The sequence below is a fragment of the Palaemon carinicauda genome, chromosome 36 (genome assembly GCF_036898095.1).
Source record: "Palaemon carinicauda isolate YSFRI2023 chromosome 36, ASM3689809v2, whole genome shotgun sequence".
In the NCBI taxonomy this organism is placed as follows: domain Eukaryota; kingdom Metazoa; phylum Arthropoda; class Malacostraca; order Decapoda; family Palaemonidae; genus Palaemon; species Palaemon carinicauda.
Genome location: NC_090760.1, coordinates 68,578,090 through 68,722,268, shown reverse-complemented (window position 1 = coordinate 68,722,268; position 144,179 = coordinate 68,578,090). Strand labels below are relative to the sequence as shown.

Below are 144,179 nucleotides of genomic sequence, written 5' to 3'. Positions count from 1 at the left end.
GCGGACCAAACCAAGTCTGCTGCTCCAAGGACACAGAGTCCGAAATCCTCGCTAAGGAGAAAGGGATCGGGCGATCCTTTGGAGTGGACACGACAGTACCTGCCTGAAAAGAAGGTGGGGAAGAAAGCTGTACTGACCTGTCTTCGTCCTGCACTACCAACCTGTGCTTGGATGGAGGTGATCCCGAGTGCCGTCTAGGAGCACGCGTCCCTGCTGCTACCACCGGCTGTGGAATTCGCCGCAAACTATGGTCGCGCGAGGGCGAACGGTCGCGCAAAGGCGAATGGTCCCGCGGGTGATCGCGCGGGCGCACAGGCGAGCGGTCGCGCGGGCGCGCAGGCGAGCGGTCGCGCGGGCGCGCAGGCGAGCGGTCACGCGGGCGCGCAGGCGAGCGATCGCGCGGGCGCGCAGGCGAGTGGGCGTGAGGGTGGGCAGGTAAATGAACACGTGTCCGAGGCGACGAACGCAAGCGATGGCGCGACGGCGAGGGATCGTGCTGCCGCGTAGGTGAAGAAGATCGCTGGCGATAATGACCGCGTGATGGTAAGCGATGGCGAGCAGCATGTGTAGGTGAATGATCGCGTGATAGGGTGCGATGGTGATCAGCATCTGCAAGAGGGCGAGCGTTCAGGGTTGTGCGATGAGGAGCAGCATGCGTAAGCGGGCGATCGTGCAGGGTTGTGCGATGGCGAGCAGCATGCGCAGGTGAATGATCGCGTGAAAGGGTGCGATGGTGATCAGCATCCGCAGGAGGGCGATCGTTCAGGGTTGTGCGATGAGGAGCAGCATGCGTAAGCGGGCGATCGTGCAGGGTTGTGCGATGGCGAGCAGCATGCGCAGGTGAATGATCGCGTGAAAAGGTGCGATGGTGATCAGCATCCGCAGGAGGGCGATCGTTCAGGGTTGTGCGATGAGGAGCAGCATGCGTAAGCGGGCGATCGTGCAGGGTTGTGCGATGGCGAGCAGCATGCGCAGGTGAATGATCGCGTGAAAGGGTGCGATGGTGATCAGCATCCGCAGGAGGGCGATCGTTCAGGGTTGTGCTATGAGGAGCAGCATGCGTAAGCGGGCGATCATGCAGGGTCGTGCGATGGCGAGCAGCATGTGTAGGTGATCGCTGGCGAGCAGAAGGTCGACGCGTGTCCTGTGAGAGGACAGGTGGTGCGGCGCGTTCACGAGCAGGAACGGGAAGATCGCTGGCGCGTTGGCGAACATGTGTTTCTGACACACGCGCAGCACGATGTTGCGTAGCCACAGGACCAGGTGGATGGTGAGCAGGGAGTTCAGCAGGAACTAAAGGGTGGTCAGAGACCGCAGGGCGATGGTCCTCAAATGAGCGCTGACGCTCGGAAGAGAGCTGACGAGCAGGAGAGCGCTGGCGAGGGGGGCGAACATCAGGAGAGAGCCGACGAGCAGGTGAGCGTCGGCGAGCAGGAGAGTCTTGGCGAGCAGGAGATCGTCGACGAGCAGGAGATCGCTGGCGAGCAGGAGAGCGCTTGTGCGCTAGCCCTGCTCGCGTAAGGGAAGAATCCCTTAGCCCCGAAGGGACCGTTGCCCGTCGGGTGACGAGTTCTCCAGAAGGCGAAGATCCGGCAGGAGATGGTGAGCGGTCTGCAGAGAGGTTCAAGGAGGGCGGAGCAGTCGGTTGAGGCTGACGAGGAGAGTCCCCCCCGGAGGACGAAGACCCAAAAAGGTGCCTCTTAGTCCCCCTGTAACGGGAAGGGAGGCCCTTGTGGCGTAGAGGGCGGTGAGCCTTACGGCGGAGGCGGCCTCGGGGGAGATCGTCGGGACCATTGGTCCTCCGAAGGGGAGTCTCCGTCAAAACACTTCCCTCAGAAGGAAGCTGGGCAGCAGTCGAGACCGAAGGACTCACTTCCCCCTTCGAAGGATGCACGGAAGGAGGAGGAGAGCCTTGAGCACCATCACCAGCAACAGCACCTGCGTCGGAAGGCCCAGCCACGTCGGAGGCCTCTGTCACCACGACGTCGACAATAGACAGAGGGTCTACCTCCGCTACCACCGGCGACTGTTTAACAGCGGCCCCCAACGAGACAAGGTCAATAAGAGCGACCCTGAAGGGCAAGCCCTTAAGCCCCAGGGACGACCAAATCTGTAAAAGATCATCACTGGATAAGGCATTATTATCAATAACCTCCCCCGGAGGAGGAGGGGGAACCGCCTCGCTATGGGAGGCGACGCCCTCTCCCCCCACCGAAGGTAGGGAAACAGAACAAGGGCCTGCGCTCCCACTCGGACGACTCTCCTTAGGAGGCGGACGAGGGGGAGCTTCGGAGGAGGTTTGGGCGGCGGAAGAAGAGTCCCGAGAACCTTCCTCCTTCAAGGCTAACCCCGGAGGAGAACGGTCTCTCTTGGACTTCTTCTTACGCCGACGGCCAAACCTCTCCCACTGGGAGGCAGACCACTCCCTGCACTCACGGCATATGTTATCCTGGTCGCACCGTCGGCCCCGACATTGAGGGCAGAGGGTGTGAGGATCCGTAATAACGTCCGACATGAAAGTCCCACAAGGACGGCCGGCAACTCCAGGGCATGTACGCATAGTAAATAAAAGAAAATAACTGAAGGTCAACTTCCAACCAATCACACAAGCTGAAAAGAAAAAGCAGAAAATTAAAGGCTGTCACGAAGGCGATGAACAGACATGTCTGATCACCGCCGAGCCAAAAGTGAAGTGAAGCAAGTCACCGGTGTGTGGAGGGGGGAGGGGTAGCAAGCTACCCTTCCCTACCCCCCGCTAACTAGCGCGGGGGTAATTAACCCTCGTTAAAAACTATTGGCTCGTCATTTCAGCTGCGCTAAAAGTAATACCCTTTGTAAATAGCGTGGTTTGTATTTCGGTTACGGAACAAATGTAAATAAACAACCTCAACAGTCTTTCCCACTACAAACAATCATTACACTAACTACCACTCGTTTGGCGCTGCGCACCACGGACACGCACACAAACACACACATACACATACCCGCACCCGCTCGGTCTCTCTCTCTCTCTCTCTCTCTCTCTCTCTCTCTCTCTCTCTCTCTCTCTCTCTCTCTCTCTCTCTCTCTCTCGATTTGGCAAAACTAAAGCAAATAAAATTCTCTCTCTCTCTCTTTCTCACGCGTGCGATTTGGCAAAACTAGAGCAAATAAAATAAAATAAAATTAATCCTCCACACCATCTGTATTAATATTCAGTTTCCCTAATAGGGAGAATAATTATTGTAACCTATCCATAGATTCGAGAGAATATAACATCTCATCAGAATCGAGAAGAAACGATAAGGGTGAGGCTAAACAGGGGGGATTACTTTACAAACGTATATGTGAGCAAGAATAACTCTGCTCCGGTAGGAGCCCCGGCAGAATACCGGAGGACTGACCCAGGCGGAGGATTGAGCCACAATCTCTGGTAAAACTGACCCAAAGTGGTTTGGAGGACTGACCCACAATGTTTATTTTCTTTTCTAAAGCTAATTCTTTGGTATTATTACATGATTCTATTAAGGAAAAGTTTAATACAGTAATTCATTGATATTTTATTTACTGTTTTTTATCAAATATTTTGTGTTTATGAGGTATGAATATGTAATTAAAAAGGGTACAGAACCTAACAAACCCACCTAACCCTAACCTAGAAGTTCCCAGGTCACAACCCCTAGCCGGGGGCAAGCCCCCGGACCCCCTTCCCAGGTCACAAGCCCTAGCGGGGGGCAAGACCTCGGACCCCCTTCCCAGGTCACAAGCCCTAGCGGGGGGCAAGACCTCAGACCCCCTTCCCAGGTCACAACCCCTATCCAAGGTTCTACCTGCAAATATATAAAATTTACCAATGACTTATAAAAGTTTTTTTGGGGCTTGACCATGTCATCCTGATGGAAGGTTCCTTTAGGTAGCCTTTCTAAGGGAGATTTGCTACAGTGATATTCCCAAAGAAATAAACCAAAGGTTTCCAGAATTCTAACTCCTAGCGCGATTCATCCATAATATAACTTTAAGGATGTCGCATAAAATCAGGGGACGTATCTTTAGATACGACACATAGCAATCTTACCCCGAATAGATTTAACTCTTTGAGGGGGAAGAGTGGCTAAAGACGGAGGTGACGATCTAGATACCCGGTGGACCTCCTATCCGCACTACTAACGGCCGCCATTCCTTTACTTGTAGCCGATATGACTAATTGTTTTCCCAAGTTATCCCGGTGTTATCGCAAGTTATCAGAATATTAATCATGCAATCTCCACATCTTCATTCCTTGGAAAGTTGAGTATTAATTCTTTCCTATGTATAAATTTTGGCTCTCGTCTCACAATTAAATTCCAATAATTTACGTGTGTTAGGTTGAGCATTGCCACGACCGGAGGCGGCCATTTTTACGGCAGCTGTCGCATTATTATTGCATTATATTTAGCTAGTAGGGCGACTTTCCCGGTATTTAGCTATAACATTAGCAAGTTAGGCAAATTATAGAATTGAAGATTATGCATACAAATAGATTATTATTCCTCTTCCTAATATGTAACTTTAGTTTTCATATACGATGGGTAACAACCAAGGCCGTGGTTCCTACCGAAGTTAGGCTAGCCTAACTCGTATATGTATTGTTAGTTAAGTAATTCCCCATGTTTAACCTCGCCGTATCATTCCTCATTAATTCGGATTTATGGATAAGGTTCGATTTATATTCTCTCTTAGAAAAAAAGAAGCTAAACCCTTCCTCCCTCCCTGTGTCGCCGCCATTACAGGCGGCAACCGCCGGCTCTCCCCATCGCCGCCGAGTACTCGGGCTTTGAGGTTAGACGGCAATTCAGGGTGCCCTGTCTTGCAGCCGATGATGTCGCTGGCAGGGGAATCTTTGTTCCTCTGCTACCCACGATGTCATCGGCTAAGGAAGCCATGCTTCCTTAGTTCACGGTCGAAGGTAGGCAACATACCTGCCGCCACCTTTCTTCCCTGTGAACTATAAGACCCTTCCCCCTCCCCCCTCTGTCCTTTAGTGTCGGCCTAGCCGTCACAACATTCTTTCACCGGTACTCAGACAGTCATACCGGCTTGCCGAGTTGACTGCGTTGCCAGCCGGGACCCCTACCGGCGGCGGTTAGGCAGCAGCCTCAGTCACCTTCCCCTTTATGTCCTTCTTTCACCGGAAGTGAATGCCCCGGGGGGAAAGATTGAGCCGGCCCTGAAGGCTGCCGGTGGGAACCCCAACATACTTTTGAGAAGTCTTCAGACCTCCCTTGGTCTGCCATCCACAAATTTTGCCGCAAGCAGACAGTAGGCGGCCTGACAGTCCTCCTACACTTCCAGCTGTTGTGCTAAACCATAACAATAGGAAACTCTCCTGCCTTAATACTTTCTCTCTCTCTCAGTTAGTGCTGCCAGGTACTAACCTAACCCCGGTAGTGTGCCGGCTGGACTACACTATATCGAATATACAGTAGTACATTTCATTTCTAATATATTCTACGTTTCCTATCACAGTCTATTGTTGGGACCACGATATCATGTTGAGGTTGAGTAATCCCTCAACACCCAGATGAATCCTTTGATCATCGGGATTGGTCGTACCAGTTCAAAACCTTTCATATCAACGTTTAGGAAGCTCTGACAGTTTACCTGACATTGAAGAGACTATCCCCTCGCAGAACAATCCACATCAGATTGGCCCTGAACAACGAAGGGATAGTAAAATGTCTAAATAGACAAGGCTCGAGATCATCTCACATAGGACATGTGATATTAGCCACCTTCCACCTGATAAGGAAGAAGGTATGGCACTTATCAGAAGTTCACCTACAAAGGTTCCGCAACGGGATGGCGGATGCTCTACACAGGCGAAAGCCCATAGAGACAGAATGGTCCCTGGACGCAGAACCATTCTCCTTCACCCCGGAAAAAGTCCCGGAACTACAGACCGACCTCTTCACAATCAGCGATATCAAGAAACTACCCTGTTGTGTAGCCCCTTAGATGGACCCTCAAGCAGAGGCGATGGACATCACGTCCCTCGAACGGAACAAGCGGAACCACATTTACCCGTTTCCACCAACCATCCTCATGCTAAGAGTTCTCGACAAGCTAAGATCCTTCAGAAGGACAGCAGCAGTAGCGGCCTCCAAGCGGCCAAAGCAACTGGTTTCCTCTAGTTCTAGAACTGAAACTGAAGCTGTTCCCTCTGCCCGACCCAGCATTATCCAATCTGGTCCAGAAGTCAACTGCTTGCGCTTCATCCTTGAGAACCAACAACCTACATCTCACGATTTTCTTGCCCTAGCGGCGAACAAAGGTTTTCTGGGCTCAACCTGTGCCACCCAGTGAAATGCTCCTAAAGCACCATTTCTAAGGAAAATAACTGCTATAATATTACCAGAGAAAAAATGCATAGGAATGCTAGGTTGAACTAGCTCGCTCACCTATTGGTGTCGATATAAACTGGGGCGTAATATGATCAGAGGTCTTGCACCATTTAAACATTTCCTCTTCAGAATCCATCAATAGTGAGGTGCCGTTCAACATCTCCTGCCGCACAGACTAGTACTACTAACTCTACCCACGCTTGCCCAACACTCCTTCATAGCACCCGCATACGCGTACATCTTTGTTGTGTTTACCTCGGTGTTTTTTGGATTTTTCTCCCTTTCTACGCATCGATGGCGGAATCCCAAGTTACTCCATCGAAGTTAAGTACTATATCCATGAGTTTTAAGCGTGAATGGGCAGTGTAGCCTTTGTTTTATTAATTCAGAGTGCTTTATTCTTAACCGTTCGTGGTGCCACGGCTCCTGCCCCTTCCCGCTAGTTCATTCGTTATTTTCTTTCATCATTGTTATTCGTTCGAACTTTTTGGGAGATTTTTACCTTTACACCGATTATATGCTTACAACTTTAGCGTATCATTATTATTATAAGCTATGGTATCAGTGTTACGTATCAGTTAAGGCTTTCAGTTATGTTGGCATGCCTGCCTTCGTGCATGTTAGTGGATAGCGTTCCCTCGGGGAACTGTTTTGCTGTTTTATTCTAGGAGCATTTCACTGACTTATTTACGTTCCACATAGTTTTACGTTTTGGTTCGAGTGGGACTCTCGCGTAGCCCTTATTTTGTGTTACTGTTCGGTATCTACCCGCTTCAGTAGTAAGGTTGGTATCCCTGTTTTCCATCTTCCGAGATGACGTCATGCTTCCTCCCTTGCCACTCGCTCGCGTCCCTCTCTTGCCATATTAATTTTGCATGCCTAGCCTTTTACGTGATTACGCTTTTATTCATTATTTATTATTAAGTATTTATAGCAGTTACATATTGTTTTTTATTGTCACACTCCGTTATGATCATATTTTTGGGATTTTCCATGTTTGTGTTGAGGGGATCTCCAGTTGGTAGCCCTGTCTACCACCACCTGTTCACGTGATTCCCCTGTCCCCCGCCCCCCACCCCACCCCACACCTCCCAGAGCGCATCTCTCCTCTTGTTCGATGGTTGTTGGTTATGACAATACGGGCCAAGTATGATTGTTCCTCAGTCTTCCCTCAACATTCCGACATATTGAGGACCGAGATTATCTCACGGGGTGCTACATAGTCTCATTCATCCCGGGCGGTTCTCGTCTCCCCCTCCCGTCGTCTCGATTGGCCATCAGTCGGGGGAGGGGGAGGGCCGGGACCGCCGGGGACTATATCACGTGCCCTATCCATGTGATTGGGCAGTATACCTAATGCCTTCTCGGTATGGCTTTTGATTTTAGCTTAAATGGAATTAGGAATGAGACCTTATCTATATTTTAGGAGTGTCCCCATCATACGGTACCTCCTGCCATTATCGTTCGTAGTAGGACATATTATTAACCTACAATTATAGCGTTCTACACGAATCATTACCTTCGTCCCGGTAGTCTCGTTGGTGGATCCCTTGGCTCCTCCAGCATTCTCTCACCGTTACCCTCCCGTCATCAGACATTGGGGCCTCCGGGCTTACAATGCTGCCGGATCTGATGACACTGACACAGATTATGATTCCTACTCTCCCTACGAGAGCCCTATACTCTCACGGACATTAATGTATAAGATCATAATAATTGGAGTTCTTTATTACTGTATATGTATTTTAAGGTGTAACTTTAAGTTTACTCTAAGTTTACTTTAAGTTTACTTTGGGTATTTCTTATCCCGGTCCCCGGGACTGTTATTTAATTCTATTCATCCCTTATTTATTCATCCTTTTCTGGAATAGTCTAAGGTTCTCTGCATGTTTAATATAAGACTATGCATTTTGCCTTAATTTCAAGGTCCGGATCCTCCGGGGTCCCTTCTAGAGATCTTAATTAGGTGTTCATAGACTATTCCTTTTACAGGTGGTTCGCTGTCGGATGACAGCCTGCGCGGCCGTCCTTCAACAGCCCTGCGGACATGAGGTCTGTAGATCTCACGCCGACTGCGGGATCCAAATGGATCACCTTATAGTTTGGCACCCCGAGAACTGCCTTGTCTGTTACGACCTTGTCACCACCCTCTCTTCGGAATCAGTGAGTCCTCTATAGGTCGTTTTTTCTACCTGCATTCCTCTTGCTTTATATAATGAACCTTTGGTTATCATTTCTCGAGCTCCGTCTCCCGGGTTTGCTAACCATATCCCTGTTCTTTCAGAGTTCTCAAGCAGCTAAGACCACAGCAAGAGCCACCTTGAAAGTTTGGGTAGGCGGTTTCGCCCGTAACGTCAAGGCCAAGAAGCCTTACGTTCTTTCTGAAGAATACTGCAACCTGATCTATCCCAACGCGAAATCTTCTGCAGCAGTGCCTAAAGAAGTGGCAGCCCCTATTATTGCCGACATTACAGCAATCCTTGGCCTTGCTCTTGATCAGGATACTGACCTCGGTGACGACCCCGACCCCATTGAGGACAATGTTGCAGCTCTGAATTTGGACTTAGAACCCATGGTTTTGGACGAACCGGAGACAGGTAAGGAGATAGGTGAGGCAGGTGGGTCCGGCGCTAAGATCCGCTTCTTAGCCCTTCTTTTTCTTCGGCATCTAATACTTCTTCCTTTCTAGGTTTTGATGCGAACCGTGAATCTACCCCAAGATCACACCCGGTTCCTCCCAAGGTTAAGTCTCAGAAGAGACCCTTAGTTAGGACTCGCAAGAATCCTACACTACCCAACCCAAAACAACCACGTCAAAGAAGGCTTCCCTCCCCGGAGCCCCAAGTGGCTCAGCTAGCACCTCCTCTACTTCTCAGGACCCGGGAGGGCAGCCAACTTCCTCAGTTGCCCCGGCCAACATCGACCCGGTGGCTCTCACTAATATGATGTCTAGGATTGTCTCAGAGCAGATTAGCTCGATGCTATCTGCCGTTACCAACAGACTGGACACCTTAGAAGGAGGACTGCCTCAACAACAGCAGTTCCTCATCCCGGACGCCTCAAAACTCCCGCCTTTCACTAAAAATAACCCGTGGAAAATGGCGCTCCACTCCCCTTTCACTGACGGGATGTTGACTATTGAAGGCTTCGGAACCCGGCCCATTGAAGACTTTGAATTCTTTCCTCCCGGCCTTCGATTCCCCTTCCCCGGCTTCGCTCGGCTGACAGAAGAAGCTCTTGTCCGGCTAGATAAGGTCCCTAAGGAGACCGTTATCTTCCCGAAAGAACAGGCTCAGTCTGTTTGGGTTAGAACCCTGAACGAGTAGGGTTGCACGAACACCATGCTAACTCCCCACAAGAGCACATACACTATGTTTCTTGTGGACGAGCAAACCCCTACTCCTTGCGTCACCAAAATGGTGGACTTAGCTCTTCAGGCGGTGGCCGAAGACAAACCTTTGCCCCAGCTTCGGGAGACAGACCCTACATCTCTTCTGCTCCCATCAGATAACGAATGTTGGCTTAACATCCAGTCAACATTTACCTCTGGCAAATTATCCGCTGATTGTGCGTCGACGTAATTTAGCGAACGTCTTCCAAGACTTCCCGAAACCTTAATTCGACTCGAGTCCGAGTCCCGGTCTAGTTTAGCAGGAGCCTAAACGTCTCGACGATGTCAGAGATGCTTTCCCTCAACTTTGATGAGGAACACGCCTTTAAGGTCTTGACAAAGGCCACCTTACAATCCTTGTTATCGGATTGCTATGACTTCTTGGTAGCCAAAAGACGTTGCCGTAGGCATGTTTTGTCAGAGGCTACTATCCGCCATGAGCCGAATAAGCTCATTAAAGCCTTCGCTTGGGGTCCGGACCTATTCCCGGAGGACATGGTCAACTCGGTGTTGAGCGAAGCTGCCAGGGTTAACCAGAGCCTCAAGGTCCGTTGGGGTCTTACTCCCAAACGGAAATTCGAACAGTCGAACGTTCAATCCCGGGGCAGGAAAAGGCTACATCCTTATAGTTCTGCCCAGTTCTGCCAACCTCTCCAGGTAGTCCAGCCGATCCCGGTTGCTCAGACTATCCAACCCTCCACCTCCAAGCCTCAGCCCCAAGAGGAATATGTTCTCGTCCCTAAAAGCCAGATGGCTTCAAGTTCGTTCACCTCACCGGCTTACAACCCTACCTATGAGTCCCGGGGTTACTCTCAAGGATACCAGCGAGGCAGGGGCCTTGGATCAAGGGGTTCCTTTCAGAACAGAGGCAAGGGGAGATATTTCTCCCGTGGAAAGAGATCACGCGGAGGCCGTGGTGGAAAATCCTCCAACTACTGAGAATCTTCAGGTAGGAGGGAGACTTTATGCGTTCAGGAGTCGCTGGAGGTTCAGTCCTTGGGCCTTCAGCATAATTTCCAAGGGCCTGGGGTGGAGTTGGATAGAAGGGCCTCCTCCACCGACCAAATTCCATCAACTCCCGACACCGGATCTGACTCTGTTTACCCAGGATCTATTGCAGAAGAACGCGATCAAAGAAACAAAGCATCTGAAGTTTCAAGGTCGCTTATTCAGCGTCCCGAAGAAAGACTCGGACAGCCGGAGAGTCATCCTCGATCTTTCCCGGCTAAACTTGTTCATTCAATGCGACAAGTTTCACATGCTTACCATCTCGCAGGTACGGACCTTACTTCCTCGTGGGGCCGTCACCACCTCCATCGATCTTACCGATGCTTACTATCACGTTCCAATAGCGAGACATTTCCGCCCATTCCTAGGATTCAGACTAGGCAACAAGGCTTACACGTTCAAAGTGATGCCTTTCGGGCTCAACATCGCGCCCAGAATTTTCACGAAACTGGCGGAATCAGTCATTCAAGAACTTCGAACCCAAGGGGTCCAAGTCGTCGCATATCTGGACGACTGGCTAATCTGGTCAGACAACGTCAAGGATTGTCTCAAAGCGACAAACAAAGTGATTCAGTATCTTCAGTCTCTGGGATTCCAAATAAATTTCAAAAAGTCCCGCCTAACACCAGAGACCAAGTTTCAGTGGCTGGGATTACAGTGGGACCTATGCTCTCACACCCTATGTCTTCCCAGATCCAAGAGAATAGAGATTGCGAAGAATACCAAACACTTTCTCAGGGAAAAGATAACATCCAGAAGGAATCAAGAAAAGATCCTAGGATCCCTACAATTCGCTTCAGTGACAGACCTTCTACTGAAAGCGAAACTGAAGGACATAAACCGGGTTTGGCGCTCCAGAGCGAACAACAAATTTCGAGACAAGAAGACCCGTCTTCCTCCCATTCTTCGGAAGAGGCTTCTCCCATGGACAACCACCAAGAGCTTATCGAAATCAGTTCCGTTACAGTACCCTCCTCCAAAGATAGTCATCCACACGGATGCCTCCCTATCAGGTTGGGGAGGTTATTCCCAACACAGGAAGGTTCAGGGCCTTTGGTCCACAATGTTCCAACAGTTCCATATAAATGTCCTAGAAGCCATGGCGGTCTTACTAACTTTAAAACGTCTTTCCCCGGCCAAGAGGCAACACCTGAGACAAGTTCTCGACAACGAAGTCATAGTCCGTTGCCTAAACAGAGGAGGCTCCAAGTCAAGCACCATCAACCATGTGATGGTAGCGATCTTTTCCCTAGCAGCCTCAAACCAATGGCACCTATCAGCTGTCCATCTGGCTGGAGTTCGGAACGTTGTGGCAGATGCACTCTCAAGGACGACCCCGTTGGAGTCAGAATGGTCACTAGACCGAAAATCGTTTCAGTGGATCCTCTCCCAGGTCTTCGCGACGGAGTCCAACCACAAACTAAAATGTTATGTGGCCCCCAACCTGGACCCTCGGGCTTACGCCACTGATGCCATGTCTCAGAACTGGAACACCTGGGAAAGGATTTATCTTTTTCCACCGGTGAACCTATTGATGAAGGTGCTGGACAAACTTCGAACCTTCAAAGGTCAAGTAGCCCTGGTGGCCCCCAATTGGCCCAAGAGCAATTGGTTTCCTCTTTTACTGGAGCTGAGTCTCCGCCCTCGCCAGATTCCCAACCCGACTTTGACTCAAATAGTACAAACGCGCACTGTGTTCGCTTCCTCAAACATTCAGAACGCCCTAACTTTATGGACTTCATGAAGTTTGCGGCCCAAAAAGGGGCTAACATAGATCCCCAGAATACTTTATTCTTAGAATCAGATAAGAGGGACTCCACTCTTCGTCAATATGACTCAGCGGTAAAAAAACTAGCAAAGTTTTTGAAGGATTCTAATGTTGTCTTTATGACATTAAACCTAACGGTTACCTTTATCAGAACCTTGTTTGAGTCAGGTTTGGCAGCTAACACTATTACTACCATCAAGTCTGCCTTGAAGAAAATTTTCCTGGTCGGGTTTAATATAGATCTAACAGACTCATTGCTAGCTTCAATTCCAAGAGCCTGTGCCAGACTGAAACCATCCATTCGTCCTAGCTCGGTTTCCTGGTTTCTCAATGATGTTCTTAAACTGGCGTCAGAAACCATCAACAACTCATGTGAGTATATACCTCTACTCAGAAAAACTCTATTTCTTATGAGTTTAGCATCCGGCGCTAGAATTTCGGAATTAGCTGCCTTGTCAAGAGATCCAGGCCACATTGAGTTCCTTCCATCAGGAGAAGTTCTCCTCTCCCCAGACAAAGTCTTCTTGGCCAAAAATGAAGACCCTCAGAACAGATGGTCCTCCTGGAAAATTATCCCGCTCCCTCAGGATCCTCCTTCCCTGTGTCCTGTTACCACTCTAAAGTCCTTTCTATCGAGGACTTCCTATAAGACCTCAGGGCCCTTGTTTGTCAGACCAGGGAGGGACTATAACTTTAAAAGGGATCAGGCAACAGATTTTGTATTTTATCAAACAGGCTAATCCTGAGTCTTTCCCTCACGTCCATGACATACGGGCGGTAGCAACCTCAATAAATTTTTTCCATCACATGAACTTTGCAGATCTTACTAAATATACCGGATGGAAATCCCCGTCAGTGTTCAGGCGGCACTATCTTAAACATCTAGAGGCCCTTAAACTCGCTACCGTAGCCGCAGGGAGCGTGGTATCCCCCGAACAAATTAATTCCTAATTAATTCCTAAATTTACTATGTCTTGCCATCTTCTTCCTCTTACCTGCCTCACTTACAGTTCCTACCTGAGTTCAGTTTGTTATGTCACACCCAAGGGTGTCCCCATGTCTTAGGATATTGTTTATCTCTATTACTAATTATCATATTTACATTTTGTCCTGCGAACTGTATTCCTTTTATATCCAGTTTTATATTGTATTATCTAAGATATTCTGACCTCAGATCATAATTTTGATTATCAAGTTTATTTTTACATTTTGCCATCCCTTCCTGGGATATTATACCTTGTCAGTTTTTGATGTTATAAAAGACTATTGTCTACTACTACAACTCTTGATTAAACTACTGTTATGTTATTTTGATTTTAATTCGTTCCCTCATATATACTGAAGTTTGGGTTCGTTTCTCTGGTACTATTTCACTGGCCGGCACAGGTTGAGCCCAGAAAAGGGATTTTGACGGAGGAAAAATCCATTTCTGGGCGAGAGACCTGTGCCGCCCAGTGAACCCACCCTAGTTGTCCCTCCCTGATCAGACCCCAAACTTGGAGGTGCTATGGGGAGTGTTGGGCAAGCGTGGGTAGAGTTAGTAGTACTAGTCTGTGCGGCAGGAGATGTTGAACGGCACCTCACTATTGAGGGATTCTGAAGAGGAAATGTCTAAATGGTGCGAGACCTCTGATCATATTACGCCCCAGTTTATATCGACACCAATAGGTGAGCGAGCTAGTTCAACCTAGCATTCCTATGCATTTTTTCTCTGGTAATATTAAAGCAGGTATTTTCCTTAGAAATGGTGCTTTAGGAGCATTTCACTGGGCGGCACAGCTCTCTCGCCCAGAAATAGATTTTTCCTCCGTCAAAATCCCTTTAGAATCTCTAAGGATAAAGTTGACTTCATCGAAGCGTATAAGTTAAGTTCGACTAGGAGACAATAGGAATCATCATGGAAGAATTGGGTGTCCTTTGTGAAATAAAAGGAACCGACAGAAATATCGATAGATTTCGGTCTAGTTTACTTCAGATTCCTACTCGAACAAGGCCTGGCTTCCATTACGATTACCTCGTGTAAGTCAGCCCTGGCTAAACCACTTCTGTACACCTTTGGAGTGGACCTCTCTAATGAAATCTTTAATAAGATCCTAAAAGCATGCGCTAGACTCAAGCCAGCAACCCCTCCAAAGCCCATCACGTGGTCTTAGGACAAGTCTCGCACCATCAGCTGCGAATCTAAACAATGAGAATTGTACTCTAAAGGATCTAACACAAAGTTATTTTCTGTTTGTCATAGCTTCAGGGGGTAGAGTTAGTGAAATAAAGGCCATACAGTGAGCCCTCGTTTATCGCGGTAGATAGGTTCCAGAACCGACCGCGATAGGTGAAAATCCGCGAAGTAGTGACACCATATTTACCTATTTATTTAACATGTATATTCAGACTTTTAAAACCTTCTCTTGTACGTAGTACTGTTAACAAACTACCCTTTAATGTACAGAACACTTAATGCATGTACTACAGTACCCTAAACTAAAACAGGCACAAATATTAAAGGCGATTTTATATCATGCGTTTCCTAAACACGCCAAAAAGCACGATAAAAAATGGCAACCAATGTTTTGTTTACGTTTATCTCTGATCATAATGAAGAAACAAACGCATTTACACATCTGTGTATAGGTTAGTTTTTGCATTGATTATATTGATTATTCAGTACAGTATGTTGATTTTGTTATTACCAATGTTTTACTTAATTTTTCTTAGGACTTCCAAATGAAATGTTTTTCTTTATGACGCCGCATAAAGTATGCTCAGTAAACAACCACGCTCAGTAAACAAACGAAGGCATTTAATGCTCATGATGAAAGTGATAAATAATGATATTACAGTAAAAGCTTTTAGAAAATATGTTATTACAAATATTATTTACCATATCTATATAAAATCATACAGTACATAAGTAGCAAAGCAGAAAAACAATTTACGAGAGAGAGAGAGAGAGAGAGAGAGAGAGAGAGAGAGAGAGAGAGAGAGAGAGAGAGAGAGAGCGAGAGTGAGAGAGAGAGAGAGTTGTTTTACGTACGTAAATGTAAATTTTAAACAAAAAATATGATAGGTTATAACATGTATATTCAGACTTTTAAAACCTTCCCTTTAACTTAATGCATACTAAACTAAAACAGGCACAAAATGTTATTTTCATTAGTAAAATAAATTTTTGAATATACTTACCCGATAATCATGTAGCTGTCAACTCCGTTGCCCGACAGAATTCTACGGGAGGGATACGCCAGCTATCACTATACTAGAAGGGGGTGTACTCACAAGCGCCACCTGTGGCCAGGTACTACAGTACTTGTTGTTGACGCCACCTCACTTTTTCCTCGGTCCACTGGTTCTCTATGGGGAGGAAGGGTGGGTCAATTAAATCATGATTATCGGGTAAGTATATTCAAAAATTTATTTTACTAATGAAAATAACATTTTTCAATATTAAACTTACCCGATAATCATGTAGCTGATTCACACCCAGGGGGGTGGGTGAAAAACCAGTGTACAAGACTAAAGGATAGCTAAGTATCCCGTATTTCATATAATCAGTTATCCACAATAACAATGAAATAATAAGTACCTGGTAAGGAAGTCGACTTGAACCGTTACTCTGCCTTTAATAAGATCGTCTTCCTTACTGAGCGCAGCGTTCCTCTTGGAAGGCTGAATCAACTCAAAGGTGCTAAAGTATACAGGGCTGCAACCCATACTAAAGGACCTCATCACAACCTTTAACCTCGGCGCTTCTCAAGAAAGAATTGACCACCCGCCAAATCAACAAGGATGTGGAAGGCTTCTTAGCCGACCGTACAACCCATAAAAAGTATTCAAGAGAAAGGTTAAAAGGTTATGGGATTATGGGAATGTAGTGGCTGAGCCCTCGCCTACTACTGCATTCGTTGCTACGAATGGTCCCAGGGTGTAGCAGTACTCGTAAAGAGACTGGACATCTTTGAGATAGAATGATGCGAACACTGACTTGCTTCTCCAATAGGTTGCATCCATAACACTCTGCAGAGAATGGCTCTGTTTGAAGGCCACTGAAGTAGCCACAGCTCCCACTTCATGTGTCCTTACCTTCAGCAAAGCAAGGTCTTCTTCCTTCAGATGAGAATGTGTTTCTCTAATCAGAAGCCTGAATAGTAAGAAACTGAGTTCTTAGAACTTGGAAAAGAAGGTTTCTTGATAGCACACTATAAGGCTTCTGATTGTCCTTGTAAAGGTTAAGACCTTTTTAGATAGTACCTAAGAGCTCTAACTGGGCAAAGTACTCTCTCCAGTTCATTCCCCACCAAGTTGGACAGGCTTGGGATCTCGAACGACTTAGGCCAAGGACGTGAAGGAAGCTTGTTTAGCAAAAACCGAGCTGCAAGGAACATGTAGCCGTTTCAGATGTGAAAACAATGATCCTGCTGAAGGCGTGGATCTCACTTACTCTTTTAGCTGTTGTCAAGCACACGAGGAAAAGAGTTTTTAATGTGAGGTCCTAAAAAGAGGCTGATTGGAGAGGTTCAAATCTTGATGACATAAGGAACCTTAGGACAACGTCTAGATTCCAGCCTGGAGTGGACAACCGACGTACCTTTGAGGTCTCAAAAGACCTAGGGAGGTCCTGTAGATCTTTGTTGGTGGAAAGATCCAAGCCTCTGTGGCGGAAAACCGCTGCCAACATACTTCTGTAACCCTTGATCGTAGGAGCTGAAAGGGATCTTACTTTCCTTAGATATAACAGGAAGTCAGCAATCTGGGTTACAGTGGTACTGGTTGAGGAAACTGCATTGGTCTTGTACCAGCTACGGAAGACTTCCCCTTGAGACTGATAGATTCTGAGAGTGGATGTTCTCCTTGCTTTGGCAATCGCTCTGGCTGCCTCCTTCGAAAAGCCCCTAGCTCTTGAGAGTCTTTCGAAAGTCTGAAGGCAGTCAGACGAAGAGCGTGGAGGTTCGGGTGTACCTTCTTTACGTGAGGTAGACGTAGAAGGTTCACTCCTAGAGGAAGAGTCTTGGGAATGTCGACCAGCCATTGCAGTACCTCTAAGAACCATTCTCTCGCGGGCCAGAGCGGAGCCAACCAACGTCAGCCGTGTCCCTTTGCGAGAGGAGAACTTCTGAAGTACCCTGTTGACAATCTTGAACGGCGGGAATGCATACAGGTCGAGATGGAACCAATCCAGCAGAAAAGCATCCACGTGAACTGCTGCTGAGTCTGGAATCGGAGAACAATACAATAGGAGTCTCTAGGTTATCGAGGTAGCGAACAGATCTATGGTTGGCTGACCCCACAGGGCCCAAAGTCTGCTGCAAACATTCTTGTGAAGGGTCCACTCTGTGGGGATGACCTGACCCTTCCGGCTGAGGTGATCTGCCATGACATTCATACCGCCCTGAATGAACCTCGTTACCAGCGTGAGCTTTCGATCTTTAGACCAGATGAGGAGGTCCCTTGCGATCTAGAACAACTTCACGAAAGAGTCCCTCCCTGCTTGAAGGTGTAAGCCAGGGCTGTGGTGTTGTCAGAGTCCACCTCCACCACTTTGTTAAGCTGGAGGGACTTGAAGTTTATCAAGGCCAGAAGAACCGCCAACAACTCCTGCAATTGATGTGAAGTGTCCTTTGCTCCTGATTCCATGTTCTCGATCATTCCTGTCCGTCCAAAGTCGCACCCCAGCCCGTGTCTGTGTCCGAGAGGAGACGGCGGTCGGGTTTCTGAACAGCCAAAGGTAGACTTCCTTGAGAAGAAAGCTGTTCTTACACCACGCGAGAGAAGACCTCCTCTCTTCGGAAACAGGAACTGAGACCGTCTCTAGCGTCATGTCCTTTATCCAGTGAGCAGCTAGATGATACTGAAGGGGGGAGGTGGATTCTCCCTAACACGATGAACAGGGCCAGCGATGAAAGTGTCCCTGTTAGACTCATCCACTACCTGACTGAGCATCGGTTCCTTCTCAGCATGCTCTGGATGCATTCTAGGGCTTGGAAGATCCTTGGGGCCGACGGAAAAGCCCGAAAAGCTCGACTCTGAAGATCCATACCCAGGGAGACAATGGTCTGGGATGGGATGAGCTGAGACTCCTCAAAATTGACCAGGAGGCCCAGTTCCTTGGTCAGATCCATAGTCCATCTGAGAATCTCCAGACAGCGACGACTTGTGGGAGCTCTTAAAAGCCAGTCGTCTGACGGAGCCGGACACAAGATCATGGTACTGCTGCACAGTCTGTGAACTGTCAACCATGGGGAAGCGAGGAAGTACAGTGACAACCCGAAGCTGTCTAGACTGTCTGGGTCGTACAGACAACTCCTATCGGGTTGCTGAGGTTGCCGCACTGCGTCACAACAAGTCACTTCTGCTGGTTGTTGAACGTCTTCCCAGTGACACACTGACTCCGTAAACAAAAAATCCTTTAACAAGGACTAAGCTTGGACTGCATGTCTTGCAACACAGCTCAAGGTCTATGGGAGCAGGTGTGGTAACAGACGGGGTTAGTGACTGAAGTGGAACCATTACCTTCCCTGGAAGCATGTTATGCTTAAATAAAAGTCCAAAGGAGGCTACGCAGCTAAAGGCTCCTCTCCAAATGACAGAGTCCTCAAGGGAATATCAGAAGGAGGGAGAAAAGCACTTTCTCATCTACAGGGACCATATCCGAGAAAAGTTAAGTTCTCTCAGTGAGGGTTTCAATGGTGCAAAAGCAGCAGACTAGAAGGCAACATTATGAAACTGCTTGACAGTCTAGTGAGTTGGCAACAACCAAAGATGTATGACTGAGAAGCATGCGGTAAGGTATGCAGAGCATGTTGTATGCAGAGCATGCTGTATGCAGAGCATGCTGTATGCAGAGCATGCTGTATGTAGAGCATGTTGTATGCAGAGCATGCTGTATGCAGAGCATGTTGTATGCAGAGCATGCTGAATGCAGAGCATGCTGTATGCAGAGCATGTTGTATGCAGAGCATGCTGTATGTAGAGCATGTTGTATGCAGAGCATGCTGAATGCAGAGCATGCTGTATGCAGAGCATGTTGTATGCAGAGCATGCTGTATGCAGAGCATGCTGTATGCAGAGCATGCTGTATGAAGAGCATGCTGTAAGGTAAGCAGAGCGTGTTGCATGGCGTTAAACATTTCTCAGAAATTCCATGACCAGTGCTAGAGTGCTTCATGCATGCTTGCATGGGGTTTTAATATCAACATAATATTTACCTTACATTCATAACTCATGATTCATTTTTGTTTTGAAGATATTTTTGCCATATTCTGCGATATTGTTAAAAATATATTGCAAGGAATACATATATATTTTTATATAAGTAAGACAAATAACCTCCATTATCATAATGTTTGTGTAGGCATACTGCAAGTTATGAAAGTAATGAGGTGTTATTATTGTCATTTGTTATTTCTCAAGTTGAGGAGAAAGTAGCAGATGCATGCGTTGAGGTGGCTGACTCATAGCATGAGGTTGCTGCCTCAACAGTTGCGCTTGCTGTAAGGTTGATGGATGCGCAGTAGCAGGTTCCTGAGGAACGAGTTGAGGTTCCTGAGGTGTGAGCTGCGAGCGTTCAGGAAGTGGTTGCGCAGAACGCAGTAATTGTCTCGCGAGTTGAGGTTCCTGAGGCGCAAGGCTAAGGTGTTGAGGTTCTCGCCTTGAGGAGGGTTGAGGTCGCTGCAGCGAGAGCTGAGGAGCCTGCCTCATGGATGGGAGAGGTTGTTGTACCTCAAGAGAGTGTTGCCTCACTGTTGGAACCGCAAGTGGAAGCGGAGGAAGTAAGGTAAAAGCTTCCTGTTCCCATTGCTGAGGTTGCCTTAAGGAAGGCGGAGGTAGCTGCACACCGCTGGAAACTGGCAACTCAGTACGTGGTAAGGTATCCTGAGGAGCCTCAACATCGTACGCCTGGCAGACAGGACTGCGGTCAGGCGGAGCGATCGCAGGAGAAGGTGTAACCTTCTCCGCCTGACACTCACGCATCAGGACCGCAAGTTGTGACTGCATGGACTGCAGTAGAGTCAACTTGGGGTCGGCAGACACTAAGGTCTGCTGAGGCGAAGCCTTAACAGAAGAGATCTGTTGCGGCAGCACCTTACTCCTTTTAGGAGGTGTGCAGTCACCTGATGACTGAGGAGAGTCAGAGCTAACCCAATGACTGCATCCGGGTTGTTGAACTCTAACTTCGTACGTCTGGCATAGGTCTGGACTTTACGTTTAAGAGGTCTTGAGACCTGAGACCAGCGTTTTCTCCCCGAAATTTCTTCTGCAGACGAGCAAATTAAGGGCTCAATCGTCTGCGGGTGGGAGTGACGGTCTCTGAAAGACACGCCCGCAACCACCGAGGATACTTCTGTGCGCCGATCAAGGCCTGCCGAACCCTTTTGCCCTTCGACATTGCTTCTCCCCTGGGCTTGGGAGCTTGCAAGAGGTCCCGGACTGGGAGGACGACTGGCACGCACAGAAGTACCCTCACGCACAACACTGACACACTTTGCGCAATCACTTATCACTTTTGATTTTCTGTTTGCACTTATTTCACTGAACTCGAAACTTTAAGTGGTTTGTACCTGAAACACGCAATTCTATCCTTTCTCAAAAGTTAGTAATTGCGAAAACAGAATTACAATGTAACAGAAAAATCTAATGAAAGATAAATAATTCAGTGGCTGGAAAGAGACTAAACACTAGATCAAATAAACTACGTTTAAAATCTCTCACCGCATAAAGCTTGAGAACAAGAAAAAACTCTAGAAACGTTTACCTTCTTCCCCTAAAGAGACTAGGGAGAAGAGTAAAAACGATAACAACGTTACTCGCTTGAACGAAACGTTTATCCTCCTCTTTCTCCCTCCGTCTCTATCTCTCTCTCTCTCTCTCTCTCTCTCTCTCTCTCTCTCTCTCTCTCTCTCTTGACTTAGAACCTGAGAGAAGAGCCCAATCATATATATCGTTAAAACATATTATTGTTAAAGGAAAAAACTGAAATATTCCCAATTTATTAGAATTAAAACCATTAAGTTAAGAAAGAATGAACAAAACGCTAGACACGGTTACTCTTACTGCAACGTGACACCGTGAAAATTCTCTCTCTCTATCGTGACGATAGAGCGCAAGTTGAACGTTCTGAACGTCAACAACTGCAGAGACAAAACAAAACGTTAGTTCAACTTTGAAAACAGTACGAGACTATCAAAGAAATTCTTTCAAAAACATTAAAATAGCAAAATATGTTAACAGATAAAACCGAAATGACGGGCTCAATGTTAATTAACTTCGGTACCAAGAAAAGACCGCCTACTATTAGGAAAGGTCGAATATAAACAAATATAAAAATTAATTTTAATAAGTTTATAATAAAAGGAAGTTAATCGAAGAGGCCTATAAAAGGCGGAGAGATATAAAATAAATCTATAACTTTTGATAAGCAAAATTAAGAAAGACAGTCTATACTCTCTTAGACACCAACACTTCCGTCTAAGGGAAGGGTCGGCCATTAAAGGGTGAAAGAGAGTTCATACTCTCTTCGTCACCCAAATTAAATTAATTCCAAAAGCTAACTAAGCTAATATAGAAGTTTCTAGTATAGCGAATAGCTGCAAATTTTAGAGAAATACTTCACCAAACCGTGAACAATACTCCAAAATCATAAGCGTATCCAAGAACGTCTTGCCGGAAGCACGACAGAGGAAAAAGTGAGGTGGCGTCAACAACAAGTACTGTAGTACCTGGCCACAGGTGGCGCTTGTGAGTACACCCCCTTCTAGTATAGTGATAGCTGGCGTATCCCTCCCGTAGAATTCTGTCGGGCAACGGAGTTGACAGCTACATGATTATCGGGTAAGTTTAATATTGAAAATATTAAAATGTTAGAATATTAAAGTAAAAAATAAAGATTGTTACTGTACTCACCACGAAAGAAGTTGAAGAAAAACTTGAATGATGATGGCGATGAATTTGCTGCACAGTAGAAATGATGATGATGAAGCTGATGATGTCTTCTACTGTGCAGCCAATGATAGTATTTTACGTCTCTTCAGACGGAGGTGTCTTTTCCTGGGACACCTCTTCAACTTCTTCCTGGGAAACTTCTTCAATTTCTTCCGAAGGCGTACTAGCAGGAGGAACTGGCTCTTTTTTGCGAGGCTGGAAGAACATTGTGATCGGAAGTTGCTGCCGCTGCTTCTTTTTTCGCTCGAAGAGCATCCTGTAGGGAGTCATGTCGTCATCGATCTTGTTGCAGAATTGCATAGACCGAACCATATCCTCGTCCCACTCTTGCGACATTTCTTTCAACTCCTTCGCATGGTTGCAGAACTTGGCAAGCTGTTCTAATGTTAAGCCCGTTTCTTCGACATTTTCTTGGGTCTCTTCCTGCGTTTCACTGTCTTCTTCACTGGCCGATTTCGTCAGGTCTTCTAGGTCTGCGTCAGTTAGCGGCTGGGAATGGCAGTCCAACAACTCATCGACGTCTTCAGTCGTCATGTCGCCAAACCCGTCACCTCCAATTATCGCAGCCAACTGCACAGATTTGCGTATTGCAGAGTGTTGAATTTCAGACGGTGTAAATCCCTCGTCGTCGTAAACAATCTGGGGCCACAACTTCTTCCAGCTCGCATTAACGGTTGCAGGTTTCATTTCTTGCAGTGCCTTCTGAATGTTCTGCAGGCACGTGGCTATTGTGTACTTCCGCCAGTACGCCTTCAAATTGAAATTTTCATCTTCATCTTCTTAGGCAGCATCCACACACGCAACGAGGTCCGCCAAGGTATTCTTGAATGCCCTGATAACCCCCTGGTCCATAGGTTGAATTAATGACGTGGTGGTGGGTGGCAGGAACTCAACCTGAATGCCCTCATGCGACAGGTCAGTTGCGTGTCCACCAGCGTTATCCATAAGGAGAAGGATCTTAAATGGCAAGCCCTTCTCTAAGAGATATTTACTGACTTGCGGGATAAAACACTGATAGAACCAGTTGGAGGTCAGCATCTTTGTAATCCATGCTTTTTGATTATGCATCCAGTACACGGGAAGGAGATTCTTATTTTTATTTTTCAAAGCGCGAGGATTTTTCGACTTGTAAATAAGCCCCGGCTTTAGCAAAAATCCAGCAGCATTGCCACACATCACAAGGGTTACGCGATCTTTGAACGCTTTAAAGCCAGAGGCTTTGGCTTCTTCTTTAAACAGGAAAGTTCGCAACGGCATTCTCTTCCATAATGTTCTTGAACGTCTCGTTCGAGTAAGTTTCAGCAGCGGCAGTGTCAGCGGAAGCAGCCTCGCCATGCAGGGAAACGCTTTTCAGGCCGAAGCATTTCTGAAGCTTCGCGAACCATCCTTTGCTGGCGGAAAAACGTTGTTTCTGAGGCTGGGAATCAGTGGATGTCCCTGGTTGAGGTTCATCTACATCATCTTCTTCTTCAGCATGGTCGCCATCGTCGTCTTGAGGTTCCTTTGCCGCAAAATTCTCATACAAGCTCAAAGCCTTGGTTCGGATGGTGTTGGTATCCAAGGCTATGTTCTTCTTCCGGCAGTCGGCAATCCACACTGCTAAAGCACCTTCCATGCGTACGATCGTTTTATTACAACGACTCGCTTCGCTGATCTGCTGAAGGTGATGGTAGCCGTCTTTCTAATGTTCGCCTCGTCCTTCTTGATGTAGCGAACGGTGGATTCGTTCACTCCAAAATGGCGGGCTGCGGCCGCGTAACTTCTGCCTTCTTTTAACATATCGAGAAGCGTCACCTTCTCAGCAATCGTCATCATCTTTCGGTGGCGTTTAGGCTCACTACCAGCCTTAGCAGAAGCAGAACGCTTGGGAGCCATTGTACAGTAGGGGTTAAACAGAAAGTTCAACAAAAAGTTCAACTTAAAACAGTCACGCACAGCACAGATTTAAGTTCACAATAACGTAGCAGCATCTGCACGGCAAGAGAGCGGCAAATAAAGTGGCCGCGAAAAGATGCTGGAGGTTGGAGAAGCGGTCAAAACATCAATCACAGGCTAGATTACAAAACTTGGGTTCTGATTCGTCATCTATCAGCGCTTGAACCAATCACAATCCGTCTTACATGCTACGTAGTAGTTACCAATTCAAATACAAGGTACCCTACGTATACAGCTTTACGTACACTATTTTATGCTTGTTTTGTTGTAGGATATGTACGCTTATTCGAGATGTGATTTTTGCAACAAAGAATATTATTGGATGCAGTGCTATGTATGTATACATACAAAAGATTCATGGAAAAGATGCACATCAATTACATTTGTAGTACAGTAGTAGCCATCAGCAGCCTTACACCATTCTAATACGGTATGACTGCATCTGATTTGCGTTTCATGTTCGATTTAATTTTACTACGTACTGTATACTGAATTATCGTATGATCACATTCTCTTTTCGTGTTTTATTTCTTTCTGTACTGAATTATATGTCATATGTAATGCAATGAACCATCAGTAAGAGCAGATATTACTAATTACAGTATTAATGGAATTACAGGTAACGAAATATCGTATTTGGGGTCTTCATATATCGCGGTATTTTCGAAATTTCCGGAAAATCCGCGATATGTTTATGTATATGGGTTATGAAAAAAATCCGCGAAGTGGTGAATCCGCGATGGTCGAACCGCGAAGTAGCGAGGACTCACTGTATTCAGTTCCTAGACAGGAGAACTGAACCTCTTTCCTGATCCTGCTTTTCTTGCCAAGAATGAGAATCTGCCCACTGAAGGAAGATACCTCTCTGAGCCCTGTAGAGTGTCTTAAGGTCTATCTTCGAAGAACCTCAGACTTCAAGGGAGGACAGCTCGTCAGAGGCGAAAACCTCAGGATCAAAACTTACCCCTAAGACAAATGAGAGCAAAGCTCACCTACCTTATTCACAGAGTGGATCCTGACAGTACACACGCAGGTCACGATCCAAGGAAAGTTGCTTCTCCGTCGAACTTCTTCCAACACAGGGGCTTTGGAAGACTCCGCTCATACACTGGGTGGAGATCATCCAGAGTCTTTTACAGACACTATACACAGCAAGTACATGAAATAAAACATGTTGTGTTGGTGGAGGGTAGTGTTATAAAACCCGTCGTCTAGCGCTGCGATGAACAGTGAACTGCTTTGGGACTTTCCAGTGCATCGGGTGCAGGGGTACATTTACCCTCGAGTGAAAATCACAACAATGATTAACATACTGTTCCATATAGGTGCATATCTGAACAATAACACCAGTGCCGAGTGAACGCTGCGTCATGGTGTTCATGCATTCCCAAAATCTGTACAAGTCGGTCAGATTTGGTTTCACATCTCCAATGAGTGGCATCATTTCGATGAAATTACACATTTTTTCGATGAGAAAATATGGACCCTGATATGTTTTAAATGGTGGATCAGATTCATACCCTATTGTAACTACACTTGATAATCTAGTTGCAAGGTAGAAATACTAGAAAGGCTCAACTTTAAATCAGAGTGCAGATTTCCATGATATGTGAAAGGTAATCTCTAAGTATTACCTTCCGTCCCTACAGAAAATCAAGCCTTGAATCCTTATTGTCGATGTCGACACTTTCCCTGCAGGGGGCAGGAAGCCCTAAGCCAGTTCCAAGCTTATTGGAAATGACAGATAACAGTAATGTCATACACAGGTCTAAGAGACCAGATAAGGACCACATTCAAGGTAGAAGGCACTTATACAACCCCACAGATATAGTAGTGTACTTTCAAATTAATTCTCTGGTATGCTTCCATCAGGACGACATGGCCGAGCCCAAAAAATAACAAATTTGGAAATAATTTGTATTTTTCCCAACATACAAACCTGGAGCTATTTATAGGGTAATACTTTCGGCAACGCTGAAAACCAGCCAAGACAATTTTAGTGAGGGATAATTACCCCATCCGCTAGCTACCCCGCTCACTCACACCTGTCGGTTGAGTAACCACTTTTGCTTTCTGGCAGGACTTCTAGGGGGACAGGGTGGCGGGCCAATTTGTATAAATAGCTCCAGGTTTATATGTTAGGAAAAATACAAATTATTTCCAAATTTGTTATTTGTTCCGACACAGATACAAACCTTCGCTATTTATAGGGTGACTTACTCTTAGGAGGGAGGAGGTTCTACCAACTGGCCTTGGCCATGACCCGAGGTTCCTTCAAATTGATTTTTGATCTAATTAGTAGGAACCCTACCCTCGCTAAAATCAAAGTATTACAAGGTAACTCAATGATAGCGGCCTGCAGAAGCTTGTGTGAGAGACACTAGTGGTTTGTCTTTACGTAGGAACTCGAGGATTCTAAGAAATTTTAAATGGCTCCAGACTATTTTGTATCTAACCTTTCTTTCTTTCTTGTTTAGGATCAACCAATTCATTTCTAGTAGGATGGCACAGTGATCATAATACACCATTTCTTTTGATATCCTGTAGGGTGTTATCACTTTATCTTCATCAATTACCATGCTACTTATACCTTCTTCGTCTTCTTCTCTAACTAGAGCATAATCTATCACTGATTTCTTCTCTTTTTCAATTCTCGTCCAAGTCTCTCTGCATTTCTGGATGCCATTTGCAAATATCATGTTGGACTCCTCTGCCAAATCTCTTAACATTTTACCCGATTTTGAAATCTCATTACTATAGTTTTTTATAATGCTTCCTACTTTACAGTTGAAGTCTCCCATTACAACTACTTTTTCTTCTCTGCTATTTGCTATCATTATTTCTTCTTTAATAGACTTGTACATATTTTCTAAATGGCTTGACTTTGTTTTATTTTCTTGTGGGGCATAAATTACTCCTAATCTAACTTTAGTCTTCCCATTATCAATTTTTACCCACTGTGACTCGTGAGCCTGGTTTTCGCTTTTCATTTCCACCGTTACATTTTCCAATTCATTTTTTACTGTAATCAACACTCCTCCCCCGTTTGATTTTCTGTTATTATCAAAGACCCTATAACCAGCTATCTTCAAATTTTCTTCCTCCTTCAGATGAGTTTCTGTGCTGCAAATAACAGTTGGTTTAACTTTCTCTATTATTTCCTCTAGCGAGTCCACTTTTGATTTCATCCCCCTTATATCAATGTAATATATCTTGAAAGCTTTATAAAATTTGCTTTCTTTTTTCCTCTCTTTTCATTTCTTTTTTTTTCTCTTCCATTTTTACAAGCAACGGCCTGTTCTTCCTTGACCACCCTTTTGTATCATGTAGTCCAATCCTAGGGCTGTGTTGGGGTTTCCGACCGCCTTTTCTGCCCACGTCAAGTTGTGTTGACTCGGGTTGTACGATTTTTCGTACCTTATCTCGTAAATCAATCTCCCCATTTCCTCCATTCTTGAACTTAAAAAATCTATTTGGTTTTCCATACTTTTTTTACTAGGACCGTTGCTTACATCATTCTTTACTTTTTCCTCCTCAATATGTTTATACTGCTCCTTGTTTCCTCTAACTTCTGATCTGGTTTCTTTATTTCTAATGTTGTAGTGTCTGAATGAGCATATTTGGCCTCTTTTGCAGGCACTGTTCACATAATCTCTACATATTTTCAATCCATCATTCAGTTATTTTTTTTTTTTTTTTGCCCATTTTCTTATTTTTCCAGTGACCATATTTGCACTCCTTATCTAACCTACACTTGCCTTCTTTGTAATACTTTCACTAAATGTGCTTCCTCAATCCACTTCTCTGAGATCGACCTTTTTTACAGACTTCATTTCTAAAGAAAAAGCATATTTAGGGGGTCTTTTCTTTCCCATTTTCTGAGGGAATCTCCTTCTGTTCTTTCTCTTTTTCATCTTTAATTGTTTCACCTTTGCTTTCTTCATTATTTACACCTGAATTTTCCCCCTCTGTTATCTCTGTTCTTTCTAAACTAGTTGCCCTTTCATTTGCCAACTCCTCTACTTTGCCCTCTGTTACCAATTCTCTGTTGAGGATCCTCATGTCCTCAATTTGGGACCATTGGTTCCCTGTCGTTTGTTTATGGTCTGCAAGTTCGCCTAGGCACAATTCTAGGCTTTCTATATAGTTCTGGCAATCTTTTTCAAGCCTTTCTATTTCCGCATCGCGTGAACTGATTTTGAAGCAGTCTTCTTCCAGCATTTTAGACACCAAATTTATGTGGCATACCATTTCCGATACTGACATTCCATTTTCTCCCTTCTCGTTTCTGTCCTTTTCGCCACAACATTTTCCCATCAGGAAATGTTTTGTTTCCACTGGTTCCTGGTTCCTTATTGCTCACTCCGCAAAATAAGTTTGCAGGCACTATCACTTTATAGATAGATGCAACGCTTCTAAGCTTATTCGTATTATTGTTATTAAGCTTATATTACCTGCACCTTAAATAAATTAATACCGGTTTGGCAGCCTAGGGATCGGGTACCACCGGGGTTCCAGCACGAATACGTCAAGTAAAGTCACATAATAATAAAAGGATAAAATTTCATGTATGCAATATCACATCCTATATATCTTGCCTAACTAGCTAATATAATAGCGTAAAGCCGGGAAGTGTCGCCCTACTATCTAAATAATATGCAAAAATGTAACGAGCGACAGCAGCCGTAAAATTCATGCCTCCGATCTCAGAAATGGGTATTATTACAGTTTCAGCCATTATGGGAAATCTATTTTATTAATATTTTTCCCGAGTAAAGCACGTGATAACAAAACACTTCTTCTCAATACATTATTGTCGCTAATGCTTACTTACAGAAAAAAAAAAAATATTCCAGGTATTGAAGGTCTTGACTTTTTCTAAGTTTAGTGTATATCTTTCCATGGGTACGCAAGATAGCTCTTGTTAGTTTGTATATCTGTTTTCATCTTACTTGGCTCCTCCCCATTGCATAATGTGACAATATTTGCTTGAATGCGCATTTCCTCCTCCCACTAATGTCGCTCCTCCAATCAAAATACTACTGGGATCTTTTCAAGAGTTATTATTGGCTTTCTGCTAGTAATGTCGCTCTTCCAATGAAATTAGTTTTTTTTTTTCAAGAGTTATCGTTGGCTATTTTTTTCAGGTATTTTGTTTTTTTCCCATTTCATTATGGGAGAAACGCCTGATTGTCGTTTGTTTTCGATTTTGAAACCTGCCTGTCTCTAAACGTTCAGCACTCTCGTTACTTAACTGTCATGGATTCTCCGGTGTAGGTGTGCAATATATGTCGCTATTCGTATTTTGAGGTGATCGCTCGATTTCATGTTAGTTATAATGGTACTCCAGAGGTTGTGAATAGGTTTCTTAGAGAGCATTCAGTATTACCCATAAGTGTTAAGTGTGCTAAATGTGATTCACCTTTACTTTTCCGTGAGGATAGGCATTAGGTAGGTCTAGGGTCTGAGACTGGGGTCGTTCTCAGTTAGGTTAGGGGGGTTTGTTAGGTTAGCTGGTTTAGTTTAGGGATAGGTTTAGGGTTTGTGATGAAAGATTAAGGTCTGTGGTATACTTAACAGCTTTCAGGATTTGTTTTCTAACATAAACCATTTTTTATATTGCAAATATCATGAATATCATTTGACGCCCCCCCCCCCCCCACCCAAAACACCGGTTACCACCTGGTGTCCCCCATAATTGTTGGGATGAAGTAGGGTCTTTCTGCATTACAACATATGAAACAAAAACAATAAAAACACGGTTACAAACACTGATTTTCCTGGAAAAACTCGTTGTTTTAACTCCAATTACATAGTAAATCTCTAAATAGTATGGTTTGCGGTCAAAATAAACGTTAAATCCGTTAGAACTACACTATTTCTGATGCAACAAATATATTTTTATTCCAAAAGGTAAGGAGGTGTATGTTGCGTTTATGGATCTGGAGAAAGCATATGATAGAGTTGATAGGGAAGCAATGTGGAATGTGATGAGGTTATATGGAGTTGGTGGAAGGTTGTTGCAAGCAGTGAAAAGTTTCTACACAGGTAGTAAAGCATGTGTTAGAATAGGAAATGAGGTGAGCGATTGGTTTCCGGTGAGAGTGGGGCTGAGACAGGGATGTGTGATGTCGCCGTGGTTGTTTAACTTGTATGTTGATGGAGTGGTGAGAGAGGTGAATGCTAGAGTGCTTGGACGAGGATTAAAACTGGTAGGCGAGAATGATCATGAATGGGAGGTAAATCAGTTGTTGTTTGCGGATGATACTGTACTGGTAGCAGACACAGAAGAGAAGCTTGACCGACTAGTGACAGAATTTGGAAGGGTGTGTGAGAGAAGGAAGTTGAGAGTTAATGTGGGTAAGAGTAAGGTTATGAGATGTACGAGAAGGGAAGGTGGTGCAAGGTTGAATGTCATGTTGAATGGAGAGTTACTTGAGGAGGTGGATCAGTTTAAGTACTTGGGGTCTGTTGTTGCAGCAAATGGTGGAGTGGAAGCAGATGTACGTCAGAGAGTGAATGAAGGTTGCAAAGTGTTGGGGGCAGTTAAGGGAGTAGTAAAAAATAGAGGATTGGGCATGAATGTAAAGAGAGTTCTATATGAGAAAGTGATTGTACCAACTGTGATGTATGGATCGGAGTTGTGGGGAATGAAAGTGATGGAGAGACAGAAATTGAATGTGTTTGAGATGAAGTGTCTGAGGAGTATGGCTGGTGTATCTCGAGTAGATAGGGTTAGGAACGAAGTGGTGAGGGTGAGAACGGGTGTAAGAAATGAGTTAGCGGCTAGAGTGGATATGAATGTGTTGAGGTGGTTTGGCCATGTTGAGAGAATGGAAAATGGCTGTCTGCTAAAGAAGGTGATGAATGCAAGAGTTGATGGGAGAAGTACAAGAGGAAGGCCAAGGTTTGGGTGGATGGATGGTGTGAAGAAAGCTCTGGGTGATAGGAGGATAGATGTGAGAGAGGCAAGAGAGCGTGCTAGAAATAGGAATGAATGGCGAGCGATTGTGACGCAGTTCCGGTAGGCCCTGCTGCTTCCTCCGGTGCCTTAGATGACCGCGGAGGTAGCAGCAGTAGGGGACTCAGCAGTATGAAGCTTCATCTGTGGTGGAAATGTGGGAGGTTGGGCTGTGGCACCCTAGCAGTACCAGCTGAACTCGGCTGAGTCCCTGGTTAGGCTGGAGGAACGTAGAGAGTAGAGGTCCCCTTTTTGTTTTGTTTCTTGTTGTTGTCGGCTACCCCCCAAAATTGGGGGAAGTGCCTTTGGTATATGTATGTGTATGTAACAAATATATTTTTATTCCAGTTTCCCCATAATAGTTGAAACTGTAATTTTACCAAAATTAATACTCAACTTTCCAGATGACGATGATGCTGATGAGTACATGTTGAAAAAAGGGTCCAAAAACTTGAAAAAAGACCGTGCTAAGGTAGCAGGCCACAGCTCACGACACAAGTGTCAAGTTCCAGATTGTCAGATCAAATTCAGGTTGAAGCTTTGCCTTTGCAACGGCGCCTCTGTGTCTTTAGTTTTGTGTGCTCCTTATTTTCACTAGTTTTTCTCTTTTCATCCACATTTGTTGTAGTACATTTTCTTATTTTCAATATTTTCTTCACAAAAAAGGAATTTTCCAACTGTTTGTGCACTATCTTCTTCGTATGGTTGTTGGAGCTCAATTGCTTTTATTCTTGTATCACTATACTGTGGACAATATAACATAAAGTGGTTGGCATTTTCTCCAACATCACAGAATACACAGTTTATATTTCCATCTTGGTGTCTTTTTTTTTATATTCAAGCCCAATGTGTTTGTCCTTGCTCTGAATAATAAAATTGACGAAAATGTGTTGTCATATATTTCCTCCTCCTTGATTTCACTTTTCCAGTTTTTATACAGAATTAAACTCTCCTTGCACTCCATTTCACTCTTCCATTTGCTTGTGTCCCATTTTCTTGTTTTCTTCTTTACATCCTCTTTCGCACATCTCTCAACTTCTCTCATCGCCATCCCACATTCTTCAGCATACTTCTTCACATGCATCACCACTTCCTCCCTTTTTCTTCCATATCATTGACTATTGCTGTTAGTAAGCCCTTCTCTCCCTTATAAATGCTATTAAGGTACTTCAGCTTTCCATCTATTACCCTTGTATTCATAGCAGGTGCCCCTACATCCCCTCTCAAGGCTACAATTGCTGTATTCTTTACACCCCTAATATCCTTCTATACACTCCATTCTCAATTCTCTACAACTTTTCTATTTCAGTTTCCGTTGAGTTAATTACATTTTTTCCATATAATACAGATGGCAGTGCTACACTTTTCCAGTATGTTTTCCCTATCAGTATTTTATTGCAACTTTTTTCTACGATTGAATACGTAAGATTAGCTAGCTTTTGCGCATTAACTATCATTTCACTTTTCTGTGTTTTGAACATATTCCTACTGTCATCTACCTTGATACCTAGGTATATAATATTGCTTACTACTCTTATTCCTTCTATGTTATTTGGTTTCTCCTTCATATTATGTATAAGTACACTACTTTTAATAGGTAGTATGTTGGCCAGGGCACCAGCCGCCCGTTGAGATACTACCGCTAGAAAGTTAGGGGGTCCTTTGACTGGCCAGACAGTACCATATTGGATCCTTCTCTCTGGTTACGGTTCTTTCCCTTTGCCTACACAGACATCGAATAGTCTGGCCTATTCTTTACAGATTCTCCTCTGTCCTCATACACCTGACAACACTGAGATTACTAAACAATTCTTCTTCACCCCAGGGGTTAACTACGGCAATGTAATTGTTCAGTGGCTACTTTCCTCTTGGTAAGGGTAGAAGAGACTCTTTAGCTATGGCAAGCAGCTCTTCTAGGAGAAGGACACTCCAAAATCAAACCATTGTTCTCTAGTCTTGGGTAGTGCTATAGCCTCTGTACCATGGCCTTCCACTGTCTTGGGTTAGAGTTCTCTTGCTTGAGGGTACACTCAGGCACACTGTTGTATCTAGTTTCTCTTTCTCTTGTTTTGTTGAAGTTTTTATTGTTTATATAGGAAATATTTATTTAAATGTTGTTACTATTCTTAAAATATTTTATTTTTCCATGTTTCCTTTCCTCACTGAGCTATTTTCCCTGTTGGGGCCCCTGGGCTTATAGCATCCTGCTTTTCCAACTAGGGTTGTAGCTTAGCATTTAATAATAATAATAATAATAATAATAATAATAATAATAATAATAATATTTATGTCCAAACCACATTGCTTACCTATATCTATCACTCTCCTTATGTTCAATTCAGCATCCTCTATACTCTCAGCAAGCACTAATACATCATCAGCAAAAAATAATACTACTAGCTTTATAATATCATTTCTAAAACAATCACCTTCCTTTTCTACGTGTTTTATAATATGATAAATAATTAATTTGAACAATGTTGCAGAGCCAGTACAGCCTTGCTTTATTCCACTACTTACGCCCAATTTTTGTTCTACTCTTTCCCCTATGTCTAACGTAGTAGAGTCTCCCATACACACACACACACACACACACACATATATATATATAGAGAGAGAGAGAGAGAGAGAGAGAGAGAGAGAGAGAGAGAGAGAGAAATTTCAAATGTGAAAAGAATCGTATGTACATTTAAACAATATATCTTATGCAAATGCTAGTTAATTCTGGAATGAAAGGGACAAGGATTTTTCGTGAACTTTATCATATTTGAAGCAATTATAATACCTGGTAAGAGAGAGATTGGGGTTCGACTTTTTTTTTTCTTTTTTCTTTTTAGCCTGAATCCAGGAAGGATGTTGCCATCAAAGAATCAAAAGACTTGTGAAATATGCAGATATTCATTAAATCTGTCGCCGTACAAACGAGACTGGCAACATTAATTTCAAAATTAACTTATTTTCCCTTCTATGTTTATTAAAATTGTGAATCCAGACTCTTGTGTAATTTATAGTTCAGATTAAAATAACGATTTTCAATCGCAAGTAATTTCCTACTCAAACACCATCGTCAGGTTTACCAGGAAGGCTATCTTCGAAAGCTGAGACTGGGAGTTAAGGAAGGCATAAGAGTTCCTCTGACTTATGCGCTGCTGTTGGTAAATGAATCAAATTCACATGAGATATTTCGTTTAAACACCCCAGTTAGTTATTTATTATACGAATGAATTTAAGTCATCATTTTATCTGAAAGATGACCGTACTGCTGATATATTTTACCTGTACCCTTTATGACGACATATTGCCTAATAAACACATGATTAATGTTACAATATACGAATTAAAATTACGTTGTCGTCACTATTTATAATATATTATTATAACACCTCACTCAAACTCAACAGAGAGAGGCCAAAACAAGCTGTAAAATTCATCCCACTCTTGATGACGTCACAAAGACGTATTTTCTTAATAAAAAATAATGATTTAGAACTCATAATTTATCACTCTTAAAAGACATGTTATTAGAATAACATATTTTGAAACATATATTTTTAATTCCCTTTAAAAAACAAAAAAAAAAAAAAAGAAAATCTTCAGCTTTTCCTCCCTAAGCTAGAGCGTTTTAAAAAGATTTTGTGGAAATCCGGGCAGTTTCTCAAACAGCAACTCATAAGACCCTAGAACTCTCTCATAGCGGTAAATTCCTGTCCTCTGATTGGCCAAATCTTCCTGAACTGTGATTGGCTGTTCCCTTCAGTTCCTATAGCTTCACGTACATACGCACACACATCTGAGATCGTAGCCAATTTTATAGGTCAGTATTCCTTGAAATATGGTGTATTTATTTAATTTTTACCGCTTAACAAGATCCATTATCTATTTATTATTCAATAAATAACTATTATGAGTTGACTTTTATGAAAATTGTAATTTTAAATGATAATTCATATGCAATAAGTGTAGATTTTCGCCCTTAAAAATACGATTTCATGACGTCACATAGAACCACCAATCAGAGCTGAGAAAGAATTGACCGATGAGACGCCAGATATTTCCCGCTACCAAGGCATAAGGTTCCTTTGACATATGGGCTGCTGTCGGCAAACGAGTCAAATTCACATGAGATATTTCGTTTAAACGCTCCAGTTAAAAGGGACTTTTTATTCATTCATTATCTGTTATTTTTTTTTATTTAACGTATGTATAACAATTATTTAAGATCCAATTTATTTTTATAAATGAATTTAAGTCATCATTTATCTGAAAGATGTATACTGCTTTTTTTACCACTACCCTTTATGACGACATATTTCCTAATAAACACATGATTAATGTAACAAAATACGAATTAAAGTTACGTTTTTACTTCACTATTTAAGCTTGATATAATCAATAATGGTTCAACTTAAACCACAAACAGAATCAAAGACATGCTGTAAAATTCATCTTACTTTTGATGACGTCACATAGACGTATTTTCTGAATAAAAATAATGATTTTAGTACTCATAATTTCTATCTAATATTAAAATTATTTTTAGAAAAACATTAAAAAAATCTTATAAGGGTTTGTCTATCTATATAGTATGAAATATATATCTCTAATTCCTTTAAAACAATCGCAGAAAATATAACTTAATTCAACTTTAAACAGCAGTGCATGGGACACCGAAACTCTCTCTCAGCGGGTAAATTCCTCTCCTCTGATTGGCCAAATCTTCCTGAGCTGTGATTGGCGGTTTCATTCAGTTCGTGTAGCTTCACGTACACACGCACACACATCTCAGATCGTAGCCAAGATCAAAAGGTAAGTATTCCTTAAAATGTAGTGCATTTATTTGATTTATACCCTTTAACGAGATTCATTATCTATTTATTACTTTATAAAAAACTATTATAAAGTTATTTTTTTTATAAAAAATTTAATTTTAAATGATAATTTTATTTGCAAGTTTTCGCCCCCCAAAATACGATTTCATGACGTCACATACAACCACCAATCAGAGCTAAGGAAGGACTGATCACTGAGACGCCACATATTTCCAGGTGAAAGGGTTCCTCTGAGTCGTGGGAAGTCAAATTCACATGAGATATTTCGTTTTAACCAAAATGGACTTATCATCATCATCCTGTTGTTTTTTTTAATTTTACGTATGTTTAACAAAGATATTTAAGATCCAATTCATTAATGAATGAATTTAAGTCATTTATCTGAAAGATGTATACTGCTGATATTTTTTTACCTGTACCCTTTATGACGACATATTTCCTAATAAACACATGATTAATGTAACGAAATAAGAATTAAAGATGATGACGTCACGAAGACGTATTTTCTGAACAAAAATAACGATTTGGTACTAATAATTTCTTTTAATATTAAAATTATTTTTCAAAACATTAAAAAATCTTAGAGGGGTTTGTCTATCTATATATTATGAAACATATATCTCTAATTCCCTTAAAACAATCGCAAAAAATCTTCATTCAGCTTTAAACAGCAGTGCATAGGACCCCAAAACTCTCCCAGCGGGTAAATTCCTGTCCTCTGATTGGCCAAATATTCCTGAGCTGTGATTGGTGGTTCCATTAATTTCCTGTAGCTTCACGCACATACGCACACACATTTGAGATCGTAGCCAATTTCATAGGTCAGTATTCCTTAAAATATGGTGTATTTATTTAATTTTTACCCCTTAACAAGATCCATTATCTTTTTTTTACCTAATAAATAATTATTGTAAGTTTATCTTTATAAAAATTTTAATTTTAAATAATAATTAATTTGCAATAAGTGTAGGTGTTCGCCCTTAAAAATACGATTTCATGACGTCACATAGAACCACCAATCAGAGCTGAGATTGAATTGACCAATGAGACGCTAGATATTTCCCACTAAAAATGCATAAGGTGAGAGGGTTCTTCTGACTTATGGGCTGCTGTTGGCAAATAAGTTAAATTTACGCGTCAGTTTATTCAAGCGCTCTAGCTAAAAGGCCAGCCAGACCAAAACGGCTAGCGGCGAGGTTAGCGGCAAGAGGTTCCCGCGGCAAATTGAAACCTTTTTAAGGAAGACTATGGCCTTGTAATGGTAACAAAAGGGAAAATAAAACCAACGAAAAATCCAAAAATCACAATAGAAAAAGTAAAGAATTGCCTGGGAAAATTAAAGGCCAAAAAAAAAAAGTGGCAGGACCAGATGGCCTAAAATCCGAGCTATAAGGCACTAGGAAATAACAAAATATGTCTTGAAACCTTACAGAAATGTTATCAAAATAAGTTGGACGAAAAAGAAAAACCAAATATGTGGAAGAAGTCAAGAACAAAGATGGTTGAAAAGAAAAGAAGGCCAAAGGCGAAAGACCCAAGACCCATTGCTCTACTAAATATTTCATATAAAATATTCATGATGATGGTGAAAGAGGAAATAGAAGACCACATAAGAATGAATGAAGAAGACAATGAATGTCAAGCAGGATTTACAGGTGGAGGCAAGATAGAGGACAATATCTTTATATTACAGTATTGTGTGGAACAAGGCAGAAATAAAAAGGAAACTAGAAAGTGGGATACTGAAAAGTAGAAAGTAAAGTGAGCTTAGAAATGTATAGAACGTTGAAGAAAGAAATTTGAAGAGTTAACTTATGACAATACATTGGCTTCGGTGATAGTTTTAGAGCAAGAACTAATACGTTAAAACTAAATATTGTAAATAGACACAATGTAAACTGTAATTTTTGTGAAAATTAAGAGGAAGATTTGATACATTTTTTGTTGTTTTGCTAGGAATATAGAAAAGAAAGGAATGAAGTAATTGAGCTACAACAACCATACGAGGAAGACTTAAAGAAGATAGTGGGATTATTCTTATTTAGTGAAACAAATATAGAAAAGAAAAGAGAAGTATTAAACCTGATGTGGAAGAAAAGACAAAACAGTACAAGAAGATAAACATTGGAGGCGCCGTTGTAAAGGATACGCCTCACCCCAGAACCTGAACCCTGGTCTGCACTCTGCTGGCTTACACCCTACAGAATATCAAAAGAAATGGTGTATTCTGATCACTGTGCCATCCTACTCGAAATGAATTGGTTGACCCTAAACAAGAAAGAAAGAAAAGTAAGATATAAAATAGTCTGGAACCATCTAAAAGTCCACAAAGATAAAAAGGAACTCATAAAGATTGCCAAAGAAAAAGCTAATATAAGAATAAAATATTCAAAATGGCTAAAAAAAGTGCAAGAAATATTAAGAAAATGTAGTGTAAAAGAGACAAACAGAAAAAACAAGAGGTCCAAGGAATTAAGGAAATTAATGAAACTTAAAAGAACCTTAAAAAAGAATTGTATTAATGTTGGAAAGGAAAACAATGAGGTCAAGAGAAGAATGAAAGTACAGGAGAGCCTTGTTGACCTATACATACAAGAAGAAAAACAAAAAGAGGAAGGTTTAAGAATAATCAAGCAAGTAGAAGAAATCAAAGCAAAAGGAGGTATGAACAGCACAGCCTTCTGGGAATTCAAGAAGAAAGTGGATGGAAAAATGCCAGTAAATGTACAGCAATCAGAGGAAAAGATGGAGAAATAATAGAGGATATTGAAGAAATAAAGAAAGAATATGAGAAATTCTACAGTGATTTATTTAAGCTAGAAAATCCCCTAAGTGAAGAAGAGACCCTGGCAGAAGAAATCAACAACATGTTTGATAAATGGCTGTCAGGAAGTGACAGAGTGAGATCCAGCAAGGAAGAAAAAATAACATATCAAGAAGTAGAAGCCATCATAAAAAGCCTGAAAGACAAATACACAATGGACAGGCAAGGATTGAACAATGTTATGATTAAAATGATGGGGAATGAGATAATAGAAAGCCTGAAGCTGATACTCACAGAAATTGACGAAAGCATATGTATCCCTAAAGAGTGGGAAGAGATGTGGATACTTTCAATCCACAAAAAGGGAAATAAAATGGAACTAGAAAATAAAAGAGGCTTATTTATTACAAGCATAATTAGTAAAATATACGAGAAAATAAGGATGAAAAAATATAAGGACAGATTCAAAGAAGAGATGAGTCGATTCCAGTGTGGAGGCATTGAAGGAAGATCTACGGCCGATCATCTGCTTACACTAAATGCAGTAATAGACTATAACGCCTATTTGGGAGGGTCGACATACGTATGGTTCTGTGATGCGTATAAGTGTTTTGATAAGCTAGATCTAAAGGACTGCATAAAAGAAATGGGAAAAATGATAGGATGGAAAGAAGCATTGATAGTTAAAAAAATGAATGAAAAAGGTAGAGCAGCCATCAACTGCCCAGCAGGTACAACAGAAGATATAACGATTGAAGGAAATGTTAGACAAGGAACTATATATGGACCCAAGCTATGCAGTATAGCAACTGACAAAGTTAATAGCATTAGCAGAAAAAATATCACATTAATAAGAAATATTGAAATTGAATCACTTGTATATGTAGATGATATAATGTTTCCCTCAGGAAGGAAAGATGGTATCGAATGTGCCATAAGTAACTGCCATAGCCTAGAGACCCTAAAGAAGTTCACTATAAACACCAACCCCAAAAAATCGGGTGTATTAAGAATTAACAAAAGAAAGAAAGAGAAAGAGGTGGAGATTGAAACAAAAGTGAAGAACGGAAAAGTAAGTTTAGTTAAGGAATATAAGTATCTGGGTGAATGGTATACAGAGAAGGGAAACAAAGAATTGAGTATCAGTAAAAAAACCCAGAGGGTTGCATATATGACCCAAGAAATAAGAAAATATGGGGATACGAGAAAAGTTGGAAAGATGGCATTGGAAGTCAGAAAGAAAATATATGAAACAGTAGTTGTACCAACAATATTTGCCAACGTGGAGACCTGGAGTGTAATTAGGGACAAAGATATGAAAGATCTAGAAAACCTCCAATACAAGATAATAAGAAATATGTATGAACTACCTGCGAGTACTCCATATTGGGGCATACTTGCAGAAACAGGAATATGGCCGGTGTCCTGCAGAATAGAATATAAGAAGTTAATGCTCTTCCATAACATCATAAACTCCGAGGAAAAAAGATTAGTAAGAGAGATAATTGAGGATCAGTTGAAGAACCCGTATGGGAAGTGCTGGAGCAAGAGCGTAGAAGAAATCTGCAGTAAATATGGGATGGAAGTGGAAGAAATAAGAAGTTGGGGGAAAAGGACCCTGAAAAAAGAAATCAAGAAAAGAATTATAGAAAAAATAGAAGAAACTATTGAAGAAAAAAAGAAAATAATGAAAAAATTAAGATTTATTAAAGGAAATGGCCCTATGCCTTATATCAGAGAAATGTATCTGGATAAGGCATCCCTTGTCATGAAAGCAAGATTAAATATGCTCAACTTAAAAGCAAATTTCAGGGGAAAATATGATGACAATTTGTGTGATTTATGCAAAGAGGAAGAAGACACCACCGAACATTTATTTTTATGCCCAAAGTTAGATCAGCTGAAGAATGTAGAAATAAGTTTAGGTATGCTAAAAAATCCTAGCAGGGATCTGGCTGCATTTATAGATAGGGCAATGAATATAAAAGAAGAGTTTAGGAAGCCCAAACTGATTACCACAATAGGTTGCCAAAACTGATGATAGCAAGGTGTTATCCTATCCAATTTCAAAGTATAAGGGAATAAAAGTAAAGATTGTGAACCTCATTATGATATTAATTTATTTAAGGCACAGATGATATAAACTTAATAATAAGAATAAGCTTAGAAGCTTTGCACCTATCTATAAAGAGATAGAGTGCCCGCAAACTTATTTTGCGGAGTGAGTAATAAGGAATAAGGAACTTACTGTTCGCTCGTGTTGTCATGCTGCACAGCTGCAGCCGTCAACAATAACAGTTCTTGCTCTTCAACTTCTTCTCAGTTAATAGCACTTACAATTGGTTGCAATGCTTCCTAGTGTTCGCTTTTCTATTTCAAGATGGGGTTTGACGTTAAGAGTGAGTTTTCTGATTTAAACTATGGTATATTAATCTGTTTTGGTTAACCTATTCACCTTGGGAAGGATAAGGTAGCCTAAGCGTATCGTCGGCTTATTGTAATACACTATTTAATAAAATAATTTACCTTGGAAATGTTGGTATCGTGAAATTATTCTGAAGAGTATATACCTGTAGAACCTACGGTAAAAAATTAAAGTTCCTGGGACAAGTTCCATTGGGCTTCAGTTGTAAGACAAGCAATTGGTTATAGTCTAACCTGACTAAGTTTTCGATTCCCCTTTACTCATTCCAAGAAACTGAGGAATTTGGGCTCACTACTTTAGGGGTAACTATATGATACTTTAATTTATAGCCAATTACATGAACCATGTATTTCCCCTACTCACTATCTTGTGTTTTATGCATTTCTGACCATGATTGTCAGGGCAAACCATCCGTTCATGAGTTTTTGGACCCCCTTATGTAAAGACAATTATGGGGACCCCGGTGGGAAATCTGTGTTTGTGGGTGGGGAAATGCCAAGAAACGAGTGATTTGCAGCAATAATAATTGTCAGAAATGCAAAATAAACTCGATACCCAGTTGGAAAAATATAAGGTTCATGTAAGTTGCTGAAAATTGAAATTTTTGTACTGGCTGCGCTCATAATTCCTGTGGCTCGGTATTTAAAGTTATTTTTTTACTTTCACATGAACTATAGCTGTACCGTACACTGAACGGAGAGCATTTCCATCATAATTAATTGCCAACAGATGAAACAACACTAAATTTCGAAATAGGTTGTACTTCCCTTAAGTTCCCTCTTGGAGACTTCTTTGTGTGATTGTGGTTTAACTCAAACTGGAATGAAGGGTGGGAAAAAATTGGCCGTTGTAGAACAACATCAGGGAACTTGTGCCTAAACATTTGGAAATTCCTAACTGGTTAAAAAAGCCAAGTAATGATTACTTAATACAAAAAACAGAAAAGCTGGCCAAAGCAAATGCAAGCAAGCATACACAGTTACCGCAGTAACTCGACATCAGTCTCCCAGATGTAAACAATAGACCACATTTTAATAAACCGATGCATAAGTTATTATGCCCCAGCCCCTATTAAACATATAGAGAAAAATACCAAACTAGCCAGCTCTCGTCCATTTCTTATACCGAATTTCGGTTTTGCTAGTAATCAAAGTCTCATATTAACCCTACTGGATGTGCAGGTGTGAGACAGCAATCTACAGAAAGTTTGGAGCCTTTGTATATCAGCAGCCAGTTCCTCTAGCGTGCGTAATAAATGGACATCAGCTAACCTAAACTTCCACCCTACACTGCTGTAGTTTTAGTCAGCCGTCTCCATACATACAGGTTGGAAAAGTAGCCAAGTGAGGAAAGGAAACAAGGGAATAAATTAACTACAAGAGAAGTAATGAACAATAGAAGTAGGATATTTTGAGGACAATAACAACGTTAAAACAGACATTTCCAATAGAAACTATAAGAAGAGACCCATGTGAGCCTGTTCAATATAAAATAACATTCACTGCAACTTTGAACTTTTGAAATATCAACTAATCATTTTTACTGCCATATTTATCTGAGATATTACTCTGGTTAGATTATAAAATGTCTGCTTAAACTAACAGAATTCTGTGTAGATGGTACAATAAACAAATCTGATTTTTTATTCTTTCAGAGTCTAACCACGAGTACATTACAGAGGAGTGAGTTAGCTCCTGCAGTGTCTGGCACAACAGCACCTTTGATTATCGAAAGAGAATTTGAACGTCCAAGGTGAGTACATACGTTTTTATATATTTTTTTTATGTATGGAACTCATGAAGTTGAAAGAAGCTTGTATGTAGTGAAAAGAGGAAATCTATTTTCAGTTTAATGGTTTGAATCATTATGTACAATCTGCAGAAGCAATTGAGGTACAAAATGTATAGTGTATCATGGAGTAGATTTATTTGTACACAGCATTTTGAAAATTCACTAAATGATATACAGTACAATACAATACCAAAGAATGTATAATTCTCTAGCAATGCTGCTGTTGTTTATTTTTCAATATTAAACTTACCCGATAATCATGTAGCTGTCAACTCCGTTGCCCGACAGAATTCTACGGGAGGGATACGCCAGCTATCACTATACTAGAAGGGGGTGTACTCACAAGCGCCACCTGTGGCCAGGTACTACAGTACTTGTTGTTGACGCCACCTCACTTTTTCCTCTGTCGTGCTTCCGGCAAGACGTTCTTGGATACGCTTATGATTTTGGAGTATTGTTCACGGTTTGGTGAAGTATTTCTCTAAAATTTGCAGCTATTCGCTATACTGGAAACTTCTATATTAGCTTAGTTAGCTTTTGGAATTAATTTGATTAATTATGGTGACGAAGAGAGTATGAACTCTCTTTCACCTTTAAATGGCCGACCCTTCCCTTAGACGGAAGTGTTGGTGTCTAAGAGAGTATAGACTCTCTTTCTTAATTTTGCTTAACAAAAGTTATAGATTTATTTTATATCTCTCCGCCTCTTATAGGCCTCTTCGATTAACTTCCTTTTATTATAAACTTATTAAAATTAATTTTTATATTTGTTTATATTCGACCTTCCTAATATAGGCGGTCTTTTCTTGGTACCGAAGTTAATTTACTTTGAGCCCGTCATTTCGGTTTTACCTGTTAACATATTATGCTATTTTAATGTCTTTGAAAGAATTTCTTTGATAGTCTCGTACTGTTTTCAAAGTTGAACTAACGTTTTGTTTTGTCTCTGCAGTTGTTGACGTTCAGAACGTTCAACTTGCGCTCTATCGTTACGATAGAGAAAGAATTTTCACGGTTTCATGTTGCAGTAAGAGTAACCGTGTCTAGCGTTTTGTTCATTCTTTCTTAACTTAATGGTTTTTATCCTAATAAAGGAACTTTTCATTTTGGGAAATATTTCAGTTTTTTCCTTTAACAATAATATGTTTTAACGATATATATGATTGGGCTCTTCTCTCAGGTTCTAAGTCAAGAGAGAGAGAGAGAGAGAGAGATAGAGACGGAGGGAGAAAGAGGAGGATAAACGTTTCATTCAAGCGAGTAACGTTGTTATCGTTTTTGCTCTTCTCCCTAGTCTCTTTAGGGGAAGAAGGTAAACGTTTCTAGAGTGATCTAGTGTTTAGTCTCTTTCCAGCCACTGAATTATTTATCTTTCATTAGATTTTTCTGTTACATTGTAATTCTGTTTTCGCAATTACTAACTTTTGAGAAAGGATAGAATTGCGTGTTTCAGGTACAAACCACTTAAAGTTTCGAGTTCAGTGAAATAAGTGCAAACAGAAAATCAAAGTGATAAGTGATTAGCGCAAAGTGTGTCAGTGTTGTGCGTGAGGGTACTTCTGTGCGCGCCAGTCGTCCTCCCAGTCCGGGACCTCTTGCAAGCTCCCAAGCCCAGGGGAGAAGCAATGTCGAAGGGCAAAAGGGTTCAGCAGGCCTTGATCGGCGCACAGAAGTATCCTCGGTGGTTGCGGGCGTGTCTTACCGAGACCGTCACTCCCACCCGCAGACGATTGAGCCCTTATTTTGCTCGTCTGCAGAAGAAATTTAGGGGAGAAAACGCTGGTCTCAGGTCTCAAGACCTCTTAAACGTAAAGTCCAGACCTATGCCAGACGTACGAAGTTAGAGTTCAACAACCCGGATGCAGTCATTGGGTTAGCTCTGACTCGCCGCAGTCATCAGTTGAATGCACTCCGCCTAAGAGGAGTAAGGTTCTGCCGCAACAGATCTCTGCTGTTAAGGCTTTACCTCAGCAGACCTTAGTGTCTGCCGACCCCAAGTTGACTCTACTGCAGTCCATGCAGTCACAACTTTCGGTCTTGATGCGTGAGTGTCGGGCTGAGAAGGTTGCGCCTCCGCCTGCGCTCGCTCCGCCTGCGCTCGCTCCTCCTGCGCTCCCTCCGCCTGCGCTCCCTCCGCCTGCGCTCGCTCCGCCTGACCGCAGTACCGCCTGCCAGGCGTACGATGTTGAGCCACGTTATGAGTTTACTGATCCCAGTGGTGTGCAGCTCCCTCCGCCTTCCTTAAGGCAACCTCAGCAATGGGAACAGGAGGCTTATACCTCTCTTCCTCCGCTTCCACTTGCTGTTCCACCAGTGAGGCAACACTCGCTTGAGGTACAACAACCTCTCCCATCCATGAGTCAGTCTCCTCAGCTCTCGCTGCAGCGAGCTCAACCCTCCTCAAGGCAAGCACCTCAACACCTTAGCCTTGCGCCTCAGGAGCCTCAACTTGCGAGACTTTTACTGTGTTCTGCGCAGCCACTACCTTTTCGCTCTCAGCTCACACCGCAGGAACCTCAACTCGTTCCTCAGGAACTTGCTACTGCGCATCCGCCAACCACTCAGCAAGCGCAACCCTTGAGTTCAGCCACTCATGCCAGGAGTCAGCCTCCTCCACCCACTACTTCTTTTGATCAGCCTTTGCAGACTGAGCCTCAGGTGTTCCCTCAACAGAGTCTTGAAGAGGAAACCACAACTATTGTTGTTCCAGCTCGTTCTGACTCTGCTGTTCAGCATACCTTACCTCCATTTTCAACATTATGATAATGGAGGTTATTTGTATTACTTATAAAAATATATTTGTATTCCTTGCAATATATTTTTAACAATATCGCAAAATATGGCAAAAATATGAATCATGAGTTATGAATGTAAGGTTAATATTATGTTGATTTTTCAATATTAAACTTACCCGATAATCATGTAGCTGTCAACTCCGTTGCCCGACAGAATTCTATGGAGGGATACGCCAGCTATCACAATACTAGAAGGGGGTGTATTTACCAGCGCCACCTGTGGCCAGGTACTCAAGTACTTCTTGTTGACACCTCCTCAATTATTCCTCTGTCGTGCTTCCGGCAAGACGTTCTGGGATACGCTTATGTTCTTGGAGTATTTTCACGACTTTGGTGAAGTATTTCTCTTTGATTTCGGCTGTCGCTTTACTGGAAACTTCTATATTAGCTTAGTTAGCTTTTGGAATTAATTTGATTAATTATGGTGACGAGAGAGTATGAACTCTCGTTCACCTTTCAATGGCCGACCCTTCCCTTAGACGGAAGTGTTGGTGTCTAAGAGAGTATAGACTCTCTTTCTTAATTTTGCTTAACAAAAGTTATAGATTTATTTTATATCTCTCCGCCTCTTATAGGCCTCTTCGATTAACTTCCTTTTATTATAAACTCATTAAAATTAATTTTTATATTTGTTTATATTCGACCTTCCTAATAGTAGGCGGTCTTTCACCGAAGTTAATAAACTTTGAGCCCGTCATTTCGGTTTTACCTGTTAACATATTATGCTATTTCCGCCACAGAGTTTGAAAGAATTTCTTTGATAGTCTCGTACTATTTTCAAAGTTGAACTAACGTTTTGTTTTGTCTCTGCAGTTGTTGACGTTCAGAACGTTCAACTTGCACTCTATCGTTACGATAGAGAAAGAATGTTCACGGTTTCACGTTGCAGTAAGAGTAACCGTGTCTAGCGTTTTGTTCATTCTTTCTTAACTTAATGGTTTTGATCCTAATAAAGGAACTTTTCAGTTTTTTCCTTTAACAATAATATGTTTTAATGATATATATGATTGGGCTCTTCTCTCAGGTTCTAAGTCAAGAGAGAGAGAGAGAGAGAGAGAGATAGAGACGGAGGGAGAAAGAGGATAAACGTTTCATTCAAGCCTGCCAGGCGTACGAGTAACGTCGTTATCGTTTTTGCTCTTCTCCCTAGTCTCTTTAGGGGAAGAAACTAAACGTTTCTAGAGTGATCTAGTGTTTAGTCTCTTTCCAGCCACTGAATTATCTTTCATTAGATTTTTCTGTTACATTGTAATTCTGTTTTCGCAATTACTAACTTTGAGAAAGGATAGAATTGCGTATTTCAGGTACAAACCACTTAAAGTTTCGAGTTCAGTGAAATAAGTGCAAACAGAAATCAAAGTGATAAGTGATTAGTGCGTGAGGGTACTTTTGTGCGCGCCAGTCGTCCTCCCAGTCCGGGACCTCTTGCAAGCTCCCAAGCCCAGGGGAGAAGCAATGTCGAAGGGCATAAGGGTTCAGCAGGCCTTGATCGGCGCACAGAAGTATCCTCGGTGGTTGTGGGCGTGTCTTACCGAGACCGTCACTCCCACCCGCAGACGATTGAGCCCTTATTTTGCTCGTCTGCAGAAGAGATTAGGGGAGAAAATAAAGGCAGAGTAACGCTGGTCTCAGGTCTCAAGACCTCTTAAACGTTAAGTCCAGACCTATGCCAGACGTACGAAGTTAAAGTTCACAACCCGAATGCAGTCATTGGGTTAGCTCTGACTCTCCTCAGTCATCAGTTGATTACACTCCGCCTAAGAGGAGTAAGGTTCTGCCGCAACAGATCTCTGCTGTTAAGGCTTTACCTCAGCAGACCTTAGTGTCTGCCGACCCCAAGTTGACTCTACTGCAGTCCATACAGTCACAACTTTCGGTCTTGATGCGTGAGTGTCGGGCTGAGAGTGTTGCGCCTCCGCCTCCGCCTACACTCCCCCCCGCCTATGATCGCTCCGCCTGATCGCAGTACCACCTGCCAGGCGTACGATGTTGTGAACTCTACTACAGTCCATGCAAGCACAGCTTTCGGACTTGATGCGTGAGTGTCGGGCTGAGAGTGTTGCTCCTCCGCCTCCGCCTACACTCCCTCCACCTACACTCGCTCCGCCTGATCGCAGTACCATCTGCCAGGCGTACGATGTTGTGGACTCTTCTACAGTCCATGCAAGCACAGCTTTCGGACTTGATGCGTGAGTGTCGGGCTGAGAGTGTTGCTCCTCCGCCTCCGCCTACACTCCCTCCACCTACACTCGCTCCGCCTGATCGCAGTACCACCTGCCAGGCGTACGATGTTGTGGACTCTACTACAGTCCATGCAAGCACAGCTTTCGGACTTAATGCGTGAGTGTCGGGCTGAGAGTGTTACTCCTCCGCCTCCGCCTACACTCCCTCCGCCTACGCTCGCTCCGCCTGATCGCAGTACCACCTGCCAGGCGTACGATGTTGAGCCACGTGCTGAGTTTGCTGTTCCCTGTGGTGTTCTGCCTCCGCCTTCCTTAAGGCAACCTTTATGGGATCAGGAGGATTATACCTCTCTTCCTCCGCCTCCACTTGCTGCTCCACCAGTGATGCAACACTCGGTTGAGGTACAACAACCTCTCCCGTCCATGAGTCAGTCTCCTCAGCTCTCGCTGCAGCGAGCTCAACCCTCCACAAGGCAAGCACCACAACACCTTAGCCTTGCGCCTCAGGAGCCTCAGCTTGCGAGACATTTACCTTGTTCTGCGCAGCCTCTTCCTCATCGCGCTCCGCTCACACCACAGGAACTGGAACTTGCTACTCCGCTTCCGCCATCCGCTCAGCTAGCGCAACCCTTGGGTTCAACCACTCATGCTAGGAGTCAGCCTCCTCCACCCATGCGCCTTCCTTCTGCTTGTCTTTTATTCAGCCTTTGCAGACTGAGCCTCAGGTGTTCCCTCAACGGAGTCTTGAAGAGGAAACCACAACTATTGTTGTTCCAGCTCGTTCTGACTCTGCTGTTCAGCATACCTTACCTCCATTTTCATTCCATGGTTTAAACCCCATGCAAGCATGCATAAAGCACTCTAGCACTGGTCATGGAATTTCTGAGAAATGTTAAACGCCATGCACACGCTCTGCTTTCCTTACAGCAGGCTCTGCTTACAGCAGGCTCTGCTTACTACATGCTCAGCATACAGCATGCTCTGCATTCAGCATGCTCTGCATACAACATGCTCTGCATACAGCATGCTCTGCATTCAGCATGCTCTGCATACAACATGCTCTACATACAGCATGCTCTGCATACAGCATACTCTGCATACATCATGCTCTGCATACCTTACTGCATGCTTCTCAACACATCTTGGGTTGTTGCCAACTCACTAGACTGTCAAGCAGTTTCATAACGTTGCCTTCTAGTCTGCTGCTTTTGCACCAGTGAACCCTCACTCAGAGAACTTAGCTTTTCTAGGATAAGGTCCCTGTAGATGAGAAAGTTCTTTTCTCCCTCCTTCTGATATTCCCTTGAGGACTCTGTCATTTGGAGGGAGCCTTTAGCTGCGTAGCCTCCTATGGACTTTTATTTAAGCATAACATGCTTCCAGGGAAGGTAATGGTTCCACTTCAGTCGCTAATCCCGTCTGTTACCACACCTGCTCCCATAGACCTTGAGCTGTGTTGCAAGACATGCAGTCCAAGCTTAGTCCTTGTTAGAGGATTTTTTGTTTACGGAGTCAATGTGTCACGGGGAAGACGTTCAACAACCAGCAGAAGTGACTTGTTGTGACGCAGTGCGGCAACCTCAGCAACCCGATAAGGAGTTGTCTGTACGACCCAGACAGTCTAGACAGATTCGGGTTGTCACTGTACTTCCTCGCTTGCCCATGGTTGACAGTTCACAGACTGTGCAGCAGTACCATGATCTTGTGTCCGGCTCCGTCAGACGACTGGCTTTTAAGAGCTCCCACAAGTCGTCGCTGTCTGGAGATTTTCAAATGGACTATGGATCTGACCAAGGAACTGGGCCTCCTGGTCAATTTTGAGGAGTCTCAGCTCGTCCCATCCCAGACCATTGTCTCCTTGGGTATGGATCTTCAGAGTCGAGCTTTTCGGACTTGTCCGTCGGCCCCAAGGATCTTCCAAGCCCTAGAATGCATCCAGAGCATGCTGAGAAGGAACCGATGCTCAGTCAGGTAGTGGATGAGTCTAACAGGGACACTTTCATCGCTGGCCCTGTTCATCGTGTTAGGGAGACTCCACCTCCCCCCCCTTCAGTATCATCTAGCTGCTCACTGGATAAAGGACATGACGCTAGAGACGGTCTCAGTTCCTGTTTCCGAAGAGAGGAGGTCTTCTCTCGCGTGGTGTAAGAACAGCTTTCTTCTCAAGGAAGGTCTACCATTGGCTGTTCAGACCCCCGACCACCGTCTCTTCTCGGACGCATCGGACACGGGCTGGGGTGCGACACTGGACGGACAGGAATGCTCGGGAACATGGAATCAGGAGCAAAGGACACTTCACATCTATTGCAAGGAGTTGTTGGCAGTTCATCTGGCCTTGATAAACTTCAAGTCCCTCCAGCTAAACTAGGTGGTGGAGGTGAACTCCGACAACACCACAGCCTTGGCTTACATCTCCAAGCAGGGAGGGACTCTTTCGTGGAAGTTGTTCTAGATCGCAAGGGACCTACTCATCTGGTCTAAAGATCGAAAACTAACTGGTAACGAGGTTCATTCAGGGCGATATGAATGTCATGGCAGATCGCCTCAGCCGGAAGGGTCAGGTCATCCCCACAGAGTGGACCCTTCTCAAGAATGTTTGCAGCAGACTTTGGGCCATGTGGGGTCAGCCAACCATAGATCTGTTCGCTACCTCGATAACCTAGAGACTCCTGTTGTATTGTTCTCCGATTCCAGACCCAGCAGCAGTTCACGTGGATGCTTTTCTGCTGGATTGGTTCCATCTTGACCTGTATGCATTCCCGCCGTTCAAGATTGTCAACAGGGTACTTCAGAAGTTCTCCTCTCACAAAGGGACACGGCTGACGTTGGTTGGCTCCGCTCTGGCCCGCGAGAGAATGGTTCATAGAGGTACTGCAATGGCTGGTCGACATTCCCAGGACTCTTCCTCTAGGAGTGAACCTTCTAAGTCTACCTCACGTAAAGAAGGTACACCCAATCCTCCACGCTCTTCGTCTGACTGCCTTCAGACTTTCGAAAGACTCTCAAGAGCTAGGGGCTTTTCGAAGGAGGCAGCCAGAGCGATTGCCAAAGCAAGGAGTACATCCACTCTCAGAATCTATCAGTCTCAAGGGGAAGTCTTCCGTAGCTGGTACAAGACCAATGCAGTTTCCTCAACCAGTACCACTGTAACCCAGATTGCTGGCTTCCTGTTATATCTAAGGAAAGTAAGATCCCTTTCAGCTCCTACGATCAAGGGTTACAGAAGTATGTTGGCAGCGGTTTTCCGCCACAGAGGCTTGGATCTTTCCACCAACAAAGATCTACAGGACCTCCCTAGGTCTTTTGAGACCTCAAAGGAACGTCGGTTGTCCACTCCAGGCTGGAATCTAGACGTGGTCCTAAGGTTCCTTATGTCATCAAGATTTGAACCTCTCCAATCAGCCTCTTTTTAGGACCTCACATTAAAAACTCTTTTCCTCGTGTGCTTGACAACAGCTAAAAGAGTAAGTGAGATCCACGCCTTCAGCAGGATCATTGTTTTCACATCTGAAACGGCTACATGTTCCTTGCAGCTCGGTTTTTGCTAAACGAGCTTCCTTCACGTCCTTGGCCTAAGTCGTTCGAGATCCCAAGCCTGTCCAACTTGGTGGGGAATGAACTGAAGAGAGTACTTTGCCCAGTTAGAGCTCTTAGGTACTATCTAAAAAGGTCTTAACCTTTACAAGGACAATCAGAAGCCTTATAGTGTGCTATCAAGAAACCTTCTTTTCCAAGTTCTAAGAACTCAGTTTCTTACTATTCAGGCTTCTGATTAGAGAAACACATTCTCATCTGAAGGAAGAAGACCTTGCTTTGCTGAAGGTAAGGACACATGAAGTGGGAGCTGTGGCTACTTCAGTGGCCTTCAAACAGAGCCATTCTCTGCAGAGTGTTATGGATGCAACCTATTGGAGAAGCAAGTCAGTGTTCGCATCATTCTATCTCAAAGATGTCCAGTCTCTTTACGAGTACTGCTACACCCTGGGACCATCCGTAGCAACGAATGCAGTAGTAGGCGAGGGCTCAGCCACTACATTCCCATAATCCCATAACATTTTAACCTTTCTCTTGAATACTTTTTATGGGTTGTACGGTCGGCTAAGAAGCCTTCCACATCCTTGTTGATTTGGCGGGTGGTCAATTCTTTCTTGAGAAGCGCCGAGGTTAAAGGTTGTGATGAGGTCCTTTAGTATGGGTTGCAGCCCTGTATACTTTAGCACCTTTGAGTTGATTCAGCCTTCCAAGAGGAACGCTGCGCTCAGTAAGGAAGACGATCTTATTAAAGGCAGAGTAACGGTTCAAGTCGACTTCCTTACCAGGTACTTATTATTTCATTGTTATTGTGGATAACTGATTATATGAAATACGGGATACTTAGCTATCCTTTAGTCTTGTACACTGGTTTTTCACCCACCCCCCTGGGTGTGAATCAGCTACATGATTATCGGGTAAGTTTAATATTGAAAAATGTTATTTTCATTAGTAAAATAAATTTTTGAATATACTTACCCGATAATCATGATTTAATTGACCCACCCTTCCTCCCCATAGAGAACCAGTGGACCGAGGAAAAAGTGAGGTGGCGTCAACAACAAGTACTGTAGTACCTGGCCACAGGTGGCGCTTGTGAGTACACCCCCTTCTAGTATAGTGATAGCTGGCGTATCCCTCCCGTAGAATTCTGTCGGGCAACGGAGTTGACAGCTACATGATTATCGGGTAAGTATATTCAAAAATTTATTTTACTAATGAAAATAACATTTTACAGTATTAAGATAGTATTCAGTATCCTGTATATAGTGTTTGCAATGGAGAATTAGGGTCAATTTGTAAATAACAATAAAAACAATCCCTTGATTTATGCTGATCAAACAACAGAAATACCACCCAACCCCGTGAAGCTTGGATCGAGACCCTTGATAGGGATGCCATTTCATCTCAAGTAGGACTGATGAACTTACATCCGGACGTCTTCTCTGCCTTCCCGAGACTCGATATCATACACGAAAACGTCATATGGCAGCAGAAGTATCGCATGGTGGTGAGTAACTTTTTATCCATTTCAAGTTGATTTGCTTTGCGTCAGCAGGACCTTCTTGAATTGGTTTGTTATGGGCTCTGCATTGCGCTCGTAATTGGAGGCAATTATTAGTGAATCCTGAATCTTCTTTTTTTTTTTCATTTGTTCCGTAACTGGAATTCAAACCACGCTATTTATTAGGGGTTATACTTTCGGCGGAGCTGAAATGACGAGCCATTAAAATTTAGCGAAGGTTAACTACCCACACCGCTAGTTAGCGGGGGGGTTAGCTTGCTACCACTCCTGTTCACACACCTGTGATTTACCTCACTTTACTATTGGCTCGGATGGAGAGTGGTTGTTTCCACTCTCCCTCCTCGCCTTTTCTGGACTGCCATTAATTTTTGTCTTTTAACTTACTCTTTCTTATATATGTATATATATGAAAACATTCTTAATGTTTATGTATACTGTATATATGTGTATAGAAATGTGATAAGTTTCCTTTTCAGTATTTGTGTTGTGCGTGTGATACATATATGACAACGACACTTGCGTACATTAGCACCGGAACAGCACAGTTCCACGTCGTGGAGAACGACCTCTCCCTCTCTGGTCCATCGGTTTTCTCGTCGGCATATAACCATTAACTCGGCTGCCGCAGGGGATTCATCATCACCTGGACCCTTTTCATTCAACTATTGTCTTCGCCTTTTCCCTTTTCCTACGGGAAACATGGATCGCTGAGCGAAGGGAATGTTGCCTCGCAGAGATTGACTACGGTCTTTCTCTTCTTAAGGTCGTTCACCTTTCAACAACAGTGTACTATTGGGAAGAGCTACTTTCCTGTTCGCGGGTTAGGTTGCGCTTCCGATTGTTTGACTCAATTATTTTTAGTGAAATTATAATTGTAATTTTAACTTTTCAGCTTTTATCCATGGGGAATATTTCCCTTCAGAGGATCAGTGTCTCTCACTAGTAGTGAATATTCTTAGCTGATTTAAATAATAGTAAATATGTTTTTATTACAGTTACTCCGCTCCTCCCTTCTCCCGTGGATGTCGACTGGGGAAGGTAGGGCGCAATACTTATTTTCATTTTGTTCCCTCAGGGTTCCTCTTCGGAGTTCCTCCCTAGGGAATTTTTCTGTTAAGTATTTAATTTTATTTTTTCCCAGTTAACTATGCAGTTTTCTTCGTTTGACTAAGAGTACCGACGAAGCAGAGCTGTTCTGTTCATGCCTGGGGAATCTGCTGTCACTGCCGTCCCTCAGAGGACGTTGTCATGGGCGTCATCCCTTCTCTTAGAAGTATTTTCGTGACAACATGACCAGCACTTCAGATCATCTTAGAACGCTAACCAGGAGGTTCGCCTCGAGGGGTTGGACAACTTCCCTTCCGAGGGAAAGTTTCCTCCCCAGGTGTGAGGTTGTTTCTCCCTTCCAAGAGAGAACTTCCCACATCTTAATAAATTCGTTGTCTCCGACTGCTGTTGCTGCCTTCGCCCAGACTTCTCTCCCCCCTTGCTAAGTCTCTCTTCCTTCAGGGGCGGAGCACAGTCTTTGCAAGTCTCTTCTACGAAGTGTTTACCTCTCTCGTTCGCGAGGGAGGCCAATCATAGGGACTCCTCTTTGGAGGATCGTTACTGTTGAAGGTCAGCTTGCTGATCCACCGGCCCTCACAGGCGTCATCAAGTCTCTTCTACGAAGTGTTCACCTCTCTCGTTCGCGAGAGAGGCCACTCATAGAGACACCTCTTCGGAGGATCACTCTGCTCATCAGTTCCTGATCATCCTACCAGCAGACCTACCAGCGCAACCTTGCGCTGCAACTTAGTCCGTGGACTTTGGTCCTGGACTCTTGTATGGACCTTTCATGGTTACCATCAGTGGATGTTTCGCCCGTCCAAAGGGCACATCCCAGTTCCTGATATTCCTACTAGCTGACCTGCCGATCTACCAACGCAACCTTACGCCACTGGTAGTTCTTTGGACTTCGGTCCTGGACTCTTCCGCGGTACTTTTATGGTCCCCATTGGTGGATGCTCGCTCTTCCAAAGGGCACGTCCCAGTTCCGGATTGTCCTGCCAGCTGACCTACCGATCTACCAACGCAACCTTACGTTGCTGTTAATCCTTGGACTTCAGTCCTGGACTCTTCCGTGGACCTTTTACGGTTTCCATCATGGATGCTTGCCCTTCCAAAGGGCTCATCCCAGTCATCCTGCCAGCTGACTTGCCAACCTACCAGTGCTACCTTACGCTACAGTTAGTCCTTGGACTTCGGTCCTGGACTCTACTGAGGATCACCAGCTCCGTCCTGCAAGCATGATCATGCTCACCATTGCTTCCGCGCACGCCAACGGTCTTCCACGCGAACGATCCAATGGTCTTCCGCGCACACGATCCAACGGTCTTCCACGCGCACGCTCCAAGTGTCTTCCGCGCGCCCCAATAGTTTTCTTCTCGCGCGCGCTAATAGTTTTCCGCGCGTGCGTGCCAATGATTTTCCATGTGCACGCTCGCACCCCAATGGTCTTCCGTGCCAAGCAGTCTTGCACGCGCACCAGCAGTCTTCCGCGCGTCAATGCACCCACCCTTGTGCAACCAGTCACACGCTTCGGCGCATTCTAGGGAGTCTACCCAAAACTACGCAGTGCCTTACTGTGCGCCAGCGCTCTCCTGCGCTCTCATATCCAGCACCCTCTTGCTCACTTGCGCTCGCCAATGCGCCAACTCTTCAGAAAGAACCAGTGCTTGCCTGTTAACGCTCTTCTGCGCATTCACCGGAAACTGCGCTTCAGCAGAACCTGAGCACCAGCATCATCTTGTGTGCCATCGCACCAGTACTCTCCTGCACACTGGCGCAATAGGCAGAAAAAAGGAATAAACATTTTTGGACAGGTCACCATTGCCCCATTCCTCTCCCCACAAATGCATAACATGGCCTCCGGGAAAAGAGGAAAGAGGCTTCACAAAAGGATTTAAGATCCCGAAGATTCAATCTTCTAAGGGGAATCAAAACGGGGAATCCTTGGTCCCTGTCTCTTCTGAGGTTTCTTTTTCCTTGACAGACCACAGTCAGCAAGCAAGAAAGCATCAACAGACTGATCTCTAGATCACTGTTTGCTAATGGCTAGTTCACGGTTTGCTGAATGCTAGCTCGCCGATCACCAGGTCGCCAATTGCTAGCTCAGCTTGATCATTGACCTCTAGTCCCTCCAATGACTAACGATCTCCGATTGCTAGCGTTCCAATCACTGATTGTTAGTCAATAACCAGCCATCAGCTTGGTGATCAGGTAGCTCATCTTTCTTCGATCATTGAACTCAGCACGCTGATCTCTGACCAGCCCATCTTCAGCTTGCTCATCTTTGACCAGCCAGGGGGGACCATAATCAGCTTGCTGATCTCTAACTCACCATCGGCTCACAGACCACCGATTCATCGGTCATCGGCAATTTGCCAGCAGTTCGTGACTCGAGCTTACTAGTCAACCTCTTCCTGTAGTTTCCTAGATCAGAAGGTATACAACATAATTCTCGCTACTGGCCGTTCGCCATCACACTAAAGTGATCGGCAAACGTTTGACAACCCTCATCAACGGCTTGTCGACGGGGAACTACTTGCGAACACTCTCCCAACTGCACAGTAACCACGATACCCTACGGTTAACCATTGATTAACATTCGCCAGATTGATTCTATTTTAAGGAATAGCATCAATTCCATCAGAGCACAGGGTAAGGCTAAGCATTGCCTTCCTTCTGTTAGTTAAAGGAATTCTCTCTCAGAGAAGAATTCTTACACTGGGTATCGTGCCTGATCCTTTACGACACGAGTCAAGACCCCAGCGTCAACAATCTCCCATGCAAAAGGATCCGCAAGGAGCTGTCCCTTTGGGTCGATGTTCACACCATTTTGGGGTTCAAACAAGGGCTAAGACCCCAGGTCTTCATTTGCACACTGGACCTAAAGGACACTTACTTCCAGGCCCAAACCATCCATCTAGGAAGGTTGGAAGATTCAGTCTAGACAAACAAGAAACACCAGTTCAGGGCAATGTGCTTTGGTCCTTCCACTACACCCATCCTGGTCTCACAGGATCGTCTTCTGTCTCCTCCGTTTTGGGACGACTGACTGACCTTAGCAGACTCAGTGGCAACCTTGCATTAGCACCGGAACTTCTGAAGTCTTTTTACCAAGATCCAGTGATCAAGGTAAACCTGCGGAAGTCTTTTCTACTTCCCTCCCAGAAGACTGGTGTATTTGGGAATGATTCTAGGCACCAGTCTCCGCAAACTTTCTCAAAACGAGAAGAACTCCCATCCCAGCGTGACTTGACTCCCATGGGACCAGAAGTTTGGATGAACCTCAAGGGATGGGTGTCAGTTTAGAATCTACAGAGCGGTATAACCTTCTCATCCTTCCACACCCTTCAGACTAGATGCTGTGCATAGAACACATCAAAAGAAGAAAGGAGGAACCATAATGCTGCACCACACGACCTCAACCCTCTGGACAGAGTCCGAAAGTACCCTCACTTAAATCTCTTAAGAGATGAAGGCCAACTTTCCGGTCCTTCAGTAGCCTCATTGGTTCCTAAAAGACCACTCAGTGATGTGATGGGCGACACACTACACACCACATAGAGACTCACATCAACAAGTAAGAAGGAACTTGCTCGTAGCCTCTTCCCATCTAACAGTATAAACACTAATATGGGCCAAAGTCCATTCGGTGCCACTATCAGCCCGCTTCATTCCGGACTAGAGGAATGTGCTCGCCGACAATCTGTGCACAGCATCTAAGATAAGGTATACCGAATGGTCTTTGTATTGCCTTGTAGCCAACAAAGTCCCGACTTTAAGGGGTCCTCCAACTAGGGATCTGTTCGCAACGCTCCTGAACCTCAGGCTGCCGTTGCTCCCCAGCCCTAGACCCCAAGGCGCTCTGGCAAAAAAAAAAAAAAAAACAGGCCAACAACAGTGGGTACAACAATGACGTTTACGTCTCGTCCCTGTTTTGTCTGGAGAAGGGCACTCAAGAAGGCTAGAACATCGGTCAGCCTCTCAAGGACTCTCCTAGCTCCGCTATGGCATTATGCAGAACGGTTTCCAAACCTTTTGCAGCTTGTGATAGTCTCTCTAAGAGAACCCTCTCCACATCACAGACAACCCACTTCGACACCTACCACAAGCTATAGCTTTGCTATGATTGTACGCCTAGAGACTACCCAGTACCTATTTTGCGAAAAGGTGGTCTAGATATCTGAGGAATTCCTCAGCATCAGTCTACCAGGCAGTATAACATCTTGTGTGGTTGGTGTCATGTGAAAGTCTCTCTCACCACTCAATTCCAGCAATAGCGGAATCCTCAAGTATATACAAGAGGAAAAGACCCCCTATTCAGTTTCGACAGGTAAAGATGATCACTCAACCTTGATCCTTCACCTTCAAACTGAAAAGAAGGGACATTCTCTCATTGATAGACCTTTCCTAACTCATACAGACTTACAACTTGCCTTTCTCCAGTCGGAATTGAGACCTTCCTCTCGGAACATGGTTCAAATTCTCAGATCTCTAAAGAGACCTCCTTATGTTCCACTTCACCCGGCAACAAATTTTCACCTGATTTAAGACGACAATGTTTTTACACTGACAGCAACCATACGAGTCAAGGAACTTCATGGTCTCTCTTTCCACATCGCCCATTAATGAGAAGGGCAAAAGGCAATGTTCAGTTTCGTCCCTGAGTATGTTGCCAGACACAGTCTCCAGAGGTGAGGGATCCTACACAAGTCTCCACTCGGTAACGGACGATCCAGATCATCCGTTACTATACCGAGGGTAAGGTATGAGACTCTACCTCAAGAAAACGGCAACAGCCCACCCTGGTCCCTTCTCTTGTCATCAGCACTGGGAGAGTCCAGAAGAGGATCACTAAAGCATCATCTCAACATGACGACTCACAATGTCAGGGACATAGCTATGCCCCTGGTCCTGCTTAGCAGATTACTCTGTGCAGGTTATACAAGAAAGGGTGTGAATGCTCCCGGTGACTTTCACAACCTTTCTCCTGCAAGACGTGACCCACAGGAACTCGATATGATCTCTATCGGTCCGGTGGTGGCTGCACAACAGCTGGTTGTATACCTCAAGCTCCTTATTGGACAAGTAGCAGAAGGTTGAGGGCACTGTTACCCGGTTTTAGTTTTGACTGGCTCTTATTCTTTTCTTCATCCTACCCTCTCGTGGGGAAAACAGCATCCTGGGTTCTCTGCATAAGCTTAGCTCAAACCACTGCAGGTAAACCATGCTCCCTTGTGTACCTAATATTAAGCTAATTCTGTTGCGTCCCCATACCCTGGCAAGGTGGTATTGGGAACGTCTTGGTTACGTCAGGTTTTACCTACAATAGACTCAGAGTAACTTTACCTAGACAGTCACACTTCTGCATGTCTCAACACACGGCTTGCGTAGGCCACGGACCTTGCGTAGCAAGGTTTTAGCGAGGACAGGGACTCCTTATTAATGAGTACTAACATACTCAGATAAGGAGCCCCTGGGTAAAGCCAAAAGCCAGATGGGCAGGGACGTCCTCCCTTCCTAATGGGTGAGTGACCCCTAATAAATAGCCTGGTTTGTATTCCAGTTACGGAACAAATGACAAATTTGTAGATAATTTGTATTTTTCCTAACTATACAAACCTTAGCTATTTATACAAACTTGCCTGCCAGCTCTATCCCCCTTGAAGTCCTACCTCCAAGCAAAGTGAAGTAAATCACAGGTGTATGAACGGGAGTGGTAGCAAGCTAACCCCCGCTAACTAGCGGTGTGGGTAGTTAACCCTCGCTAAATTTTAATGGCTCGTCATTTCAGCTCCGCCGAAAGTATAAAACCCCTAATAAATAGCTAAGGTTTGTACAGTTAGGAAAAATACAAATTATCTACGAATTTGTCATTTTACTTCAACATACATGTTTGATTACTTCTTATTACTGGACTGTCCTGTACTATATTAAAATCTAATCATTTTCAATACACTTCAGGATTACACTTACTGTACATTTATTTTTTTGTTAGTTTTTAATTCAGGTTTGTTCCGGCGCAAATACAAACCCTCCGCTATTTATAGGGTTATTACTTTTGGCGTAGCTGAAAGACAAGTCATGATAATTTTAGTGAGGGATAACTACTCCATCTGCTAGTTAGCGGGTATGGGTGGGGTAGTCCGGATGCGATAGTTATCCCTCACTAAAATTATCATCGCTCATCTTTCAGCTACGCCGAAAATAATACCCCTATAAATAGTGGAGGGTTTGTATGCTAGGAAAAATACAATTTTCAATATTAATCTTACCCGTTGATCATGTAGCTGCAGCTCTGCTGCCCGACAGAAAAAACCTACGGGCGGAATACGCCAGCGATCGCTATACAGGTGGGGGTGTACATCAACAGCGCCATCTGTCTAGTAGGTACTCAAGTACTTCTTGTCAACAAAGAACCAATTTTCTCTCTGTCGTGCCACCGGCAAGACCTACTTGATACGCTGTTGTTTTCTGGAGTTGATTTTCACGTTATTTGGTGAAGTATTCTCTCTAGTTATTAGCTTTCGCTGTGCAGAAGTTATCCTCAATACTTTCTCACTTTCATTGATTAGATTTTGGATTTTTTGTTGACGACTTGGATAGATTTTGGATTTCCCCCCTTTGACTAATTCAAGATGTCTGACCTTACTCAAGTCCCCAAGTACAGGCAGTGTAGCGCTAGGGACTGTTCTAGGCGTCTTCCGAAGGCCTCTATCGATCCTCACACCGTTTGTTCCAATTGTAGGGGTAAAGCCTGTCAATTGGAAGATCGATGTGAGGAATGCGCTGGGCTTTCGGAATTCGATTTTCAAGAATTCCTTAAGTATGCACGTAGGCTAGAGAAGGATAGGATCAGGAGGAGTTCGTCTCGCTCTATTGATTTTTCCTCTCCCCATGCCCCACAACCTATTCCTTCCCCTGTAGTGGTTACACCCGACCCTCCTACTAGCTCTCATCAACCTTCGATGGCGGATATGATGCGTGCCATTCAGGCTCTTGGTGACAGAGTTGAGTCATTAGCGAATGACCGCAATCAACTCTTGGCTGACGTCAAAGAGTTGAAGGAGAAAAGTGCAGTGGGAAGTGTAGTGAGTGTCAGTGCAGTGAAAAGTGTCAGTGTTACGCATGAGGGTGCGTCTGTTCGTGCCTGTCGTCCTCCCAGTCCGGGACCTCTTGCAAGCTCCCAAGCCCAGGGGAGAAGCAATGTCGTACGACCAAAGGGTTCGACAGGCCTTGATCAGCGTATAGACGTACCCTCCGTGGTTGAGGACGTATCTTGCCGAGATCGTCCCACCCACAATTCATTCCTCGTCTGCGGAAGAGGTTTCTCGACAGAAACGCTGGACCAAGGTCTCACGACCTCTCAAGCGCAAGGTCCCTTCCGAGCGAGTCCAACGGCCCAGGTGTAGCCACTGGGTCAGTTCGGACTCGCCGCAGTCCTCCGAAGACTGCACACCTCCCAAGAGAGGTAGAGTGGTTCCGCAGCAGGCAATCACTCCGTCTGCTGCCGCACCAGCCGCTGTAGACCCTAAGTGGTCTTTGCTGCAGTCTTTGCAGACTCAGCTAGCTTCCTTCATGCAGGAGTATCGTGCTGAGAAGACTGACGTTGCACCCGTTAGCCTACAACCTGCCACGGTTGTGCGCCCAGCTGACACTGCGGCTGCCTGCTCCCACACTCCGGCTGTGAGAGCTCCACCACCTATGCGCAGTCGACCCTGCCAGACGCATGTTGACGTTAGCCGACGTGCCGCACCCTCCGTTGACGTGTGTGAGCTACCGCATCAGCAGGAAGGTGGAGTCAAGCTGCCGTGTTTTGACGCGGTGCGTCAGTCTCCGCAACCCACGGTGGTTCCCACCACGCACCACCACTCCGCTTTGGTTGTTGCCAGCTCTCAGACTGACCAACAGCGGCATGATGTTGGATCCAGTGCAGCTACGCATGCACCCGTGCTGCCGGATTCAGCCGTTCAGCTTTTATCTCCTCCTTTGCCGCTTCCTCCTCAGCATTCGGATGAAGGAATCTCTGATGACGACGAAGCTGCGCATTTGGACGACCAACACTCCGACATAGATGAACCCAAGACTACGCCTCCCTCCTTAGACTTTAGGAAAGTCCTTGCCCTGTTTAAGGAGTTGTATCCGGACCAGTTTGTGTCTGCAGCTCCACGCTCACCTCCCTCTGAGTTCGCTTTAGGCATGCAGTCAGCAGCTCCTGCCTTTACGAAGCTCGTACTCGCTCGCTCATCCAAGAGAGCTTTAAGGGTACTGGTAGAGTGGTTGCAGGCCAAGAAGCAACTTGGGAAGACATCCTTCATGTTTCCCCCGACCAAGCTTGCTTCCAAATCTAGCGTCTGGTATGCCACGGGAGAAGTTCTCGGCTTGGGAGTTCCTGCCTCTGCCCAGGGCGACTTCTCGAGTCTGGTAGACTCTCCCCGCAGACTGGCTATGAGACGCTCCAAGATTTGCTGGACCTCTTCGGACATGGACCATCTTTTGAAGGGAGTTTTCCGTGCGTTCGAGATCTTTAACTTCCTGGACTGGTGTTTGGGAGCCTTGAGCAGGAAGACCTCCCCTTCGGATAAGGACTCTGCCATGCTCATCATGTCCTGCATGGACAAAGCCATACGGGATGGGTCTGGCGAGCTTGCGGCTTCTTTCGTGTCTGGCGTTATCAAGAAGCGGGATCACCTTTGCTCCTTCTTGTCGGCGGGAGTCACCCCATGTCAGAAGTCAGAACTGATGTTTGCTCCGCTATCGAAGTGTCTCTTTCCTGAAGAGCTGATCAAGGGGATTGCTGCCTCGTTGATCCAGAAAGACACTCATGACCTGGTGGCGTCATCCGCACGTAAAGTCACAGCTTTACCTTCCGTGCCTAGACCTAGGATGGACACACCAGCGTCTAGGTTCATTCCGCCCTTTCGTGGCAGAACCTCCAGCAGAGGAGGTACTCGTGCCGTTAGTCAACGTGGCAACAAGAAGAAGGGTTCCAAGTCCTCAAAAGGCAGAGTCTGACTGCCACCTTCTTCAGCCCCCTCTAGCAACAACTCCCATCGACCTCTCTCCCAGGTACAGAGAGGAGGACAAGAGGCTAGCTTTACAGCAAGAGGTGTCTCTCTTGCTACAAAAGGGAGCGGTAGTCATAGTCCGGGACCATCAATCCCCGGGCTTCTACAACCGTCTCTTCTTAGTGGCGAAGAAGACAGGAGGGTGGAGACCGGTGCTAGACGTCAGTGCTCTGAATGTCTTTGTCACCAAGCAGACGTTCACCATGGAGACGACGAAGTCGGTTCTAGCATCGGTCAGGAAGGAAGACTGGATGGTCTCGTTAGACCTAAAGGACGCGTACTTTCACGTCCCCATCCACCCAGATTCCCAACCTTTTCTAAGGTTCGTTTTTGGGAAGGTGGTATACTGTACCAGTTCCAAGCCTTGTGCTTTGGCCTAAGCACGGCACCTCTAGTGTTTACCAAACTGATGAGGAATATTGCCAAATTCCTGCATTTAGCAGACATCAGAGCCTCCCTCTATTTGGACGACTGGCTTTTAAGAGCTGCGTCAAGTCGTCGCTGTCTGGAGAATCTCAAATGGACTCTGGATCTGACCAAGGAATTGGGTCTCCTGGTCAATATGGAAAAGTCCCAACTCGTCCCATCCCAAACTATAGTATATCTAGGTATGGAGATTCAGAGTCAAGCTTTTCGGGCTTTTCCGTCGGCCCCCAGAATCAGTCAAGCCCAAGAATGCATCCAGAGCATGCTGAAGAGGAACCGATGTTCAGTCAGACAGTGGATGAGTCTGATAGGGACGCTTTCATCGCTGGACCAGTTCATCGCGTTAGGGAGACTCCACCTCCGACCCCTTCAGTATCACCTAGCTGCTCACTGGAGAAAGGACATGACGCTAGAAGCGGTCTCAGTTCCTATCTCCGAGAAGGTGAAGTCTGCACTGACTTGGTGGAAGAACAACATTCTGCTCAGGGAAGGTCTACCACTGGCTGTTCAGACCCCCGACCACCTTCTCTTCTCGGACGCATCGGACACGGGCTGGGGTGCGACACTGGACGGTCGGGAATGCTCGGGCACATGGAATTCGGATCAAAGAGCACTCCACATCAACTGCAAGGAGCTACTGGCAGTTCATCTGGCCTTGAGAAGCTTCAAGTCCCTCCTTCTAGGCAAGGTGGTGGAAGTGAACTCCGACAACACCACAGCCTTGGCGTACATCTCCAAGCAAGGAGGGACTCATTCAATGACGTTGTTCGAGATCGCAAGGGACCTCCTCACCTGGTCAAGAGATCGAAAAATATCTCTAGTAACGAGGTTCATTCAAGGCGACATGAATGTCATGGCAGACCGCCTCAGCCGGAAGGGTCGGATCATCCCAACAGAATGGACCCTTCACAAGAATGTTTGCAACAGACTATGGGCCTTGTGGGGTCAGCCCACCATAGATCTGTTCGCTACCTCGATGACCAAGAGGCTCCCTATTTATTGCTCACCGATTCCGGACCCAGCAGCAGTTCACATAGATGCCTTTCTTCTGGATTGGTCCCATCTAGACCTTTATGCGTTCCCCCCGTTCAAGATTGTCAACAAGGTACTGCAGAAGTTCGCCTCTCACGAAGGGACAAGGTTGACGTTGGTTGCTCCCCTCTGGCCCGCGAGAGAATGGTTCACCGAGGTACTGCAATGGCTAGTAGACGTTCCCAGGACTCTTCCTCTAAGAGTGGACCTTCTGCGTCAGCCGCATGTAAAGAAGGTACACCCAAGCCTCCACGCTCTTCGTCTGACTGCCTTCAGACTATCGAAAGACTCTCAAGAGCTAGAGGCTTTTCGAAGGAGGCAGCCAGAGCGATTGCCAGAGCAAGGAGGACATCCACTCTCAAGGTCTACCAGTCAAAATGGGAAGTCTTCCGAAGCTGGTGCAAGGCGAATTCAGTATCCTCAACCACTACCTCTGTAACTCAGATAGCTGACTTCCTTTTACACCTAAGGAAGGTAAGATCCCTTTCAGCTCCTACGATCAAAGGTTACAGAAGCATGTTGGCAGCAGTCTTGCGCCACAGAGGCTTAGATCTTTCCAACAACAAAGATCTACAGGACCTCCTTAAGTCTTTTGAGACCTCGAAGGAACGTCGGTTGGCCACACCAGGTTGGAACTTAGACGTGGTTTTAAGGTTCCTGATGTCAGCAAGGTTCGAACCGCTTCAATCAGCCTCTTTTAAAGATCTCACTTTGAAGACTCTTTTCCTCGTCTGCTTAGCAACAGCTAAAAGAGTCAGTGAGATACACGCCTTCAGCAGGAACATAGGATTTACATCTGAAACGGCTACATGTTCCTTACAGCTTGGTTTTTTAGCCAAAAATCGAACTCCCTTCTCGTCCTTGGCCCAAATCGTTCGAGATTCCAAGTCTGTCCAGTTTGGTTGGAAACGAACAAGAGAGAGTACTTTGCCCAGTAAGAGCTCTTAAGTACTATTTAAGATGTACGAAGCCATTACGAGGACAATCAGAAGCTTTATGGTGCTCTATTAAGAAACCTGCTTTACCGATGTCGAAGAACGCAGTTTCTTATTACATCAGACTTTTGATTAGAGAAGCTCATTCTCATCTGAATGAGGAAGACCATGCTTTGCTGAAGGTAAGGACACATGAAGTTAGAGCTGTCGCAACTTCAGTGGCCTTCAAACAAAACAGATCTCTGCAGAGTGTAATGGATGCAACCTATTGGAGAAGCAAGTCAGTGTTCGCATCATTTTACCTTAAAGATGTCCAGTCTCTTTACGAGAACTGCTACACCCTGGGACCATTCGTAGCAGCGACTGCAGTAGTAGATGAGGGCACAACCACTACATTCCCATAATCCCATAACCTTTTTTAATCTTTCTCTTGAAATGTTTTTATTGTTGTTTTTGGGTTGTATGGAAGGCTAAGAAGCCTTTCGCATCCTGGTTGATTTGGCGGGTGGTCAAATTCTTTTCTTGAGAAGCGCATAGATTAGAGGTTGTGATGAGGTCCTTTAGTATGGGTTGCAGCCCTTCATACTTCAGCACCTAGGAGTCGCTCAGCATCCTAAGAGGATCGCGAGGCTCAGTAAGGAAGACGTACTTAAAAAGGCAGAGTAATTGTTCAAGTCGACTTCCTTACCAGGTACTTATTAATTTTATGTTTGTTATTTTGAATAACTGCTAAAATGAAATACGGAATACTTAGCTTCTAATGTTAACATGTATGCTGGTCTCCACCCACCCCCCTGGGTGTGAATCAGCTATATGATCAACGGGTAAGATTAATATTGAAAAATGTTATTTTCATTAGTAAAATAAATTTTTGAATATACTTACCCGTTGATCATGAATTAAAGGACCCGCCCTTCCTCCCCATAGAGACCCAGTGGACCGAGGAGAAAATTGGTTCTTTGTTGACAAGAAGTACTTGAGTACCTACTAGACAGATGGCGCTGTTGATGTACACCCCCACCTGTATAGCGATCGCTGGCGTATTCCGCCCGTAGGTTTTTTCTGTCGGGCAGCAGAGCTGCAGCTACATGATCAACGGGTAAGTATATTCAAAAATTTATTTTACTAAGGAAAATAACATATTACTTCCAAATTTATCATATTGCACCTCATGTTATCGCTGTATATTTGTGGGATTTTCAGATGTTGAATTGTTTGAGTTTTCTTTAATATACTTTAATCTGTCAAGCTTAGCAAAGATTGGTTTAGCTGTTTTAAGGTCTTGAACTATTAGACCAGAGTACATTACTTCGTTATTTTTCAGAATTATGCACAAACCAAAGTATTACATGAAGTTCGCGGTGGAGGCAAGAAGCCATGGCGCCAGAAGGGCTCAGGAAGAGCGAGGCACGGATCTATCAGGTAACGAAACGTTTAAAGGTTGCTCATGAAGAAATATTGAAAGGGAAAGGTAAGGTTAACATCAGTCCAATGTTCCAGAGACTGAATATATAAGTATATTGAGTCTGGGTAGAAAAGGTTGCATTGTCATGTTTTTAGATTTACTTTCTCACGAGGTAAATTGTTTACAAATATAGGTATATGGCAGACTTTCATAAGTTGCTCTTAAAGGTTTTGTTATTGAATGGAAACAAATAAAAGTTAAGACGTTGGAGAGCTAAATAGGAGAGGAACAAAGGTAGAAAGCAATGCACCTGGTGACTAAGAAGATACTGTCTGCAGATTGCCATGTAAGACATGCAAATGCAATTGTTTTCAATTTAAGTCTTTTTTAGGAAGCACCGTATCATCATACTTTTAAGCTACTGTACATTTAAGAGGGATCTTCTCACCACTATGGCCTGAATTACAAAGTGCTTTTCAGAATCTGAATTATTTTTTTTTAACAATTGATTTTTTATAATTTTATTTATAGAGTATTTCAGTTTGTTTATGAGAAATGTATGATTCCTATCGCTGTGTTCAGCAAAAGATTTAATTTCTTTTCAGGTCACCCCTGTGGAAAGGTGGCTGTAAGTCTCATGGCCCAAGGGCATACACAACGCATTTCTACATGCTGCCCTTTGCTGTGCGATTAAAAGGCCTCATCTGTACGTTATCAGCAAAGTTTGCTCAGGTTAGTGACATTGGAGAAGCAGTCTACAATGATGGTAGCAATTCCTTACATTGGCTACTTGTAAATTGTTTTAAGAGATAGGAATTAAATTTATATTAAATATGAACAGTTGTTATGCTCTATATATAGCCTATATGTATTGATAGTATTGTATAATCTGCGTACTGCATAATGTAGCCAAACATTATGCATATACCCCTGAACATTTTTAGAAATGTATAATATGAGGTCATTATGATGCATTTCATGCTGTCAGATTCAAAGCTTCCTATAATTTAGGATTTGGTACAATGTCAGCTAATAAAGCAAATGTATTTTTGTTCCAACACGGATTACTTACCTCGAACTACTTTCTTAGGAGGATCTGGAATCTCCTCATTAACCGACCAAGAATTTTGCGTAGTTCCCCCCCTCAGGGCGGATGGATACTCTTCCTTGGGCGCCCCGGGGTCAGCCCGTGAGAAAGCGCTGCTAGGTCGTCAGTAAGCGTCTGGTCGCGGCGTAGATATCATCTCGCCGCTCTCTCTCACTTATCCCGTCCGATCACCTTGTGTACCACGTGTTCCTTTGTGTTCCTCATCCCTTGTGTCCCACGTGTTCCTTTGTGCTTCTCATCCCTTTTGTACCTTATGTTCCCGACTCCATTGTGTGGACAGTGCCTTGGACGCCCTTCAGGTCTCCTATGCGGTATGAAGAAGAGTTCGAGGGATGGTTTGCCTCTTGACCCGTTATCCGCTCGCCCCTGGCGCCATCAGCTACGCTTCCGCCGGACTTCATGGAGCCCTCTACCCCGGTATCCAGATCAAGGACCCTCAGAAGACTCGTGATTGAGTAAGAGGATTCAGACAGCTCTTTTTCCTCGGACAGCTACTCCTCCTACAGCTCTTTCTTGTCATAAAGCTCTAGCGGCCGGGACTCCAGGAGGAAGAGGAAGTGGTCCAGAAGGAGGAGAGCTAGCTCCCACGCCAGCCCGGCCAGGAAGAGGTCGAAGTCCTCGAGAAGGAAGTATAAGAAGAGGAGTTCTTCGAGGAGGCGATACGTCACAATGGTTCGTCACCGTCGTGAGTCTAGCAAGACGGCTGCCGCTCCAGTGCCTGCCTTGGTGGCTGCTGGAGCTGCTTCCGTACCCTTGCCCAGTGTCTCTTCGGCTCCGCCCGCTCGTCGGGTGCAGCCGTTGGCACACTTCCAGTTGCCCCTTCCCGGCAAGTCATCGGCTCCATCGCGTATGAGACCCAGCGGCTCGGCCCCCAGCCACTTCGTCGCAGCAGCTCCGGCCAAGTTACGGAGCACGCCGCTGCCACGACCATCAAGCAGCGCCATCCAGATTCCCCCGGGAGGGGGTAGACCCATGACGGCTACCCCCACCCCGGCGGCTCTATCCGCGGCGGAACCGGTCGCTCCCTCATCCCGCCAAGAGGGGAGAGGGGCCTCCTCTCCCACGCATCCCTCCGTGTTCGATGCTGCTTCCGACACGGAGGTGCAGATAGTGGAGGAGTTGTTGGGCGCAGGCGAGTGTTCTGACAAAGTCTCATCTTACAGGAAGGTTCTAACCCTCATTCGACCCCACCATAGGTTGGACGAGCCTCAGCCTTCGTCGGAACAAGCTTGGCTGTCAGGTTTGGGGAGGATGGTTGACAATCCTGTCCAAAAGAAACCATCCCTGACCCTACCTTTAGCGCCCGATGTTGCCCTGGGGATGGAACATGTAGATCGCTTTGTGTCATGCCCTAAGAACTCACTGAGATTCCAGGGTTCCTTCAAGCTCCTGCCGGGCCTTAGAACCCAGAAGAAGTTCTATGTGCCAGACGGGTGGCACTCAGGGCCCCGCACACTGGAAGAGGCTGTCGCTACCCTGAACCAGGGCAACACCGATGAGAGGAGCCTGAACGCTCCGGTGTTGTTCTCGCAAGCAGAGGCCACCATGATGGAGGACACCTCGCAAGATTTAGTGAACGTAACCTCATGGCTGGACTGGTGGGCGTGCACCCTAGAAGGTTTCCAGTTGGCGCACTATCTGTCGGTGCCAGAGAATCAGGCCCTGTTACAGGAACTAATCCGCTCGGGGGGCAAGGGGATGAAGCTCCTCACCTTCCAGTCCCTTACCCAGACAGCTAACTGGATTCCGAGAAGGGACACGGTGTTGAACAGGCTGCCCCGTAGGCTCCCCGAGAGAGAAGCTAAATTCTTAAGGAACTCCCCTTTCTGGTGCGAGACCGTGTTCCCCCTTCAGGCAGTAGCGGAGACAGTAGAGAGGGTCGGGAAGTTGAAGAGTTCGGCTGAGCCCAGACAACAGGTGGCAAGGCGGCCCTCATTTAGAAGATCGTCAACAGATGGGGCCTTCCCGCCTACGCCTCCGGCTAGGCAGGAGGCCTCCTCCTCTTCCTGGCACAAATCCCCACGGCCCTCCAGAAGGAGTGGTGCCCATCCTCAGGCCTCCTTTAGACCAAAATACTCAGGATCAAGGAGAGGCCGCTTTAGCCGTCTCGCTAGATGGAGATAGGGAGAGAGGCCCCCTACGCCTTCCCACGCCTCAGGTGGGGAATGCCTCAAACAGTATTGGCAAGCATGGCGGGACAACGGAGCGGATCCGTAGACGGTGACAGTCCTCAGGGAGGGATACAGGATTCCCTTCCTGTCAGAACTGCCCCCTCTGATCCCTGAACATCGAGCGGAGTGGCTAGCACCCAAAGACACGGAGAAGAGAGCAGCCCTGCAAGCAGAAGTGGAAGCCATGTTAAGCAAGGGAGCCCTACAGCCCTTCCACGAGCCTTCTCCGGGTCTCTACAGCAGGCTCTTCCTGGCAGAGAAAGTGATGGGAGGTTGGAGGCCAGTATCGACCTCTCGGCTCTGAACAAGTTCATCAAGAAGACCTCCTTCAAGATGTACACGCCAAAGTCGGTGCTGGCAGCCTCGAGGGAAGGGGATTTCATGATGTCCCTGGATCTCAAGGATGCTTATTTTCAAATCCCTGTACACCCCCTCCAGCAGGAAGTTCCTCAGAGTAGGGTGGGGTTCCCAGTCCCTTCAGTTCAAGACCCTCTGCTTCGGCCTGTCAACAGCTCCACAAGTGTTCACGAGGGTGTTCGCCCTGGTCTCAGTCTGGGTACACAAACAGGGCATCAGGCTGATCAGGTACCTCGACGACTGGTTGCTGCTTTGAGCCTCAGAGGCAGTCTTAAAAGATCAAGGCACACTTCTGCAAGGAGTTCGGGATTACGATCAACCTCAAGGAGTCCCAGTTAGTCCCCACCACCAGGATGACGTACCTGGGGATGGTCCTGGACTCCCAGCTGGCGAGAGCCTTCCCTTCCCAGGAGAGGCTGGACAACCTTGACCAAGTGATTCGCCCGTTTATAGCAGACACTCCAATGAGAGCCAAGGATTGGCATAGACTAGTGGGTCACTTGGTCTCGTTGGAAAAATTGGTTCCACAAGGCAGGCTCAAGCTAAGACCAATACAATGGAACCTGAAGGATCTCTCGTCAGCGGAGGAGTCCCCGCAGAAGGTAGTCAAGGTGTCCCCGTTCTCCAAGGACACGCTCCTCTGGTGGGCTGACAGGAGGAACACTCTGAAAGGAATTCCGTTCGCTTCCGCTCCTCCCGAGATGCTGCTCTTCACGGACGCATCAAAAGAGGGGTGGGGAGCTCATCTCCTGGAAGAAACAGCAGAGGGAAAATGGTCAGTGGAGGAAAGGTCCCGACATATCAATCTGCTCGAACTCATGGCAGTACAGAAGGCCCTGTCGACATTCGTCCGTCTCCTCCGGGGAAACTCGGTGGCACTCATGTGCGACAACGTCACGGTGGTGGCATACATCAAGAAGCAGGGAGGCCTAAGGTCAAGGGAACTGTGCGACCTCACGGCTCAGATCCTGGAATGGACCGAAAGGAGCCACATTCTGCTCACAGCCAGGTTCATTCCGGAAAAGAGAAACGTCCTGGCCGACGGCCTCAGTAGGACAGGACAGGTAGTAAGGTCAGAATGGTCTCTTCATCCGCAGGTGGCACAGGAGGTTATCCAGTGTTGGGGCTCCCCAGTGATAGACCTGTTTGCCACAAGGCTCAATGCACAGCTTCCCGTATTCTGCTCCCCGGTACTATATCCGACAGCAGCGTTCGAGGACGCCTTCCAACACTCGTGGGACAGCCTCAACGTTTACGCCTTTCCCCCCTTCGGGATCATCAGGCAGGTGCTCAACAGGCTAAGGCAATCAAGTTCCACAAAGATGACTTTGGTAGCGCCCTGGTGGCCGGAGAGGGAGTGGTTCGCGGATCTACAGGACCTGGCCACCCTTCCCCCGTGGCCCCTTCCGGCAAGAGAAGACCTACCAAGTCAACCTCACTTCCGAAGGCTACACGAAAACCCCCAGGGCCTGAGGCTACACGCGTGGAGGTTATCAAGCGCCTGCTAAGGAAAGAGGGATTCTCGAATAAGACTGCTGCCAGGATGTCGGGGTATCTCCGGAAGTACTCGTGCGTTGTGTACCAGGCCAAGTTGGCCACTTTTGTTAAATGTTGTGCCACACAGAATCTGTGGCTCTTAGACGCATTGGTCCACAGTATTGCAGACTTCCTAGTTCACCTGTGGGATGACCCAGCCATCAAAGGAGTCCGTGCGGCACTGGGCCAGGTTTTCCAACTCAAGGGCATCAACCTAGGGGCTTCTCGCCACATCTCCATACTCATCAGGAGTTTTGAACAGTCTTGTGACCCTCGCTCCTCAAGGGTTCCCCAGTGGGATGTAGCCAAGGTCCTCAGGGCTCTCTCGAGGCCCCCCTTCGAGCTTCTTAAAGACATCCTAGACAAGGACCTCACCCTCAAGGCTGTATTCTTGCTAGCTCTTGCCTCTGCCAAACGTGTGAGTGAGCTCCACGGCTTGTCCTTCGAAGTCTCACACTCGAAAGGGTGGAAGGATATGTCGTTTAAGTTCTTACCAGAATTCATGGCTAAGACCCAGAACCCAGCAATTGCGGATCCTAGTTTCGAGGAATTCTCTATACCAGCTATTCCGCGCTCGGACAACCCGGAAGACCTGCTTTTGTGCCTCGTGAGGACTATCAGGAAATATCTCAGTAGAACATCCAACCTCAGACCAGCTATTAAAAGTTTGTATGTATCTTCAGGCCTAGTCAAGAAAACAGTCTCTAAGAACACTATATCTTTCTGGCTCCGACAGGTTATCAAAAGGGCGTACGAGGGTGATGGCTCCATGGTCCCTGGGACCCCGAGACCCCATGATATTAGGGGCCTTTGACACCAACATGGCAGTGGGCCAAATCTTACGTGCGGGTACTTGGGCCAAACAATCCACCTTTACAGCTCATTACCTGAAGGATTGCACGAGGAAGTCCCTGGATGCCTTCTCCATTGGGCCAGTAATTTCAGCTATGCAGCATGTTTAGTGGTTTTGGGCCCTGGGTAGCCCATGGGAAGCAATCGCAAGCAACACAGGTTCCTCCTTACTCCCCCCTTCCTTGCTACCCTCTCCCTTCTCTCGCCCTTTTCCTTTCCTCCTTCCATGTGAGAGATGGACGTTGAGGGACACCACGTCTGGATTATATATAAAGTTGTACATAAGGTAGACTTTTGCATTCTTTCCCCTGCTCTCCTAGCTCTCCACTGGGTAGTCTAGACTTAGCCTCCTATCTAGGTCTTGTGCCCCAGGATGGTTGCGATATATTCCGGCCTGTAAGCCACTCCCTCCTCCTAAGGTATAAGTCTCCTAAGAAAGTAGTTCGAGGTAAGTACTCCGTATTGGAACAAATCACAAATTTTTAAATATGTAACTTCATTGGTAGTTAAATCCCACGTTTCGTCGCACGCTCGGCAGAAATTAAAATTTCGCGGCGCGCTCGGCAGAAATTAAAATTTCGCGGCAATCACCACCATGACAGTAGGTGGTCATACATGAGTGCCATCTCTCATAGGTTACCAGAACTATTCCCAACATTCCTCAGAAATTCCCTGCCGTTGATCGAGTCATCACAGGAAATTCGTTTCGCTGATATTACTTTATTCTACAATTTGGTGAAGTACCTTTTGTCTGATTATTGTTAATGGCTTTTGCTGCTTGTTTTTGGATATTTTTTTGACTTTTCACTACAATTTAGATTGACTTTGTTGGATTTTGACTTGGACTTGTTTTTTTTTTATTACAAAATGGCTGACTCTATAAGGTGTGTTAGAGGAGGCAAGACTCGTATGCCCAAGGCCTCTATTGATCCTCACACAATATGTAATGGTTGCAGAGGTCAGGTATGTACTTTTGATAACAGATGTGTCGAATGTCGGTCTGTCTGAATTAGAGTGGATTGAGTTTGATCGCTATGTTAAGCGACTAGAGGAGGATAGACTTAGAAGACTTAGATCAACCAGTGTTCTTTCAAATAGATCTTCTGATGGTAATTTTCTTTCTAATGTACATCATCCTAATATTCCTATTCCTGATCCTAAGGCAATAGTTCCAGACCCCGCTAAGGTGTTGGAGGTAAGTGAACCTTCTTTAAAGGATGTGATGGCTGCTATTTCGGCCTTAGGTGCACAGGTTCATTCTTTGATTTTGGAAAAAGAAGTTATATGGAGTGCAGTGTGTGGCTTGCAAAGCAAGCTTATGAATAGTGACAGTGAAGTGGAGGGTGCGTCCGTTCGTGTCCGTCATAATCCCAGCCCGGGACCTCTTCCATGCTCCCCAACCCCTGGGAGAAGGAATGTCGAAAGGCAAAAGGATATGTCAGACCTTGATGAGCGAACGGACGTCCCCTCGAGCGATCCTGTTGACGATCCCCAGGTCGCTCCCCCTCGCCGCTGGAAAGGCGAGGTAAGAAAGTGTGCATCCTCGTCTGATGACGCAAAATCACGACGTGGTTGACGTCGACCACTGCGTTCAAGGACTTTCAAGAGACGTTTGTCTTCTGCAAAACCATCCTGCAGTAACTGGAGCTCGCCAGAAGTTTTTATGTCAATAGAAGACGACGTGCCAACGTCAAAACAATCGCGTCAGGCACTTAGTTCGTCGGAGGAAGAGGGTGATCAGTTTACTTCTGTACACGCTTCTCCCCCTCCCCCAGATTGGGAAATGTAATAAGGACTTTCCCCTGGTGGTCACCCGACAACGGTTGACGATCCCTTGCAGCGATCAGTTTACGGCTCAGCTAGCGATAAGAATCGCGACACTCCCTCGCAGCAGTCTGGACGCGCGTAAGACGCGTCGCAAGTGTCAGATCTGTCTGAGCTGAAGAGGTCGATTTCGTCCCTGTTTGACGCATACAATTCTCGAACAGAGGAGGCTCGTTTAAAGTAACCGAAAGACGTCAACAGGCCAAAGAAAGGAGCTGCCGCTAACCAAGGCGTTACCGGACAGCGAATTTCTCCTGCGCTCACCAACGCTCCCTTGCAGCGGTTGGGACGCGTTACAGGAAGCGACGGGGTTGTGGATGCTCCCTCGCGGCATTCTGGACGCATACAACACACTGGAAGCTCACGGCAACCTGGACGCATGCAGTCAGGTTTTGTCTCCACAGCATGATAGACAAGCAGTTGTCTCTCCGCGTCATGCTGGACGCGCTTCTTACGCCTCCTCGCGTCAACAGCATGCTGGACGCATGCAGCACGCTGGAACCTCACGGCAGCCTGGACGCATGCAGCACGCTGGAACCTCACGGCAGCCTGGACGCATGCAGCACGCTGGAACCTCACGGCAGCCTGGACGCATGCAGCACGCTGGAACCTCACGGCAGCCTGGACGCATGCAGCACGCTGGAACCTCACGGAAGCCTGGACGCATGCAGCACGCTGGAACCTCACGGCAGCCTGGACGCATGCAGCAATCTGGACGCATGCAGTCAGGCCTTGTCCCCGCAGCATGATAGACAAGTTGTTGACTCTCCTTCGCGACTCTCTGGACGCGCAGCGAACGCTTCCTCGCGTCACACTGTTAACATACAGCATGTGGGACGCACGCGAGCAAGACTTTACCTCGCAGCATGCGGGTCACGATGTTGAAGCTTCCTTACAGCATGACAGACTTATGCTGGAAGCACTTGAACTTGACTCCCCTTCAAGACATGTGGGACGCAAGCGTGGCGCTTCCTCGCAAATGGATTGTATCCTACACGATGTTCCTTCACAACAGGGTGACATTTTTGTGGAAGACGATAACTGACAGGATGACACGGTTTTGTCTCCTACCCATTCGACTCAGGGGATCGATATTCGCTTAGCCGAAGTTTTAGAGAAGGAATTCCAGGATACGCTGCAGGCAGCTGACCTTAAGAAGTTACTGACAGTTCTTACATCACTGTACCCAGAGGACTTTACTCAGCCTATGCCTCAGATCCCGCCCTCTCAGTTTTTGAAGGGCAGACCCCGAAAACCATCCTCCTTCAAGAAGATGGTTCTTACTAGATCGGTTAAGAGAGCTTTCTTTACTCTCAACCAATGGACGTCCAAGAAGAAAGATCTAGGGAAGGCCGCCTTTTCTTTTCCACCGACTAGACTGGCCTCCAGATCTAGCGTGTGGTATGAGACTGGGGAAGTTCTCGGTTTGGGAGTTCCTGCCTCCTCCCAGGGAGACTTCTCCAGACTTGTTGACGCCTCATGCAGGTCAGCCATGAGCAAGTCGAAGATTATGTTGTCCACTTCCGAGATGGACCATCTGCTGAAAGGGATTTTTAGGACAATAGAAGTCTTCAGCCTTATGGATTGGACTCTAGGAGCTCTAGCAGAGGCCACAGACCCTAAGAACGAGGCTCAAATGCATCTGATTGCCTGTCTGGATAAGGCCGTGAGGGATGGCTCTGTCGAACTTTCCGCCCTTTCCACTGCAGGATTTCTTAAAAAGAGGGCTATGCTATGTTCCTTCTTATCCTCAGGTTTGACCCTTGCTCAGAGATCGGAACTTTTATTTGCTCCTTTGGGTAATCATCTTTTCCCTCCGGACTTAGTGAAGGACTTGTTTGCAGCTCGGGCACAACAGGCTATGCAAGATCTTATCTCCAGGACTGCTAAGAAAGTCCTCCCGGCTAGTTTTCTTCCAAGGAAGCAGAAGGAAGCTCCTCCCACTCGCCAGCCCTTTTGTGGGAGAGCCCCTTCAAGGGGAACCCAGAGAATTGCTGCTGGAGGTCAAGCCCACAGATTCCCAAGACAGCAAACCAAATAAAAAAAATGAGACATGCAACCTTCAGACACTAGTGGGAGCCAGGCTATCCCGTTTTTGGCGAGAGTGGAGCCAAAGGGGGGCGAAGTCCTGGACAATCATTGTCCTCAAGAAGGGATACAAGATCCCCTTCCTGATAATTCCTCCCATGTCGTTGAAACCCTTAGAGTTGACAACAACCTACTCAGGGGACAAGGCAGCATCTCTTCAAGAGCAAGTCACCCTTATGCTGTCGAAATCAGCCATAGAAGTGGTAGAGGACACCTCCTCGGAGGGGTTTACAACAGACTTTTCCTAGTTCCGAAAAGCTGGGGGGGATGGAGACCTGTTCTGGACGTCAGTCCCTTGAGCAAGTTCGTCAGCAAAGTAAAATTTGCCATGGAAACTTTAGCGTCAGTCCTTGCAGGCATCAGACAGGGAGACTGGATGGTGTCATTGGATCTGCAGGACGCGTATTTCCATATCCCGATACACCCGAACCACAGAAAATTTCTAAGGTTCGTGTTCCTCAAGACCACTTATCAGTTCAAAGCACTCTGTTTAGGACTGAGCACGGCTCCCTACGGGTCCTAGATTGCCTTGTAAAGGTGCGACATTTCCTAGACCTAAGGTCCTGCTCGGTGAGAGATTGGATGAGTCTCCTGGGCACCCTCTCATCGATAGAACAGTTCGTTTCCCTAGGAAGACTTCATCTATGGCCTCTTCAATTTCATCTGGCAAAGTTTTGGACGAGAGGTCAAAGTCTGGAAAAGTGGATGCCGATCCCCTTGGGAAGGTCTCGAACTGTATCAGAGGAACCCAGACCTAGTGTTGTACTCCGACGCCTCAGACATGGGGTGGGGTGCAGCACTCGGGAAGGCCGAGATTTCGGGTCTGTGGGTAGAGTCTCAGGAAATGGCACATAAATTTCAAAGTTAGTAGCCATTCACCTAGCCCTCATCCACTTTCAGGAGGAAGTCCGAGGAAGGTTGGTTCAGATCAACGCAGACAACGCCACTGCGTTGGCTTACATAAAAAAGCGGGGAGGCACCCGTTCGGACTCACTTTACGAGGCTGCGAGAGATCTACTTCTGTGGGCGAAAGCTAGGGTCATAACCCTAAAAACTCATTTCGTAGAAGGTGAAAAGAACGTCAGGGTGGATCTTCTCAGAAGAAGAAGGCAAGTTCTGACTACAGAGTGGACCCTACACCACGAGGTGTGCACCTACCAGCCTTTGGATGTTGTGGGGTCAACCCTCGATAGACCTCTTCGCCACTCAAATGATGAAGAGGTTGCCGGTATTTTGCTCTCCAGTTCCAGACCAGAAAGCAGCCGCAGAGGACACTTTTCTTCTAAACTGGGAGGGTCTAAACGTGTACGCTTTTTCTCCATTCAAAATCCTGGACAGAGTCCTGAAAAAGTTCAGGGAATCACCCAATGCCTGCATGACCCTGATAGCTCCATTTTGGCCCATGAGACCTTTGGTTGTGGAGATGATGGAGTGTCTGGTAAATACCCCCAGAACAGTACCAAATCGGAGCGATCTACTCAAACAGCCTCACTTGTAGAGGTAGCATCAGAATCTCCTCGCTCTCAATCTGATTGCCTTTCGACTATCGAAAAGCTGGCTAGAGTGAAGGGCTTTTCAAGGGAGGCTGCTCGAGCTATCGCCAGAACTAGAAAGACATCCACTATTAGGGTTTACCAATCCAAGTGGGACATATTTAGAGTATGGTGCAGGAATAACAAGCTTTACTCTACCAGTACCTCTATAGCCAATATAGCAGATTTTCTGTTGTACCTGCAAACAAAAGAGAACCTGGCTGTGCCTACCATTAAGGGTTATTGCAGCATGCTAGCCTCTGTCTTTCGTCATCAACACATTGACGTGTCAGGTAACAAGGATCTCTCAGATCTCATTAGATCTTTTGAGACTACTAAGAGGAAGGATAATCCAACCCCCTCTTGGAACCTGGATGTAGTCCTGGCCTTTTTAACCTCAAGTAGGTTTGAACCCTTGGATAAAGCGTCTTGGAAGGATCTTACCAAAAAGACACTTTTCCTAGTGGCATTGGCTACAGCTAAAAGGGTAGGAGAGTTACAAGCCATCAGCAAGAAGATGGGCTTTGATGGAAACGATGCAGTTTGCTCCCTACAGCTGGGCTTTCGCGAAAAACGAGAATCCTTCTCGACCCTGGCCTAGATCTTTTACCATCCCAGGGCTATCACACTTGGTTGGGCAGGAGAAGGAGAGAGGCCTTTGTCCAGTGAGAGCTCTGAAATTTTATCTGCACACGTCCAAGAACCTGAGAGGTCAAACTGACTACCTCTGGTGCTCAGTTAAAAACCCTCTTGTTCCAACACGGAGTACTTACCCCTAACTACTTTCTTAGGAGTATCTGGGATCTCCTCTCAACCGACCAGAATTTTGTGTAGTTTACCCTATCTCCGTTTTCTAAGGGGGGACCCTCTGGCGGAGGAATACGCGCCATGAGGCGACCCAGGGTCAGAGAGCGTGCTCGCTCAGGTCTCGACCTCCAGTAAGTTTCTGGTCGCGTCGTGATTCACATCTAGCCGCGTTCTCTTCACCCAGTGCGACCCTTTGTGTCTCACGCGGTACCCACGTGGTCCTCTCGTGTTCAGAACTTACCTTATCCTACCTTTTCTTCTGTGTCCCTGTGTCGATTGGTGCTTTAGGGTTTCGTTATGGAGCATCCCCGCCGTTGCCCTGGGCCTATGGCCGGTAAATCTTGTGGGGCCTTTCTCTCCAAGCCGGAGGTCGACCCCCACTCTTTGTGTTCGTCGTGTAGGGGCAGTGTTTGTTCCCCTACAGCCACGTGTCCGGAGTGCGAGTCTTGGAACGAAATCCAGTGGGTGCGCTACGGAATTAAGAAGAAGAAGGGTACCAAGAGATCGCCGAAGAAGTCCAGCATTGCCTCGCCCCTAGCGTCGCCCGATGCCTCTTCGGAGAGGGGTTCTCTGCCGCCTTCCCCTACCCAGAGTAGGGGACGAGGTAATTCCGTTGCGGGGAAGCGGCCCATTGCTCTTCCCCAGGAGTCTGTGATGTCTGTTGGTGGGGATATTGTGTCGGTTCAGGCAAGTAGGGGGCCTGAGGGAGGGACGGGAGTGTGTTCGGGAGACGAGGTCCTGGTGCCAGCAGGGCCCGTTTCTACCGACGATCCGATGTGGGGAAAGCCCGCTACGGTCTCTACCCCCGCATCTTGGGTGTGTGTTTCAGGTACGTCAGCGACCAGGGGAGACGCCAAGGAGGTAGGTTCACCGAGTTCGGACCCCGTCGCATGGGTGCCGCCGAGGACGCCCTTCAGGTCGCCCATGAGACTAGAGGAGGAGTTCGACACCTGGTTTGCCCGCAAGAAGGTGCCTCGCTTTCCCCCGGCGCCGTCGGCAACGCTCCCGCCCGTCTTTCTACAGCCTTCTTCGCCAGCGGACCGGCACGAAGATCCACCAGCAACTCGAGACGCTTCGGACGACTCTGCAGATTCTCGTTCCTCCCAGTCATCGGTCTCCTCCTTCGAGTCGGACTCTTTCTCCTCGGAGGATGAAGGCCCGAGGGACTCGAGGAGGAGACGGGAGAGGTCCCGCAGGAAGAGGTCCCGTTCACGATCACGCCACGCCAGGAGACGTTCCAGAACCTCCAGGAAAAAGCCCAAGAGGAGCCATTCGTCGAAAGGTGAATGGGTGCGATTCACCATCCCCTGTAGCCACCTTCTAAAAGCTTCCGCAGCCCCGAGTACCTCTGGCTGGCTCCCAAGTGCTCCTTTGCTACCCTCGCGGCACGGCTCCTCCAGCAGACCCGATCATCGTCGGAGGCCGTCGCACCAGGTCTCGGTAGACAAGCATAAGTCCGCGAAGGTTCCGGCTTCATCCGCCCAGTGGAGAGAGCCGCCCCTTCGGCCTGGCAGCTTTGTCCCGGCCTCTGGCCCTTCGATGGCCTTCCCTGAACGACAGAACCAGCCAGCTGGCACGGGGAAGCCCGCAGCTCCATGGAACTCCGCAGGAGGGAGTGGACCCATGACGGCTGCTCCCGTCCCAGCGGATCCGCCCGTTCAGCGAGTCGACCCGCCAATGGCTCGGCACGAGAGGAAGATGCCTCCCCCTCACACGGAACCCTCCTTCATCGACGTGACTGCTCATGCGGAGGACCAGATAGCCGAAGGCCTCGTAGAAAGGGGAGAATGCTCGACAGACGAAGTCTCCACCTATAGGAAGGTCTTAGCCCTCATCAGGCGGCACCATAGGTTGGATGAGCCGAAACCCTCGGCAGAACAAGCCTGGCTCTCCGGACTTAGCAGGCTGGTAGATAATCCAGTGCAGCAGAAGCCTTCTCTGGCCCTTCCCCTGGCAAGGGACGTTAAGCTGGGTATGGACCACATAGATAGGTTCATAGCCAGCCAGGCGGACGCCCCCAGAAATCAGAGCGCCTCCAAACTCCTCCAGGGACTTGAAACGCAGAAACGCTTTTATCTCCCGGAGGGGCGCCGCGGAGGTCCCTGTACGGTTGAGCCACCGATCGCTCTCCTGAACCAAGGAGCGGCTGAAGATAGGGCATCCTCCGCTCCGGTGTGTTTTTCCCCGTTGGAAATCTTCATGATGGTGGATATGGCCCTGGATCTAGTTTACGTGTCTTCATGGTTGGACTGGTGGGCCTGCACATTGGTGGGATTCCAGGCACCTCACGACCTCTCTGTCCCCGAGAATCAGCCCTTGCTGAGAGAACTGATTAGTTTGGGTGGGAAAGCGCTCAAGTTCCTCTCATACCAGTCTCTCTCTCGAGCAGCCAACTAGGTCCTGCGGAAGAGGGACACAGTCCTGAGCAAGCTGGTTTGGAGATTACCTGAGCGAGAGGCGAGAGCTTTGAGGAACTCACCACTGTGGGGCGAGTCAGTGTTCCCCCTGAAGGCAGTAGAGGAGACCATGGCGAGGGTCAGGTTGTTGCTTTCAGCCTCAGAGGGAGCAAGGCGTGAAGCTTCTGTGGTTTTGCGGTGTCTTGGGTATCACCATCAACCTGGAAAAGCCACAGCTGATACCCTCCACCAGGATGACCTACAGTAGGGTCCCGAATTAAGCGTGTTCGAATTACACGATTCCCCTTTTCCGCGATCGCTATTTTTCAAAAATAAATTTTCTGTATCCGCGAGGCTGTTCAAAGTTCGTGAGTCAAGCACTACAAAATGTATCAAATCTATAGTCTTTTTAAGTATATTGGTAGCCCTAAATACGGTGATTTATAATAAATGTTACAAAACAATATTAACATTACATTTCATTAACATAATTTCATAATGAATAGCCTATTTAAGGATAAAATTCCACATCAACAATGAAATCAACTGTTAACTGTGCGAGTCCAGCTGACAAAATGTAAACAGAAATGTGGTTACGTTCTCGGCAATCTTTATCTTTCTCCAACCTTACGATAATTGTAATGGTAGTGTTAATGATGGTATATTAAAGCATTATTTTTGTTTAGTACAGTATATTTAAAAGCCTTATTTTTCCCTCTGGGCGTTCAAGGTTTTCACGAGTAGACTGGGTTCGTTTATCGGCAGTGAATAGCCTAAACTTCGGTAACGAGTCGTCAATATTTTGTCATATTTTAAACAGTAGGCTATACATTTGATTTGCAAACATTGGTTTTGTAGAGTAGACGGTAAAATAAAATCTAGAGAGAGAGAGAGAGAGAGAGAGAGAGAGAGAGAGAGAGAGAGAGAGAGAGAGAGAGAGAGAGAGAGATTTGATGGCAGAAATCTCTCTCTCTCTCTCTCTCTCTCTCTCTCTCTCTCTCTCTCTCTCTCTCTCTCTCTCTCTCTCATCTCTTAAGAGATGGGGTCAGCCTTCCTTGGCCTCCAACAGTTCCACCTGTCCATGGTCCTGCCGAGCGACAACACCACAGTATTAGCTCACATAACAAGCAAGGTGGTACCTTTTTTGCAGCCTCTATGCCATCTATCAGTAGAGATACTCAGATGGGAGAGAGGCTCCTCACAACGAGTTGCGAAAAAGATGTCTGGACTCCACAGAGGCCTCCCAGCATCAGTCTACCAGGCCAAGTGGTCTGATTTCGGTGGTCACTGTCATGGAAAGGTATCACGTCCCTCGATGCCTCTACTGATTTCCAACAATAGCGGAGTTCCTTGTATACCTTCATTTAGAAATGATTCTCTTGGTTTCGGCAGTCAAAGGCTACCACTCAGCCTTGAGTCTCACCTCTAAACTGAAGGAAGAAGATATTTTCCGTTGGAACTTTCTCTCCCCATACGAAGTTATGAGATTAGTTGTCCCCAGAAAGAGGCTAGATCTCCTCCTTGGAACATGTTTTGAGTCCTTCAGTCTCTGAAGGGAGCTCCCTATGAACCATTACGCCAGGCAACAGATCGCCACCTAACTTTGAAGACGGTGTTCCTACTCGCCTTGGCTTAGCCCAAGAGAGTCGGTGAACTGCATTGTCTATCATACCACATCTCCCATTCAGGGAGATGGGGAGAGGTAATACTCAGCTTCGTCCCTGAATTTATTGCCAAGACTCAAAATCCGGGGGTAGCGGATCCTAGATTCAGGCCCTTCAGGATCGAGAGTCTTTGTCATGTAACTGAACACCCAGACCAACTAGTACTTTGCCCAGTGAGGAGTCTGAGGGGTTATTTGTAAAGAACAGCAGCAGCTTGCCCCTGTATATTGGCGCACTTTGTCAGCATGGTGAGGGTCATGGAGAACACCATCTTGTCATGGATTCGGAAGGTCTTTGACTTTGCACCTAATCCTGAACCTCCTCCACCACCACGACCCAGAGTTCATGACGTCAGGGGCATTGCAACGTCCCTGGCGTTCAAAAAGAACTACTCTGGTGCAGGTATTGCAAGCGGGCGGGTGGAAGTGTCAGATGACCTTCACCGCCCACTACCTCCAAGACGTAACCCACAGGAGCATGGAAACATTTTCCGTTGCTCCTGTGATGGCTGCATAACAAATGGTCTAAACACCTCAAGCTCCTAGATGGACACGTAGGAGAGGGTTGAGGGCCGAGGTTACCCGGGTTACTCTGGGGTTAATGAGTTAGAATGACTGGCTTCTTTCTTTCCTTCACCTTCCTCTCCCTTGGAGAATCAGCACTATGGTACTCGCCACAGCTGACCTCACCTCTCTGCAGGTTAGATAATTTCCCTTGTGTAACCTAGTATAGAAATTATACAAGTTGCGTCCCCAATACTTGTAGCGAGGGGTAAGGTTTAAGTACTGTATTTTGATTCCTATGACTCTGAGGACTCATACTAGACCAGTCACATTTCTAGTGTCACAAACACACAGCTAGTAAGGTGCAGGGTTCCAACCGCCTGCAATCTATATCATAGAGGAGAGAACCCCGAGTCAAATACCAAGAGCCAGTTGGCGCAGTCTTCCTTCCTCCTATAGAGTGCCTTAACAAATGACAAATTTGGAAGTAATTTGTATTTTTCGTAACAATACAAACCTGGAGCTATTTATACAAATTGGCCTGCCAGCCCTGTTGGAATAATGGATGGTTTGTGTCTAAGATTATGTAGTGGTTTCCGGACTGTGGCCAGAGGTAGCACCCAAACTGCCTAGTGTCCGAATGCCGACCACAACCCAACATTCACTACACTGTCCCCCAGGAAAGTCTTGCCTGCAAGCAAAGTGGGTGCTCAGCCCTGGTGTGTGAGTGAGCGGAGTAGCCAACTACCCCCCACCCCTCCCGCTAACTAGCGGTTGGAGTGGTTATCCCTTGCTAAAATCTTATGTCTCGTCTCATCTGTGGTGAAAGTAATATCCCCTATAAATAGCTCCAGGTTTGTATTGTGAGAAAACAAATGGATTATTTCCTAATTTGTTATATTTCCAAACTATATTAAACCCAAAAGTCTGAGGCCTAAGGTCAAAAGGGAGCCGATTTATAGGCTGGCATTACTGAAGCTTACCCACCACCTGTCATTAGTTATAATTACCTCATTGATTTGGTAAACGGCCTTTGCAGCTTTGTTAAAGTCATACACCTATTACAAATGTTTGGTTTGTGTAGGAAGAATTAAAAGGACTTTATAGACTGATTTTGTAATAATAATGATAAAGGAAATTATAGAGCAAGCATTGGGATATGTCAGTTGAGCAAAATATTGTTAAAGTTGGAAATTTGATGTTACAACTGTATTAACCAACTGACATTTTACAGGTGGTTGATTTTCTTCATTAAGCAATAACATCTCATTTTTTACATATTTGTCCTCCAAATTTTTTTTTTATATTAGTATATGAGTAAGAATCTATGCTGCATTATACATCATTTGTTTACAATCCTACCTTGTATTATATATGTTGTTTTGACAAAGTTGCCTTTTTAAGAAAATGTTCAATTTTAATTTCTTTTTACTTTACTATTAAAATGTAATTATCTGGACCTCAAAAATTTTGGGTTAATAGACAATTTATTGTATTACTGACAATAGTGAATTGCTTTCAAGGGCTCATATTTTGTGTAGGTTGATTTATTGAAAGTTTGTTTCCTGTTGACTTTCAACTCTTGAAACCAATAAACAGCACATAGTTTGGGGCATAACCATACTTGTAAAGAACCATATAATTCTCTCAAATACCTTTATTAGAAGTTTTCCTCATAGGTGAATGGTGTACATATCTAAATTTTACTTCCAGGATGACATAAAAATTGTAGAAGATTTTGAAATGCCTTCTGATGAAGCTCCTTATCTGGAAGAATTGTGTCATGAAAGATGCTGGGGACCTGCTGTTCTTTTTGTAGACGAGTAAGTATTTTCTAAACTGGTTGTAAGATATCATTGAAAGGGGAAGAGCAAGAGAGGGTGTGGCTTCAATGCTGAGTGAATGGGTAACAGGTAAAGTAGTGGAATGGAGGGAGTTATGATCTAGGTTAATGTGGGTAAGGTTTAGGTTGGAGTTTTGTTAGTGCGTATGTACCAGGTTTAAGTGAAGAAGAGTAGAATGAATTATCTAGGTGTGTAGAAGGACTGAGTAGAAGGAATCATGAAGTTGTGATGGGTGACTTAAATGATAGAGTGGGTGCTGGAGAGGTAGAAGGTTGGAAAGTATGGAATACCAGTGGTGAGAGACTGGTAGATATGTGTTGATCAAGAGCTGGTGATAAGTTGCTGTTTTTTCAAAAAGAAAGTTAATAACAAGTATACATGGATAAGAGTGGCAAATGGAATAGTAGTAGAAAGAGCATTATAGGTATTAAGTTGGCCAGGGCACCAGCCACCCGTTGAGATACTACCGCTAGAGAGGTATGGGGTCCTTTGACTGGCCAGACAGTACTACATTGGATCCTTCTCTCTGGTTATGGCTCACTTTCCCTTTATCTGCACATACACCAAACTGTCTGGCTTATTCTTTACAGATTCTCCTCTGTCCTCATACACCTGACAACAATGAAATTACCAAAAAAATTTTCTTCACCAAAGTGGTTAACTACTGCACTAATTTTTTAGTGGCTACTCTCCTCTTGGTATGGGTAAGCAGCTCTTCTAGGAGAATGACACTCCAAAATCAAACCATTGTTCTCTAGTCTTCGGTAGTGCCATAGCCTCTGTACCATGGTCTTCCACTGTCTTGGGTTAGAGTTCTCTTGTTTGAGGGTACACTTGGGCACACTATTATATCTAAATTCTCTTTCTCTTGTTTTGCTAAAGTTTTTATAGTTTATATAAGAATTATTTATTTTAATGTTGGTAATGTTCTTAAGATATTTTTTTCCTTGTTTCTTTTCCTCACTGGGCTATTTTCCCTGTTGGGACCCTTGGGCTTATAGCTTCCTGCTTTTCCAACTAGGGTTGTAGCTTAGTAAGTAATAATAATAATAATAAGAAGACTATTGAGATGATTGAAAGATGTACACGTGTTTATGGGTATGGTTAAAGGTATGTGTGATCATTTTTTGGTTGAAGGAAAATTAGTTATAGCAAATAAGTGGGGAAATAGAATGTGGGAATTTAAAAAGGGAGGTAGTGATTGTTGAAGAGTTGAAAAAACCAAAGGTTAAAAGTGAATACCAAGAAAGGTTAGAAGTGGCATATGACAGAGAGTGAGAGAAACGGGTGATCTAGAGGAGGGGTGGAAGTAAGTAAAAGAAAATTTTATTGGGCTTGCAAGTGATGCGTGTGGCAAGAGGATTGTTGGAGGCAGCACGAGGAAGGCTAGTGAATGGTGGAATGAAGGAGTGAAGATAAAAGATAAAAGTGGAAGAGAAAAAGAGGCATTTGAAAGAATGGCTGCAGAGTAATAGTGTAGAGAAGTATGAAAGATATAGAGAAAAATGTGGAAGTTAAACTTGAGGTAGCTGAGGCAAAGAGGGCGGCTGACTGGAGCCATGGTCAGGGATTGGGTCGTTTTTATGAAGAGAATAAGAAGGTTTGCTTCACATGAGCAGTTTGAAACTGTGCAGCAGATTCCTGCATGTCAAAGAGCATGGCTTCACACAAGCGGTTATTTTCCATGCAGTTGGTCTGCATCAGGGAACAGAATACTAATCAGTCGGTTTTTGTTCGAGATGCAGGACGTCGAGAAGAAAGTGGTCAAAAACCTCTCGTCTGAAGGGCGCCATAAACTTCTTAAGTATTCTATAGCAGCGCATGTGGTTTGTAAATCACTACTGTCTGGTTATTCTGCTGCGGCGCGGTTAGTTCCTGCAGTGTGTGAAGGACCTCATTGATCTACATTGATTTCTAAACTGCACGGTTTCAAACCCCTCGTGTGAAGCGGGCTAAAGTTTTGGAATGAAGTGAAAAGAGTAAGGAAGGGGGATTAAGAAATGAAGAGACAGTGAAAGATCAAAATGGAAGGTGGTTGAAAGGAGACGAGGCAAAGAAAAGGTAGGTTGAATATTATGAAAGATTACTGAATGTTGAGGATAATAGGTAGGCAGATATAATTGCTGTTGCAGGTGTTGAGATGCCAGTGTTGGTAGATGAGAGTGAGAGAGAGATTACAAGAGAGGAAGTGAAGAGAGCACTAGATGAAATGATAGCAGGAAAAGCACCTGGTATGGCTGGTATGAGGGCTGAGATGTTGAAGGAGGGGGGTGTGACTTGAATGTACTTGAATGGTTGGTGAGATTGTTTAATATATGTTTTGTGTTCTCAGTGGTACCAGTGGACTGGGTGTTTTTGTGTATTGTTTCACTATATAAAGGTAAAGGATATATTTAAGTTTTAAAGGCCACTCATGAATGGCAAGTAGGACAATACCCTTGAGACTGACCATATATACATATGATCAGTGCCCAAGCCCCTTCTCCATCTAAGCGAGGACCAAGAAGGGCCAGGAAATGGCTGCTGATGTCTCGGCAGATAGACTTTTAGGCTCCCCCAAACCCCCCATCTTTAGCTCACAAGGATGGTGATGTTGGAGCCACCAAAGAAACTCTTGAGTTTGATCTGGACTCGAACCCCAGTCTGGCGTTCACCGGTCAAAGACGTTACCACATCAGACACCACAAACCTTGTTATTTTAGGTTTATTAGTTTGTTGAGTGTGGTTGGAAAAGTGTATGGTAGAGTACTAATTATTAGGATTAAGTATAAAACAGAGGATGCAATCTTAGAAGTACAGGGTGGTTTTAGAAGAGATATGGGATGTATGGATTAGATTTTTATAGTTAGGTAGATTTGCGAGAAATATTTAGCAAAAGGTAAGGAGGTATATGTTGCATTTATGGATCTGGAGAAAGTGCATGTAAAGAGTTGATAGGGAAGCGATGTGGAATGTGATGAGGTTATATGGAATTGGTGGAAGGTTGTTGCAAACTGTGAAGAGTTTCTACATAGGCAGTAAAGTGTGTGTTCGGATGGGAAATGAAGTGAGCGATTGGTTTCCTGTGAGAGTGGGGCTGAGACAGGGGTGTGTGATGTCTCTATGGTTGTTCAATTTGTTTGTTAATGGAGTTGTAAGCGAGATGAATGCTCGAGTGGTTGGTCAAGGATTGAAGCTGACAGATGAGTCATCATGAGTGGGAGGTGAATCAACTGTTGTTTGCAGATGATAATGTATTGGTTGCAGTCTCTGAGGAGAAGCTGGATCGATTAGTGACAGTTTGTAAGGGTGTGTGAGAGAAGTAAGTTAAGAGTTAATGTGGGTGAAAGTACGGTTATGGTATGCGAAATTGAATTTTATGTTGAATGGAGAGTTACTTGAGGAAGTAGATCAGTTTAAGCACTTGGGGTCTGTTGTTGCTGCAAATGGTGTAGTGAAAGTACCAGTTGGGAATTCAGCATATGAAGCTTCATTATGGTGGATAACAGATATTATTTATTTATTTTTTTTTGTTTTTTGCTACCCCCAAAAATTGGGGGAAGTGCCTTGGTAGATAGATAAGATAGAAGATATCATTGATGTAAAAAGTTTATATTTCTTATTATGTTCTTGCCTCTAGAAATTTAGATTTTATAAGAATATTTGAATTTTATTTATTATGCTGGCTTGTCTCTGGAAACTTTTGGTGTTTTTCAAAACATATTGTTCCTTAATGTTATCGATTAATATTTTCTCAATTTTGGTGTTTATATAAACCTGTTAATAAAGATTTAGTTATGTTAGGTTTCTCAGTGTTGTTTTGTGAAAGGATGGTATAAATTTTCAAGTGTTTATAGAACTTGATAAATCATAATTGAAATTAAAGTACTGTAACAATTTTTTTTTATATATAAAATTCTTCCTTTCAGCACTGACATTATGCCTCGCAACATAACACTCGCAACAGATTCAATTTGGCACTACAATCTTATGCCAGTTTATGGTAAGTCAAGTTTTGTTACTTATAATTCTATTTGCATGACCTTTGTGAAAGATGGTTTTGTAATTTAATTTTATGTTGTTTCATCTTAAGAAAAAAAGAAAGATTTTAACTAAGTGTTGATGGCTGTGAGAAAGCATCAATAAAAGCATTTTTATAATAGAATGCATCTTGTTAGAATACTATACAGTATGTATATTCATCAACCCAATACAGCTATCATATTCACTAATACTGTACTATATAATCATATCTCTCCTGATGTTCATATTGCTTTGTCCCTGGAGCCAACTCAACAGTGACGTTAGCCCCAAAAACTAAAAATTTACCTTCCTATCAAGAGGCCATGTCTCCCGCCAACCAAGGCGACATCTAGTGTCTGATGGCACCTTGAGGTAAGGTCTGGCCTTACCTACCAAATCAGTCTGTCATCACTCGAATTGGCGCTGTTTATATTGTGGAAACTAGATTTTCTTTTTACATGTCCAAAAATAAACTAACATCCTTCATCAAATGCTAGATTTTGATTTAAAAAGTGTAAAATAAGGGATTCGGTTAGTTATAATGAAAGTCATTCAAGAGAGAGAAGGCACAATATTTTACCTGAAATGTTTATGGAGAGATACTCTTTCCAAGCTGTAACCCCCATCTCCTCTCCTCCTCCACTCTCATCTCTTTAATGCCAGCCATAACTCCTCAAAGGTATAATGCAAGATAATTTGTCAATATTTCTTCTTTTTTTGTGAAATTTGTTTCTATTTTTATTTATTTCTGATGTAAGGGGTTTAAGGGGCTATAATTTCCTTACTAAATTTTATTACAAAACTTTAAAAAGTGTGCTGTATGTGTGAAGTTATGAATTTGTAGGTAGTAGGTTGGCCAGTGCACCAGCCACCCGTTGAGATACTACCGCTAGAGAGTTATGGGGTCCTTTGACCGGCCAGACAGTACTATATTGGATACTTCTGTCTGGTTACAGTTCACTTTCCCTTTGCTTACACATACACGGAATAGTCTGGTGTATTCTTTGCATACATCTGACAACACTGAGATCACCAGACAATTCTTCTTCACCCAAGTGGTTAACTACTGCACTTTAGTTGTTCAATGGCTACTTTCCTCGTGGTAAGGGTAGAAGACTTTAGCTATGGTAAGCAGCTCTTCTAGGAGAAGGACACTCCAAAATCAAACCTTGGGTAGTGTCATAACCTCTGTACCATGGTCTTTCACTGTCTTGGATTAGAGTTCTGTTGCTTGAGGGTACACTTGGGCACACTTTTCTATCTAATTTCTCTTCTTGTTTTGTCAAAGTTTTTATTGTTTATATAGGAAATATTTATTTTAATTTTACTGTTCTTAAAATACTTTATTTTTCCGTGTTTCCTTTCGTCACTGGGCTATTTTCCCTGGCTTATAGCATCCTGCTTTCCCAACTAGGGTTGTAGCTTAGCAAGTAATAATAATAATAATAATCATATGAGTGAATTCCTTTTATTTCTTTTTGGAAAGTGTTTAGGAATACAAACATTTGTGGTTATGAGCTTGTTCCCTGAATGAATAAATTTGTAAACCATGTTACTACTGTAATTTGGTAGTCTACTTCATGAGTTGCTTTGTATGTTGGTAAGAGTAGTGCAATTGTCTTAGTGAAGGTGTTTCGACCAGAAACTTACTGGAGAGTCGACCTGAGATATCACGCTGCCTGACCCCGGGGTCGCCTCGGGCATGTACCACACTGCCAGAGGTTGACCCCGTAGAAAACGAGAAGAGGGAGATAAACTATACAAAAAGCTGGTCGGTTAGGTAGAGTTAGCCAGTAACTCCTAAGAAGGTAGTTCTAGGTAAGTATGTTAGGAAAAATACAAATTACTTAAAAATTTGTGATATTCTGTTTAGGTAATAGCTGACTGCTTTTAGCTTCATACTTAATTATGTTAACATTTGGTATACACCATTATTAAGTTTTGTTTTGCAGCCAGAGTAGACTGCAAAAGTTTTTTTGTGTATGCTTCTCTAATTTCCATTGTCGACTCGGAACTTTGAATCTCCGGTGTTCGAGATAGTAGCAGATCTAATACTGTAGTGGATTCTAGGAATGGACATTCAAACGAGAATTGGTGTTTGTGATCAAGCCCTTATTTTCCATTTAATTAACTGAATTATGTACTCTTTCTGTAAAATAAGAGATTTCTGTAAAGCTATATTTTTTAACTTTATTATATTTTGACAGTTCAGTTATGTTTCAATACACTATGAACTTGGTTCATGTAGGCTCAAGACATTTAATGCATTCACATTTAATAAAGAAGCAGCATCGATAGATGATGAATTTAAGATGTCCATTTTGATCTTTTCAAACAAATGGAATGGACCAAAAGATTAAGTGGTGGAAATTGAAAGATGCAGAACTGAGAGTCTTGTTTAAGGAAAGAGTGCTGGAAGCAGTAAGGTTACATTAGGATGTACAAGAATGCTGGACCGAGAATAGTAAAGTGAGTCTAAGGATCGGTGAGGAAGTACTTGGAAAGTCATCAGGAAGAAGACCCCCAAATGATAAAGAATCATGGTGGTGGAATGATGAGGTACAAGTATGGGTAAAAACCAAGAAAGAAGCCAAGAAGAAGGCAGATCTATCAGGACAAGAGCAGGATAAAGAAGACTATAAACAAGCAAAGAAAGAAGCAAGTAGAGCAGTAGCAAAGGCAGAGACATTAAATGAACTCTATAAAGAGATGGAAACACCAGAAGGAGAGAAGAAAATATTATGAATTGCCTAGGCCCGAAATTCTGCATCTAAAGACCTGACGCAGATAAGGTAAATAAAAGATAGCAATGGTATAGTTTTAGCAGAAGAGAATGTAATGAAAAGAAGGTGGGAAACTTATTTTGAAGGGCTATTGAATGAGGAGAACCCAAGAACAGTATTTGAAGATGGACTTCAAGACGAGGCAGTTAGCATAAGAGAGATTGGAAGAGAAGTAGAACAAGCAGGAAAGATGATGAAAAATAGTGAAGCTGCAGGACCGGATAATATACCAGTAGAGGTATGGAAGAGTCTTGGAGAGGAAGGCATAGATATCTTGTGGGACCTGATGCAAAATATCTTCAATCAGGAAAAGATGCCAGAGGAATGGAGAGGAATCCTAATTATCCCTATCTATAAGGTGAAGGGAGACATCCAGGAATGTGGCAACTACAGAGGCATGAAGTTGATAAGCCATACTATGAAGATATGGGAGATCATTGAGAAGAGACTCAGAGGGATGAAACAACAATTGGTGAGGAACAATTTGAATTCATGCCTGGAAGAGGGACTGCAGATGCAATATTTGCTTTGAGGCTGATGATAGAAAAACATCGGGAGAAACAGAAAGGATTACATATGGTCTATATTGGTGAGAGGGTGGCACTATAGATTTGCTTCTCCTCATTTACCAACCTGTCGCATTTCTTCACTAGAGGCATGAGATTGTTGAAAAGAAAATTTTTCAATTTATGGAGTATATGTTGATAAATCCAGGCTTCCCAAAGAGAAGCTATTTAAACATCACGGGAAGTTAATAGAAATAAATGGAATTTTATTCAAGTGATAACATATATACCGACTAATAAGTTCAAGAGGATATGATATCAAGTGCATATACGAGACTGATTAAGTAGGTAAAAGTCAACCTTTCATTAGTTGGTTGGAGGTATGGCCTTTTGATGTTCAGAACGGGACATTTTCAGTTTTTTTTTTTTTGGGGGGGGGGGGGGGGGGTTGATGTCACTGATAAGTTAATTTCATGGACAAAGCAATGTGAACATCAGGCGAGTATAGAAATGTTTTATTATTAAAATTCCAACTTCTCAAAATATGCTATACTTGGATGAAAAAATTTAACCTTATGTTTTTTATTCCCAGGATTAAATGTGCTTAGTATGCTGAAACATGACACGCTTGTCCTTACTGTTGCTGCAGTCAAGAAACTGGAAGAAAAGTTATTGTATAATCTCAACAAACCAGAATTGCATATTATGAATGTGAAAAAGTTTCGAATGCCATAACTTATTTTTAAATAATAGTAATTTGGTTATGTACTGTAAATATTGTCAAGTCGTTGGTCATAATTATATGCTGTAAAATTATCCTATTATAAGATTGACAACCATTATTTAAGTTTTTCATTGTGAATGTTTTTTTTCTTTAAATGCAGACTATATAACTCCAACAATGCAATTTATTCTTTAGCAAACCATGAATTTCTCTAGTTCAAATATTTTTCAGTTCTTCTAATTCTTTATAAATATGAAAAAGGATGACTATAAGGCCAGTGGATATATAATAACAGAAGATTTGTTTATTTATAAAAAATTTACAGATATATAAACTACAGGATTGCAAGTCTTGCAAAATCAAATATTTCAAATATTTTTTCATGTAAAATATACTTAACTAAATATCCATGAAAAATATTATGGTTCTCAAGTGAAAAAATTAAATTTCATCAAACCATTCATTTTCTCGAAGAGATAAATTTATATCACCACTTTATGCATGAAAGACTACTTGAGGAACATCTTCCTAAAATCATCATTGGACTTCGGTTTGGCAGAATCCTCTGTTGCGGCTGCAGTCTCTTCATTAGACTTAGTTTCAACAGATTCTTCTGTTGCCGCCTTATCTTCCTTGACAGATGAACCTGAAGCCCGCATTAAAGACCTTGGCATTAAGTCGAACATGCCTTTTTTACGAGCACCGGGTATATTTTTGCCTCTATTTTTACTTCCAAGAGCATCGCTGTTAGGCTTAGGATTTCCTAATTTGTCCTTAGATGGTGGATTACTGATCATCACGTTGATAACTTTGCCCCGTAATTCTTTCCCGTCCATTGTTTGGCGTACTTTTTCAGCAGCTTCCGCGTTTGGGTACTCAATGTAACAAGTCCCTTTTGAATATCCGTTCCTGAAAGTGACGAGTCTTATGTCTTTGATTTCACCCAAGGGTAAGAATGCTTCTTTAACGTCATCCTGTGTCATGTCAAATGGCAGTCCACGGATGAAGAGCTTGTTCTTCTCCTCTTGCATTGGATACTTGAAATGGTGACTATGTCCCTCCGGATCGTACTTGGAGACGTACACCGGTCGATTGTCGAGAGAGACTCGGTCCATCTCTAGAGCTTTCTGCACAGATTCCTGTGTCTTGAAAACGAGGTATCCATAACCTTTGCTACGGCATTTAAAATCCTTAACTAGCCGGAAATCTTTTATTTCACCACATCCAATGAATAATGGAATGATGTCTTTTTTATCTATCCCAAATGCCAAGTTGCTGATAAATACTGTGGTTAAATCGTCGTCGGAGTCTTTCTCCGTACAAATACCATAGACTTCTGTGACTGAAAAAAGAAACAAAAAATTCAGTGCAGAACAAAATACAAGTAAATAAACTTTAGAAAAAAATATTTCATTATGTAGAACCTAGTTTATGTGCTGTCAAAAATGAAGGCTAAATATTTAGATAGATATGCAAAGAATCAACCCTTCCCACTCCCTCTCGCTTTCCTAATTACAACACATCTCACCACTGTATGACTACTCCCTCCCCCCCACCCAAGGGACGGGGAGAGACCAGTAGTTTAAGTATTACTGCTGAATGTAACTGGAAAAATATACACATGTATATATATATATATATATATATAGCCAGAAACTTGTTCTTTATTACATAGGGGAGATAGCTGAAGGCATTCCTCATACGTATGTAAGTTAGATCACTAGTGCCTGGTAACTTACGTTTGGCCTTCTTAGCTTGCGACTCCAACTCCACTTCATCAGCTTTCCGTTTAAAACCCGGTGGTGGCTCTACCCCGCTTTTATAACCTGGAGGAGGATCAACATCACCCTTGAAGCCAGGTGGTGGGGCTACATCACTTTTAAAACCAGGAGGGGGGGCTACATTATTTTTGAAACCTGGTGGTGGTTCAGGATCCTTATTGTAGGTAGACTGGGGTGACTGGACTTCATTTTTCATGCCTGGAAGGAATTATCTTGTAGAGTAACATCCCGAATTGAAAACTAGGTGTATGTGAACAACTACAAAACTGTTTAACCCTTTAACCCCCAAAGGACGTACTGGTACGTTTCACAAAAGCCATCCCTTTACCCCCATGGACGTACCGGTACGTCCTTGCAAAAAAATGCTATAAAAATTTTTTTTTTTCATATTTTTGACAATTTTTTGAGAAAATTCAGGCATTTTCCAAGAAAATGAGACCAACCTGACCTCTCTATGACAAAAATTAAGGCTGTTAGAGCAATTCCAAAAAAATATACTGCAAAATGTGCTGGGAAAAAAATAACCCCCTGGGGGTTAAGGGTTGGAAATTTCCAAATAGCCTGGGGGTAAAAGGGTTAATATTAAGTATTTTAATCAATCCACCAAGAAAAAAGTAAAGATTCTCTATAGTGAAATTTGGACAAGCAATCAATAATTTCTATCAAATACTTACCCCAAAAATGAGTTAAATAACCAAAGTATTGTAATGTATGGTTTCCTACTTGCAGACTAATATCAAATTTAATAAGCCAAAGGAAACTTGGAGGCAATTACTTCAAATGTAGACTTACCCTTGGGTTTTTTTGGCACTTGGAGAGGAGCTTTGAATACACCGTCATCCTGTAATTGAGAAAAAAATATGAAACCGAGAATTACGCTTTTCCGTCAATATTGGGTAAATGAAAATTTTTTCAAGTGGAAAACGATACATCACTGATTTATTCTTGAATTATTTTTATTTTTCTATCTTATTATATATTGATTAATTATTGTACATTAGTTTAATTCCACTTAAAGAGAAAAAGAGGGTTAACTAGGGTCTGCAGAAATCTTAAATGGATTATGCTGATCCAATTGTCCATTTACTTACATAGAGATATCAACCCTGTTGGACTCAATCAAATAAATACCAGTGTCTCTAAAGGTGCCAATTAGATTTGAAATTATACTGTCCTATGGATCTGCTAAGCACTAAACAGACAATCTTCAGAAGCATGGTCCAAAAAGCAAAATGTCCAATAAAGGTGGACACATGACATTAGCGACACAAGAATAGTAAGTTGAAATTTCTAATGCTCATACGACTGGTCCGACAGGATTGCTTCAAATATCTGAATATTATTCAATAAATTGAGGTTCCCCAAACTACTGTAGAGGAAGCAAAATTGACAAAAGATCAATAAAATCCCCATCAGTTAGTTTCCTAGATATGACAAATTCGGAGATAATTTGTATTTTTCCCTAATACAAACCTGTAGCTATTTCTATTGGATATTACTTTCGAAGGAGCTGGAAGGTAGCCATTAGATTTAAAGTGATGGTAACTCTACCTGACCACTAATAGTGGGTAGGTAAGGGGTGGTTGGGGGGTACCCAGCTACCTATATCTACTCATGGTTCAATTAACCACATCACTTTTTGCTTGCAGGCAGGACTTACTGGGGGGCATATAATGGCAGGCCAATTTATATAAATAGCTACAGCTTTGTATTAGTTAAGGAAAAGTACAAATTATCTCCGAAGTGGTCATTTTTCCCATACTAACAAACCTTCCGCTATTTATATTGGAAGACTCACTTTTATGAGGGTGGCAAGTCCAACTACTGGCTTAATCATTAATCCGAGTTTCCCTAGTACAGTATTAGACTATAATAGAGGGACACCTTGCACTACGCATATCAATACAAGCGAGTATGATAGCGTCCTGAGCAACTAAAGTAGTTGTGAAAGAACGTCTAGGTAAGAAGATGCTTCTAGTTAAAATGGGAGCCCTGCCCTACGCATAAAAAGACGTTTCCCAAGGCTTACCTCACAGGAGGCGTTGGGGATGTGTACAAGTATGTGAAAAACATACAGTACTTGGTTACACAAGGGAAGTGATTATTACCTGCAGACGTTGAAGCCAACTTTGCAAAGGGATCCCATGGAGCTGTTCCTCAAAAGAGGGGAAGATGATGAAAGTAAATGAGCCAGGCATACTTTCATTCATCCCAGTCTTACCCCGGGTAGCCAATACTTTCTACATTCTGCTACTTGTCCATCAAAGAGCCCAAGGTATTATTAAACCACTTCTTGTCACCACCACATGATTGGCAGAGAAAACGCATCGAGCCTTCTGTGGGTCACGTCTTGTAGGTAGGGTGAGGTGAAGATCAGACACCTTTCCACCCTAAGAATGGTAAGGTTTGTGTCACAAAAGAGCTGCTTGAAAACATTATGGACGGATTCTGCCCTAAAACAGTCAGAGCTCTGGGTCATCTCTATGACGAGGAGGAGAGGGATTCTGCGACTGGTATAGAACCTGCGTCCCCATCGCGGACGAGATCCTTACAACCTCCTCTGACCTTCATAAGGTTAGTGAGGCATGGTGAACCTAAGGAGCGAACTCCTTCATTGTTTTCCTGAGGTATGGCCTCAATATAATCACTGACGTGAAAAGAAAAACAATGACGAGTATCTAACCCAGTGTGCTATACCCTTGGGGCTAGGTAATCACCCTCCTCAATGTATGTCCCCAAGTACTGTAATTACCTGTGTTACAACCTTGATTACAAAGCAGCAGGTTCTCAGTAGGAGGGCTTGAACCTTATAAGGGCTTGAACATAAGGTTCAAGCTGCCCAGAACAAAACAGGATGTTACTTAGTTTCTCACCGTCAGCGAGAGATGTTGAGGTAGACCCATAGGGTACGTCACTTCAGGTCGAGGGTCACACTGGGAAAGACCTGTCTTTGGGATCAGGGGAAGATCTTGAGTTTAGAGCCACCCATCCGGTTGAAGGCTGTATTACTCCACTACGGGTAATTGGTTCAAACTCTGGAGAGCAACGATAGGGGGAGATGCTCGATGGACGAGCAAAGGTCTTCCATTGTCTAAGCCTGAGAGCGTGATTCCCTTCATTGGCAATTTTTGAGTGCATGACTAGAATAGCACTCTTGAGAAGAGGAAAAAAAAAAAACATGACTTACCACAAAGTATCTAGTCATAAAGAAAGTCCCTAATGGGCTCTCCAGTCATAGACGTGCCACTGTATGTTACCTGTCTTTTCGGTAAGACAAGTCATAAATAGCGAAAAAAAAAAAAAAAAGGGATTTTGACTGTGTCGCCCAGTGAAATGCTCCTTATAGCACCATTTCTAAGGTATAAATACTGCTAAATATACCAGAGAAAAAAGTTGCATAGAATGCCAGGAATATACCCAGCTCACTCACCCTTATAGGGTGTCGGTATAGTAACTGGGGCGTGTTAAAACCACTACCAGAGGTCCCTTACCAATTAGTCATCTCCTTCCTCAACATACCCCGTTACTACGAGGTGGCGTTCTACATCCGACTACTGCCCGTTACTACGGCTACTGCCCCTCCCCCCCTCACCCCCACCCCTACCACTACCCACACACTCCCATCATTCCTTTCTTAGCACCGTCATAGTCAACACGCGTTCTTGTGTTCGGAACCTTACTTTGTGTTTAGTGACAATGTCTGAGCTCCAAGAGACTTCTACTCCCAAGTTAAGTATTGCAATTATTAATTTTGACGAGCTGAGGTAGCGACACAAAAATTTTTATAACATTAATTTTAGTCTGGATGGGTAGCATACAGTGTCGTTATAAATAGCAAAAAAAAATTACTTTTAGAAGAAAAAACTCATTTCATTGGAGGTCTACATCAGGTCTATACAGTATAGGGTAGTAATCCCAAGTCTCAATATTAATTATCAAAGGAGATAGAATTTGAAAAACTCATTTTCAGGATAATTCGCCCTGGCGTCGCAAAACCGAAGGTCAGAGGCAAAAATCTTAGCAGTTTGGAGATGTTTTAAGTTACCTTATTAAGCGGTACGAATGTCATAGTCCTGTCCTTGTTGACATGAAGAATGTAAAATTTCAAAATTGTTATTTTTTTAAAGATATCAGGTTTGAAAAACTTGAAATAAAAGAGAAGAAAATCTTCAAACCATGGCAGAGGTTAAGGGACGCCAAAAGGTAGGTGGCAAAGAATAAGATAATGGAATCTAAATGTAAACAAAGCAGGGAGATAATATTTAGAATGGCAAAATGGTTTAGAAAAGATGGAAAATATAAATGCAACAGATGAAGTAAGATGAAAATGGAGAAATAGGAATGTGGATTTTTTTCTGAAAAGTTTATAAATGAAGAGAATAATCCTGAGCAGAAGGATGTAGGTGTAGAGGTTAAAAGTGCACTTGGGGACCATAAAAACAACAGAAGAGCCCGTGATCCATGAGATACAGTAGCTAGTACATCTGCAAACCTGATAAAGGATGAGATAGGAACAGAGTAAGAAAACTCTAAGAGGACAGTAAATAGAGGTAAATGCACAGCAGCATTAAAATGACAATGTCTGAACCCACAAACTACTATTTAGTCCAGGCATCCCCAGGAAGAGACTAGTGCCTTTGATGCAAGGTTTGCAATATTCTGTGGGCATTACTAAAGGGCTTTGTAGTATCTTATCAGCCTATAGCTGAACTCGCTTTTTAGCCATCTACTTTACCTCCCTTCAAGCAGGCTTACTTTCATCCTTCTGTTCAATGTCTTATTTTTATTTCATAGTGCAGTTGCTGGATTTAACCAAAGCTGCACATCAGTGCTGAATGACCTCCCTAGTCCTAGTGCCATGTAACATGGCTCAAATTACGCAAATAAATCAAAAAATTAAGAACAGGTCGTTATGCACTCAAAATTCTTTTTTTTTCCTAGTTTTGCTTATTCTTATGTTTTGTCCACTACTTAATGTAATTGTATGTTATGGCTCTATAATTGAAATTTCTATTTTTCCTTTTTAGATTCTCCTGATTTCATAATTACAACATAAGGGATAAATTCTAAATACTGTAACTATTTCAGATTACAGCACACTCAGAAGTAACCACAAATCTGTAGGAGAGTCGCGCCTTACCTGTGGGTGTCCGTTGGTCTGCCTGTCTTTGTGAGATTTCTTGATCATCTTGCCTCGGTCTTTCTGCTTACTAAATCTCCCTTCTTTGGCCTCTTCTTCAGCTTGCAATTTGGCAGCGTCATCAGCTCGCTTTCTTCTGACTATCACCATCCTAAATGACAAAAAAATCTCTATCTTAAAATATGCAAATTATTACATAAAACTTTCAGTACAGCACCTGCATTAAACATCACCATGGCTTTGGGAAAATGGTGTTTCTTAAAGATATATAAATCAACCTAACAGCAGAGGAGAATAGATGGTAAACTTGAGATATCGGATGAGACCTGGAATATAATCAAGAATGGACAACAGCAAAATGTAATAATTGAAAAGGTTATGGGTGGTATTGAACTCAAGTTCTGATAAGTTACAAAAGTGGAAGAAGATATAAGAGAGACTATATGGAAAAGTTAATACAGAATAAATAATGAAATATCCCTAGTCAGTAGTAGAAAATAAGACGACTGAGGAGGTTGGTGTCTAGCACCCCCCAACTCAGGTCTCTCTTCTGCTCGGGTCCCACCGGTTCTAGGCTACTTGGTGGGTTTCTGTGCTGAGATCAGAAGGTCATCAGCTCTCCCCAACGAGGTTTTTGTGCTAAGACCAGGAGGATCAGCTGTCACTGAAGGACATCGTATATGAAGACAACCTTAGTGCACTAACTTCTTGAGAGATGTTAGATGCTCTAGCCATTTTGTCACTAGTGCTAGAAATTTTCCTCTCGAGAGAAAGCTCTGCCAGAAAATGATTCTCTGATGGAAAGATCTTGCCTAGTGTGGTCCTGACCAAAGGTGGAACAGTCTGAGGATGGTTGGTCTGTGAAAGGGAAGCTACCTGCCATTCCTCTTCACAGGGGCGAGCGTTGGCAAGGCGAAGGTTGGTAAGGTGCACTAATTTGCGCACCTTTTCCATATCATCCTGCTGTGCGTCCTGCTGGGAGTGTGTGCTTGCGAGGAGAGAGTTGGAAAAGTGAGCCTTTCACAGTTCTTACAAGTAATTGCTACCTGTGTGCACTTGCGAGGAGTGCGTCTGCAATCGTGGGGTGAAAACTGGTAAAGCGCATTCCTTCCAGTTCGCCCAACTGGTAGCGTGCACTCGCAAGGTGAGAGCTGGAACTGCGCACTGGTTTGTGTGCCTTTCCCAGTTCTCACTGGCAACAGATCTACCCGTGCTTTCCAGCTCACCCAGGTATGCAACGTAGAGCTCGCCTTTATTCCGGACAATGCTTGTGTGTGCGGTTCCTGATGGAAAGACTTGCCCAAGAGAGCAGTATGTGTAGCAGAAGTGAGGCGTGCCTCTTAGTCAGGCTGACGAGCCCGTTTGGCCACCTTGCTCAATGAATGGGCGTGCAACACCGCGCAAGATTTCCTTGTGAAACTAGAGTCTGTGTTCACGCCCAAGTATGATGGACCAGGGTACGGTATTTTCATTCGACCTGTCTCCCACAGCAGCCTGGTGGGTAGAGTTATGCACTTCTACAGAAGGAGGGAGGTATTCGTTCATAAAAGGCTATTAAGACTGCAGGAGGCAGGATGTACCAGCACCTTTCCCATGAAGAAAAATTTCCCCCTCCCAAGCGGCCGGCAGTCATCACAATCTACGGCAAAAGTCCCAGTGGGAAATCGCAACGAGACTCGTTTCGTACCCTGAGGTTACAGTGGTGATGAGTAGGGTCTGGTTACGGACGAATCCAGGCTCTGCCGGAGGAATCCCCCTAAGGGGAAACCACACAGATGAAGGTAGTCTCTCTCGCAGACGGGAAAGACGACTAACCTCTGTTGTCGCTGTCTGCAAGTCTCACTGCAAGTGAGGAGATTGGACAGTGGCTGGTCGAGGAACTCTCCCTCGGAAGGGAACGTTGCTCAACGCCTGGTGGAGGTTAACTTTCCCTCGATAGGGAAAATTATCTAACTCTTGGGGGCGAACCTCCAGGCAGTACTCTCTGCTTCCTGTCAACGAGTTACGATTCTGCCTCATCCAGTTGAAGGTCGACATCGAGTGTTTTCTATCAATGCCTGTTCTGTACTGTATTTGGTGTTATATAATTGTGAATAAGTATCCACAAATATTGCTTTATGGAATTCAAGGACGTTCCCACAAAAAAATTAGCAAATGGTAAAATCGGACTTAAACAGAAAGGAACAAGGAGATAAAATAACACTAGACTGAGAAAGGACTTATGAGGTAAAGTTACTCAAATATTCAAGAATAATTATATCCAATGTAGTATCGCTTGCATTCAAATCTAGTGATAATATAAAAAGGAAAATAAAACAATAGGCTGACTGAATAAGATGGAAATCAAATAGACTGAAAATGTAAATCTATAGTCTATTCTTTACACATTTTCATCTGTCCTCAAACACCTGACAAAACTGAACTTACCAAACAATTCTTCTTCTCCCAAAAGGTTGATTACTGCACTGTAATTGTTCAGTGGCTATTTTCCTCTTTATAAGAGTAGAAGAGACTCTTTAGCTATGGTAAGCAGCTCTTTAAGAAGAAACACTCCAAAATCAAACCATTGTTCTCTATGTCTTGGGTAGTGCCATAGCCTCTGTACCCTGGTCTTCCACTGTCTTGAGTTAGAGTTCTCTTGCTTGAGGGTACACTCGGGTACACTATTCTATCTTTTGGGTACACTATTCTATCTTATTTCTCTTCCTCTTTTTTGTTAGTTTTCATAGTTTATATAGGAAATATTTATCTTAAAGTTACTGTTCTTAAAATATTTCCTTTTTCTATGTTTCCTTAACTCACTGAGCTATTTTCCCTGTTGGAGCCCCTGGGCTTATAGCAATCCTGCTTTTCCAATTGGGTTGTAGCTTAGTAAGTAATAATAATATAATCTGTACAATAACATTACCTATCTTCATATCTTTTGTGAAAGTCCTCCATAGTTTCCAACGATCCAAGCTCTTGCTCAAAACGGAAGTAAGCATCGCCTATCACTTCCACAGGCTCCCAAACCCGTTCCAGAGCACGACGGAAGAGTTTTCTGCAATGCTTCTCAGATCCAAAACTCCTGGAAAATAACTTTTTAATGTAATCAAAGTCACGGAATAAGATCAATCAGGAATTATATTAAGTAATGAAAATCCAGATATAGACAAATCTTCATGACCATATAATAATTTTGAATTATATGCAAGTCTTGAATGTTTAATGCTTTTGAAAATTTGTTTAATTCTGAACTATGCAAACTCATGAACTATTTTTTTTTTTTCATAAAAAATGAAATTTTAACAAACAATTACACAACAACATCTGACCTTCCTTCGAATCCTGGGTAAGATCAAGTAATAAATTGAAGGTCTGGTTGATAATGCAAAATGAAAACTAGGCGTTATCATTATTGCACAATTCAACCGCACCATTTCTCATTAAAATTCAAGAAACAAACCTCTCCAAATTAATAAACTCAAGCCACAGACTCGAATTCCTGAAGTTGTCGTTTCTCTTCATTATGATATCGTTCCAGATCTCTCTCGCTCTATCAGGATTTTTGGCTGACTCTGCTTCAATGCAAGCCCAAAATCTTGGTACATCACTGTCAATATCGCCTTCCTCACCAAAGTCTTGAAAAAAGAAAAACATGTCTGAAGATTCTCACCCTTTTAATTTTCAGGGACCATCAGATTGAATTGCACTTAAAAAAGTTTTGCAAGAGATAAATTTTCTTAAAATTAGCAGAATTTATACAAATGTACAGTACTTATGTATAACAAAATTCTATAATAAAAATCAATAAATAAGACAGATGATAGCACATAAACACTTTTTCTACGATCAAATTTTCCTAACAGAATTACCAAAATATTTTCGTTAATATCAGAAGAGCTGATAACGTAATTGTAAACGAAAAATGCCAAAACCCCAAGGGCTCCAATAAGGATAGCAGACCAGGTACAGAAAATGGAAACAATAATAAATAGGATACAGCAATACAAAACGATCATTTCAATTATACAGTAAGCTTAAGTATGCTTAATGAGAAGGTATTTTCCACTGGTTTATTTTTCCCAAGTTTCAATAATTTTGCAACTCGATAAGCATTTTGAAAGGAAAAAATTCAACTATAATGTACATAAGCATAAAAATACTTTTGAAAAAGAAAAAGAAATTATGGTTTCCTGAAGACTTCTTCAGACATTAAACGCTCAACGGACGATTCACTTACTGTCGTCAATCATTTCGATGGCCTGTTGGCACGCTTCTCTCAGATCGTGCAACGGTATCTCAAACTCCTTGTCCCAATCGATCAGCCGGCGCAGGTAGACCAAATATGACATCCACATGTGGGTGGCTTCCCTACCAGACTGGAGACCACAGCCAAGACCAGTTTCTAAGGCACCTGTTTAGATGGTAGCAAAAAAGGTCTCTTATAACATTGTGATGATAGATACTTTTTAACTAAAATTTACTAAAACATACATACATACATACATACACACATACATACATAGATAGATAGATAGATAGAGATGTGTGATGTCGCCGTGGTTGTTTAACTTGTATGTTGATGGAGTGGTGAGAGAGGTGAATGCTCGAGTGCTTGGACGAGGATTAAAACTGGTAGACGAGAATGACCATGAATGGGAGGTAAATCAGTTTTTGTTTGCGGATGATACTGTACTGGTTGCAGACACAGAAGAGAAGCTTGGACGATTAGTGACAGAATTTGGAAGAGTGTGTGAGAGAAGGAAGTTGAGAGTTAATGTGGGTAAGAGTAAGGTTATGAGATGTACGAGAAGGGAAGGTGGTGCAAGGTTGAATGTCATGTTGAATGGAGAGTTACTTGAGGAGGTGGATCAGTTTAAGTACTTGGGGTCTGTTGTTGCAGCAAATGGTGGAGTGGAAGCAGATGTACGTCAGAGAGTGAATGAAGGTTGCAAAGTGTTAGGGGCAGTTAAGGGAGTAGTAAAAAATAGAGGGTTGGGCATGAATGTAAAAAGAGTTCTATATGAGAAAGTGATTGTACCAACTGTGATGTATGGATCGGAGTTGTGGGGAATGAAATTGATGGAGAGACAGAAATTGAATGTGTTTGAGATGAAGTGTCTAAGGAGTATGGCTGGTGTATCTTGAGTAGATAGGGTTAGGAACGAAGTAGTGAGGGTGAGAACGGGTGTAAGAAATGAGTTAGCAGCTAGAGTGGATATGAATGCGTTGAGGTGGTTTGGCCATGTTGAGGGAATGGAAAATGGCTGTCTGCTAAAGAAGGTGATGAATGCAAGAGTTGATGGGAGAAGTACAAGAGGAAGGCCAAGGTTTGGGTGGATGGATGGAGTGAAGGAAGCTCTGGTGATAAGAGGATAGATGTGAGAGAGGCAAGAGAGCGTGCTGCGTGCTAGAAATAGGAATGAATGGCGAGCGATTGTGACGCAGTTCCGGTAGGCCCTGCTGCTTCCTCCAGTGCCTTGGATGACCGCGGAGGTAGCAGCAGTAGGGGATTCAGCATTATGAAGCTTCATCTGTGGTGGATAATGTGGGAGGGTGGGCTGTGCCACCCTAGCAGTACCAGCCGAACTCGGTTGAGTCCTTAGTCAGGCTGGGAGGAACATAGAGAGGAGACGTCCCCTTTTTTGTTTCATTTGCTTGATGTCGGTTATCCCCCAAAATTGGGGGAAGTGCCTTGGTATATGTATGTATTCTGTAATCAGTAGTAAAACCAATAAAGATGAAAATGTTGGTTATTAGAGAGTAAGCGACCATGTACAGTATATCCGATGGTAAAAAATGTCGCATGTAGCTTGAGTAGCAGATCCGCTGCCTCGTAGTGAAGGGGTTAATCTGCTTCTGAGGATAAGTTGATTAGATTCCTTCCTCAGAAGGATGAGATATCCACAGTATTTTGAGTTTGACAGAAAGTATTCTGAAAAAACCCTGGTCCAATGGCCTTAGAACAGAGTAAAGATTCCAATAGAATACAAAAATTCTTTGGTAGGGCATATGATATCTTATGAAACATGAAAATGAAATAATGATATACAGTAAAAATATATTGATAAAATATGACTTAGATGATTACTGAATCATGACACATCCTAAATATTCTATGGAAATTTTACTTTGTAAATTTGACATACATCTAGATCGACTTACGATGCGTCTCTTGGTCCGTATGTCGATCGTAAGTTGATGAGTACCTGTAGTTGTATAACAAAATAAAATTGTCTCCAATATATCATGCCTAGCAGAATAAAGCTAAAGTTATTAGACATAAACTTGCAAAGGAAAATGTTATTTTCATTAGTAAAATAAATTTTTGAATATACTTACCCGATGATCATGTAGCTGTCAACTCTGTTGCCCGACAGAAATCTACGGTCGGGATACGCCAGCGATCGCTATACAGGTGGGGGTGTACACAACAGCGCCATCTGTGAGCAGGTACTCAAGTACTTCTTGTCAACAAGAACTCAATTTTCTCCTCGGTCCACTGGTTCTCTATGGGGAGGAAGGGCGGGTCCTTAAATTCATGATCATCGGGTAAGTATATTCAAAAATTTATTTTACTAATGAAAATAACATTTTTCAATATTAATCTTACCCGATGATCATGTAGCTGATTCACACCCAGGGTGGTGGGTGGAGACCAGCATACATGTTAACAAAGAAGCTAAGTATCCCGTATTTCATTTTATTAGTTATTCAAAAATAACATAAAATAAATAAGTACCTGGTAAGGAAGACGACTTGAACCATTACTCTGCCTTTATTAAGTACGTCTTCCTTACTGAGCGTAGCGGTCCTCTTAGGATGCTGAACGACTCTTAGGTGCTGAAGTATAAAGGGCTGCAACCCATACTAAAGGACCTCATCACAACCTCTAACCTCGGCGCTTCTCAAGAAAGAATTGACCACCCGCCAAATCAACAAGGATGCGGAAGGCTTCTTAGCCGACCGTACAACCCATAAAAAGTATTCAAGAGAAAGGTTAAAAAGGTTATGGGATTATGGGAATGTAGTGGCTGAGCCCTCACCTACTACTGCACTCGCTGCTACGAATGGTCCCAGGGTGTAGCAGTTCTCGTAAAGAGACTGGACATCTTTGAGATAGAATGATGCGAACACTGACTTGCTTCTCCAATAGGTTGCATCCATAACACTCTGCAGAGAACGGTTCTGTTTGAAGGCCACTGAAGTAGCCACAGCTCTCACTTCATGTGTCCTTACCTTCAGCAAAGCAAGGTCTTCTTCCTTCAGATGAGAATGTGCTTCCCTAATCAGAAGCCTGATGTAGTAAGAAACTGAGTTCTTAGACATTGGAAGAGAAGGCTTCTTGATAGCACACCATAAGGCTTCTGATTGTCCTTGTAAAGGTTTTGACCTTTTTAGATAGTACCTAAGAGCTCTAACTGGGCAAAGTACTCTCTCCAGTTCGTTCCCCACCAAGTTGGACAGGCTTGGGATCTCGAACGACTTAGGCCAAGGACGTGAAGGAAGCTCGTTTTTAGCAAAAAACCGAGCTGCAAGGAACATGTAGCCGTTTCAGATGTGAAAACTATGTTCCTGCTGAAGGCGTGGATCTCACTTACTCTTTTAGCTGTTGCCAAGCACACGAGGAAAAGAGTTTTTAATGTGAGGTCCTTAAAAGAGGCTGATTGGAGAGGTTCAAATCTTGATGACATAAGGAACCTTAGGACCACGTCTAGATTCCAGCCTGGAGTGGACAACCGACGTTCCTTTGAGGTCTCAAAAGACCTAAGGAGGTCCTGTAGATCTTTGTTGGTGGAAAGATCCAAGCCTCTGTGGCGGAAAACCGCTGCCAACATACTTCTGTAACCCTTGATCGTAGGAGCTGAAAGGGATCTTACGTTCCTTAGATGTAACAGGAAGTCAGCAATCTGGGTTACAGTGGTACTGGTTGAGGAAACTGCATTGGCCTTGCACCAGCTTCGGAAGACTTCCCATTTAGACTGATAGACTCTGAGAGTGGATGTCCTCCTTGCTCTGGCAATCGCTCTGGCTGCCTCCTTCGAAAAGCCTCTAGCTCTTGAGAGTCTTTCGATAGTCTGAAGGCAGTCAGACGAAGAGCGTGGAGGTTTGGGTGTACCTTCTTTACGTGAGGTTGACGTAGAAGGTCCACTCTTAGAGGAAGAGTCCTGGGAACGTCGACCAGCCATTGCAGTACCTCTGTGAACCATTCTCTCGCGGGCCAGAGGGGAGCAACCAACGTCAGCCGTGTCCCTTTGTGAGAGGCGAACTTCTGAAGTACCCTGTTGACAATCTTGAACGGCGGGAATGCATACAGGTCGAGATGGGACCAATCCAGCAGAAAGCATCCACGTGAACTGCTGCTGGGTCTGGAATCGGAGAACAATACAACGGGAGCCTCTAGGTCATCGAGGTAGCGAACAGATCTATGGTTGGCTGACCCCACAGGGCCCAAAGTCTGCTGCAAACATTCTTGTGAAGGGTCCACTCTGTGGGGATGACCTGACCCTTCCGGCTGAGGCGATCTGCCATGACATTCATATCGCCCTGAATGAACCTCGTTACCAGCGTGAGCTTTCGATCTTTTGACCAGATGAGGAGGTCCCTTGCGATCTCGAACAACTTCCTCGAATGAGTCCCTCCCTGCTTGGAGATGTAAGCCAAGGCTGTGGTGTTGTCGGAGTTCACCTCCACCACCTTGTTTAGCTGGAGGGACTTGAAGTTTATCAAGGCCAGATGAACCGCCAACAACTCCTTGCAATTGATGTGAAGTGTCCTTTGCTCCTGATTCCATGTTCCCGAGCATTCCTGTCAGTCCAATGTCGCACCCCAGCCCGTGTCTGATGCGTCCGAGAAGAGACGGCGGTCGGGGTTCTGAACAGCCAAAGGTAGACCTTCCTTGAGAAGAAAGCTGTTCTTCCACCACGTTAGAGCAGACCTCATCTCTTCGGAAACAGGAACTGAGACCGTCTCTAGCGTCATGTCCTTTATCCAGTGAGCAACTAGATGATACTGAAGGGGGCGGAGGTGGAGTCTCCCTAACTCGATGAACAGGGCCAGCGATGAAAGTGTCCCTGTTAGACTCATCCACTGCCTGACTGAGCATCGGTTCCTTCTCAGCATGCTCTTGATGCATTCTAGGGCTTGGTTGATCCTTGGGGCCGACGGAAAAGCCCGAAAAGCTCGACTCTGAATCTCCATACCCAGGTAGACAATGGTCTGGGATGGGACGAGCTGGGACTTCTCTAAATTGACCAGGAGGCCCAGTTCCTTGGTCAGATCCATAGTCCATCTGAGATTCTCCAGACAGCGACGACTTGTGGGAGCTCTTAAAAGCCAGTCGTCTGACGGAGCCGGACACAAGATCATGGTACTGCTGCACAGTCTGTGAACTGTCAACCATGGGGAAGCGAGGAAGTACAGCGACAACCCGAAACTGTCTAGACTGTCTGGGTAGTACAGACAACTCCTTATCGGGTTGCTGAGGTTGCCGCACTGCGTCACAACAAGTCACCTCTGCTGGTTGTTGAACGTCTTCCCAGAGACACACTGACTCCGTAAAAAAATCCTCTATCAAGGACTAAGCTTGGACTGCATGTCTTGCAACAAAGCTCAAGGTCTATGGGAGCAGGTGTGGCAACAGACGGGGTTAGCGACTGAAGCGGAACCATTTACCCTCCCTGGAAGCATGTTATGCTTAAATAAAAGTCCATAGGAGGCTAAGCAGCTTAAGGCTCCTCTCCAAATGACAGAGTCCTCAAGGGAATATCAGAAGGAGGGAGAACAGCACTTTCTCATCTACAGGAACCATATCCGAGAAAAGCTAAGTTCTCTCAGTGAGGGTTTCACTGGTGCAAAAGCAGCAGACCAGAAGGCAACGTTATGAAACTGCTTGACAGTCTGTGAACTGTCAAAAACTGAACTGTCAACCACAACAGGAGCGTGAGGACATACAGCACTGGTGTAAAAGTAGCAGACCAGAAGGCAACGTCATGTAACTGCATGACAGTTTGTGAGTTGGCAACAACCAAAGTTGTGTGGGGAAGCCTCAACTCCTGCCTGACTAGTTTGCTGCTGGTGAGTGGCGGTAACCACAGTGTGTTGCGGAGGCTGACACACCGTGTCAAAACACGGCAGCTTGTGGTAGCTCCCGCACGGCAACGGAGTGCTCTGTGTGTGGGAGTCATCATACATCTGGCAGGGTTGACTGTGCATGGGTGGAGGAGCTCTCACAACAAGAGTGTGAGAGCAGGAAGCCATGCCGGGCGCACAACCGTGGGAGGTGTAGGCCCACGGGTGCATCGTCAACCTTCTCCGCAGTCGGAGTGTGGGAGCTGGCAACAACAAAAGCAGAGTGCTGGTGCGTGGGAGGGGCTGCGGTGGGTTGAGGAGCATGCGGTATGGTATGCAGAGCATGCTGTAAGGTATGCAGAGCATGCTGTAAGGTATGCAGAGCATGCTGTAAGGTATGCAGAGCATGCTGTAAGGAATGCAGAGCATGCTGTAAGGTATGCAGAGCATGCTGTAAGGTATGCAGAGCATGCTGTAAGGTATGCAGAGCATGCTGTAAGGTATGCGGAGCATGCTGTAAGGTATGCGGAGCATGCTGTAAGGTATGCAGAGCATGCTGCATGGGCTGCGGAGAATGCCGCATAGTGCTGGAACCCGGCAGCTCTACAGAACCTTCCCACTGCTGATGCGGTAGCTCACGCATGTTAGCAGATGGTGCAGCAAGAACATGCGTCTGGCAGGGTGGACTGCGCATCGGTGGTGGAGCTCTCACAGGTGGAGGGTGGGAGCAGGCAGCTGCAGTATCTGCTGAGCGCACAACCTCGGCGGGTTGTAGGTTAACAGGCTGCATTGTCAACCTTCCAGCATGATACTCCTGCTTGAAGGAGCAAGCTGAGACTGTATAGTCTGCAGCATGGACCACTAGGGTCTATGAAAGACAACAACAAACGGAGCTACTGTCCGTTGTGACTGAGGGTCTAAAACAGCTGGTGCGGCAACAGACGGAGTTACTGCCTGTTGCGGTACCACCTAGCCTCTCTTAGGAGGTGTGCAGTTGTCGTACTGCAGCGAGTCCGAACTGACCCAGTGGCTACACCTAGGCCGTTGGACTTGCGCGGAAGGGACCGACTTGCACTTAAAAGCTGCAAGATTTGGTCCATGGTTTCTGCGAGAAACCTCTTCCGCAGACGAGGAATAAATGGGCTCTCTCGTCTTTGTGTGGGTGGGGTGATCACGTCGGCAACGTGTGTAGATACACCCGAAACCACAGAGGGAAACGTCTGTTCGTCGATCAAGGCCTGAGGAACCCATAAGTCCTTCGACATTACTTCTCCCCTGGGCTTGGGAGCTTGTAAGAGGTATCGGACTAGGTGAACAACTGGCACGAACAGACGAACCCTCGAACGCAACACTGTAACACTTTGCGCATATCACTTTATCACTTTTGATTTTCTGTTTGCACTTATTTCACTGAACTCGAAACTTTAAGTGGTTTGTACCTGAAACACGCAATCCTATCCTTCATTAAAAGGTAGTAATTGCGAAAACAGTATTACAATGTAACAGAAAAACATAATGAAAGATAAAGAATTCAGTGGCTGGAAAAGAGACTAAACACTAGATCAAATAAACTACGTTTAAAATCTCTTACCGCATAAAGCCTGGGAACAAGAATAAAACTCTAGAAACGTTTTACCTTCTTCCCCTATATCGACTAGGGAGAAGAGCAAAAAAAAACGAGAACAACGTTACCCGCTTGAACGAAACGTTTATCCTCCTCTCTCTCCCTCCGTCTCTATCTCTCTCTCTCTCTCTCTTGACTTAGAACCTGAGAGATGAGCCCAATTATATATATCGTTAAAACATATTTGTTAAAGGAAAAAAAAAAACTGAAAGGTTTCCCAAATAAAAAGTTCCTTTATAGAATTAAAACCATTTAAGCTAAGAAAGAATGAACGAAACGCTAGAATCGGTTTACTCTTACTGCAACGTGAAACCGTGAAATACTCTCTCTCTATCGTAACGATAGAGCGCAAGTTGAACGTTCTGAACGTCAACAACTGCGGAGACTAAACAAAACGTTAGTTCAACTTTGAAAACAGTACGAGACTTATCAAAGAAATTCTTTCAAAAACATTAAAATTAAAATAGCATAAATTCTTAACAGGAAAAACGATATGACGAGCTCAATGTTAATTAACTTCGGTTCCAAGTAAGGACCGCCTACTATTAGGAAAGGTCGCATATAAACAAACATAAAAAAAATAATTTTTATAAGTTTATAATAAAAGGAAAGTTAATCGAAGAGGCCTATAAATGGCGGAGAGATATAAAATAAAAAATGAAAGAGAGTCTATACTCTCTTCGACACCAACACTTCCGTCTAAGGGAAGGGTCGGCCATTTAAAAGTGAAAGAGAGTCCATACTCTCTTCGTCACCATAATTAAATCAAATTAATTCCAAAAGCTTGCTAAGCTAATGATAAAGCTTCCTGAATAGCGAAGGCTAAACTCTAGAGCAAATACATCACCAAATCGTGAACAATAACTCCAGAATCAACAGCGTATCCAAGTAGGTCTAGCCGGAGGCACGACAGAGGAAAAATTGAGTTCTTGTTGACAAGAAGTACTTGAGTACCTGCTCACAGATGGCGCTGTTGTGTACACCCCCACCTGTATAGCGATCGCTGGCGTATCCCGACCGTAGATTTCTGTCGGGCAACAGAGTTGACAGCTACATGATCATCGGGTAAGATTAATATTGAAAAATGACAGATATACACATATTTTTTTCATTTGAACGTCATTTATGGATTTAAGGCCAAAGGCCAACCAACAAGACTGGTGAGGACATTCAATGCCGACATATGACTTTTGGCCTAGAGGGAAACTTCAATCTGAACAGAAGACAAAAGAATCAAGTTAAATCTTTCTCTTTGAAATATCTCAGAAATTGTTAGCGTTTATTATTCAAATACCTCGGCTTTCAATTATTTCTATTTAATTAAATGAGAACATTGCTCTCTTGTTAGTGTCTTCTTTTTTATCTTACCCTTCAGAAACAATTCAAAATATATAATTCATGGAAATTTCATATTGCATTCTGGTTTCTTCGAGACCTGCTGCATCACCAACTTGTCTCTATTGATTGGACAGTGTCTGGAGTTCCACACCAAACATCGTAATACCTTTCCTATCTTACCACACTTGATAACCCTCATGAGACTAGGCTCTATGCAAAGCAAGTTTAGTCTAAATCAACCACGAACTCCACATTTTATGTGTCTCGTCTAGTCCCTTAGTCTTCACTATACCTACCAGTCCAATTCTGTCTTCCTGGAACAGTTACTTACCCCAAAACTTATGAAAAAATCCTTTGGTATAGAGAGTACGACTTCTTGTAAACTACCTTATAGTGTTTGAAAATTCCTTTTCTTGTATTTCATAAACGAATGGTAAAATCTGACCTTTAATTTTCTTGGAGAGAGACTTGTCCCCCTCTTGAGCAAACAGCTGCAAAGCTCTGATGTGAAGTGAGCAAAGGTTAGCAGACCAAGGGCAGTTCCTCTGACTTCGCTGGCAGATTGGAAGCACGACGTAGTCGAGTCCCTGAAACTGCTTCAGGGCATATCTGACATATTCTTCCCACAAACCTGTAAAAATACAATCAAGGTAATAAAATACATTGACTTGGTAATTCCTAACAGTTGCCGATGCAATTAGGATGATAGTCCTTGTATGAAAAATTAATAAACATGATATTTTAATTATAAAATAAATTTTTGAATATACTTACCCGGTGAATATATAATAGATGCTACTCAGCGGCTCGACAGAAAACACACTCAAAAAACTCGCGAGCGATCGCTATGAAGGTTGCGCGTGTGCCCACCAGCGCCACTATCGGCCAGATACCACTCTTGCATGTAAACAAACCCTTCAATTCTTCTCGTCCCGCTGCGTCTCTATTGGGGAGGAAGGGAGGGCCTTTAATTTATATATTCACCGGGTAAGTATATTCAAAAATTTATTTTATAATTAAAATATCATTTTTAAATATTTAACTTAGCCGGTGAATATATAATAGCTGATTCACACCCAAGGCGGTGGGTAGAGACCAGAGTTAATTAAGTTTACAGCGTATAAGCTAAGAGTTTTTGACAGTTATCAATATAACAAAACCAAAATATATAGGTACCTGGTAAGGAAGTTGACTTAGACGATTACTCTGCCTTATAAGTCTGTCTTCCTCATGAAGCCCAGCGATCCTCTTAGGATGCTGAAAGACTCCCAGGAGCTGAAGTATTAAGGGCTGCAACCCATACAACAGGACCTCATCAAACCCTTAATCTGGGCGCTCTCAAGAAATGACTTTGACCACCCGCCAAATCAATCAGGATGCGAAAGGCTTCTTAGCCTTCCGTACAACCCAAAAAAACAATATTAAAAACATTTCAAGAGACAGATTAAAAAGGATATTGGAATTAGGGTAATGTAGTGGTAGAACCCTCACCCACTACTGCACTCACTGCAACGAATGGACCCAGTGTGTAGCAGTCCTCGTAAAGAGTCTGGACATCTTTTAAGTAAAATGACGCGAACACTGACTTGCTTCTCCAAAAAGTCGCGTCCATAATACTTTGCAGAGATTTATTTTGCTTGAAGGCCACGGAGGTTGCTATATCTCTAACTTCGTGCGTCTTAACCTTAAGCAAATATCGGTCTTTCTCATTCAAGTGAGAATGAGCTTCTCGTATTAAAAAAATCTGATAAAATATGACAAAGCATTCTTTGACATAGGCAATGAAGGTTTCTTAACTGAGCACCATAATGCCTCAGATTTACCTCGTAATGACTTAGTACGAGCTAAATCGAACTTAAGAGCTCTAACAGGACATAATACTCTTTCCAGTTCGTTGCCTACGATCTCTGATAAGCAAGGAATATCAAAAGATTTAGGCCAAGGACGAGAAGGCAGTTCATTTTTGGCCAGGAAACCAAGTTGAAGTGAACAAGTGGCTTTTTTCTGTAGAAAAGCCGATGTTCTTACTGAAGGCATGAAGTTCACTGACCCTTTTAGCCGAAGCCAAGCACACTAGGAAAAGTGTCTTGAGGGTGAGATCCTTCAGGGAGGCTGAATGTAATGGCTCAAACCTGTCTGACATGAGGAACCTTAGGACCACGTCTAAGTTCTATCCAGGAGTTGCCAAACGACGTTCCTTAGAGGTCTCGAAAGACTTAAGGAGATCTTGGAGATCTTTATTGTTGGAAAGATCTAAGCCTCTATGTCGAAAGACCGAAGCCAACATGCTCCTGTAGCCCTTAATCGTGGGAGCTGAAAGGGAGCGAACCTTTCTCAGATGTAAAAGAAAATCTGCGATTTGGGCTACAGAGGTACTGGACGAGGACACAGATGCTGACTTGCACCAGTCTCGAAAGACTTCCCACTTCGACTGGTATACTCTAATGGTAGAAGCTCTCCTAGCTCTTGCAATCGCACTGGCTGCCTCCTTCGAAAAGCCTCTAGCTCTTGAGAGTCTTTCGATAGTCTGAAGGAAGTCAGACGAAGAGCGGGGAGGCTTTGATGGACATTCTTTACGTGGGGCTGACGTAACAGATCTACCGTTAGAGGAAGACTTCTTGGAAAGTCTACCAGCCATTAAAGTACCTCGGTGAACCACTCTCTCGCGGGCCAGAGGGTAGCAACCAACGTCAACCTTGTCCCTTCGTGAGAGGCGAACTTCTGCAGTACCTTGTTGACTATCTTGAATGGTGGGAATGCATATAAGTCCAGAAAAGACCAATCCAGTAGAAACGCGTCTATGTAGATTGCTTCTGTATCTAGGACTGGAGAGCAATAGATTGGTAACCTTTTGGTCAACGAGGAGGCAAAGAGGTCTATGGTGGGTTGACCCCAAGTAGCCCAAAGACTCTTGCCCACGTCCTTGTGGAGGGTCCATTCCGTGGGTATCACCTGACCCCTCCGACTGAGACAGTCTGCCAAGACGTTCAAGTCCCCCTGGATGAATCTCGTCAACAGGGAGATGCCTCGAATTCTTGACCATAAGAGAAGGTCCCTTGCGATCTCGAGCAGCGTGAAGGAGTGTGTGCCTCCTTGCTTGGAGATGTACGCCAAAGTTGTGGTGTTGTCTGAGTTGACCTCTACCACTTAGTTTCGAAGAAGCTTTCTAATATCATCAAGGCCAAGTGGACTGCTAATAGCTCCTTGCCGTTGATGTGCATGCTCTTCTGACTTGAGGTCCACAGACCCGAGCATTCCCGACCGTCCAGGGTCGCACCCCAACCCAAATCCGACGCGTCTGAGGACAACACGTGGTTTGGGTTCTTGACTGCTAGGGATAGTCCCTCTCTCAGACTGATATTGCTGTCCCACCATTTCAGGTATGCCTTTACTGGTTCGGAGACTGGGAATGATACCGTCTCTAATGTCTTGTCCTAGTTCCAGTGAGAGGCTAGATGGAACCGGAGAGGCAGAAGGTGTAGTCTCCCTAGTGAGACAAACTGCTCCAGGGATGAGAGAGTCCCTACGAGACTGTTCCAACTCCAGACTGAATAAACGTTTTCTTTTCAGCATTAGTTGGACTTCGAGCAGGGCTTGACTGCGAATCTCCATCCCCAAATATAGAATAATCTGGGATGGGATCAGTTGGGACTTTTAGGTTGACCAAAAGTCCCAACTCCCTGGCCAGACTCAACGTCCAATGTAGATCCTGCAGACAGCGAAGACTGGACGATGCTCTGAGAAGCCAGTCGTCCAAGTACAGGGAGGCTCGGATCCCCGATAGATGGAGGGATTTTGCCACATTCCTCATGAGCCTCGTAAACACGAGAGGCGCAGGACTGAGGCCAAAGCACAGGGCTCGAAACTGGTACCCCACATTCCTGTAAACAAACCTCAGAAACGGTTGGGAATCCGGGTGTATAGGAATGTGGAAGTATGCCTCCTGAAGGTCGAGAGAGACCATCCAGTCGCCTTCCATAAATGCTGTCAAGACAGCCTGGTAGACTTCATCGTGAAGTTTGTCTTGACAATGAACACATTGAGCGCACTTGCCTCTTACGTACTCCTGCAGTGAACATGGCTGCCAGATCATTGGAGCCATCCCTGAGGGACTTGTTCCTGCAGAGAACGTGGCTGTCAGATCATTGGAGCCATCCCTGAAAGCCTTGTTTATGCATGACATAATTGTACAGCAAAACTTCAAACGCTCGAAAATAGCTCTGAAGTCGACCTGTAAAATCTTGGAGCGTCTCATGGCCAGGCGCCAGGGAGAGTCTATGAGGTTTGAGAAGTCTATCTGAGCAGAGGCAGGAACTCCCAAGCCGAGAACTTCTCTCGTGTCATATCAGACTCTCGCTCTATAAGCCAGCTTAAAAGTAGGGAAGCAAAGGCTGTCTCCCCCAAACTCCTCCTGGTGATAAACCAGTCGCCTAGCAAACGTAAAGCTCTCTTAGAAGAGCGAGAGAGCACTGGCTTATAAAACAACGGCTTCGAAGTAGCTAGGCCTAGTGTAAGCTCTGACGTTTAGGCGAACGAGGAGCAGCAGTTACAAAAAGATCCGGACAAAGATCCTTAAAAATCAGCATGATTTATTTAAAGTCCATAGAGGGCTAAGCAGCTTTAGGCTCCTCTCCGTCTGACAGAGTCCTCAAGGGAATATCAGTAGGAGGGGGAACAGCAACTTCCTCATCTGAAGGAACCTTGTCCGACAATAGCCGAGTCTCAAGCAAGGGAGAGACCTACCGTGGTGGCAATGCTTTACAAGCAGAGTCCACACGCACTGGTGCATTAGTAGCGGACCAGGACGCAACGTCATGTAACTGCTTGACAGTCTGTGAACTGTCAACAACAACAGGTGCGTGAGGACGCACAGCGTCCACTCGAGACTGCTTTGACCGCCTAGTCTGAGCAGTCAAAACAACTCTAGAATGCGGAGGTTGACGCTCAGCGTCAAAACAAGTCAACTTCGATTGTTGGCGAACGTCCTGAACGTCAACAGGAGCATCAGCAAGTGGCCTAACGTCCAAATGTGGCTGAAAATCCACACGAGACCGCATCGAGTGTGGTTCTAAACAACCTGACTGACGTGACTTGGCTACGCCAACGTCAACAGGACGCACAAAGGAACGTTAGGGTGGCTGAAGGCCAGGATCTCGATGAGATAAACGGCTAGGCTCAACGGACTTATCGGCAGAATAGTCTTCCATAAGGGAGGCAAGCTTATTCTGCATGTCTTGCCGTACAACCCATTTAGGATCAACGGGAATGGTTGCGGTAAGAGACGAGGGTAACGTCTGTGACTGCAAAACCTTGCCTACAAAAAGACTCTCGGAGTCTGTGTTACGCTTTTGTTTAGGCGGCGAGCAGTCTTCCGATGACTGCATAGGGTCAGAGCTGTCCTAATAGTTAAAACCAGGACGCTGGACCTGTCCTGAAAGGACTGACTTTCGCTTAAAGGGCCTCGAAACCTTGTTCCACGGTTTCTTATGCGAAAAGCCTTCGGATGACGAGGAGAAAATCGTCTCTCTCGCCTTATGGTAGGGGTGATCTTGGTAAGATACACCTGATACCATAGAGGGAACGTCTGTTCGCTGATCAAGGCCTCTCGAACCCATAAGTCGTACGACATTACTTCTCCCCTGGGCTTGGGAGCTTGCAAGAGGTCCCGGACTAGGCGAACGACAGGCACGAACAGACGAACCCTCGGTCGCAACACTGATAACACTTTGCGCAATATCACTTTATCACTACGATTTTCTGTTTTGCACTTATTTCACTGAAATCAAATTTTTTGACAATTCACATTAGGTATGAATAAAACTGATTTCTACCTGAAGCACGCAATTCTACCCTCTATCAAAAGGTTATAATTGCGAAATCAGTCGTATAATGTAAGCACATTAATACCAGCAAAAAAAAACAGTAAACATATTTTAAGATAAAAAAATCAGTGGCTGGGGAAGAGACTAAACACTAGTTCATTCAAAACTACGTTTTCAATCTCTCACCGTACAGTGCCTTGGGACAAGAATAAAAAAAAAACTAAAAACGTTTTATCCTTTCTCCCCGTACAGAGACTAGGGACGAGAGTAACTCGAGAACAACGTTACTCGCTTGGGACGAGATAAAGATCGGAACGTTCTCTCTCCTCTCTCTCCCTCCGTCTGTATCTCTCTCTCTCTCTCTCTCTCTCTCTCTTGATTTCGCACCGAAGAGAAGAGCCCACTTACGTTTCGTCAAAAAACAGGTTATTTGACCAAAGGAAAAAACTGAAAGGTTTTTCAATTAAAAAGTTCCTTTAAAATAGAATTTAAAACATTTAAGCTTTGAAAGAAGAATGAACAAAACGTCAGAATCGATTTACTCTTTCTGCAAAGTGAAACCGTGATACTCTCTCTCTCTATCGTAACGATAGAGCGCAAACTGCGTAGCATAAATAAACTAAACGTTAGTTCATCTTTGAAACAGTACGAAGACTATTCAAAGAAAATCTTTCATAAAATATCTACTATAAAAATATTCATTTAATAAGTTTTAAATCATTAGCTCTGTAAAAGTTATTTACGATTGAAAAGGGCTCAACGTTGTTTAACTTCGGTTTCCAAGTTAGGACCGCCTACTCTCAGGAAAGGTCGCATATAAACAAATCATTAAAATTTATCTTGATGTTTATTATAAATGGAAAGCTAATCGAAGAGGCCTAATAAAGGCGGGTGAGATATAAAATATATAGAGGAAAATCTATAATTAATTTATAACGTGATAAGATAATTGCTAAAAGCCTAAACACACTTCCGTACTAAGGGAAGGGTCGGCCATTTAAAAGTCAAGGAAAGTCCAAAAAACAATCCAAAGTCATCAAAAATTAAATCTATCCAAAAACAAGTTCAAGATTTAAGTTGAAGATAAAACACCTGTACTGCGAAAGCTCAAACCAAAATGAAGTACTTCACCAAATACGTTGAGAAAACTCCAGGTTCTACTTGCGAGTATGAATACGTCTTGTCGTCAAGGTCGACAGAGAAGAATTGAAGGGTTTGTTTACATGCAAGAGTGGTATCTGGCCGATAGTGGCGCTGGTGGGCACACCCGCAACCTTCATAGCGATCGCTCGCGAGTTTTTTGAGTGTGTTTTCTGTCGAGCCGCTGAGTAGCAGCTATTATATATTCACCGGCTAAGTTAAATATTTAAAAACTTGTTTTGCACAAAACTCTCTAGGAAGGCACTCCAATAACTTCAGCTACAAGTAACTAGATGAAACATAATAATTTCTCAAATTAATATTCAGCTAAGGAAGTAAAGCAGCAGCAAGTAGTAATACTGTACAGCATGTTCAAGGGTCTGCAATACCCATAAAACCAGACAGAACAATTCCAAATCACACTATGCAATTGAAAGCACCTCTTATGATGGCACGAGGAAACTTTTGCTCTACTAAATCAAATGGAATGAAAGCATATGTCTTAAAATATTCTTGTAATACCTGTAATAAATGTGATGAGAAAATCTTTACACTGCATACAAATAAGAAAATGCCTCCCTCTTAAAAATTTACTAACTCCTAGTTATATTGGCACAAATTTTGTGATTTATTTAAGGTTTCTTAAAATATAAGATTGTGTTCTTTTAATATAACATATTATCACTATAAACTCACCAATCATATAGAGGCTTCATTTGTAATCAAACTGAACAAGATCATGATAACTTGACAATGAGAGATACAGAATAGCTAACAGAGACGTGATTACACCTTTAACTATCTCTATGAAGTAACTATGCTCATTTCTCTATTTAGACTGGACGTATCAATATGTTTTAGGCTATGGAAGTTGGTTCATCCCAAATCCATCAATAAAACTATGCAATAATTGAAATAAAGGTGGAAGGTTAAGAGGGTGGCATCCTAGCCTTTGCAAGGATACAAAGGATAAATGGCAGTGCTTGATGAAAGTACAGTACAGGTCAGGAACTAAGATTCAAAATGACAAACTAGGAAATAATTTTATATTTTTCCAAATACAAACCTGTAGTTATTTATAGGGATCATCTTTTGGCAGAGCTGGATGGTTAGCCTTTAGACTTTTAATGCGAGGTGGCAACTCTACCCGACCACTATAGCAGGGAGGGTAGGGGGTGGCTCGGGGGTACCCAGCCACCTATATCTACTTACTCATCAATGAACTACGTCACTTTTTTATTGCAGGCAGGACATATCTGGGGACAGGTGTTGGTGGGAAAATTTGCATAACTACAGGTTTGTATTAGTAATACAAATGATTTCCAAATTTGTCATGTGTTCCTTCACTAACAAACCTTATGTTATTTATAGGGATGACCAACCCTTAGGAGGGTGGCAAGTCCAACCACTGGCTTGGTCATTGACCTGGAATTTTCCCTGTAGTATTAAACTGTATCTAGAGGAGAACCTTGACACCTCGCTAAATAATACATAAGTATATATGATAGCAGCCTATGCAACTTGTTTGGTTGCGAGATAGCATATGAACGTCTAGATAAGTATATTCCAAGTTAAAAATAGGAATATTAATTACATATATAGACATTTCCCCAATGCCTATCTCACGGAATGCATTGGAGACGTGTAAAAGTACAAAATTATAACTATACTAGGTTACACAAGGGAAATGGCTCTTACCTGCAGAAGATGAGGCCAGCTTGCAGAGGGACCCATGGCATTGTTCCCCAAGGGAGGGGAAGATGAAGAAAAGAAAAGAGCGAGTGATTCTTATTCATTCATCCCAGACTAAGCCCAGATAACCAATGCCCTTAACCATCTGCTACTTGTCCAACAAGGAGCCCGAGGTATTCTTAAACCACTTATTGTGCAGCCATCACAGGACAAATAGAGAATGTATCGAGTCTCTTGTGGGTAATGTCTTGCAAATACTGGGCAGTGAGGGTCGTTTGACACTTTAAAATGCCCGCTTGTAACACTTGCAACAATGAAAGGTTGCGTTCAAACACCAGGAACATACTGATGCCCCTGACATAATGAGCTCTAGGTTGTCGAGCTGGAGGAGTATAAGGATTTAGAACAGAGTCTATGACCTTGCAAATCCATGATGAAATGGTGTTGGAATAAAATAGTGTTTTGTGTCTAAGAAAACTTTAATGTTAAAAAAAAAAAATTTTATTTTTCATTTACAGTGTTTTGTAGCACTCAAGTCCCTCCCCCCAAAAAATGTCTTAATCTGTTATTATTCCTTTCCAGGTATTGACAAGCAGCCCCTACACTCAGTAGGGAGTGTAAGGGAAGTTTATTCTTCAGAGTACTGTATGCACAGTATATAGAAAAGAGTGAGTACATCCGTCCCTGGAATTCAATGTATCGCAAAACATGATTATCTCATTTTGATATAAATAAATGATGTATTGCTAAAAAATGGGTGAAACAGGAGAAAGTGAAGATATAAACTCAAGTTTCAAGGCTCAACTAGAAGATGTTGCCATTAGAGAAGTTTTGACAATGGCACAGATCTTCGTCAGTATTCTCAGTCAGTTGAAAAAGAGCTTCGACAGTTGGAAAACTTGAGTATCCAAGATTACATCAACAAGGCTCAAGATATTGCTACTCTACATCACCAGATCACAAAAGGTGATTCCAAACTGGAACTTAGTGATGGACAGTTTTTTTTAAATGTTTGCCCAAGAACCAAGTGAAAATACAGTGGCATAGAACAGTTTTTTGCAGAGATAGCCAAACTTTTAAGTGTCATAAACATTAGGCAGATTTGCGAGAAATATTTAACTCTGGGTGATAGGAGGATAGATGTGAGAGAGGCAAGAGAGCGTACTAGAAATAGGAATGAATGGCGAGCGATTGTGACGCAGTTCCGGTAGGCCCTGCTGCTTCCTCCGGTGCCTTAGATGACCGCGGAGGTAGCAGCAGTAGGGGATTCAGCATTATGAAGCTTCATCTGTGGTGGATAACGAGGGAGGGTGGGCTGTGGCACCCTAGCAGTACCAGCTGAACTCGGTTGAGTCCCTTGTCAGGCTGGGAGGAACGTAGAGAGTAGAGGTCCCCTTTTTGTTTTGTTTCATTTGTTGATGTCGGCTACCCCCCAAAATTGGGAGAAGTGCCTTGGTATATGTATGTAAGTATAAACATTAATAGTTAACAGGAGCTATTGAAATGCCATATCTGGTCTTGGGCTCCAGAGATGAATTCAGATGTTAAGAGGAGAGTGACTGTTCGAGTTTGGTCTGAGCGGTTCTAGAGTTGTCAGGGCCCCTTCCAAGAATATCACAAATTTTTAAGTAATTTGTATTTTTCCTAACATACTTACCTAGAACTACCTTCTTAGGAGTTACTGGCTAACTCTACCTAACCGACCAGCTTTTTGTATAGTTTATCTCCCTCTTCTCGTTTTCTACGGGGTCAACCTCTGGCAGTGTGGTACATGCCCGAGGCGACCCCGGGGTCAGGCAGCGTGATATCTCAGGTCGACTCTCCAGTAAGTTTCTGGTCGCGACGTGATATACATCTCGCCGCGCTCTCTCTTACCTGTGCGACCCTCGTGTCCCCCAATCCTTTGTGCTTAACGCGTGTTGCCCACGTGTTTTCATTTCACTTTCCCGTTCATCCTTGTGTCTCTTGGTGTGTTAGCGTTGTGTTATGGAGCATCCTCGTCGTTGCCCTGGGCCTGTGGCTGGTTAGTCTTGCGGGGCTTTCCTCTCCAAGCCTGAGGTTGATCCCCACTCCCTGTGTTCCACGTCTAGTGGGAAAGCGTGTTCCCCTACTTCTACGTGCCCGGAATGTGCTGATTGGACTGAGATCCAGTGGGTGCGCTTCGGGACGAAGAAGAAGAAGGCAACTAAGAAGATGCCTAAAGATTCAAGCATTTCTTCGCCTGCAGGTTCGCCAGACGATTCGGCAGACCGTAGCGCCCGCTCTTCCTCCCCTACCCAGCGTAGGGGACGAGGTAAGTCCGTTGCGGGGAAGAGGCCCATTGCCCTTCCCCAAGAGTCTGATTTTCCTGTGGGGGATGTGTCCAGTGTGGGGCAGGCATGTGTGGGGCCTGAGTGGAGTGCAGAAGTGTGGGTAGGAGGCGAGGGCCTGGTGCCCGCAGGTCCCGTCGCTTTGGAAGATCCTATGTGGGGTAGGCCGAGTGCCGATACTTCCCCTGCCTCGTGGCGTGTTTCGAGAGCTTCGACCGCCGGGGGAGACACGGAGAAAGGTAGTTCGACGTCTTCGGACCCCGCCACGTGGGTGAAACCTAGGACTCCCTTCAGGTCTCCCGTTAGAGAGCAGGTAGATCAGATGCTCTGTAAAGGACTCGCGGGGACCCCTCCGGCTCCCTCGGCTACGCTACCCCCCGTGTTTCTGCAACCGCCCGCACCTGAAAAACGACGTGATTTTCCCCCCACGGTCTTGGACGTGTCGGCCGGTAGGAGAGCTCCGTCCTCATCCTCGTCGTCGTCATCGGAATCTTCGTCTTCTTCGTCATCAGAGGACGAAGACAGGAACCTGATCCAAAGGAAGAGGGAGAAATCCCGAAGGAAGAAAAAGTCTCGTTCCCGCTCGAGGCATGGTAGGAAACGGTCGAAGTCCTCTAAGAAAAAAGCGAAGAGGAATAGGTCAAAGGACTGGGTGACTGTCACAGTGCCCCGGAGCGAGCTGTTTAGGTTTTCCACAGCCGCGGCCGCTTCCGGGTGGCTCCCTAGAGCCTCGCCTTCGTTGTGTCACCCTCCTAGCTCCTCCTTCGACCTAGCCGCCCGGCGGGAGGGCTCGAACCGAGACCCCCGTGCATTGTTTAACCCTACAGTAGCCTCTGCCCCTTCTTCCCTTAGGAAGGATATAAGGAGTATGAAGGAAGGCTTAGCGTCAACCACGAGCACCTTGGAGAGACTAGGGCTCTGCTGTTGTTGACAGTGTTCTTGGTGTCCCTCTTAATTCTACCTGTGCTGACGAACAGGACTGACAACTGGGGCCGAGTTGTTGCAGTGCGTTCAAGATATCTCAAACTTCTCACTGGGCATAGTAACAACTGATCTGGGTCATTGGTTACAGAACATATACTCTTAATCTGAAAAGACCCGAATCTAAGGTTCAGTACCCCCGAATTTTGAGTCTTTGCAATGAACTCAGGGTTCGAAGCCCCAGTTACGAGAGCCCGAAGGCTCAGCATAACACAAACCCGAGGGTTCAGTATCATGAGAGCCCAAGGGCTAAGCGTGACAAGGACCAGGAGGTCCTCTGTTACGAGAGCCTGAAGGCTCAGCATAACATGAACCCGAGGATTCGGTGTCACGAGAGCTAAAAGGTTTAACGTAACGAGGACAGGGAATTCCTCTGTTACGAAAGCCAGAAGGCTCAGTGTAACGTGAACCTGAGGGTTTGGGGTCACGAGAGCCCAAAGGCTCAGCATAACAAGGACCATAAGGTCCTGGGACAACGAAACCAGAGTCCAAAGACTTAGTGAAGGTCCAAAAAGGCGCCTCCTCACAGAAAGGGTAAGAGCACGCCCAGGGTAATGAGGGGTCAAGAACTCTTCCACCCGATGAACCTCCGGAGGGGAATACTTGACAGAAACCACCCGAGGGGGAGACTGTCCAAGCTCGGAAGCTTCCTCTCCCGGAGAGGTTTGTTCTCCTGGAGGAAAACAGCACTTAGGACAACTCTCCTCCCCTGCCCTTGGGGAAGAAGCATAAGCGTACTCAGACTGCTGCCCACAAGCGGTCAAGATGTTCCCCTGGAGGGGGAACTTGCCTTGGACTCTGCTCCTCCAACACCCCTGGTGGATTTGCATTGTTCTCAGTGTCAGTCATAAGGGACCGAAAGAGGATCAACCTTCGAAGAGGACGAAGACGACAGCCACCACACTTCCCCCTTCTGAAGGAGCTGATAAAGGATGTCCTTAGAAAGGAGCCATCAACGCCCAGTGATAGCCAAAACGACAAGATGTCAGAGAAAGAGCAGGAGCTCCCTGGAGGAAGGGGCGGGGCTGGCTCGCTAGGGGAGTCACCACCGTCTATTGACCTGCAAGACTGACCTGGAGTAATCAGGGCTGCGCTGCTACTCAGCTATTCCTCAGGGAGGACCGGCGGAGGAAGAGATTGGGAGGTAGAACAACCGTGACTTCTTCGACTTCAAGGAAGACCCCGAAGGAGAAGAATAACACTTAGCCTTCTTCTTCTTCTGTCGCCTGAACCTTTCCCAATGGGAGGCAGAACACTCCCTACACTAACTACAGGTGTCATCCCTTGAACACCGATGGCCCCGACAAGCCGGACACAGCCGGTGGGGGTCCGTCTCCATGGCAGACATAATGGTACCGCAAGAACGCCTTTGAGACGTGGACAAGTACGCATGGGATATTTCACGCATACACTGAAAAAAGTAAGAAAAATTATTAGTATACAAAGGCAAGTCTTTATAACAACGTTATCCCTCGCTAAAATTAACATGGCTTGTCTTTCAGCTTTGCCGAAAGTAATATCCCTAAAAAACAGGGGAAGGTTTGTATTTGTGTAAGAACAATTAAGGTTTACAGTAATCATTCACATTACTTCCCATGAGGGTTTAATAAAATTGGAGGGTAAGTCAGGCATACAAAGTCTCTATAAGTTACATATGAAATTCTACATCTGACCTGTGAGTACACATGGCAGATGGTAGTATCTTTTACATATCCATAAAAATATCAGCCTTTCAAACGGTTATCGAAAAACTATATATATTTGATCAGTGAAATATACTATACTGTACATCTTAATCTACTTTAACTTCCTTTCAATACCATAACACCTCACAGTAAGTACAATACAATGCATATCAGAAACATCAAACTTGTATCATACGCACTTGCATCAAGGCAGTGATCGGTAACCGCTCTCTCATATAGGCTCTGCACAGCTGCTGGGTTGTCAGTGTCGTGGATATACGAGATGTAGCGGCGGTATATGGCTAACCTCTCCTGGTCGCTATCACATTTTAGCTAAAGATTAAAGTACAATATATACTTACACAGTTACAAATCAAGCCAGCAGCAATTATATTTGACTGTACAATGCTAATCTTTTGCTAATATTTACAAAAATAAAGTACATAAGAATATATTATGATACTGTACTTAATAAACAAAGTCAGGAACACAATACTTTGCAAGAGCAAGACTGTTTGGGTATGGAAGTTCTATAAAGAAAATTGTGGCATTTAACCTTTGCATTCAGTAAATTTTCATTATTTTGTAACCCTGCCTTATTATTCATTCAGTGGATTTATAGATTATATTTACAATATATATAAAAAGTGCACAAAAAAATTATCTGCCAAAATTGAACAAAAGTGAAAAATAAATCATCCCAACAGTTTTTATGTTTCATCCATATGAACCATCGTTTTGAAATACAGCATGCAAAATCAGACTATATCAGCGTCCCTTTCAGCTGATACTGAAGCCCATGTAAAAGAGAACTAGTCTCATCTCAGCACTAATGCCAACTCGTGACTCAGAGGCATTCCTCAAACATCTGTGCCTGTGTGAAAAGCTTCCAGGGAATGCCCTTGTGTTTTATCTTAGTATTTGACAAACATGACAAATTCGTAGATGATTTGTATTTTTCCCTAACGATACAAACGTTTAGCTATTTATTAGGGGTTATTATTAGCAGTACCAGCTGAACTCGGTTGAGTCCCTTGTTAGGCTGGGAGGAACGTAGAGAGTAGAGGTCCCCTTTTTGTTTTTGTTTCTTTGTTGATGTCGGCTACCCCCCAAAATTGGGGGAAGTGCCTTGGTATATGTATGTATGTATGTATTACTTTTGGCAAAGCTGAAAGGACGAGCCATTAAAATTTTAGGGAGGGTTAACTAGCCATTCCGCTAGTTAGCGGGGGTAGCTTGCTACCGCTCTCGTTCACACACCGGAGATTTAGCTCCTTTGCTTGGAGGTAGGACTTCAAAGGGGATAGGGTTTGCGGGTAAGTTTGTATAAATAGCTAATCATTTGTATCAGTAGGAATGTTACAAATTATCTACGAATTTGTCATTTTTTCCATAACTGGAATAGAAACCTACACTATCTATTAGGGGTGACTCACCCATTAGGAGGGTGGACGTCCCTGTCAATCTAGCTTTTGCCTTTACCAGGGAGCTCCTTACTTTGAATAAGTTTGTACCAAAAATAAGGAGTCTTTGCACCTCACTAAACCTTGCTATGAAAGGTCCCTAGCATCACAAGCTGTGTGTTATGTCTAGAAGTGCGACTGTCCAAGTAAAAGTTATTCTGAGTCTTCGTATGAAAAACTGTTGTAACCAAGACTTTCCCAATACAGCATCACCTTGGGGATGCAACATTATAAAGAAAAGGATAAGGGCCAGTCAAACCTTTTCACTCACGCAGACTAAAACCGGGTAACAGTGCCCTCAACCTTCTGCTACTTGTCCGATAAGGGGTTTGAGGTATTATACCAGCTGTTGTGCAGCCACCACAGGGCTGATAGGGAAAGTATCGAGCCTCCTGTGGGTTACGTCTTGCAGGTAGTGGGCCGTGAACATATTCTGACGTTTCCACACCTCAGCTTGTAGAACCTGCGTCACAGAGAAGTTTTTCTTGAATACTACAGACATAGCTACGCCCGACATCATAAGCTCTGGGGCAATGTGAAGGAGGAAGGTCCAGATTCAGGGCATGGTCTATGACCTTGCCAATCCAGGCAGAGTCGGCAACAACAGCCAGAGAATCTGAAGATGCAGGAGCGTTAGCAGTGGCCACAGAAGACGCCTCAGACACTACAAAGTTGACGCACGACAGAGGATCTAACTCCAAAGTCGACGAGAGCTGCGCACTAGCACCACGAATGATGAAGCTCAGCAAGGAATCCTTGCAGGGCGGAGCCGGAGGGCTCAAGGACGACCACACCTGTGAAAAAGGAGAGAGACAAGGCCTCACCCAGGGGGAGAGGTGGGGCTGCTTCGCTAGGGGGGAAGCAACACCATCTCTCGAGGACCAGTGTTGGCCATAAATTAAAGGGTCTACGCTACTACTCGACGGTCTCCCGAAAGAGACTGAACGAGCAGGAGCTTCGGAGGAAGGTCGGGAAGCAGAAGAAGAGGTCTTGGGTTTTTCCCCTTTCAAAGAAATCTTCGAAGGAGAAATATCCCGCTTTGACTTCTTCCGCCGTCGCCCACTGGGATGCAGACCACTCCCGACACTTACTACACCTATTACCACTATCACACCATTGACCTCTGCAAGTGTGTCAAAGGGTGTGGTGATCGGTGCTCACGACGCTCACGGCTGACATGAAGGTTCCGCAGGGCCGACTTCTGAGTCCAGGGCAAGTACGCATGGTCGCAGAAGTCAACACACACTAATAAAAGAGAAAGCATAAACAAAAGCAATTAATGGCAGTCCAAAAACTGGCAAAGGATGAAGAACAGCAACAACCGTACACCATCTGAGCCAAAAGCAAAGTGACCTAAATCACCGGTGTGAGCGGGAGCGGTAGCAAGCTACCCCCACTACCCCCGCTAACTAGCAGAATGGGTAGTTAACCCTCGCTAAAATTTTAATGGCTCTTCCTTTCAGCTTCGCTAAAGTAATAACCCCTAATAAATAGCATAGGTTTGTATTCTAGTTACGGAACAAATCAAGAATTCATATAAATATATATAAATCAATCAATTCTTTCACATAGAGGTAGTCTTAAAACACATGGCACCCAGTATCCATGTCTGAAAAAACAATGCCTAAACCTTACCAATTCATCTTCATAAGGTATTTTCTCGATCAGTTTCTTCTGCGCCTTATCAATGTCCACTTTCATATGTGTTTCAATGTCACCTCCAAAGTATTCGGCCGCCTCGTCTAAGAAGCTCTGTGGATCAGAGTTGAGCAACGGCACTCTTGCCTGTCTCCGATAGAGATTCTGAATTCTGCTGAGCTGCTTCTCCAAGTTTTTTTTCTCTTCCTCCGCTTCAATCATGTCGGGTTTCTGCATTCCTGCATACACCTGGAAGAATCTGATCTCTAAAACTATCACAATATATGTGAAAAATGTTATTTTTATTAGTAAAATAAATTTTTGAATATACTTACCCGATAATCATGTAGCTGTCAACTCCGTTGCCCGACAGAATTCTATGGAGGGATACGCCAGCTATCACAATACTAGAAGGGGGTGTACTTACCAGCGCCACCTGTGGCCAGGTACTCAAGTACTTCTTGTTGACACCTCCTCAATTATTCCTCGGTCCACTGGTTCTCTATGGGGAGGAAGGGAGGGTCGATTAAATCATGATTATCGGGTAAGTATATTCAAAAATTTATTTTACTAATAAAAATAACATTTTTCAATATTAAACTTACCCGATAATCATGTAGCTGATTCACACCCAGGGGGGTGGGTGAAAACCAGTGTACAAGATTAAAGGATAGCTAAGTATCCCATATTTCATATAACAGTTATCTCAAATAACAATGAAATAATAAGTACCTGGTAAGGAAGTCGAATTGAACCGTTACTCTGCCTCTTTTTTAAGTTCGTCTTCCTTACTGAGCGCAGCGTTCCTCTTGGAGGCTGAATCAACCCAAAGGTGCCAAAGTATATGGGGTTGCAACCCCTACTAAAGGACCTCTACAAAACCTCTAACCCAGGCGCTTCTCAAGAATGAATAGACCACCCGCCAAATCAAAAGGATGCGGAAGGCTTCTTAGCCTACCGTAACAACCATAAAAACAACAATAAAAGCATTCAAGAGAAAGGTTAAAAAAGGTTATGGGATTAAGGGAATGTAGTGGCTGAGCCCTCACCTACTACTGCACTCGCTGCTACGAATGGTCCCAGGGTGTAGCAGTTCTCGTAAAGAGACTGGACATCTTTAAGATAAAATGATGCAAACACTGACTTGCTCCTCCAATAGGTTGCATCCATTATGCTCTGCAGAGAACGGTTTTTATTAAAGGCCATCGAAGTAGCTACGGCTCTTACTTCGTGGGTCCTTACCTTCAGCAATGCAAGGTCTTCCTCCTTTAAGTGAGAGTGGGCTTCTCTAATCAGAAGCCTTATATAATATGAAACCCCATTCTTGGACATGGGCCTCGAAGGTTTCTTGATGGCACACCATAAGTCTTCTGACTGTCCTCGAAGAGGTTTAGACCTCTTAAGATAAAATTTGAGAGCTCTGACAGGGCAAAGAACTCTCTCTAGTTCGTTACCTACCATGTTGGAGAGGCTAGGTATTTCAAACGATCTAGGCCAAGGACGTGAAGGAAGTTCGTTCTTTGCTAGGAATCCAAGCTGAAAAGAACATGTTGCAGATTCGGTCGTGAAACCAATGTTCTTGCTGAAGGCATGAACCTCACTGACTCTCTTAGCTGTTGCAAGGCAGACGAGAAAAAGAGTCTTGAGGGTAAGGTCCTTGAAGGAAGCTGACTGGAGAGGTTCGAACCTAGGTGACATAAGGAACCTTAAGACTACGTCTAGGTTCCAGCCTGGAGTGGATAGACGACGCTCTTTAGACGTCTCAAAAGACTTAAGAATGTCTTGAAGGTCCTTGTTGGAAGAAAGGTCCAAACCTCTGTGGCGGAGAACTGAAGCCAACATACTCCTATACCCTTTAATCGTAGGGGCTGAAAGGGATCTCTCATTCCTAAGATGTAGAAGGAAGTCAGCTATTTGGGTCACAGAGGTATTGGTAGAGGATATTGAATTGGCTCTACACCAGCTTCGGAAGACCTCCCACTTAGACTGGTAGACTCTACGAGTGGAAACCCTTCTCGCTCTGGCAATCGCACTGGCTGCCTCCTTCGAAAAGCCTCTAGCTCTAGCGAATCTTTCGACAGTCTGAAGGCAGTCAGCCGAAGAGCGTGGAGGTTTGGATGCAACCTGTCTACGTGAGGTTGACGTAGAAGGTCCACTCTAAGAGGTAGAGTCCTGGGGATGTCGACTAGCCATTGAAGTACCTCTGTGAACCATTCTCTTGCAGGCCAAAGGGGAGCAACCAGCGTCAGCCGTGTCCCTTCGTGCGAGAGGAATTTCTGCAGAACTTTGTTTATTATCTTGAACGGTGGGAATGCGTACAGGTCGAGATGGGACCAGTTCAGTAGAAAAGCATCCACATGAACTGCTGCAGGGTCTGGAACAGGGGAACAGTACAGCGGAAGTCTCTTGGTTATGGAGGTGGCAAACAGATCTATGGTAGGTTGACCCCACAAGGTCCAAAGTCTGTTGCACACACTCTTGTGGAGGGTCCATTCCGTGGGAATGACCTGATTCCTTCTGCTTAGGCGATCTGCTGAGACGTTCATATCGCCCTGAATGAACCTCGTGACCAGAGTGAGGTTTAGACCTCTTGACCAAATGAGGAGGTCCCTTGCGATCTCGTATAGGCTCCTCGAATGGGTCCCTCCTTGCTTGGAGATGTAAGCCAAGGCTGTGGTATTGTCTGAGTTCACCTCCACCACTTTGCCTAGCAGGAGGGACTTGAAGTTCAACAGGGCTAAATGAACTGCTAGTAGCTCCTTGCAGTTGATGTGGAGTAATCCCTGTTCTTCGTTCCACGTTCCCGAGCATTCCCGTCCGTTCAAGGTCGCACCCCAGCCCGAGTCCGATGCATCTGAGAAGAGATGAAGATTGGGGGTCTGAATAGCCAACGATAGACCCTCCCTGAGAAGGAGGTTGTGCTTCCACCACAGGAGAGTGGTCTTCATCTCTTGGGTGATTGGGATAGAGACTGCTTCGAGAGTCGAACCCTTGTCCCAATGAGCTGCAAGATGGAATTGAAGAGGGCGGAGGTGGAGTCTCCCTAGCTCGACGAACAGGGCCAGTGATGAAAGGGTCCCTGTGAGACTCATCCACTGTCTCACCGAGCAACTGCTCCTCTTCAGCATGCTCATGATGCACTCTAGGGCTTGGCTTATCCTGGGGGCCGATGGAAAAGCCCGAAAATCCTGACTCCGAATCTCCATTCCCAGGTACACAATGGATTGGGAGGGAATGAGTTGAGACTTTTCTATGTTGACTAATAGACCCAGTTCTCTGATTAAGTCTAAAGTCCAATTGAGATTCTCCAGACAGCGACGACTCGTGGAGGCTCTCAACAGCCAGTCGTCTAAGTAGAGGGAGGCTCTGATGTCCGATAAGTGTAGGAATTTTGCTATATTCCTCATCAGATGAGTAAAGACCATAGGAGCTGTGCTTAGGCCAAAACACAGGGCTTGGAATTGGTAGACAACCTTTCCGAAAACGAATCTCAGGAAAGGTTGGGAGTCTGGATGAATAGGAACGTGAAAGTAGGCATCTTTCAAGTCCAACGAGACCATCCAGTCCTCCTGCCTGACCGCTGCTAAGACCGACTTCGTCGTCTCCATCGTGAACGTCTGCTTGGTGACATACGCGTTGAGCGCGCTGACGTCCAGCACCGGTCTCCAACCTCCTGTCTTCTTGGCCACAAGAAAGAGACGGTTGTAGAAGCCCGGGGATTGATGGTCCCGGACTATAACCACTGCCTTCTTCTGCACAAGTAGTGACACCTCCTGGTGCAATGCTAGCCTCTTGTCCTCTTCTTTGTAGTTGGGAGAGAGGTTGATGGGCGATGTGGTCAGAGGTGGTTTGAGGCAGAATGGAATCCTGTAACCGTTCCTCAGCCAACTGACAGACTGGGCGTCTGCACCTCTCTTCTCCCAGGCTCGCCAGAAGATCTTGAGTCTGGCTCCTACTGCTGTCTGGAGAAGCGGAGAGTCAGTTTTTACCTTTAGATGTCCTGGAGCCTTTCCTGGACTTGCTCCTGTAAGAGTCTGGACGGGAGCTTCCTCGGCTGGGGGCTCTACCACGAAAGGGCGGTATGAACCTCGTAGCAGGGGTATCAGCCACTGGTGAGCGATAAGTCTTGGGGACTGAGGTAGTAACCTTAGACTTACGAGCCGATGAGGCTACAAGATCGTGTGTGTCCTTTTGTATCAGGGCAGCAGACAAGTCCTTAACCAGCTCTTCAGGGAAGAGGAACTTCGAGAGCGGAGCAAAAAGAAGTTGTGACCTTTGGCAAGGTGTAATGCTGGAGGAAAGGAAGGTACACAGCTGTTCCCTTTTCTTCAAAACCCCTGATACAAACATCGACGCAAGCTCACCAGATCCATCCCTAATGGCCTTATCCATGCAGGACATTAATAGCATGGCAGAATCCTTGTCCGCAGGAGAGGTCTTCTTGCTGAGGGCCCCCAGGCACCAGTCAAGAAAGTTGAACATCTCAAATGCTCTAAACAGTCCTTTCAGTAAGTGATCAAGGTCTGAGAAGGTCCAGCAAACCTTAGAGCGCCTCATAGCAGTTCTCCGAGGCGAGTCCACCAGACTTGAGAAGTCAGCCTGGGCAGAGGCAGGTACTCCCAAGCCTGGTGCTTCTCCTGTGGCATACCAAACACTCGCTTTCGAAGTGAGCTTAGTCGGCGGGAACATAAAAGAAGTTTTGCCAAGGTGTTGCTTAGACTGCAGCCACTCCCCTAAGATCCTTAATGCTCTCTTAGAGGACCTTACTAGGACTAGCTTAGTATAGGAGGACTTAGCTTGTTGTATGCCCAGCGAAAACTCAGATGGCGGAGAGCGGGGAATAGCAGAGACAAAGTGGTCTGGGTAAACCTCCCTAAGCAGAACCAAGACCTTACGAAAGTCAATAGACTGTGGAGAAGGCTTGGATTCATCCACGTCTGACGAGGGATCCAGGTGTGCCTCCTCATCATCAGACGCCTCATCACCCGAGTGTAGCGAAGATATCGGACAAGAATGCTGAACAGCAGAGTCAGAACGAGTAGGAACAATAGTGGTTTCCTCTTCAAGTAACTGTTGAGGGAGAACCTGAGGCTCAGACTGCAAAGGCTGAATAACAGACGAAGCAGAAGGAAGGCGCATGGGTGGAGGAGGCTGACTCCTAGCATGAGTGGTTGAACCCAAGGGTTGCGCTTGCTGAGCGGTTGGTGGAAGCGGAGTAGCAAGTTCCTGTTCCTGTGGTGTGAGCGGAGCGTGATGAGGTTGAGGCTGCGCAGAACAAGGTAAATGTCTCGCAAGCTGAGGCTCCTGAGGCGCAAGGCCAAGGTGTAGAGGAGCTTGCCTTGTGGATGGTTGAGCTCGCTGCAGCGAGAGCTGAGGAGACTGACTCATGGACGGGAGAGGTTGTTGTACCTCAGCCAAGAGTTGCACCACTGGTGGAGCAGCAAAGGGAGGCGGAGGAAGAGAGGTATAATCCTCCTGATCCCATAGCAAAGGTTGCCTTAAAGAAGGCGGAGGCTGAACACCACTGGGAACAGCAAACTCAGACCGTGGCTCAACATCGTACGCCTGGCAGGTGGTACTGCGATCAGGCGGAGCAAGCGCAGGCGGAGCGAGCGCAGGCGGAGCGAGCGCAGGCGGAGGGAGTGTAGGCGGAGGCGGAGGTGCAACACTCTCAGCCCGACACTCACGCATCAAGTCCGAAAGCTGTGCTTGCATGGACTGTAGTAGAGTCCACTTAGGGTCGGCAGAAACTACAGTAGGCTGAGGTAAAGCCTTAACAGTCGAGCTCTGTTGTGGCAGAACCTTACTCCTCTTGGGCGGAGTGCAGTCGACAGATGACTGCGGCGAGTCAGAGCTGAGCCAATGACTGCAACCTGGCTGAGCACTCGCGGACTGGACTCTGCGTTTAAGTGGTCTCGAGACCTGAGACCAACGTTTCTTCCCTGACAGATGATCAGCGGACGAGAAAAAGACGGGCTCAATCGTCTGCGGGTGGGAGTGACGGTCTTTGGAAGACACGCCCGCAACCACCGAGGATACTTCTGTGCGCCTAACAAGGCCTGCCGAACCCTTATGCCCTTCGACATTGCTTCTCCCCTGGGCTTGGGAGCTTGCAAGAGGTCCCGGACTGGGAGGACGACTGGCTCGCACAGAAGTATCCTCACGCACCACACTGGCACTGACACTAGCACTTGGCACTGCACTGACACTAGCACTCGTCACAGCACTGGCACTAACTCCACCCACTGCACTCTTGACCTTAAGTTCCTTAACTTCGGCCATCAGAGACTTATGGTCACTTACCACTGACTCTACTTTATCGCCTAAGGCCTGAATAGCACGCAAAACAACAGACATATCAGGCGGAGGGCAAACAGTAGGTTCGGGGGTAGCCACTACAGGGGTAGGAAAAGGTAGGGGATCATGAGGTGAGGAAAACAGTGAAGAGTGAGAAGAACTCCTCCTAACTCTACCTCTCTCTAACTTAGATGAATATTTTAAAAGACGGACAAATTCCAGTTCCGAAAGTCCGGCGCATTCCTCACATCGATTTTCTAACTGACAGGGCCTGTCCCTACAGTCAGAACAAGCGGTGTGAGGATCTACAGAGGCCTTCGGAATACGCCTATTGCAAGACCTACATCGTCTATGGGAGGGGGCTTGCGAAATGTCAGACATCTTGAATCCAAAGAGTTAGCCAAAGGGGTTTCCAAAATCAAGCAAAAGATCGTTAACCGTTAATCAGGACTATATAAAAGCTATCTAGCTAATATAAGAAGGTTTCCAGTAATGCGACAGCCGAAATCTGAGAGAATACTTCACCAATTAGCCGTGAACAAACTCGAAGATCATAAGCGTATCCCAGAACGTCTTGCCGGAAGCACGACAGAGGAATAATTGAGGAGGTGTCAACAAGAAGTACTTGAGTACCTGGCCACAGGTGGCGCTGGTAAGTACACCCCCTTCTAGTATTGTGATAGCTGGCGTATCCCTCCATAGAATTCTGTCGGGCAACGGAGTTGACAGCTACATGATTATCGGGTAAGTTTAATATTGAAAATAAGTCAACTTACAAGTAAACTGATGACTTACTATACAAAAGGATTTGCTTTTTGGCCATTCATATTTACAACAAAAAATTCAAGCCACACAATTTTAAATATATTATCTCTAGTTGTATAAAAAATGTAATAGCAAATCAACTACTGTACCCCTAAGGTACAATACAAAAGTTATAAAATGACTGTAGTTAGTAGGTAAAGTTTTCTCAGCTAGCAGTAAAAGTTTCTTAAGAGGACTAAACATGTAACAATAGAGAAGTCTGATACTAATGTCTGTATGCAGTATTCACCTGCTTCTCCACTAAGAGAACCACCTGCCAGACGAGTATTCCTTCTGCCACGTGCGTGCCAACCGCCATTAGAGCTTGATCTCCCACTGCACGTGTGGCGTCCATGTCTCCTCCCCCAAGCATGAACATGACGTATTCCACCCAAATTTGAACACCTGACACGAGATGTTAATGAGTGGATATTAAGACAAGTTGAGTAGTTATCAAACACCTCCAAACATAAAATAATATGACAATGTATCACAAAGAAATACCCACACTACCTACTTGTATAATCTTTAACTGCACGCTCAAACAAACTTGTGATGTAATCTCTCTCTTCTTTTGTTGTACAAACCTTCTGTTCATCTCTAACCCAGTCAAGCCACAATTCTGAAATATTTAAAAATTATACACTAAAGCGATCAAATACAATAAGTTTTGATAACTACACATATACAGTATTTCTATAACGTTACCCTCCTGAAGGAGCTGCTGTATTCTTGACTTCAATTGAGCAGTACTGTACCTGTATAAAAATTTCAATGTCCTTGACAATCAAGCTTTGCTAGATAAGCATATTTCTACAGGTACTAAAGCAGGTGTACAGCATAGTGTGACTGTACTTTTCACGAATGTTAGCACATACTTCTATCTTGGAAATCTATTTAATTTTGGCATAAAACCTATAATCCAATTTGAAAAGAGCATCTGTCAAAGACATTTTGAATCATAATACTAAATGGAATAGCACCTTAAACAAGGCAAAAACTACTTCTATGTTCATTGCAACTCACCGGGTGAAAGTGGATATATTTTGTGCATGGCTTCTCGCGCTGCACGAGCCTCTTCCAACTCCACAAGGGATCGAAGAGCACCTATCAAGTTTACGTGGGCTTCGTAACACAAGACATTTCTGGCAATCTGAAATCAGATGAAAAAATGTTGAAATTATCTGAAAATTAATATGATTAAGGTCTGGGTAATAAAGTACATGTCTTCTTTGTGTATATCCTTGCTATGGAAATACATACTGTGATAATTGTAATTTATTTTCATGTAAGATTTTCCCTTTACAGATCATGGTGGGTCGCTGGAATGAGCGGCAATGACGTTAGAAGTGTAAAAAACCAAAGACATGGATTTGATAACAACCAGTTATACTAGATCTAGCTTAGCCCCATGGCCTCTTTACTCATTCATCGGGCAATGACTGCCAGCCAAGTTTCAACTGATGTCTAAACATAGATACTCAAATCAGTCAAACTTTGAACTCGGAGGTAAGATTTTTCCAGTCCAGTGCATCCTATTAACACTGACATGGTGAACAGCAATATTAGAAAAAAATGAAACAAAACAACATTGAAACAATGTAGGTACTGTAGTAGGATGGCCAGGTTACCAGCCACACACTAAAGATACTACAGCTGGAGAGTTATTGGGTCCTTTGACAGGCCAGAAAGTATAGTACAGTACTACACTGTATCTATCTCTCTGGTTACAGTCAATTTTTCCTAAGCCTTGCCCATACACTGAATAGCCTGGCCCATTCTTTCCACATTCTCCTCTGTCCTCATATACCTGACAACACTGAGATTACCAAACAATTCTTCTTTGTTCAAGGGGTAACTACTGCAATGTAATTGTTTAGAGGCTACTTTCCTCTTGGTAAGGATAGAAGAAACTCTTTATCTATGGTAAGCAACTCTTCTAGAGGAACACTCCAAAATCAAACCTTTGTACTCTAGTCTTGGATAGTGCCACAGCCTCTATATCATGGTTTTCAACTGTCTTAGGGTAGAATACTCTTGCTTACACTTGGACTGCTGGGCACACTATTCTATCTTATTTCTCTTCTTATTTTTTGAAGTTTTTATAGTTTATATATGAAAGATTTATTTTAATACTGAAACTGTTCTTAAAATACTTTATATTATTTATTACTTCTCTTGTAGTTTATTTATTACTTTATTTCTTTTCCTCACTAGACTATTTTTCCCTGTTGGAGCCCTTGGGATTATAGCATCCTGCTTTTCCAACTAGGATTGTCGCTTAGCTTGTCCTAACAAAAATAATAATTGCTAAAATTTAGAAGAGCTGCAAGGGGAACTCATGTAACAATTTTACATGCAATGTAAAATGGCAATGAATCAGACTTAAGAAATTAAAGTACTGTAGAGTACAAGAGAATGGACCACAGTTCATTCAACAATCTTTTCTAGAGATGGTGCAACCACTTACTGTATAACTGTGCAGATAACATTTTATATGGGAGATGATGAAAAAATTAACAGCCAAATTCGATAGAGCAGACATTTTACTTCTGGAATCGTGTGCCTGCTAGTGTCATCCTTCCTTGCTCGAGCTACAAATACTCAAACATGGCAATGAGGTTGTTTGATCAGCGTGATTTTATTTCGGATGTCGACTATACCACTGCTGCTCCTCACCATGTTCTGGTAACGATATTTGCCTTACATAAACTACCCGGTCGTGTGGACGCAGTGTTCTACCAGTCTCTTTCCACTTGATCAAAGATGCTTCTACAGTACTCTTTTGTTCTGCTATTTTCCTGACTACACATCTTCAGAGCTATCATATTTGTATCATACAGTAGAAGCAAGCAGCAAAATGAGAGGACATCAGGGTATTCAGGGGACTCGGTAAAGACCCTAACCTAAGCTTGAGGAAGGTAACCAAGGTCGAAATTAATGATTTTAGTAAATATCTTAAATAGCAAAGCAGAATTATGAAAACTCACACAGCATACAAGATGAGTTATCTGAATAAACGGTAACCTGTGGACAAGTTATTTCATAAAAGAATCAAGTTTTTATAAGCTGAATTTTGATGGGAGCCAGCTACTCAAGATCAGTCCAGAAAACAATATTCATAATGTAGTAAAATCAAATCATTAAAATATTTTATCCTGTCAGATATTTAGTTTTATAATCACTGTAATTATTGTTCAATAAGTTTAAAGTACAGTTGTGAATTCATCTTTCGAACTTATCTATCCTACTGTAGTGCAAGGTAGGAACCTCAAGTCAAACTTTTTCCATTTATTTCTATTCCTCGCTTATGACAACTTTCATTATCTAACCTCACCAATCCTAGGATGATGACATTGTGTTTTGTAAATATTTACAAGATGCCTGAGACAATAATTGACATAGGCAGGAACAATAAGCTTAAAACGATATAAATTTGATAAAAAATTATTTCAAAGTTACTATTTCCTATCCAGTATATTAACCTCTCATAGCTTGTCTTCAGGGGGGTGACAAAAAGTACTATATTAAAATTTAGGTAAAGGACTGACAAACACACAGTACAGAAAAAAAGTAGTTTTTTCCCTAGGTTACATTACACTGTACTAGACTACAATAAACCCCACAAGGTACCCCACCCCCAAAGCAAGAGAACTCTAATCTAAAGACAGTGGAAGGCCAGGGTACAGAGGCTATGGCACTACCGAACACCAGAGAACAATGGTTTGATTCTGATATGTAAGGAATAGGCCAGAATATTAGGTGTATGTGTAGGAAAAGACAAAATGAGCCATAACCAGAGAGAGAGGGATACAATGTAAGGGGTGTATGTATGATGGCAGCCACCTGTATGTATTATTATGTTTAACTTAGAATACAGCAGTGTAAGGAGGTCACGCCCCCCGCGTTAGGTATGTAGGTAAGGACATGGCTTGTCGGTTAAGTTGGGGGGGGGAAGTGTAGGTTAATTGATGCCCATTTTTAATAAACGCGTGAGGAACTGGCCGCTGATATACAAAGGCTCCCTATGTAGTCCTGTCTGACCAGTTAGGTTAGGGAAATAGAAGGGATTGGCATTTACTAATGGTGGTTCATCGATAAAGAATTACTAAATAAGCATATAGCAAAAAGCCTGAGGAGTGTATGCATGATAGCATCCACCTGTATTTATAATGAAAGCCAACTAAAAATACGGCAGTGGAAGGGCAGTCGCAAGGGGGCGTAACCCGCCTGTTAGGTTACTATGTAAGGACACGGGTGGTGGGTTAGGTAAGTTGATGTCCATTTACTATGCACACTGGAGGAACTGACGCTCATATAAAAAAGCTCCCAGCCTGAGTTTAAATCATTAAATTCACGCATAACTTGATATTGTCAGTTTTGGATTGGACATAATCTAACCTACTTGTAGGGTATAGCCTTAATACGGTCCTGATACGAACGATCCATAAAAACTATTTTAAAATAACCAAGAAGCAAAAATGAACAAAATTGCATCTGTAAACACCTGCTTCCTTAATTCTTGAACTTTATAGCGAAGACTTTCCTCTTTGTCGGCGTCTAGAACTTCATCATCATCATCATCATCATCCGACTCATCATCTTCACTGTGTTCATAATCGTCACCCCCTTCTTCCTCATTATCGTACTCCATTTCTTCCACTTCAGCAGCTGACATGGTTTATCTTTCAGCTGGAGAAAATAAACAGTCAAATAGACCGTCAATTCACTATCACGTCACAATTTCACATATAAGATTAGTTCCTCAGGCGCCAGATCTCACATTAAAAGCGTAGGAGACGTTTTGTTTATATCAGGGATGGTTTGGATAAAGAAGGGACCATTTGTTTTAAAACATTTCCTTTGTAAAAACTCAAATATATCTTTATAATACTCTATGTTTTAAATTCTAGAAATATTTATAATATTCTAAATATATATCAGTTATATAATTATCAAACCCATTAATTTTAGGTTTTATATTAAGGTCATTCTAATTATAATCTTATCGTTCTCAAAATACTTATCAAACTTATAAAAAGTATGTTTAAATTAATATATTAATAGCTCTAATTTGACAATAGGTTAAGCATAAGAGAAATCAAAATAATCGTTTGATGTACATTATTTATGGCTAGTTTGTAACCAAGATGTCTCACAGGATTATAATACAGGAGAGGGGGTTCCCAGCCCCCTTGTCCCATCCCTTTTAGTCGCCTCTTACGACACGCAGGAATATGTTGGCGCTATTTTAATTGTTTTTATGTCCCCCGCGGCCACAGGGTTTAGAAGAAGTAGGGGTTGTATGAATCAGATTTTTACAGTTGGGCAGATATGCAAGAAATATTTAGCAAAAGGTAAGGATGTGTATGTTGCGTTTATGGATCTGGAGAAAGCGTATGATAGAGTTGATAGGGAAGCAATGTGGAATGAGATGAGGTTATATGGAGTTGGTGGGAGGTTGTTGCAAGCAGTGAAAAGTTTCTACAAAGGTAGTAAAGCATGTGTTAGGATAGGAAATGAAGTGAGCGATTGGTTTCCGGTGAGAGTGGGGCTGAGACAGGGATGTGTGATGTCGCCGTGGTTGTTTAACTTGTATGTTGATGGAGTGGTGAGAGAGGTGAATGCTCGAGTGCTTGGACGAGGATTGAAACTGGTAGACGAGAATGACCATGAATGGGAGGTAAATCAGTTGTTGTTTGCAGATGATACTGTACTGGTTGCAGATGCGGAAGAGAAGTTTGGCCGATTAGTGACAGAATTTGGAAGGGTGTGTGAGAGAAGGAAGTTGAGAGTTAATGTGGGTAAGAGTAAGGTTATGAGATGTACGAGAAGGGAGGGTGGTGCAAGGTTGAATGTCATATTGAATGGAGAGTTACTTGAGGAGGTGGATCAGTTTAAGTACTTGGGGTCTGTTGTTGCAGCAAATGGTGGAGTGGAAGCAGATGTACGTCAGGGAGTGAATGAAGGATGCAAAGTGTTGGGAGCAGTTAAGGGAGTAGTAAAAAATAGAGGGTTGGGCATGAATGTAAAGAGAGTTCTGTATGAGAAAGTGATTGTACCAACTGTGATGTATGGATCGGAGTTGTGGGGAATGATAGTGATGGAGAGACAGAAATTGAATGTGTTTGAGATGAAGTGTCTAAGGAGTATGGCTGGTGTATCTCGAGTGGACAGGGTTAGGAACGAAGTGGTGAGAGTGAGAACGGGTGTAAGAAATGAGTAAGCAGCTAGAGTGGATATGAATGTGTTGAGGTGGTTTGGCCATGTTGAGAGAATGGAAAATGGCTGTCTGCTAAAGAAGGTGATGAATGCAAGAGTTGATGGGAGAAGTACAAGAGGAAGACCAAGGTTTGGGTGGATGGATGGAGTGAAGGAAGCTCTGGGTGATAGGAGGACAGATGTGAGAGAGGCAAGAGAGCGTGCTAGAAATAGGAATGAATGGCGAGCGATTGTGACGCAGTTCCGGTAGGCTTTGCTGCTTCCTACGGTGCCTTGGAAGACCGCGGAGGTAGCAGCAGTAGGGGATTCGGCGTCACGAAGCTTCATATGTGGTGGATAATGGGGGAGGGTGGGCTGTGGCACCCTAGCAGTACCAGCCAAA

General features: G+C 44.3%; 2 protein-coding genes across 2 annotated transcripts; one reads left to right on the top strand and one right to left on the bottom strand.

Annotated features, from left to right (window-relative positions):
- The first annotated feature begins 41,197 nt into the window (after positions 1-41,197).
- On the top strand, positions 41,198-93,926 carry mRpL4 (mitochondrial ribosomal protein L4). Its single transcript, XM_068360125.1, has 8 exons — positions 41,198-41,347; positions 43,028-43,125; positions 53,021-53,183; positions 67,031-67,128; positions 67,717-67,843; positions 85,663-85,772; positions 89,702-89,775; positions 93,677-93,926. Exons 1-8 carry the CDS (start codon positions 41,297-41,299, stop codon positions 93,817-93,819), a joined length of 864 nt encoding a protein of 287 aa, XP_068216226.1. The 5' UTR covers positions 41,198-41,296; the 3' UTR covers positions 93,820-93,926.
- Positions 93,927-94,096: 170 nt separating this feature from the next.
- Positions 94,097-142,390, bottom strand: LOC137628873 (squamous cell carcinoma antigen recognized by T-cells 3-like). The gene is made up of 14 exons (XM_068360124.1): positions 142,083-142,390; positions 138,602-138,728; positions 138,093-138,197; positions 137,826-137,980; positions 130,472-130,723; positions 127,574-127,706; positions 114,190-114,375; positions 104,952-105,125; positions 104,175-104,349; positions 103,638-103,796; positions 100,730-100,880; positions 96,382-96,430; positions 95,548-95,787; positions 94,097-95,150 (listed from the first exon to the last, which is right to left on the bottom strand). The coding sequence occupies exons 1-14, from the start codon at positions 142,251-142,253 to the stop codon at positions 94,318-94,320; spliced, it is 2,910 nt and encodes a 969-aa protein (XP_068216225.1). The 5' UTR covers positions 142,254-142,390; the 3' UTR covers positions 94,097-94,317.
- Positions 142,391-144,179: the final 1,789 nt, after the last annotated feature.

What these genes read in the sequence shown, in the direction of transcription:
- mRpL4 (XM_068360125.1), top strand. Translation starts at nt 41,297, where the DNA reads ATGCTTCCTAGTGTTCGCTTTTCTATTTCAAGATGGGGTTTGACGTTA. An exon ending in GATGGGGTTTGACGTTAAGA is followed by an intron (nt 41,348 to 43,027) that starts GTGAGTTTTCTG and finishes TTATTCTTTCAG; the next exon opens with AGTCTAACCACGAGTACATT. An exon ending in GCTGTTCTTTTTGTAGACGA is followed by an intron (nt 85,773 to 89,701) that starts GTAAGTATTTTC and finishes TCTTCCTTTCAG; the next exon opens with CACTGACATTATGCCTCGCA.
- LOC137628873 (XM_068360124.1), bottom strand. Translation starts at nt 142,253, where the DNA reads ATGTCAGCTGCTGAAGTGGAAGAAATGGAGTACGATAATGAGGAAGAA. An exon ending in CGATCACTGCCTTGATGCAA is followed by an intron (nt 114,376 to 127,573) that starts GTGCGTATGATA and finishes GTATTTTTACAG; the next exon opens with GTTTGTGGGAAGAATATGTC. An exon ending in AGACCAACGGACACCCACAG is followed by an intron (nt 96,431 to 100,729) that starts GTAAGGCGCGAC and finishes TCTCAATTACAG; the next exon opens with GATGACGGTGTATTCAAAGC.